Here is a 144,179-nt window from a genome sequence, read left to right as displayed (position 1 = left end):
TTACTTGTATTCCCCCCTTAAAAGCATATAAAAATATTTATAAAACATTTAAAAGTGTGAATTATAAGGGTATGAACTCACTTGAAAGATTGCGGAAATCGAGATGGAAAACCGGGCAGAGTTTCGTCTCGAGAAACGGATTTTTCTCGGGATCCACGGGAATCTCGGGAGTAAAATCGACCTTCGGGTCTTGAGCAAAATGATCAGGGCTTCAGGGTAGTGCGGGCACGGAAAACGAGGCAGTATCGTGAGAGAAATGAGAGAAATGGGGTGAATTTCCCGGAACCCTCGCATCTCTATTTATAGGAGGTCTGAGAAGCCTCGGTACGCGGGGCGTACTCGTGCGTCACCCGTGACCGAGTCCTCGACTGCCTCGCTTCGGATGGGACGGATCGGGTAGGCTCGCATAGGGGCGACGTGGACGGACTGAGACCAAGGCCTTCGCGTACGCGGGGTGTACGGGGTTACGCGGCGCGTAACTCGGATGAGGACGCTGACTCCTCCTTCGGATATTACCGGATTTTTGATTTAAATTTATATATAATTTATTTAATAAACTTCAAAAAATCATATCTTTTTCATACGAACTCTGTTTTCGATGGTCTTTATATCCACGCGTAGGTGAGACTACGCTCTACAACTTTCGTTTAGATTCCGTCGGCAAATTCCGAAATTATTTTTATTATTTATTTATTAAAATGACGTGATTAAGGAATTTATTCAAAAATTCATAACTTCTTTATCTGACGTCGGTTTTTGCCAGACTTTTTACCGCTGAATTACCATTGTCGAGACCTTCGATTCTCGTTTAGGTCATTCCGGCCAAAAGTCGTTCGATCTTCGATTCGAGTTTTTAGCTGTTTGTTGCTAAGCTGAACTTGGAAAAATCTTAACTTCAGTATACGAAGCCGGATTTGGGCATTCTTTTTACGTACGATCTCGGTTTAATGATATTAAACATAGTAGGTAGTTAAATAGAAACTTTTTGGACATCTTATTATCAAAGTTAATTTCATTAACACAAAAGTGGTTACAATACTTGACTTTTTAGGTCATTACAAAGAGTTGAAATATCGGGTTGTCACATCATCCCCCCGTTAGAGGGAATTTCATCCCGAAATTTAAAGTAGTAAAGATACTAGTGAATTAGAGAAAAAGATGAGGGTACTTTTGTTTCATCTGATCTTCGTGTTCCCATGTGAATTCAGGTCCTCACTTGGCGTTCCAGCGAACCTTCACGATGGGTATGCGACTTTGTTTCGTTTGTTTGACCTCTCGGTCCATGATTTCTACCGGTTCTTCCACAAAGTTAAGGCTCTCGTTGATCTCGATCTCGTCGAGTGGAATCACAAGAGTCTCATCGGACAGAAACTTTTTCAAGTTCGAGACATGGAAGGTTGGATGTACGTTACCAAGTTCACGCGGTAGGTTAAATTTGTAAGCCACAGGGCCGATTCTGGCAAGAATCTCGAAAGGCCCTACGTATCTTGGATTCAGTTTCCCACGCTTTCCAAAGCGTATTAAACCCTTCCACGGTGAGACCTTCAATAAAACGTGGTCTCCTACTTGGAATTCCAAAGGTTTCCTCCTTTGGTCAGCGTAGCTTTTCTGTCGGTCTCTAGAGGCTTTCAATCGTTCACGAATTTGAACGATCTTCTCTGTCGTTTCTCGTATGATTTCTGGACCTGTGAGAGTGCTTTCAGGAACTAGCCCTTTAGCTAACTGGGTGTCGCCAACTTCAGCCCAGCACAAAGGGGACCTGCACTTTCGACCATAGAGGGCTTCAAACGGAGCAGCCTTTATGCTTGTATGATAACTATTGTTGTATGAAAATTTGACCAAAGGTAAATGGATATCCCATGCCTTTCCAAAGTCAATCACACAGGCTCTCAGCATATCTTCCAAGGTTTGTATCGTTCTCTCACTTTGCCCGTCTGTTTGTGGGTGGTAGGCTGCACTCATGTCTAGCCTCGTCCCTAGGGAACCTTGTAGTGACTGCCAGAACCTTGAAGTAAATCTACTATCTCTATCGGAGATAATAGATATCGGAATACCATGTAGTCGCACTATTTCCCTTATATAAGTTCTTGTAAGCTTTTCCATCTTGTCAGTCTCCTTGATTGGTAGGAAATGCGCGGATTTGGTCAATCTGTCGACGATGACCCATATGATATCGAGTCCACTCGTCGTCTTGGGAAACTTGGTTATGAAGTCCATAGTAATCCGTTCCCATTTCCATTCTGGTATCTCCGGTTGTTGTAGTAATCCTGAAGGTTTCTGATACTCGACCTTAACCTTAGCGCAAGTAAGGCATTTACTTACAAAGGTATCAATTTCTGCTTTCATGTTAGGCCACCAGTACAGTTTCTTAAGATCCAGATACATTTTATCTGAACCTGGGTGGACGGAATATCTCATGTTGTGTGCTTCGGTCATGACTACGTCTCTGAAACCACCATGTTTCGGCGTCCAGATTCGGTCCATGAGATAATATGCTCCGCCACCCTTGACTTCTAGATTCTTTTCCATTCCCCGCAGGGATTCACCCGCCACATTTTCAGTTCGCAAAGCTTCCATTTGTGCCTCTTTAATTTGTGTGGATAAGTGGGAATGGATAGTCATAGTCAGAGATTTGACTCTCCGACCAGTGTATTCCTTTCCACTGAGGGCGTCAGCTACCACGTTGGCCTTGCCAGGATGATAACGAATTTCACATTCGTAGTCATTGAGTAACTCAACCCATCGTCGTTGCCGCATGTTGAGTTCCTTCTGATCAAAAATGTGTTGAAGGCTCTTGTGATCGGTAAAAATAGTACTCTTTGTTCCGTATAAGTAGTGTCTCCAGATCTTCAAAGCAAATACCACTGCTCCTAACTCAAGATCGTGTGTTAGTTCACTTCGTGTGTCTTAAGCTGTCGGGAGGCATAAGCAATAACCTTCCCTCTCTGTATAAGAACACAACCAAGTCCTTGGTTTGATGCATCGCAATACACTACGAAATCTTCTATCCCTTTAGGGAGGGATAGTATCGGTGCGGTGCACAAGGCCTGTTTCAGTGTTTGGAACGCCTTCTCTTGTTTTGCTTCCCAGTCAAAGGCCACGCCTTTCTGGGTTAATGTAGTAAGAGGTTTCACAATGCTAGAGAAGTTCTTTATGAATCTGCAATAGTAGCCAGTGAGACCTAGAAATTGGCGAATCTCTGTAGGTGTCTTTGGTGCTGACCAGTTCTCGATGGCCTTAATTTTGGAGGGGTCCATGTGTATTCCCTTCTCGCTAACAACGTGACCCAAAAATTCGACTCTTCGAATCCAAAATTCGCATTTAGAGAACTTCACATAGAGTTTCTCCGATCGCAGTGTTTCTAAGACTTTTCGTAGGTGTTGACTGTGCTCTTCCTTACTTCGGGAGTAGATGTGTATATCATCAATGAAGACAATGAAGAATTGATCTAAGTAAGGACGGCACACCCTATTCATTAGGTCCATGAATACTGCTGGTGCGTTGGTTAATCCGAACGGCATCACTACAAACTCATAGTGTCCGTAACGGGTTCGGAAAGCTGTCTTTGGAATATCCTCCTCTATTACTCGTAATTGGTGATACCCGGATCGTAGGTCTATCTTCGAGAAATAGTTTGCTCCTTGAAGTTGATCGAATAGGTCGTCAATGTGGGGTAGAGGATAACGATTTTTGACGGTAAGTTTGTTCAGTTCTTTGTAGTCAATGCACATACGGAACGATCCGTCTTTCTTTTTTACGAACAAGACCGGTGCTCCCCAAGGTGAGAAACTTGGTCTAATAAATCCTTTTTGATGGAGTTCGTTAAGTTGACTGGAAAGTTCTTGCATCTCCGCTGGTGCCAGACGATAAGGCGATTTTGCTACTGGAGTAGCCCCTGGAACTAAGTCGATTCTGAACTCGACTTGACGTTGTGGCGGTAATCCTGGTAGTTCTTATGGAAAGATATCGGGAAAGTCACGTACCTCTGGAATGTTCTTGATGTCCTTCCGTTCCTGACTCGTATCGACGATGTGTGCAAGGAATGCTTGACAATCCTTCCGTAAACACTTTTCGAGCTTGGATACACGAAATGATGCGAAGGTTTGTACTTGATTTGTTGCCGTAATTCACTAATGTCTCGTCGTTAGGGAGATTAAGACGAACTGCTTTTTCAAAGCACAAGATGTCGGCGCGAAGAAGACTTAACCAATCCATGCCGACTATAACGTCGAAGCTTTTAATTTGGACTGGCATGAGGTTGATTGCGAAAGAATGGCCGTCTAAAGTTAATGTACAGCCCATGTATATGCAGTTAGTGTTTTCCGTTAATCCGTTTGCCATTTCTATAGTGAATGATTTTTCTAACTTGCTAGGTGCACATCTAAGTAAGTGAATAAAGTTTTGACTCACGAAGCTCCTCTCCGCTCCACTATCAAATAGTATGCATGCATATGAATTATCTAGAAGGAACGTACCAGCAACTACAGTCGGATCAGCTACGGCTTCCTCGTGGCCTATAGCAAAAACTCGTCCCACACCACCGGTACCTGCTGCCTTTGGGCGGTTCCTCTTGTAGTGTCCCGTCTCGCCACAGCTGTAGCAAGTTTGGCCTACACCCGTGTTGGGAACTTGAGTGATCGGCCTTGCGGGATCCTTGCAGAAACGGACAGTGTGTCCCTTTCTGTTGCAGTTGGAGCACTGCATTTCCCGACAAGGTCCATGATGGTGGTAAGCGCATTTGGTGCACTTGGGGTGGTTACCTCCATAAGGCTTTGTTGGGTAGGCATTTGTAGGAACGGTAGTAGGTACCGCAGCAGCATTAACTGAAACCAGATGTTTCTTCGAGGATCCTTGGGAAGACCCACCCTTCCCATTATTCCATCTCTCTTCCTGTTATTGTTGTTGTTGTTCCCTCTTTGTGGTTCTGGTGCAGAAATGGTTGAGTTCCGATGACTTCCATAGTCAACAAGAGATTGTGCCAGTTCCTTGGCACTTTCAAAGGTGTTAGGCTTTGAAGCTAACACGCTCGATCGTATTTGGGGCGTCAGTCCCCAAATGTACCTCTCTATTTTCTTGCTCTCAGGAGCAATCATATCTGGGCAAAGGATTGCCAGATCGCAGAATCGGTTGGTATAAGTTGTTATGTCGGTACCAACCATTCCCAGAGTCCAGAGTTCGTTTTCGAGCTTTTGAATCTCTCCTCGTGGACAGTATTCCCTCATCAGCATGATCTTTAAGCTCTCCTAGCTTATGGAATTTTCCACTATCAGAGTAAGTACTTTAACATGGCTATTCCACCAAGTTAAAGCTCTATCAGTAAGTGTGAAGGTGGCAAACTTAACTTTGCTGTGTTCGGGACAGGAGCAGATTTCGAAAACTGACTCTGTCCTTTCAATCCACTGCCTCAGGATCATCACACCACCGGTCCCATTAAACATCCGTGGTTTGGCATTCGTAAAGTCTTTATAGGTGCACTCCCGGGGTTGTCCATGACTCTCGCCATGGTTGGAAGGAAATGTGCCAATTCCCGAGCCAGTAGCAACAGGGGTATTAAGTTGTGACAAGGCAGCTGCTACAGCTGCGGTGACTGCTGCTTGTAACATGGCCGCATCAAATTGAGGTGGTGGAGGCGGTGGTGGTGTTGTGCCCGGTCTGGGTCTTAGGTTTGGACGAGGAGGCATCGTGCTGCCAAAAGAAAATGAGAGATTATTAGTTTTGGTGGTTGAGAGTTGAATGATATAGAGTTAACTTTCTTTAATAGTTCAAGAATTTGGTTTGACCAACACAGGGTCTCGAGCTTGATTTACAAATGGAGTTTGAATAGATATACTTGTGAATTTAATGAACTGCACATAATTAACACATGAAAGAGATATGCCCTATATATATTAAACATATAGTCGTGTTACATCCGAGTTTATACAAAAGTTTTTGACCTTCCTAAAGGTCTCCGATTTACAGAAAGTTTAAAGAAAATAATACTTTTATCCGAAGTCCTAATTTATAACAAAATTTGGGATTTTGGCAAGCACTATTTGCGACGTAGGTTGTGCTTGGAGCTTGATTCCGCATCCGATTGCTTTGCTTCCATAAGACGCCTATCGAAGGCGGCTTGTTGTTCCCTTATTTCGGCGAGCGCTGCAATCATTTGTGCCTGAAATGCCTCGGTTTGGTGTTGGGCATTGTCCTGAGCTCTGTCCAGCCTACGGATGTCGGAAGTGTGAACCTGTACTTCCACGTTGACTTCCCGAATCCGGCTAGCTTGAACTCCGGATTGGTAGGACTGGTTGGCGAGTTTGCCCACCATGACCGGGAGTGCCCGATCGGCTGAACCTCCACCGCGGACATCGTAGAAATCTCGGCACATGTCGTAGGGAGGGCGTAGACTTTTTTGTTGGCTCCAATGGTGGAGGTGACTTCCCCAAATGGGAGTCGGTCCTTGAAAGTTCCTTACGAAGGCGGGAGGTTGTGCGGGTGGTGGGTTGATCACTTCCGGCTCTGAGTCGGTACCGGAGTCATCCTCTTCTTCCAATTCTATGGGTTCTTCATCCTCCTCGGGATCATCTTCGATCCATCCCCCGTTAACTTGGTTGGGATAGTAGGGGTCGCCGGGGTGATGAAATCCAGCCATTTGACTGTACGAGAATAGGGTTATAAGAATTGAATAAAGTCGGAACATGTAAGATTAAACATGTAAGTTAAACTAGTTTATGTAGCAAATACTCCTATAGTATTTAAATTCTTGTGTTTGATCCTCATGATGTTTTTGGTAAGTTTTGACTTGTTGCTCACTACGAGCATTCCTCGATATACATTGGTCCGATTTCGGGCAAATATAGTTGATCACGCTATATTTTTCCCAAATCTGATTACATATATCGAGTCTTAATCGTAGTGTCCAACTTGTCTAAATACTTGTTGTATAGTTAATAAACATGAAAATAATTTGTTGTATGCATGTATTTGTACTTGAATGAACTAACATTTTAAGTTAAACGAAACGTGGCTTAGGCGTAAATAAAAATCGTTTTGTCAGATAGTATTAGTCCCTTAAGCATTTATAGTTTGTATATCTTATGTGGTTCGATATACTTAGTTCACTATAAACATTGCTCTGATACCAATCTGTCACACCCCCAAACCGGAACGGCGGAAACGTTCGGGGGCGGATGACTTCATGTGGTAACGTAACAAATGAATACATAGTAAAGAAAGTAATACAACCATCATATATATAATTGAAATTTTACATTTTTCAAAAGGTACATGTTCAAAACCAATTACAATATGATGTCCAAAATATGAAATTAAACTGGCGCCGCAGCGTCCCTCCTTCAAAAGCATATTGTTACCTGTATTTACTGAATCCCTGGGACATACAAGTAATTTTGAAAGAGTAGATCAGCATTTAAGCTAGTGAGTTTCATAAGTATTAAATGAAAATGTTGGTATGAACTGAAACTGTTTTGTTCTTGTTTGTTTGTTTCTAAAAAAATCCTATATTTTCTACTAGTATAAAAGTAGCCTTCTCTCAAGACCAATGTTTGTTTCTAAAAATGTATGTAAGTATAAAATTTCCAATACTTCTGAATAACCCCGTAAATCAACGTGTTTTCAATACTCCATGTGAGTTTTATAACCATGCTATTGACTAGAAATGCCTATACACAACGTTCTTCAGGCGTTGGAATGTTCTGACGTTTGTCACCCCAAATGGTGGACTGTAGCTAACAGTCAGGGCGCGGGTTGTCAAGCCCGTATAGATCTATACACAAACACCAGGCTCCCCCTCCAATGAATTCTGGTATATAATATAGGACTTGAAATGCGTACTCGAACGTACGTGAAGTTAATGTCTCACAAAATTTAGTATAAAACTGATTTACATATGAAAATGGACATTTGTTCTTGTATGTGAAAGTATACTTCTTGAAATAGTGTTTCTAATATGTAAAAGTTCGTAATGTTCTCGCAAAACTATACCTATTATAGTTTTCTAAAAGTGTGTCTCGTTTGTATAGTAATCCTTAGTAAGAATGCTCACTTGCTATGAAAAAGTTATAAGTTATATAGTACCAATAAACACCTATACATATATAACCACATTTTCCATTTCCAAGAATATGATGTTATCGTGATATATTTTGCATACAAAAGTTTCCCTATAATAGCTATAAATCACATATGATTTCCGTTGATAAAATGTATAATGAAACTTTATATATATATAACACACGATAATAATTGTGTGTTTTACTTGTATTCCCCCCTTAAAAGCATATAAAAATATTTATAAAACATTTAAAAGTGTGAATTATAAGGGTATGAACTCACTTGAAAGATTGCGGAAATCGAGATGGAAAACCGGGCAGAGTTTCATCTCGGGAAACGGATTTTTCTTGGGATCCACAGGAATCTCGGGATTAAAATCGACCTTCGGGTCTTGAGCAAAATGATCAGGGCTTCGGGGTAGTGCGGGCACGGAAAACGAGGCAGTATCGTGAGAGAAATGAGAGAAATGGGGTGAATTTCCCGGAACCCTCGCATCTATATTTATAGGAGGTCTGAGAAGCCTCGGTACGCGGGGCGTACGCTCGTACGCGGGGCGTACTCGTGCGTCACCCGTGACCGAGTCCTCGACTGCCTCGCTTCGGATGGGACGGATCGGGTAGGCTCGCATAGGGGCGACGTGGACGGACCGAGACCAAGGCCTTCGCGTACGCGGGGCGTACGGGGTTACGCGGCGCATAACTCGGATGAGGACGCTGATTCCTCCTTCGGATATTACCGGATTTTTGATTTAAATTTATATATAATTTATTTAATAAACTTCAAAAAATCATATCTTCTTCATACGAACTCCGTTTTCGATGGTCTTTATATCCACGCGTAGGTGAGACTACGCTCTACAACTTTCGTTTAGACACCGTCGACAAATTCCGAAATTATTTTTATTATTTATTTATTAAAATGACGTGATTAAGGAATTTATTCAAAAATTCATAACTTCTTTATCTGACGTCGGTTTTCGCCAGACTTTTTACCGCTGAATTACCATTGTCGAGACCTTCGATTCTCGTTTAGGTCATTCCGGCCAAAAGTCGTTCGATCTTCGATTCGAGTTTTTAGCTGTCTGTTGTTAAGCTGAACTTGGAAAAATCTTAACTTCAGTATACGAAGCCGGATTTGGGCATTCTTTTTACGTACGATCTCGGTTTAATGATATTAAACATAGTAGGTAGTTAAATAGAAACTTTTTGGACATCTTATTATCAAAGTTAATTTCATTAACACAAAAGTGGTTACAATACTTGACTTTTTAGGTCATTACAAAGAGTTGAAATATCGGGTTGTCACATATGTCGACGACATAGTACTCATAGGAAACGATGTCCCAACCTTGCAGGAGATCAAGTCCTCGCTTGGGAAATGTTTCGCTATGAAGGACCTCGGAGAGGCTGCTTATATTCTGGGAATAAGAATAGTAAGAAACAGGGAAAAACGGCTGATAGGACTCAGTCAGGATACATACTTGGATAAGGTACTAAAGCGTTTTAGTATGGAAAATTCCAAGAAAGGGGAGTTGCCAATCCAAAGCAATACCAAGCTGAGTAAGACTCAGAGCCCGAGTACAGAGGCAGAGATAGCTTATATGAGCCGAGTACCTTACGCTTCCGCAGTACGCTCTATCATGTACGCTATGACTTGTACTCACCCTGATGTGGCCTTCGCTTTGAGCATGGTCAGCAGATATCAAGGGAACCTTGGTAGAGCTCATTGGATTGTAGTTAATAATATTCTTAAGTACCTTCGGAGGACCAAGGAATGGTTTTTAGTCCTCGGTGGGAGTGATGACTTAAGGGTATGAGGGTACAGTGACGCTAGTTTTCTGACGGATCAGGATAATTTCCAATCGCAGTCGGGCTAGGTCTTTACCGTAAATGGAGGAGCAGTGACTTGGAAAAGTTCCAAGAAAGAGACTGTAGCTGATTCAACGTGCGAATCAGATTATATTGCAGCGAGCGAAGCATCAAAGGAGGCTATATGGTTAAAGAACTTCATTGGAGACCTTGGAGTTGTGCCATCCATAAAGGAACCGATGGAAATTTTCTGCGATAATGAAGGAGCGGTTGCCTTGACCAAGGAACCGAGAGATCATGGTAGATCTCGACATATTGACAGAAAATACCATTTTATCAGACATCGGGTAGAAGAGGGACTCCTCGTTGTGAAGAGGGTATCATCAAAAGAAAACCCATCAGATCCCCTTACGAAGGGCCTGAGTAGGGTCAAACATTTGCAGCACGCTAGGAGCATTGGGCTGAAGGATGATATGAGTTTGGATTAGATAGGAAATGTGTAATAGATAGTTTGTACTTGACATTTGATGAATAAATAAAATTGTGTTATTTATGAGTAAAGCTACTATCTTGTGTTGGTTATTTATCTATTGTTTCCATTTTGCATGTTTTGACTTCCTGAATGATTGGATTATTCAAAAAGGTCCACAGTCGGTCATATTTTGGAAGTAGATATGAATGAAGACTGTCATGAATTGTTTGTAGATTGTCTAAAGGGTTTTGGACATAGCAAAGGTTTGCTGCAAAGTTCATGAATGCTTATGAATATGATTTGAGCATTGGAATAAACCCGAGTTTGCTGTATCACTTCGTGGTGTTTTACCTTAAGTGATCGCAAAGCGATAACATCATATAGTCTTAAAAACTTAGAGATATGGTTGTTGTTTGTTGGTTGGTTATGCATTGATAATGTGTAAACGCATCAGTAACTTGATGTTATAAAATGCATTATAGTGTGTAATTTAATTAGTGAATAATGGATGCATATGAGTCGAAGTTGATCTGTTCCTTTTATTCTATGAGAATAAAAGTGATATCTTGGCCACTTGATGATTTGTTTTGACTTATATGTCGGGCCCGTTCAGAATGAAGTTTATGTGTTCAACTAAATTCTATGTCAAACAAATCGGAAATCAAGGAACACCTGCTGGACAATAAGCATTGTTAGCATGATATCCAGAACAGAGGATTATACGATCCTTTATCTAAAGGACAAGTTGATCAGAGTTGACAGCTAAGTATAAAGAGCTACGATTGCTAATCGGATTCTGAAGTCGTATGTGAGATATAGTTACTAGACTTATCCAAGTGGGAGACTGTTGGAATAGTGTCTAAGCCCGTAACTATATTTGGTATGTACTTGACCCGGTTGTGCATGGTCCTTTTGGGTTGCCTTCTCCAAAGCAACTTGACAAGGTAATTTAAGGAGAAAGAGAGAGTATTATGGTTTATTAATATATTATAAGAATAATATATTAAAGGAGAAATCATATTTATTTAATTAGTATTGGTCATAAATTAATTAGGAATTAATTTGGTGACCAAAAGAGATTAATTGAATAAAGGGGTATAAACTGTCAAATGTATGATAGTTGAGTTTTGGGTTAAGGAAACCTAATGGACTTAAGGGGGAACGAAATTATGATGGGTATCCATCATAATTTCGTCCAAGGCCTTATTCCAGAAGGTTCCTTGGGCTGCTTGGTGGCTAAGCTATCCATTAGGGTTTAGACTGAAACCCTAGTAGCCTGTAAGTATAAATAAGACCCCTAGGGCATTGAAATCGGCGACCACTTGATTCTAAGAGAACCCTAGGCCGATTTCTAGCTTCTCTCACCCACTCTCATATTGCCTTCTTGTCTGTGGGGTTTGTGAACCATTAGAGGAGTTGCTTTTGTGACTCTAAGCTCAAGAGAAGAAGAGAAGAAGATCTAAGCCAATATTTGAAGAGTTAAACATCTAGATCGTATTCTATATGTTGTTTTTTGTTATTTGTATGCTAGATTAGAGTTTGTAAGTCTTGGAATCAAAGCATGTTCAATAGAGAAACCTAGATCCAAGCATTAGGGTTTGTATGAGCACATATGAATGTTTCTTATGCATAAAACCCATCAGGTTGAGGCTGTGATGAGGTGGGAGGTTCTAAGGTTTCTCTCAGAGATTTAGAGTTTTCTTGGGTTGGTAGGCTACTATTGGATATGTATTCAGGATTTATCCAAGATAGCAGTTCTTTTAACTCGGTTGACGAAGAAGACTGTTAGTTTTCGCTGGTGGCCTAAGTAGCAGACAGCTTTTGAGACCTTAAGGTAGAGATTATGTCATGCGCCGATTCTGACCCTGCCTGAGGGTGTTGAGGATTTTGTGGTTAATTGTAATGTGCCGATCACGGGTTTGGGTGCAGTTCTGACATAGAGGGGTCACATTATTGCTTATGCTTTGAGGCAACTGAAGCCTCATGAGGTGAATTATCTGACGCACAATTTGGAGTTAGGGGCGGTGGTGTTCGCCTGCAAGATTTGGTGACATTAACTCTATGGGGTCTGTTTTACTATTTACACAAATCACAAGAGCCTGAGGTATTTGATGGATCCATCGAATCTAAATATGAGACAACGTAGATGGTTGGATGTGGTGAAGGATTATGTTTGTGAGATCCTTTACCATCCGGGGAAGGCCAACATGATGGCCTTTGCTCTCAGCTGCAAGGCGGTCACAACATCGATCAGAGATGTGTGTTTGAGGATGACAGTGATTACTCTACTCTTGGAGCATATTCGAGAGGCTTAGGTTGAGGCTATGAAGGAAGAACACCATAAGAGCGAGTGTATAGTGGGTCGGGTGGCTTCTTTCGTTTATGATAGTCGGGGGCTATTGACTCTTCATCGAAAGGTATGGGTTCCACATTTGGGTGTTGCGTGCCAGGTTTTGATGGAGGAGGCACACAAGTCGGGGTTCTCTATCCATCCTAGAGAAAAAAAGATGTATAGGGATTTCCGACTTTATTACTGGTAGCCAAGCATGAAGAGAGATGTGGCTAGGTATGTGGAGAGGGGCTTGACTTGCAGGAAAGTCAAGGCCAAGCATCAATGACGTCACTACAAGTTGCAGGCGTTACACATTCCCATTTGGAAATGGGAAGATATTACCATGGATTTCATCACAAAATTACCATGGACAACATGCAGAGTGGATTTGATATGGGTCATCATGGATCTATTGACCAAGAGCGCGCATTTCATTCCGATTTAGAAGAGTATCTATGTTGAGAAGTTGGCCGACATTTACATCTGGGAGGTTGTGGCACGTCATGGGGTGCCATTTTTAGTGGTTTTAGACAGGGATGTTCAATTTATTTCCAGGTCTCATGAGGACTTGGGTACTCGTCTACATTTCGACACGACATTCCACCCGCAGATTGATGGACAGAGTGAGCAGAATATCCATACCTTGGAGGATATGCTTCGGGCGTGTGTATTGTATTTTAGTAGGAGTTTGGATACGTATCTCCCTTTGGCGGAGTTTTCATATAACAACCTTAATCACGCCAGCATAGATCGACCTCCTTTTGAGATTCTCTATGGGAGTATGTGCAAGACCCCGATATGTTGGGGTGAGGTCGGTCAACGAATCATGGGGAGTATTGAGGTGGTACTCAAGACTACCAAGTTGATTCATCAGGTTTGGGGCAGACTTTAGACACAAAAGAGTCAATAGAAGAGCTATGCCGACAATCGTTGATCAAATCTTGAGTTCCAGGTTAAGGATATGGGGTCTATTGAGGGTGTCACCTTGGAAAAGAGTCGCGTAGTGACTTATGAAGTGCCTATTGGCGTCACGTCGCAATTCACTCCAAAGTCGCATAGTGACTTATGAAGTGCCTCGTGTCACGAATGCCAACTCTCCGCGTCGTGACATCGAAAATACCTAATTTCAAATTATCAATAATCAATTTATACCCAAGGTTACAGAGCCATGCTATAAATAGCCTTGCGCTGGCTCATGGCAACAAAACTTGGAGGGGTATAAATTGAACTCATATATATATATATATATATATACACACACATATAGAGAGAGGTATGTTCAAATGAGAACATTTATTTAGTTTGAGAACATTTGAGAACAATTTTAAAAAATACGGAAGACGTCATTTAAGTTTAATTGAAATTTAACATAAAGATTCTCTATGATTTGCTTTTCACTCACAAAACAACTGTCACCCCACTCTGATCCCCCCCTCCCCCCATTACAATTTAGTGATCCAACTACTGTGGTAGAGTCATCTGGTGGCTGCACTATCAGTCAATCGTTTCCTCACACGTATGGTCAACGTTTGGCTCATTTTCTTAGGGCAACAACCAAAGTCCCTGGTGCTCAGATTATTAGCACACATCCTAAGGGTTTCAGATCTCGATTATCTTTTGGTTCCTTATTTTGGAGCAGGCATTGAATATATTTGGTAATTGTCATATATTCCTTACACATATTTGTTCTTCTGAGTTCTGAATGACGTCAAATACATACTTGTTGGGTGATTAGTGATTATTGTTGTTATTGTTGTTTCATTACTCTTTCATTTGGGGTAATTAACTTCTATCTTGTTTCATATAAGTTTATATATCTTTTGAACACCAAGTGTTCGATGAAATGCCTCAATGAAAAAACCTCCACAAATAAATCAAGAATAAGGTGGTGTATTTATTGTTGTAGTCTGTAGGTGCTTGTTGATGGTTATTTTGCTGAAACAACATCATTTTGATGTCTCTGTTTAATTTGCCACTGTTTTTTTATTGGACTTCATTTCCCCAAACATATTCAACAACTTGAATGTTTGGTTGTTGAGATTATACACTAGATTTTATATTCTTGCATAGCTTCCCCAAACATATTTTGATATCTTTATTTAATTTGCCTCTGTGTAGCACTCGAAAGAGGTGACTTAAAGAGCTTAATGGGTTAAGTTGGAAACTTAACCCTAATAAGTATGAAAGTGACATTTTATTTGAAAATCCTTAACTTTGGACCCTCATTAAGCCAAACATTAAGGTCCTTAGGTTAAATTGAATTTCACATCTCTATAGCCTAATAAGTAACCAACAATCATGTTAAAATTGATAAACTTATGGCTTAACCATTAATTCCTTAAAAGAACACCAAAAATGATTTAGAAGATATAATGATCAATTTTCCAAAATCTGTCCTTGGACTTCTAAAATCCATGCAAGTCAATACGAACATCTAAAAATCATGAGACTTAGTTTTCCGTAAATCTTAGTGTGTCTACTTTCTTCAAAATTTGAATCACATTTCGAAATTCCAACTCCTTGAGGGGTAAAATTGACAATCTTCTCAGGCTGGTTCATGATGTCACAGATTTCATGCACTGTCTTCAAAAAGTCATAATGTATTCATCAGAACTCCAAATGCCAAAATTCCAAAGCCTATAGTTAGATACGGATATATAGTTTCCAACATATAAAGGGCCATATGTAATTTTTAGTAGATTGATATAGTTTTTTCCAAGAGTGTTGAGTGGTCCAAAAAATAATAGCTAAACATTACCAACTTGTAAATTTAATATAAAATAATCCAAAATTCATTAGAATGAGATCTTTATATTTATGAAAAGATAAAAGGGGTAACTTTACCAGTATAATTTTATCAAAATTTAAAAATGGGTTGAAAGGTAAGAAAACATATCCCAAACAGAGGACTACAATCAAAGAGAAAATAAGGAAATTTGTACATAAGTTTTATAAGATTAATACAACAAACACAAGCTAAATAATGTTATAATTTTTGTGTAGGTTCTCGGAATGGAAAGGATCCATCTTGCTCATGCTAGCTAATTTTCAAGATAAAGGAGGTGAGTACTAACTCTCATATTATGTAGGCATTACTTGTTTTATGTTATTATTCATAGATACCCTAATAACATGTGATTATGTGTATCTAATCATATATGATTTATGTGGCTAAGATTCTTTTCGCATTCTCGATTCAATAATCGTTTTTTTCACTTTAATAACATGTGATTAATTACATTTAATCAGATGTGATTATATCTTTCTAATCAGATATGATTTTATTTGGATAAAGATTTGACATTTTATTTGAAAATCCTTAACTTTGAACCCTCATTAAGCCAAGCATTAAGGCCCTTAGGTTAACGTGAATTTCACATCTCTATAGCCTAATAAGTAACCAAAAATCATGTTAAAAGTTATAAACTTAAGGCTTAACAATTAATTCCGTAATAGAACACTAAAAATGATTTAGAAGATATTATGATCAATTTTCCCAAAACTGACCTCCAACTTCTAAAATCCGTTCAAGTCAATACGAACATCTAAAAATCATGAGACTTAGTTTTCTAGAAATCTTAGTGTATCTACTTTCTTCAAACTTTGAATCACATTTCGAAATTCCAACTCCTTGAGGGGTAAATTTGGCAATCTTCTCAGGCTGGTTCATGCTATCATAGATTTCATGCACTGTCTTCAAAAAATCATAATAAATTCATCAGAATTCCAAATGCCAAAATTCCAATGCCTATAGTTAGATATGGATGTATAGTTTCCAACATATAAAGGGTCTGATGTAACTCTTATTATATTGATACAGTTTATTCTAAGAGTGTTGAGTGGTCCAAAAAATGACAGCTAAAAGTTACCAACTTGTAAATTTAATATAAAATAAGCCAAAAATCATTAGAATGAGATCTTTATATTTCTGAAAAGTTAAAAAGGGGAACTTTACCATTATAAATTTATCAAAATTTAAAAATGGGTTGGGTTGAAAGGTAAAAAAACATATCTCAAACAGAGGACTACAATCAAAGAGAAAATAAGGAAATATGTACATAAGTTTTATAAGATTAATACATCAAACACAAGCTAAATAATGTTACAATTTTTGTGTTGGTTCTCGGAAAGGAAAGGATCCATTTTGCTTATGCTAGCTAGTTTTCAAGATCAAGAAGGTGAGTACTAACTCTCCTATTATGTAGGCATTACTTGTTTTATGTTATTGTTCATGGATACCCTAATAACCTGTGATTATGTGTATCTAATCACATATGATTTATGTGGCTAAGATTCTTTTCGCGTTCTTGATTCAATAATCCTTTTTCCACTTTAATCATATGTGATTAAATACATTTAATCAGATGTGATTATATGTGTCTAATCACAAATGATTTTATTTGGTAAAAACAAATCTTGTCTATTTAAATCATATGTGATTAGATACATACAATCACATGTAATTATATACGAACGCGAAAACAAATCTTTATCCAAATTAATCATATGTGATTAAATACATATAATCATATGTGATTATATGAATCTAATCACATATGATTTATGTGGACATAATTCATTTTTGCTTTGTCGATTTAATAGTTGTTCTCATGTATTTTATCACATGTGATTATGTGTATAATCGTATGTGATTAAGTACATGAGCACAACTATTTAATCGAGAAGGAAAAAATAAATCTTGTCCAACTCAAATCGTATGTGATTTTATACATATAATCATATGTGATTAATTACACAAAAGCAATTATTCAGTCGAAACCGCAAAAATAATTAAATATATATAAACACATGTGATTATATGTATCAATCATATATGATTTATGTGGATGAGATTCATTATCACATTCTCGCTTCAATAATTGTTCTTTGTCCACTGTAATCATATGTGTTTAAATACATAGAATCATATGTGATTATATCTATCTAGTCACATATGATTTATACGGACAAAAAATAATGATGTCTATATAAATCATATGTGATTAGATACATATAATCACATATGATTATATACACAAGAACAACTATTGAATCGAGAACACAAAGATAAATATTGTCCACATATATCATATGTGATTAAATGCATATAATCATATGTGATTAAATGCATATAATCACATGTGATTATATGTATCTACTCACATAGAATTTATGTGGAAAATATTTATTTTCCTGTTCTCGATTCAGTGGTTCTTGTGTGCTTAATTACATGAGATTATATGTATCTAATTAGATATGATTTATATGGACAATATTCATTTTCACATTCTTGTTCAATAGTTGTTCTTGTACATTTAGTCACATAAGATTTCTGTACACAAGATTCATTTTCGCGTTTTTGATTAAATAGTTTTTCTTTTTCCACATTCATCATATCACATAAGAAAAAAAATATTGAATCATGAATATTATCAATAAAAATCATATGCAATTTGATACATATAATCACATGTGATTAAGTACATAAGTACAACTATTGAATTGAGAAAGAAATAATGAATGTTGTCCACATAAATCATATGTGATTAAATACATATAATCACATGTGATTAAATATATTAGAACTATTATTGAATCGACGCAAGAATAAATATTTTCCATACGAATCATATGTGATTAAATAAATATAATCACATGTGATTAAATACAAGAACAACTATTGAATCAACATGTGAAAACAAATATTCTCCATGTAAATCATATGTGATTAAATACATATAATCACATGTGATTATATGTATCCAATCAGATATGATTTATGTGGATGAGAGTCATTGTCACATTCTCGATTCAATAATTGTTCTTTGTCGACTGTAATCATATGTAATTAAATACATATAATCATATGTGATTATATATATCTAGTCACATATGATTTATATGGACAAAAAATAATGATGTCTATATAAATCATATGTGATTAGATACATATAATCACATATGATTATATACACAAGAACAACTATTGAATCTAGAACAAAAAGATAAATATTGTCCACATATATCATATGTGATTAAATGTATATAATCGCATGTGATTATATGTATCTAATCACATAGAATTTATGTGGAAAATATTTATTTTCACGTTCTCGATTCAATTGTTGTTCTTGTGTGATTAATTACATGAGATTATATGTATCTAATTAGATATGATTTATATGGACAATATTCATTTTCACATTCTTGTTCAATAGTTGTTCTTGTACATTTAGTCACATATGCTTTCTATACACACGATTCATTTTCACGTTTTTGATTAAATAGCTTTTCTTTTTCCATGTTAATCATATGTGATTAATACATAAAATCACATATGATTAAATACATAAGAAAAAATATTGAATCATGAATATTATCAATAAAACTCATATGCAATTTGATACATATAATCACATGTGATTAATTATATGAGTGCAACTATTGAATTAAGAAAGAAACAATGAATCTTGTCCACATAAATCATATGTGATTAAATGCATATAATCACATGTGATTAAATATATTAGACCAATTATTGAATCGACACAGGAATAAATATTTTCCACACGAATCATATGTGATTAAATAAATATAATCACATGTGATTAAATACATAAGAACAACTATTGAATCATCACGTGAAAACAAATATTGTCCATGTAAATCATATGTGATTAAATATATATAATCACATGTGATTTGATACACATGCCAATTATTAAATCGAAAACACGAAAATAAATATGGCCCACGTAAATAATATTTTAGAAAATACATATAATCATGTGTAATTATATGTATCTAATCACATATGATTTACGTGGACAATATTCATTTTTGCATTCTCGATTCACCAGTTTTTAACATGTATTTAATCACATATGATTATATGTATTTAATAACATATAAATCATATATGATTCGATACATATAATCACATGTGACTCGATACATATAATTACATGTGATTATATACACGAGAAAAACTAATGAATCAAAAACAAAATAACAAATCTTTGTAGGTAGTGGCAGCAGGTGGTGGAGGCGGGGTGGTGGTGATGGGTAGTGGTGGTGTGTGGTGATGGGTGGTGGTGGTTGGGTGGGTGGTTACAATTGGTGGTGATAGAGATGGGTGGTGGGTGGGTGTGGGTGGTGGTGGCGGGTGGTACTGGTGTGGTGATGGTGGTGACGGGTGGTGGTGGTGATTATGATGGGTGGTGGGTGGTGGTTGGTGGTGGTGGGTAGTGATGGTTGGTGGGTAGTTATGGGCGGTGGTGATGGGTGGTAGGTAGTGGTTGTTGTTGGTGGTGGCCGGCGGTGGTAGTGGTGGGTGGTGGTCATGGCGGGTGAGTGGTGGGTGGTGGGTAGTGATGGGTGGTGGGTAGTAGTTGGTGGTGGTGGGTAGTTATGGGTGGTAGGTAGTGGTTGTTGGTGGTGGTGGCTGGCAGTAGTGATAGGTGGTGGAGGTGGGTGGTGGCGTGTGAGTGGTGGGGTTGGATGGTGGTGGTGGCGGGTGGTGGTTGTGGGTAGTGGTTGGTGGTGGTGGATAGTGATGGGTGGTGGTGGTAGGTGGTGGTGGCGGTTGGTAGGTAGTGGTTGTGGGTGGTGGTGGCAGGCGGTGGTGGCTGGGTGATGACGGTGGTGGGTGGTGATGATGGTGACGGGTGGTAGTTGGTGGTGGTGGTGGTGGGTGGTGAGTGGTGGTTGGTGGTGGTTAGTGATGGGTGGTGGTGGCGGGTTACGGTGGTGGGTGGTGTTGGTTGGGTGGTGAGTGGTCTTAGTTAGTCAGTGTTTTAATTGTTTGTAACTATTTTTTGATTTATATTAAATTATTTTATAATTTTAATTAAAAAAATTATGTGGTCCAAATTTGTTCTCAAATGTTCTCTCGATAAGAAATATTCTCGATTGAACGCTCCCATGTCCTATATATATATATATATATATATATATATATATATATATATATATATATATATATATATATATACTAGGTATAAGACACATGTACTAAATGAGTTTATTTTAAAGAAAAAAAATATGAAATTCTAAACATCTGAGAAGTTTGAATTTATAAGAAAAAAATAGAAAAATATTGAATTATTAAAATTAAATTGTTTGTTTTTCTTTTAAATTAAACAAATAATTTAGATAAATAAACAAAAAAACTAATGAAACTTTAATTTAGAAAATTTGAAATTAGAAAGAAGTCAATTAATGAAATTGATGTACATTTATTATTACATTTATTGCAATTATTACATTTAAATATTATGTGAAAAATAATAAAATGAATAAAACCACAAAATGTCATGTGGAAAAATAATTAATTGAAAATAACCACAAAATGACATGTGGCCAAATCAATAACAGTGTGACATGTGACAAAAATTTCTTTATTTATTAGGAAGGAAATGAAAATATATATATATATATATATATATATATATATATATATATATATATATATATATATATATATATATATATATATATATATATATATATATATATATATATATATATATATATACTATCGATGATGGTTTGTTCATTGCGGTGATTTCATTAATCATATATTTTTATTGAATAAATTAATAAAAAATATTGATATAAAGTAGAATAATTAAAAACACCAAATATCAAGCCTATTTTCAATATAGGGACAATTTATGTAATTTATTTTTAGACGACTTCTGCAAATGTGTTACATGTGGAAAATTTCTTTAAATTTGTTACATAGGGACCCTTTTTGTTACTTTATTTCACATATGGTCCATTTCTGTAATTTCATTTATTTCCTAAAGTGCTTATTTATGTAAAAAGACAAAAATAAATGTTTGCAAAGGGAGAGAAAGGGAGAGAGTGTTAGTTAAATGAGTGGCAAACTTGTCTTTTTATATTCAAATGGTTATAAGACTCGTATGCGTACTCTATAGAGAATTTACAAATTTCAACAGTTGCTTGTTACCTTCGTTTGTATCTGATATTTCACCAAAAGAAAAAGAATGTGCCAATCATGTCGTGGGCAGTCTTATTTGGTATCTATTTTGGTTTTGTCAGGAAAGCTGGTGATGTTTGTCCTTTTGGAGTAACGGATTTTAGGGTGGCTTCTCTGTATTCTGTGGATATTTTTTCCTATTCTGCGCTTCCATAAACAATTTCGAAATTAAAGCAAATGAGCACTCTACATCTTATATGGAATTGGTAAATGTGAGACCTGTCAACTTGGCCGATACCCATATGTCTGTCTTGGTAAATTCTCGCAAATGCTAACATTATTGTGTATTTCTTCTTCTAAATTGAACAACAAAAGAAACCCAGTTGTTTTATTGCAACATAGTGTCTTGGAGGACTTGTTAATTGATAAGGTATAAACAATTAAACAGATATGATATTGTTATTTAATGTGCATTATGTCCATTATAGAATGTAGTATGTTTATCGTGGGTGTTGTTAATGACACCTTATAGGGATTAAAGTCGATTACTGTCACAATCATTACTTAGAATGAACCGTGAAAATCATAAAATACATTATTGGTCCTTTACTTTTATACTAATTTTTTAGGGAAAATGACTCTTGAGGGTAATTAACTTTTGCGTTTGTACTCATTTGGTCTCTTTCCTTTTTTTTGTATTTAATATACCATCGAACTTGTTGTTTGTGTTCACCATAACCCTTTTGACCGGCTTTTGACTTGTGATAGCCGGTCAAAGGGTTATGGTGAACACAAACAACAAGTTCGATGGTATATTGAGTACAAAAAAAAGTAAAGGGACCAAATGAGAACAAATGCAACAGTTGGTTACCCTCCTGATTCATTTTCCCTTTACTCATTTACAGCAAATCTCACTGTCATCTCCTACTGATATTAATGACTATGAGATTCATTCTTGCTTCTCTTCAAAACATAACCTACGAAAGGACATTATTCATATATGTACAACTTTGTAATGCACTCGAATATTTATTAGGGGAATCTTGAGTAAGCAGGCGCATTTCATGATTACATTTACATTTCCAATCAAATGATTTATCGTATCATGGATTCTAGACAAGTCTACAAACGAGTGAAATCACAAGTGTTGTGATTTTTGAGTTTACTTAGCTTTAAGATCGAACTCATGGGATAAGATACAACATCAATATGTACAATATCATGTTGCTTTTGTACATATTGATGTTGTATCTTATCCCATGAGTTCGATCTTAAAGTTAAGTAAACTCAAAAATCACAACACTTGTGATTTCACTCGTTTGTAGACTTGTCTAGAATCCATAATACGATAAATCATTTGAGTGGAAATGTAAATGTAATCATGAAATGCGTCTGCTTACTCAAGATTCCCCTAATAAATATTCGAGTGCATTACAAAGTTGTACATATATGAATAATGTCCTTTCGTAGGTTATGTTTTGAAGAGAAGCAAGAATGAATCTCATAAAGTCATTAATATCAGTAGGAGATGACGTGGGATTTGCTGTAAATGAGTAAAGAGAAAATAAATCAGGAGGGTAACCAACTGTTGCATTTGTTCTCATTTGGTCCCTTTGCTTTTTTTTATACTCAATATACCATCGAACTTGTTGTTTGTGTTCATCATAACCCTTTGACCGGCTATCACAGGTCAAAAACCGGTCAAAAGGGTTATGGTGAACACAAACAACAAGTTCGATGATATATTGAATACAAAAAAAAAGGAAAGGGACGAAATGAGTACAAAAGAAAAAGTTAATTACCCTCAAGAGTCATTTTCCTAATTTTTTTATCTCCTCCCTTACAATTTGAAAAGTTCAGAACTTCAAATTAATACAATTTGTTTTTTTTTGGAACGGCGGAATTTTATAAAACTAGCAAGTAGCTAGAAAGAGAATTACATCAAAATAGTAACTGAAAGAGGATTATGAAGCCAAGAGGACCAACTAAACTTGGCTTTACTACATCTACTAGAAATCCAAACAAAAGAATTATGAACAACATTATCAAAAATCATAGATTTCTTAGACGTAGCCGCTCTAAAAATCAAACCATTCCTGAAATCCCATATACACCAAAAGGCGGTTAAGATCACCGCATCAAAAGCTTTGGGCTGCTCAATACACCGGATGGTAGAATCAGCCCAATTGATAAGAGAATCCACAGTCAACTAAGAAGGACAGTTGACACCCCACCAGATCGCGATACGAGACCATAAAGCACTCAAATCAGGATAGTTAGCAAAAATATGGTCAACAGTCTCCACTCTAGAAGAACAGACAGGGCAAAGAATAGAATCCACCATGATACCTCTATGGGATAAATGTTCTCTAGTAGGGATACGAGACAATCTAATTCTCCAAATAAGAATATTGATCTTAATTGGAACCCAATTATTCCAATGAGTAGAGTGACCTCCGTTGTTAAGCGTAAGACTATCCAAGAATTTTCGAGCCGAAGAAACTGAAAAGTTATATGAAACATCAATAGCCCAACCCAGTCTATCTGGGACCGGACTGAATTGGAAGTCCTGCAAAAGACAAGTAAAATTATTCCATTGCTCCTGTTCCGCACCACCTCTAGGGTCACGTCTGAGAGTGTTAACTCCCAAACCCTTGGACAACCTGTCTATAATAGAAGCATGTCTATGCAAATCCAACGCATAGATTCTAGGAAAAGTGGCAGACAGGGGCGTATTAGCCCTCCAAACATCATGCCAAAAAGAAGTACAGGTACCATCACCAACTCTAATAGAACACATAGATTGAAGATCAATATATTTCTTGCATAACTGGGAGAACGTATGAACAACCCCACCCCAAGAAGCTTGGGCAGAAATAGGAATTCTCAGATTCCTGCAAGAGCCATCCAAACCATAGATAGATTTTATCATTCTAACCCATAGAAGATCAGGGCAGTGATAAAATCTCCACTACCAGCGAAAAATCATAGTCTACTGAAAAAGAAAAGACTGCCAATCCCCAAACCACCTTCATCCTTGGAGGATAAGACTCTATCCCATCTAACCCAATGCATATGACGATCATCTCGGTCTGCACCCCAAAAAAATCTCGCCCTCATACCTTCAAGGTCCTTCAAAACCGAAATAGGAGCAAGGAAAGCAGACATCAAGTAACTCCCTAACGAACCCAAGACAGAATTTATCAATGTAAGACGACCTCCAAACGAGAGGCACTTAGCCTTCCAGATTGAGAGCTTGAAGCAAAATCTATCAATCATAGGAACCTAAGAGGACTTTCGAGTCATAGGCTGACCCACCGAGATACCAAGATGGGAAAAAGGAAGCATAGAGGCTGCACAACCAATCTTGTTTGCCACCACAAGAACTTGAGAAAAAGAAATTCCCACACCAATTAATTTACGTTTAAGTAAATTGATTTTAAGCCTAGAAGCCAAGTAAAATCATCTAAGGTTAAAAAGGAGACAGTTAGTGTTCTCAGGATTCCAAGGAGTGACTAACATAACATCATCCACATATAGGAGATGAGATATTTCAATGTCTGAAATAGAGACCCCTCTAAGAGTGTTCACAGCTCGAGCCTGCATCAAAGAAGTATGAAGACCCTCCATAGCCAAAATAAACAAAAAAGGTGAAAGAGGATCACCCTGTCTCAACCCACGATGAATTTGAAATTCATCAGTCGGGGAACCATTAATCAACAAAGAAGCCCTCACAGTCGACAAAAGTTCGTTAATCCACCGACACCACATAGATCCGAATCCCATAATGGACATGATTTCCAGTAAGTAATCCCAAGATAAGGAATCAAAAGCCTTCTCGAAATCAACCTTAAAGAGCAACAAAGGGTTTTTGGAAGACTTGCTCCATGCAACCAATTCGTTAAGAAGAAAAGGACCTTCCAGAATTTGTTTGCCTTTGATAAAAGCAGATTGCTCAAGGCTAACAACACTATGAATAACCTGATGGGTTTTAGCCATAAGAACATCCTATGTGCTCATGCAACCCTAATGCTTGGATCTAGGTTTCTCTATTATACATGCTATTCATCCAAGACTTTAAACCCTAGTTCTAGCATACAAATAATCATATTAACATAAGAATGGGTTTAAGATATTACCTTGATTGTTATGTAGCAATAACAATCTCAAATCTTCCTTGTGATGACTTTAGAAAGCTTAGAGTCACAAATGTCACTCCTCTAATGGCTCACAAACACCAAGAGCAAGAGGATGAAAAAGAGAAGAGAAGGAGGCTGCCCAAAACGTGTGGAAACCCTAACCAATTAGTTTTCAACGTTTTTGGGGCTTAAGGGTTCTTTAAATAGAGAGGCTATTAGGGTTATCTAACAAGGAAACCCTAATTTGGATGCTTAGGCCCTAAGCAACCCATGAACCCCCCCTTTTTAATAAGCCTTGGACGATTTCTAATGGGTTTCCCCATAGAATTCGTCCAACCTTATATTATAAGGTAATCCATAGCTCAATTGCAATTATCTTATAATTACAATTCTAGTCCCTTAAGTTTAATTAATCTCTTTTAGCCACAAACTTAACTCTAATATTAATTAAACAATATGATTTCTCCTTTAATATATTATTCTCATAATATATTAATAAATCATATTTAATCCTTTCTCTCCATAATTCATCCTATCAAGTTGCTTTGGTGAAGGCAACCCAAAAGGACCATGCACCATCAGGTCAAGTACATACCAAAATAGTTATGGACTTAGACACTAATCCAACAGTCTCCCACTTGGATAAGTCTAATAACTATTCCGTGTATGACTTCAGATCCTGATCTGCAATCGTAGCTTTCTAAAGCCGCTGTCAACTCTGATCTTATCAGATACGCATGTCTGTTAGATAAGGGATCATATATTCCTCCATTCTAGATATCTTATAGACTGAGACATGGATCTAAATCATTCTCTCTGTCTATGTGCTGTTTCCCGAATTCAAATTTATGACGACTGACAACAGACTACAATTGAACACATCAATTTAGTCCCGGCTTGGCCAAGCACTTAGGTGCCATCACTAAATCATCGAGGGGCCCATATATATCGCTTTCATCCTATTTTGGATAAAAGGAACGGATAAACTTTGACTCAATGCTCGCTTGCACTTACTCACCAAATCACACACAACAATATGTTTTATAACACCAAGTTACTGGTGCGTTTACATATTATCAATGTGCAACCGACTCACAAGATACAACTCACACATCTCGGTTTCAAGAATATAAGATGTTATCATCTCACCAATCACTCGTGATAAAATCCATGAAGTGATCCAAGTAAGCGTGGGTTTAATCCAATGCTCAAATCATATCCATAATCACTCATGAACGTTGCAGCAAACAATTGCTTATGTCTAATACACTTTAGACAATCCACACACCAATTCACGACAGTCTTCATTCATACCTACTTCCAACATATGAACAACTGTGGTCCGTTCGCATAATTTGATTTTTCTGAACCAACTTAATTATTCGGGAAGTCAAAACATGCAAAGTGAAACACAAGAATAATACTAATCCCATATGGTCTCAACCCTTTGAGTATAAATAAAACACCTTTTATTTATCACCATATCGATTACTCATTATTTGTTGTTTCGGGTAATCAACTTCTTATTTGAATCATAACTATATTTGTCCCATGCTCTTAGCATGCACACAATGTTTTCCTATGGTTTTTACTTTGTGAAATAGATCAAATGAACACATTACCAATCATACTCATTTCACAACTCCCAATCCTTTCTACAAGTGAAAGAATATCAAATTCTTGCCACTTATAGAATATGCTAGATTCTAACATTTTATGCAATGATCTCTACAAGTGAAAGAATATCAAATTCTTGCCACTTATAGAATATGCTAGATTCTAACATTTTATGCAATGATCCTTTCGTAATATCACTACACTAAAGTCACAAGGACTATTGCCAATGAAATTACAAAACTCTCTATCGGAAATTGTTACAAGACAATTCCATAGATGTGATGTCTCTTACTCAAAGTACATTCCTTTGACCATCCTTTTGCATAAAAGTTTCTAATATAGACATAGATTCTCAATATCCAACTCCCAATATGGAAACCTTTCCATACTTACCATATCATAACTCATTCTTAATAGAATTTTATCTATTCATAATAATGTCGATATGCTCCATCCAATATCATACTTCCAACTACTCAGAAGCGACCAATCCTCGGCGAGCTTTGGATCGTCCTTTGACAGTTGTTTAATTATCTTAGTCAAAACCGTTTCTAGTCCTTTTTCCCTCTAAATGCGTTAGACATTTGGAAAATTTTAGAATGGTCAAATATTATAGCATTTGCAATCGGTCCTATACCCGAAGCGTATTGGACACGATGCATAATGTCTTACGTACATGAAGATTTAATACTTTATCAATCTTCTGCCATAATATTTATGTGCTACGTTCTTATATTTCGAATTATGAAGAGGGATGCCGTAATCATAATCGAAATTTAAGAACACACTATGTATCCTTTGACTAAATTTATTAACATTCCACAACCTAAGCCTTTAGATTTGAAATGAAACATAATATTCTCTCCCTTAATTATAGCAAAACAACTATTCAACCTTTACGACTTTGCAAAGTATAACTCTTGTTTTCTATAATTAATATTGCTGACTTGCAATACTTGCCTTAATAATCATACCAGCACAACTTTTATGCTCCCACTATCATGATGATTATTATCAAATAAGCACAACTCTTATGCTCCCACTAGCTTTGACATGTTTTAGAAAACAACTTGAACTTCCAGAAAACAATACTTATTGAGTTTCTGAAGTTCATATTTCTAATACTTAATGCTTTGATAATCTTTTATCTAAGCTTTTTAATCTCATACACCTTTATCCAAGATAGCTCATATGTGTGTCTTAAACAATTCAGACTAATTGCCAAATCTCGCAATTCGAATTACGGAAAGGGATACCGTAACCATAATCAAATTTGAGAATACAATTTTACAATCGCTATCTTCTTAAAATCTCTCTTAGTGAAAGCATTTCCTTACATCCATCTTCATGAAGGAGGAAATCTTATGACACTTAGATTTTAACGGTGTATGTGTTCCTATCCATGCGAATTGTCAAAACCAAAGTTTGCGACAAATCCAAACTCTTATGGACGGAACCTTTTCAATCTTGATCTCTTGCCTTAACACGGCTGCCCACAATGTCTTCCAAGTAGTTAAACAACTCACCCTATCTTATCAATGTACTTTTCATTGATCAAGGTGCTTGCCTTTTTATGCGTTCAAATGAGAACTCATAGGGCTCACATGCATAATTAACTCAATTGGAACGACACAGAAACAAGATAATGTCAACACGATAGGTTATGAACCTCAAGCCGTGTGCTAGTGATGATCGATAAGGTTTATTCTTGGTAAGTTCTTGAACCTTTTCAAGACCATTAAGACTCCCACTGACTCCTTGACATATAAGATTCTCTTGTCAATAAAACATTTCTTGACAAACAAATATTCAAGAGTTAGTGTAGTTTTTATCAAGACAAAACACTTTACAAAATTGGTCCTAGTTGATCTTTGTCTTATCCAAGACATCACAACTTTCCAATTTCAAATGTGCAAGAATAAGAAAACTTTTTCCATATTCTACATTTGACGAGTGCTATAAATCTTCTTAAGACTTGTCACTCAATGTGACAATCTTAACTTTAAGACTTGTCACTTAATGTCACAATCAATATAAAAACTAATTTCATCATTTTGTATACAACATTTATTTTCTATTAATTAAATAAGTTATATACTTTGAATGCATCAGTTTTGTGTATGAATATATGGAACCGTTTCTTAGCAAAAATCAATCGGATATAATAGAATAGTTGGAAAAGAAAGTTTTCAAAAACCATGTTGCTGCCTAGGGGTGGGAATTATTTGGTCCGGAACCGAAAAACCCGAAAACCAAATCGAACCAAAATCGATTTCAGACCAAACCATATTTAAATTCGGTTTTTGGTTCGAGTTTCAGTCTCATGAAGTTTAAACCAAACCAAACCGAAAAACCGAATTTCATAAATCAATTAATTAAAAAAATATATTTTATATTAAATAAAAGTATTAATTATAAAGTAAGAATTATTTTAACCCATTACTCTTTGGATCATTTTTTATGAAACTTTAGATCTCTCTGTTTGTAACTTTAGGTTTAAAAACATTTTAATTTATGTTTGAAAGTTTTTTAAGTTAATATTTGGTTTCCTCGGTTTTCAAACCGGACCAAACCGAATTAGAATTCGGTTTTCGGTTTGGTCTAGAGAATTTGAATTCGATTTGGTTTGGTTTTCGAATTGGGCAAGAAAAAATTTCAAACCAAGAAAACCGATTCGGGGAAACCGAAAAACCAAAAAAACCAAAATGATTCCCACCCCTAGTACTGCTACCATTGCTTATTTAAAAAATAAGATGCAAATTGACTTTTTGTTTCTTTTGTTAATATTTATCATAAATGTTTGAAGATTGTTTTATTTATTTATTTATTTATAAAGATTTATCAATAAATAATGGATTCATGGTTTTGATTTTAGATGCATATGTTCCGATAACCCAAGTCTTAAATAATGGTTAAATAATGGTGTTCATATATTAAGTAAGAATTTATTGTTTGAATATTTTTTATAAAGAATTTATAAATCTAATTATTTAAACGATTCTAAAATAATAAAATATATAATTTATACCTATTTCAATTTAGTTTTTTGGCAAATGAATTCTTAGAGAATTTAGTATAATTTTTTTGTATATTCTTCAAGAAGATTGTATATGATATAAAGAATGTAGTATATACAACAACTTATTCTTAGAGAATTAAAGAATATAGTATAGAAAGTTATGTATATTGTTTCATTTGTTGTATATATTCTTGTTTTACGATATAAAAATTATTGTTTTATGTTGTAGGAATGATTCTTATTTTTATAGTATCTATTACTGATCATAGTGCAATATACCTTTTCCTTAAAGTAATGAAATTTTAATGTCTAATATATGAACGTGTATTCCTTAAGAATGTTAATATTTTGAATGAAAATCGTATTCTTTAAGAATGGAAGAATGAAAATATATGTTCATATATATAGAATAACGTCGTATTCTTAAAAAAATTATTATATTTTAATATGATGAATAAAATATGCAACATGAGTGATTTTTATTAATTAATTTTATTTAATTGGCTAAAATGTAGTTACTTTCTTTTCTCTCTCTTTTAGTACAATATCATTATTACCATAATAATTATTTTAATGCAATTATATAATGAATGTTAGTCCATATTATTAACATATACATTAAAATCACATCCTTTCATCTTATAAATCTAATGGTTATAATTTGATCATACATTCATACAATACTTATAATTCACATTTGATCCTATATATATATATATATATATATATATATATATATATATATATATATATATATATATATATATATATACACACACACAGTAGTCATTTACCCGTGCAAAGCAGCGGCGGCAAATTGTTTAAGAACATTCTATTTGGAGGACTGCATATAGTTTGGTTTTGTTTCTATTGAGCACGTAATGCATTTGTATATATCATTTTGGATTAGACTATATATCTATAATGTACGTTGTTGTTTAGAGTTAAAACTAAGTTGTCGTTTTTAGCTAAAAGTAAATGTATATTACTTTTTTGCTTTAAAAGTATATTGTATGTTGTTTTTTTGTTAATTATAAAAATATCTTGTTGTTTTGTGTTAAAAAAGATATGTTATTTTGGGTTAAATAAAAATAAGCTATTGTTTTGGATTAAAATTAAGTATTTTACTGTTTTCAATAAAAAAAAAGTGAAAATATATTGTTTTGATTAAAAAGAAAAGTATGTTATTGTTTTAGATTTACAAATAAAAATATTAGTGTATCGTGACATCTACAAATAATTTCATTTACGTAGATAGCTTTCTTTCGACCAATATTTATGTTTTCACGGTTAGGGTTTGTTTGAAGGATTGGGGTAGGGAATGTGTATGATTAATTCGTTTCGGATTCTAGAACCACCATTCTTTTTAATCTTTATGCTAGTAGTGATCGGTTAAATAAAACTCGATTGTCAAATAGAGAAACATTGTTGACTATAAAGCATCAACCGGAAATAACATATCGTGTTAAGTAACCTTTTTTTAATCAAAATATCTACTACATATACAGTTAATTAACATTCCTAATGTGGATAGTGTGGAAGCTTTTCAATAAATACATATCATAATTAATATTACAACCATTGATTTGACACAAAACATAATGATCAAGTAACATCTTTTCATTAATTGCAAAATACCTTAAATACCCTCTAATCAAGATCTTGAAACCTATTGATTATAAGAACATATAACATAATGAATTTGACTTTTTTCTTTTAAATTCAACTCCAGTCACATATACTAGTTTCACCATTTTGGCCTCGGGCTAATGTTATTCTGCTTGGATGCATATGCCACTGTTGTTCTACTTTGGTTAAACTAAAGTTGGGTGGATTTGGGACAAAATCTTGTCTGGCTGCTACGCGTTTCTTGGTTGCTAAAGTTGGTTTGACCATTTTGCCCTCATGTTGTTGTTCACTACTTAATTGCTTCTCCCCCTGTGTTGTGTTGTGCTTTTGTTGAGCTCTCAAGGTCTCCAGTTTTACTGGGTATAAGACTGGAGGGTGTGGGTGAGAAACTCCCCTCACTTTTTGTAGGCCACAACACCCTTTCCCTCACCAAAAGCCAAGGAGTGTGGTGAAAACTCCCCTCACTTTCTTTTGATATTTTTTCAAATAAAATTAATTGATTTTTATTATAATTGGAATATAAAAGTATAGTGTCTAATTTGTAATTTTCAAAAACTATTTTTGTGAAGAGAATTCATAGTGTATTCTGGTATAAGACCAAAACATTAGAGAGAAGGGAATTGATGTAGTTTTTTGAGGTGGTACCGGCAGTACCTCCTCGTCATGATACCGTGAATGCAATTGGAGCGGGCTATGAAATAATTGATATCAGCGGCTTATAGAACCCGCTAAAATTTTGTTTACTTTGCTTGTCTCTATTTAGCATTTCACATTTGCTATGCACGTGTCTTTCATTTAATTTTCAAAGAAATAAAAAACACAAGAGGATCCGTAACCTTTTTTCTTTCATTCTTTTTCTCTTATTTCTTTTTCGTTCATTACTTTTTTCCTAGGTAACTTTATGCATCAAAAGCAGCTAGTCATTACAATTCATGTTATTTTAGAATTTTCTTTTTTTGGTTTCAAATTAGCAAAAAATTATTTTTAGAAAAAAATATTATGTTTTATTTTATATATTATTTTTTAATTTAATTAAATAAAAAATAATGATGTGACAAGTGGGTTGGGAAAGATAGGGTTTCCATATGTTGTGGGTTCGGAAAGATGGAAAAGAGAGAAGAAAGAAAAGCTGATGTGACAGTGGGTTCAGTGGGTGGGAAAGGATGGACTCCTTCCTCCCTTAGACCATCTCCAACTCATCTCCATTTTTTCCCCCATAAATGGAATAAAAAATAGAGTAAACAGTGTTTCGTCTCTAACCCTACTCCATTTTTTACCCGAAAAAATATATTCTTGGAATATTCTATTTTTATAACTTATATATATTGTCAAATACACCCCTCTACTAATTAAACTCTATATTTATGATTAATTAATATAAATTAGTATATAACATTATATTATAAATATTAAATATTGTATTTAAATTATTATTATTAGATAAAATAAACTAGAAATGTATAAAATAAAAATAAGAGGGACTGAAATTGACAACCTAACTTCACCTTCATTTTTGGAGATATGAATAGTATTCCCCCATATATGGGGGAAATGGGGGAATACTATTCATATCTCCAAAAATGGAGATGAAAATGGGGTAGGGTTGGAGAAGAATGGGGAGAGAAATGGAAGAAGAAATGGAGTTTGGAGGTGGGTTGGAGATGCCCTTAGGGCCAAATATGCCATTTCCAGAAACTTCTCATATTCTTCTTCTTCCCCGTTATAACCTGCAAACTCAAAAAAAAAAAAAAAAAAAATTACAGCCAATCAGAAGAGAGAGAGAGAGAGAGAGAGAGAGAGAATGTGAGGCAACCCCTCCCCCCACCTCCTCGCACCTCCTATCCCGCACCGCCGGTGCGGTGTTCCTCCGAGCGGGAATGGCTCCGGCACACCTTTCCCGCTTCATCATGTCCTCACCAAATCCTTTCTTAAGGTCTCAAGGTTATATAAGTGGATTGTGAATTCTACAAGATGGTTACTCATCTTCATGTCCTCACCAAATCCTTTCTAAACTTGATGCTTTATATACACCCAAAAGTCATTACCAAATTTCTAAGTGAGAAAGATCCCCAATTCTCGCAAAGTCTGTTGCAAACCTGTAAAAATGAAAAGAAAAAGTCAAAATTTTCAAAGTTTAAAGAAAAGGACCGAACCTCTTAAACCCCCAAATTCTTACAAGCCACCAAAATATCTTCTATATAATGCCATTAATTAGATCAGGTGTTGGGTGATGTTCCATGCTAGAGTTATTCAGATGAGAAACTTTTGCTTAGGTTCAAAAAAGTGCAGAACAGTAACAACCACATGACCCATTATCCAACGACACTGCAAAGAAAAAAGAAAAGCACGAGATGATAAGCAACAAATGTGTTTTGGTAATTTGGTCTACAAACATAATATAGAATCTAATACAGTTCATTATCCAACGATACATGATCGTGTAGGTGCCTTGATTATATGGACAAACTGAATTAGAATGAGTACCTGATTGGTGAATTTGCATTTATATTGGATTCACCCACCTCATCTCTTGGTCCGTTCATTTAGCTTTGCTTGATGCCGGTCCAAGACATCTTCCAGTGTGGGAAGGGAAAAGATAGTTTTTTATATGTTCAATACATTCCCCAATCACATACCAGCAACATCCAAGCCCTCCACAATGATTCAATCTCTCAACTCACTTTCATTGTTGGACCTGAAACCATAAAAGATACAGGTTATAATTGATAAAGAAAAAAGGCCATAGATTTTACAACTAAATTAAAACATCATACTTTAATTACAGAGCAACTATAGGAAGATCTTCTGAAGGAATCATGGTTGATCTAAAAACCAAAATTGAACAAACAAAAACGTTTTTTAAATAGTAAAATAGACATACCAGAGAATTAGAAATGGTGGTATTAAGTTGTGGTCAATAATAGTATAGCACCACAACAGAACCGTTGTTTTCAGACCTCCTACAAGGGCATCGGTGGTCGGGAAGAAAAAAGGGGCGATAACCGGTGGTGTGAAAGACGATGATGGTGTTACTCTTCTTCATTGTTAATTATAGCGGTCGTTTCGTTGCTTAATACAATGGTGGTTAAAAAGAACGATGGTGCGGTGGTGGATTTAATGGAGGAAAAGGGCTATGGCGATTTGAATGACTCCCGATCTTTCAGAAAAAATTTGGCGAGGTTGATGTTGTGGTTAATTAGCGGCGACATAGAAGCGGTAACATAGAAGTCCGTTAATGCTGGTAGATGGTGGCATTTAGGGTTTTTCTAAGAGAGTGGCAAAGAGATGGAGCAGGGCGGTGAAAAAGTGTGTGGAGAGTGCAGTGGTGAAAGAGTGTGTGGAGAGAGACTTAGGATTAACAATCTGGACTCGATCTGATCAGGTATTAAATGTAGTTGGGTCAAAAACTTGTCCAAGATAAAAGGTACTCAAGTCTCGAGAGATTATAGCGCCAATATATGGAAAAAAGATAATATTGGATAAAAAAAGGTTTAAAAAATATGCAGTAGATGATTATACTTTATATCTTATATTTTGTACAATCTAATCGAGTTGTTATCAAGTCAAATATTTAATATTATTTTTATTGGTGTTTTGTTGTACTTTAGGTTTAGAAAGTTGAACGTCTTAAAAAATAATATTATTATAATGATTCTATTTATAAAAATAGAGAGATTTCTTTTATAAGATATATATATATATATATATATATATATATATATATATATATATATATGTGTGTGTGTGTGTGTGTGTGTATGAGGAAACAATGAGTTCCCAATCAAGCCTATGACTGATGCCATATCAAGATCTATGCTTATCGTTCCATAGATTATATGGTATCATGCACTTCAGCAATCAGGCGAGTGAAGAGTTGTCAATTCCTAATAGCGCTATCCATAGTGATCATTGGCTGAAAGAGTTAATGGTCGGAGTAAAGTATGAAGGAAGGGACTTAAGACGATAAGTTCTTATGTTTCGTGTTGCATAGACATACATAGCAGAATATGGCAAATTATAGCATAATATAGCAATCAAGTTTAATACAATTCAATTTAAATACAATGAATAATAAATAGCTTTTCGAACACGCTTTTCCACCCAAAACATAAAAACCGAAAATAGGGGTAGTCGTGAATACTCAATATGCATTGAGATGATGCAAATGGTGCCTTGAACTACGCTCCACTCATACCACTATCGTTTTCGTACAACGATGTTACATGCTAATGAGCCTCTAATTGAAATCTAATACTAGTATATTTACTACTACAATAGAATTATGCGAATAATGTGTCAAAATTTAATATTGTTATCTTACAAACATTTTTCTGAAATGGGGAAATTTTATAACTTATGTGATTAAGATAATTTTGGATATTATTTTCCATATTTTTGTAATATTAATTAAGGGTATTTCAATACATTTAAAGATGTTTTAAACTCCTAAAAATCCAAAAATATTATCAAATAGTTTCCAACATTCATCAAATTTTACATTTTTGTTCCAAATATAGTAGACGTCTTCTAGAAATTTTTCCTTGAATTTTTGATGTGATTAACTATTTTTCCTAATTTTTATGCCTTCATAATAATATAAATTCGTGAAAATAGTATCCAGATGATAAAAATTCCCAAACTTTTTATAATACTTACTTAAGCTGGAAAAAATATAAAAATGAATTTCTAAACTGTTTAATCCAATTTTATGGTTTTTGTGCATTTATTCTAATAAAATTTGAAATAAATAGAAAACATTTTCTAAAATTGCCCAAACTTTCTGTCACATTGTTACTATACTTATAGAAGCTATGAAAAATATAAAAGATATTTTGCAATTAGTCTTGCTATTTTTCTTTGTTTTATCCTCTTAAATAATCAATAATTGGAGAAAAATTATTAAACAGTTAAAGTAAATTACCAAAAATCAGGGATATATTATAAGGTCTTCTAGTAAATTTTCATGAATTTTGGATGATTAGAACTATTTTTTCTTTTTTTAGTCCATTATAAATACAAAAATCAGGGAAAAACAAGAATGCATTATGAAAAATTCTAAAAATACTTTTCTGAGTCTTACACATATGGTAGGAGCTGCAAAAATTATTAGATACCCTTTTCACATTTCTTAAAGTAGTTTTATGATTTATTTGAATTAAACAAAAACAAAATTCAAAACCATAGCAAACAGTAACAAAAGTCGATGAACTCACATATTTATCATTATTCACCTTAGGGGTCATCCTCGAATTTACCTAGGATTTATAGACCTCAGAAAGTATTTTATATGAATTATTTCCCTATTTTCTTGCAATAGTTATAATAATTCTAGAAAAATGAATTATTTTCTGGAAATTTGTGGAACATCTCATTTTGTTGATGGAATTCTAGGAAAAATCGGATTTGATCAGAAAATAAGTTTTAGATATTTATTTGGGAATAAATCCTTTATGAACCTATTTGAATGCTTTTTAACAACAAACTTTGATGATCAAGCCTCTAAGCTTGAAGATCATCACATGCATGTTGGTTTAAATACCAATCATGTGTTTGAAATGTTCAAAAATCATTTTTGAAAGAAAACTTAGAGTGTATGTGGTGATTTTCCACCAAAACTTGTAAAAAAGTGCATTTTCATGATCTTGACTTAGGTTTAGCTCCTTGGATTTCACCATTTACAACATGCATGTTGTTTTTGGATGAAATCCTACCACCATCATTATAAAAACCTTGAGTGTGTGTTTGTGTGTATGTTTATGTGTTCATGATCTTTCATTAGAATGGAGTAGAAGATGGATAAAATGCAAGAAAACGTATAAAACTTAAAAGGAGATGAAGGAAAATCGTGTTAAGCCTTAATAAACACCACTAGATGATGAAGATTTGAGTATCTTGAGTGTTCTTGGACTTATTTTCTGGAGAAATTTCGTGGTTCTTAGGGGGAGGAAGATAGAAAATGTGTGTGAGAGTGTGAGAGAGAAATGAGAGACATGAAAGAAGAGTGAGAGAGAAGATGGAGTATGGGAAAGTGAAAAATGAATAATGGTTTGGGGAAATGATGTATTGGAGAGAGGGGGCCGACTTTTGAGGGTATAATATCCCTCTCTCTTTCATTTGTCTTTATAAATTTTAAACATTTTATAAAAATATCAAATATTTATAAAAGATGCAACTTAACCAAGTTTTTATGCATAAAAGTGTTGATTTTTGATTTATAAATTAAGGGTAAATGCTAATGAGTTAAATTTTATTTCCTTAAATTCATTTTCATAATTTTAATTATTATAAAATCAAATTATAAGGTTCATAACTATTTTTATACAATTTTTAGGGTTAAATTTTATAAATTTAGGTTTTTGGGGCATTTAGGGTTTTTGAGAGTTTGTAAATCTTTGGGTATTGAAATAAATAGAATCTTTGAGAATTCAAACTATTTTAGAGTTTCATAAATCTTATTCAAATTAGAAATAATGTTTGTAATTTATTTTTATTGGTTTATTGTCATTCTATGTAGTGATTCCGAGATTCAAGCGAAATTGAGGAATCAAGTATACTAGCCCTAGTTTTCAACTTTAACTTAAGTTCCTACCAGACTAGGATCTAATTTATACCACTAGGTCAAGTGCATGATGTGTGTATATGGTTCATGAAAAGGTGTTCGAGTCAAAGAGCGACCCGAATATGGATTGTCACTACAATTAAGTAGTTGTAGAATTCACATATCAATGTGAAATCTAAGTACACTATCCACTATTTCTAATTATTTCCAAGTTTCTATGATGTTATAAATTAGCTTATAGTTACTAAGTCTAGTATGTGTCGTGCCTATAAGTGCAACTAAGTTTAGTCAAATCTAGAACCGACTCGAATTTTGACGGTTGTCACAGTTATCTTTAGGTTATAGGGTTTAAGGGGGTGGGGTGGTGCAACGCTTATTTGATTTTTATAAGGGGTGGATCGCTCTTAACATTTTGTTGAGTTTTTAGGATTTGTAGAAACTTAGATGGTAAGGTGACAATTTGTAACCATGGTTGGAACATTTTAAGAATAAATCGGGAGTGGATCATATTAACGACCAAAAGCAATGAGGAGTCTACACAACAATGAATACATGACTTTATTTTTCTTTCAATCAAAAGGAATTCTATCAATTAGACTTACTTATAAAATTAATTATAATAATAAAATAAATAATATTAATAAAATAACAAAAAAATATAGTTTTTTGTTACGATATACAGGTAATTTATATCCATTATTTTGAGTTAAAAATAAAATTATATAGTTATTGTAGTTAAATTTAAAAGTATGTTTATTTTTGGATTAAAAATAAAAATAACTCGTTTTTTTGTTTTAGGGAGAATTTCATATATGCCCCTCTTAAAATTTAAAATACCATATTTGCCCAGCTTAATTTCTCCATATCATATTTATCTTTTATAAACCTTCAAAATATCATATTTGCCCAAATCCTATTTTATAATGTTTTTAGTATTTTGCAACCATTTTTTATACCTTAGAACTATTATAATAATTAAAAATTTCAACCATATTATCCTTACGTCTATGATAATGGTATCTGAACTTCTAAATTGTTGGAATGTCGCCCTCTTGACAAACAAAAAGATTTATCTTCAACCATCTCTATGGAATGTATATTTTGAATGCTTAGTTTTTGTTGTTGTTGATTATTATTATGTTGTAGATAGAGGATATTTTAGATATTACCATTGATATTTTGATGTTTAAAAAGTACATATATGATATTTTGATATTTAAGAAGGGCATATATATGATATTTTGATGTTTAAAAATGACATATATGATATTTAGAAATTTTATGAAGGGTAAATATGATATGTAGAAATTAAGTTAGGTAAATATGATATTTTGATGTTTAAGAATGGCATATATGAAATTCTCCCTTTGTTTTAATATATAAATATGCCTTTTGGATTAAAAAATATATTTATATTTTGGTCGAAAAATATAAATGTAGTGTTGTTTTAAGATACTAATAAAAGAGCGTTTGATATTTTGAGTTAAAAAAAAAAAGATTGTTTTTAATGAAATAAAATGCGTTAAGCTTTATTTTCAATTCAAAATACTTCTAGAAAATTGTGAAATTTTACTGCAATCATAATTACCTAGAAATTCACAAACTCAGGGTCGGCCCTAGAGCATGGGCAAGCTGCCCAATCGCCCTGGGCCTCGTCAAATATCGGGGCCCCGAAAATTACGATTAGTGTATATATGTATAGACTATATAGGATATAATATGCAACGCAATACATAAATTAATTTTTGTTCAGATAGTTAACACGCATTAGTTTAGGTTTGGAAAGTCCCGTGTTCGATCCTTTTCCTTCAAATGTTTGGATATTTTTTAAAGTTTGACCTATTAATCTAGTTAATCTAGTACCAGGCTAAAGGCCCAACAACATAATTATGGATATTTTTTAATGCCTGCACCTTTCCAAAAGAGGACGTTTCAATTTTAAGTAAGCAATCATAAATATTTTATGTTTCCTTGTAATACACAGCTTCACAACAATTTTCAAGAAGGCAAAAACTTAAATGGATGAGCAAGAAACAGAAAAAACTACCACACTCTATTTTTTTGGAGGGTGGTTCCGTGATTATATTTTCATGCAACTCAAATTTGGGTTGTTCTTTATCCTGTTGATGGATTTTGTGTCCATGTGGATAGATTTGCCCCTGGCTCCATTTGGTTCCTGATTTGGCTGTGTGTCTCGCCAATGTTTTGCTCATGAGGTGGAATGGTTAATATGGTTTAGCTCTTCATTTTGGGATGATATATAGCTAATAGATTTTTTTCTATTATGGACAATTTTTCCCCTTGCTCCAGTTTTGATCATGCTGTGGTTTTTTTGCCTTGTTGTCGGCCTTGCTTATTGCTTTCAATTTCTTGCTGCTTTCACAATGCTTATATAGAAATTCATGTAAATGATTTTTTTTCATTTGACTTATTGTTTGTTGTTTTTAGATGTAGTTCGTAGCTTTTTGTCACACCCCAAAACCTGAACGGCGGAAACATTCTGGGGCGGAGGACGTCATGTACAGTATCACAACAATGCATAATAGTAAACTAGCAACAACATCATCATTTGCATTAATAATATAATTTTAATACAAGTGTGTTCTGTGTATAGTTTATAAGACACCAAAAATGAATAATCAAAATAAAGACGAGTCTTGAAAGCTCCGTCTTCTCAAAACCTGGTCATCGGTACCTGTCTACCGGTGACCTGAGAATACAAGTTACTTTGAAAGAGTAGATCAACACTAAAGCTAGTGAGTTCATAGGTATTTTAGTGTCATGGTTTGTATAAAAGTGTTTGAAAATGCTTGATGTAAATGTTTGTAAGTGTTTGTAGTAAATGTTTGTATCTCCTAGAAAATCCTATATTTTCTACTAAAAAGGTAGCCTTCTACCAAGGCCCAAATATTCTGTGTGTTGTGTTGTTTGTAAAAGTGTGTATCTTTCCCAAGTATGACTATCATTACCAAGATATAGCTTACATTACCGTTTATGTGAGAAGATCACAATGTGAATGCAATGGGAAAATAACGACGTACTGTAGTATTGTATATAAGTAACTACCAATGTACTAACTACCTTAAACCGGTTTGTTAATTAAGGTAAAATGTGATGAGGTTGTAACCATACTTGATTGAATAGTAATACACGATGATCAAAGACGTCGAAATGGTATGACATTCGTCACCCGTAGACCTGTAGGTCCCACTATAGCTAGCAGCAAGGTGTAGGACGGTCAGTCCCGTATAAATCTATACACAAATTTACGCTCTCCATCCAGGAGACTCTGGTTACAAAATGTGACATGGCAGTAGATTGCCATGCCATGAAGTAGTGGCTCACATTAATGTTATAGTATTCTAGTGTTTGTATAGTATGTTCTAGTGTATTGTATCTTCTCTCTGTATAGTGTAGTGTATGTTCTCTTAGTTTCTCATCATAGTATGTTCTTTCTGTTTCTTATAATAGTAAGTTTGTATTGACTCATGAATGAACTGACTCTTGTATGTTTCATTATACTAGAAGTAGTGAGTAGTAAATCCCTAAACTATACCTATTATATTTTACTAATAATTTTGTTTGAATGACTGTGTATGTTTGTACACCCTTGCTACCCAAAGGTGCTGAAATGATGTAGGAACTTTTATATCTATAAAAATATACATAATATATAACTAAGATTCAAATGACTCTCGGAAAAATAACCAGATACCCTAAGTCCACAACCAAACAAGGAACAGGAAATAAAGTGAGTTATCAATACTAAGTCCTTTCAACCTTACTTATATAACTATATCTATATAGACATGATTTTGACAATATATAAGTTTAAAAGAGTTTAATAAAAAGTTTAACATATAAAAGAGTTTTAACCATTTGAATGGTAACAAATGACTTGATATCAGTTTATAAAATGTTTTGAAGAGTTTGTTTAATAAAATAGTTTAAAGTATAAGAAAATCCATTTGTTTGATAGTTATTAATCACATGTGATTGATATAATAACTATAATGTTTCTACTTGTATCCACCCCCCATAAAAGCATTTAAAATCATTTAAAATATAAGTTAAGGGGTATGAACTCACTTGTAGTGAGTGATACGAATGAAAGATCAGTTGTAGGATGCTAAGTGCTAAGTGAAATCTCAGGCACAAGTGGATCCTAATAAGCATATAATGACACATATATGTATATAATTAGTGTATATAACAACTAATCATGATAGGTAACCACCCTAGGGACTAGGAAACACTTGAATGAAAGTGTTACAATCACATGTGATTGCACAAAAAAGGGCTTACGGCCACACATGGTGTTCATGGGCAAGATGTTTATGGCCCAATGTGTTTACGGCCATGGGGTTTACGGCCCTATGAGTTTATGACCGTACACTCATGAATACATATGCCAAAGAGTGTTTTATGGTCCTATTCAACATCAAGGAAGTGTGTCTTGACCCATTCCTAGCCTTAAGAAGAGTTTAAGGCCAAACTAGGAACCTTAACAAGGGTTTACGGCCAAGGGAGATGCTCATGGCCGTAAACTCTCATTGTTCTTGGGAAAATGGTTGTTTTCAAGGGTGTATGTTAATTTCTTCTATATTATAACTAGTATATGGAAGATTACTTACGTTTTGAAGCATGAAGGGGGTGTTTAAGGTCCAAGAACTAGTGTGTGTAGCTTCTAACAACTAGACCAAGGACTTGTTTTTCTTTTCGTTTTGAAAAGTTTTGACCAATCGTCAATTCTAATAAAATCAAAATTATATTCGGTTTTAATAGGTAAAAAAGAACACCAAATCAAAAAATATTTTTTAACAAAATAATTTAATGTGTCAATACGTGCCTTATCAAGTCATGGCACAGGTTTTTTCAAGGAGCATTTTTATGTTGATTTTTTATTGTTTTTTTTCACCCGAAATTAAACAGTTGAGTTTTTTCATGGGATATTTTTTGTTTTGTTTCTTTAACTTACCGTAGCCTTACGTTTAACGTCAGTTATAATAAGTATCGAGTTCGGGTTGGCAGGTTGGAAACGTCAACCGAGACACAACTCGTCTAACCCGTTTAATTATAGAGGTTCGTAGGTTATATTCGGGTTTGCGGATTGATGAGTTGGTGGGTTAAGACATTATTTATATATTTTAATCTCTTTATTTATTTTTATAATATTTTTTTTATTTCATTGTTCTACGCTTAAAATTATAAAATATTATAATATGTAATAAAATAAACAACCAATAAATAAGTCATAAATATTATTTATAGTTACAATTATAATAAACTTAAGGGGTGGAATTGTAAATAAATAATACACTAAAGGGGAGATTATAAATATATAATAAAATACCTTCTTATTATCGAAATGAATTTAAAAATAATATCTAATGGTGAATCAGTCATATCAAATAGGGTAATCATATAATTTTTGGGTGTGAATAAAATCCCCCGTTTATTGTGTATCTTGCGGATCTTGTTCATATCTTAAACAATTCATGTTGTTAACTTTATTATTTAGAGTTAATTGCAAGAAATAATGACATATTATTGTTGATTTTTTTTTATCATAGCATCCTACTTTCATTTCTTCTATTATAGAAATTTACTTTGAAAATCTATCAATTATAGCAATTTCATCCCAATACACAACAATTTTTCGTGCTCTTACTGGATAGATTTTTGGAGGTATTGTTTCCTAATAACAAAAAAAAAATGAAAGTACAATGACATTATTGGGTAGATTTTTCAATGTATAATGCCTTAATAAGGAAAAAAAATGGAAGTGCAATTTTTCACAAGTAAGAAATTAAAGTAGGATGCTAAATACACAAATAATGAAGTACATTGCTATTTTTTGGAAGTGGGTGTCTTGGTGTAGAAAGGGCTTGAGAGGGCAAAAGGCTCCCAAATTTAAGGGGATTTACATACGTCATGAAGTAGACCAATTTTATAAAACCTCTTTTGGGATAACTTTAATTGCTATAACTCATGCCTTATGGGCCATGGTGAAAATCCGTCCTCAGGTGGTAGTTTCCCTTCACTTCTGCAAGTATTTCATTTTTACTAAATTACAAAAAGTGTCCATGCGCTTTATCTTTTTATAGATTTTCTCCAATAGTTTTGAACATAGCTTTTTTCCATCCCTAAAATAGTGTTTGGTCACTGTTTTAATCCTTGAGTCACCTAACTAGACGGCCCAACTGTAAATAATTCTATAACTAATTATATGCTGATAAAATGACAAAATAGACCATATGGTTTATGTTTTTATGGATATGGTCCAATACTCACACTTTTCGTCCCTGGTGACCCTACCATTAAATCCATAAGAAAGTATGAAACTATCAGACCATTCCATAAAAAGTAATAAACGTAGGACGGATTTTGTAATTCAGTCTTCTTTAGTTCTTTGTTTTAGTAACTTTGAAGGACAATATCACTTTTCTTTCACAGATTCTACACAATGGCCGTAGGACTTGTGTACCTATATTTGGGATTTCATTCACTTCTAATGTTGAATGCCTAAGAATACCATCTTTGACACACTCTAAAGAGCTAGATGCAAGAACTAGCAACGTCCTTTTGTTTATTTGTTTATTGGCAGATCCCACTTCTTGTCTCTTCCATTTACAACATTGTACTTTTAGATTTTTACATAATCACATCAATGTAATCTAAATACAACACAATTTTCACAACTATGATTGTTAAATTGTGTGCAACCCCACTTCCTTTGTCTCAAGTATGCATGAGTGGGTTAGTGGTATACATCTTGTGTTTTATGGGGGTCTATGTCTACCACATGTGTTGGCCTCTTTATTAGGATGTAGTGGAGTATGTCTACAATGTATTTGTCATGTTGTGTCTCTTTTCTATCTATATATGTATACAAGGTGTAAGGAATAGATAGAGTGTGGGACAAAATGTAGTTCACTGGGCTTGTTGTAGTCCTACCCCTGGGAATGGGTTTTTGTTAATACAATAGATATTTTATGTGTGTTTCCTATTGCATGCATTCGAGAACCTCCATAGAAGGTGCAGCCATCCCATATCCAAACACAAAACCATCTTATCTCAGAATCTCTTTCATGTGAAAGCTTGTTGTATACAAGCTGTGTGTGTGTTGTTGTGTACAGGTAAGTTATTTTCAACATATAAAAGTTATCAATGATTGCATAGATTTATATAGTATGATGTCCTGATAAGAAAAAATTGAAAGCTTAATGTTATAATTGGGTAGATTTTCCATTGTACAATGCCTTAATAAGAAAAAGGATGGATTTACAATGTTATAAGTAGGTTTTTTAAATATGATCCATTATAAAGAACAATTACATTCATTTTTTAGGTTTAACTATACAAGAATACCATCTTCGAGAATGTCTTAAGTGTTAGATGCAAGAACTAGCAACATACTTCTGTTGAGCAATGTTTGACACCAATTGAATTAAAAGACCATAAATGAAGCTAATGCTATAAAACTTACAATTTTGTCCCACTTAAAAGGGTGGGGCGTAAGAGAACACAACGACTTTGTATTATGTTTGGTGTGTATTTGATTGGTACCGAGGCTAATGTTTTTTTGTCCCACATTGGATTTGGATTTGGATGGGGATTGATGCATATGGGATAAGACTTATATTTAGTTTCCAACCAAAAAAGGGGGACAATAAAGGGTGCACTAAATTAGGATCATAACCCGATGCCAAATAGGATTTTTTTTTTTTTTTTTTAACTATTCGTACTCGATGAAAACAAGATGATTTCTCTTGCATTTTTTTTTTCACCAAAAAGAATGGGACATGAAAGAAGATGACATCTTTTATTTTGTTTGGCATAACGCATTGATGTTTTTTCATATATCCAAGAACTTAGGGCTGGAGAAAAAAAAGGAACAACCTTGTATTATGTTTGCTTTGCATCAGACCAGGACCTGGAGGACCTGGACACAGACATATTCAAAGGGGTAAACATTGCAAGTTTTAGTTCCATCCAAAAGGATAAGACATGACAACAAACATATGCATTGGATTATGACTCAAATACATGATAATGGGACAAAAAGTTCACCTAAAATGTGGGAACATTGACAACTTTGTTGGTGCCTTGGGTTTAGGACCGGAAGCATAAGAACCATTTTTGATACTCAATCTTTGCAAAAAAGATGTAAATGTCCCTCTCATTTTCATTCCCCAGTAGATTTGTTGATTATTATGATGTGAAAGAAGGCGGAGACCAGTTATAGAATTGAATGTCATTTTTTCCCCTATTTCTGGATACATAAACTCATTTTCATTTTAAAAAGAAAAACCTCATCCACAACTTCACTTCCATTTCTTGTATGAGATTCATCTAAACATTAGAAGCACAACCCCAAATAGCCAACACAGTAGCAATCACCATTCATCTTATCCCAAAATATAAAAACCACTATAATCACCATAATCGGCATACCAAAAGTACTCAAAAATCAACTCAACTTCACCAATGTGCACAAGTTGCAAATCATAATAATCAGGTATGCCATCTTTCCCCTATTGAAAAAACTCACCACTTATCCCTGCAAATCGTTCCATTGACCACTAATGAAAAGTGTTACATTAGTAACAATCGACACCACTAACAAGTGATAGACTATCATATTCAACACCACAGTGAACATTTCCCCTTTTGACCCATGCTGAAATGATAAATGAGATTCCTATTCAGTTTGCACTTGAGGTTGTTCCTGTTGCAATCAATATACAAATTTCAGAAGTTGCATAAATACACAGAGATCATATGCTCCCACTCGGCTATAATAAAATTGCATTTTCAAGCATTCATTACAATGTTATAATTCCATTATTTTGTTACATCTTAGACGAAAAAAAAAGCTTTTATGGTAATACATTTGGTTGTGTATGGCTTTTATTCATGTAATGAGAGAAATGTTTTGGCATCAAAAAACAAACCTGAGATTATGTCAGGCTTCCTTGGGGATAAAGCTCTAAACCACGGTTTGTATCTTTCTGAAAACAGATAAAAGGTTATGTGATAATCATTATTCACACACATCCACTTTGGTCAGGTCATTTTATACATCAGACATGACAATAATTTTTTTTTTTAAGATAAACGACATCTACCTTTATAGTCGGGGCCATCTGCAATGAATTTACGATGATAGGGAAACAATTGAGTGACATTAATAAAAAATTGGAAGTTATTTAGGATGTATTCTCCGGTGGTTGTTGTTTCAAAAGGGGAGAGATCTCCACCAATTATGTGATTCCATGACTTGTAATAACCCAACACATCTTCTTATTCATCCATCTTCTCTCCATCATCATACACAAGACTCACCCCACACTCCTTTATAACTTCATTATACCTCTCTGTAACAGTAATAGTAACATGGTCACCAACCTCCATCTCATTCATCGTAAACATCCAATGACTTAACAACACCCAACACTTTCCACGTACACAAGATTTGTCCTGGAAACGTTCGTATATCCACATGCGGTTCTTTGTTATATTACTAATTGTGATCATTGGTGTAAGAGGGAAATGACCATATGGAACTTCATCCATATAGTCATCCAGAATTTGCAACATGTTCACAGAGCAGAAGTTAAGTCCTGTAAGATTGTTTGGAGACGATGGGATGGTAAATGATATTGATGGCCCCTCACTTCTATGCCTAAACCAACTCGGTATTTCTTTTTGTTCATACATTGTGCTGAATATTCCGTATTCATAAATCATCTGCAAATATAACCACCTTAATTAATCACCATAATAATTACATTATACATATTCACATAAAGATATAGTTAACTAGACGAAACCTGGATTTCAGATTCTGAAGAATTGGTTCCCACACGCCTCTCCTTAAGGAAGTCTATATTAGTCCAGCCCAAGCTACGTAATACCTTTTCCTCAACATCCACCATTGATTGGATTTTGATCATGCCTTCAAATTCATACGCCTCAGGTGCAGAACTTCTAGAAAAAGAGTGTAAGTGGAGAGGGGACATTTCTAGATTAAAAACTACTTTTTTTGTAAAAGCATCACGATCAGAATATAGTGCCAACTGGCTAAGTGTTTGTGGAGGATATTCCACGGACTTCAACTTATCACAGTTCGTCATACTAAGCAAATCAATCCTAGGAAGGGTTCTCACATAATGTGGCATGGAAGTGATAGGATTTTCGTCTAAATATAATTTCTCTAACATGGATAGACAACTAAAGTCCATGGGAAAGGATTCAGTAGACAAATTACTATTTGCAAGTGACAACCGTACTAGAGAGCTCCGTAAAGAACTTGCAAAGAACTTCAAATCCCTTGGTATAGCACCCACAAAGGCGATGGAAGAGGTTCTTGTGTTTATGCCAATGTTTTTGTTAGCCTTCCACATTTCCAGTGAGTCCATATCTCTAATCTTGATTTGAGACTCACCGAGACTACAACCATCTAGCCACATCATTTTAACCTTCTTTAACATGCCTATATTTCTTGGAAGTTTTTCAAGCTTGTTGCAGTAGCTCAGATCGATGAGGAAAAGATCAACACATTTTTCAATTGATTCACAAACCTCAACCAGACCAATGCAATTTCTAACTATTAACCTCTCAAGTGCAGGGAGTTGGTCAAAGTCACCAAGACTACGAAGGTGTCCACAGAAACTTAAATTAAGTATCTTCAATGATCCAAGCAACCTTTTCTTTTTTAAGCACGATTCGTCCAACTACAAAATTGAAAATTTGAATCATAGTGAATTTCATCAACTCAACATTAATGAATACAGTATGAAGATAAGTTACCTTTTGCTTCTTCTCAAGTCGTTGTGGATCTCTATAACAACCAACAAAATATTCAATATTACTATATGACATGTCAAGAGCAACAAGATTCTCCATAGGTAAGTCTAAAGGTATACACTTTAAACGAAACCCATGCATACACAAGCATCTTAATTCCTCCGGAAAGTTCTCATAAGACCCATTCATGTGAACATAATTGAGTTGTAGTAGCATCAGACTATCCATGTTGCTCAACGCATCTGTTTTCAGCTCAAATGATGCACCTAACTTCTCTTTCTCAAGCATGCGCATGTCAAGGGAAAGGCCTACAAGATTTCCCTTACCCTAAAAAGAAACAGAATGCAAATAAAAAAATTAGACTATACAAAATATTATGGAGATGCACACTAACTACTACAAGCATACATGGCCTTTTACCTTTTTTTGTTTTAACACTCTGAATGACTCTTTATCACACCATAACCGACTTCGCTTCCATGGTTTATCAAGTGATTCTTGACGTACTTCAAATCTTCCCATCTCTTGAACCAACTGATGCATCTTCAATTCGTTATCCCATCCAATTCTAAGAAGGAATCGGTCAAGGAGATTCGTGATTCCAGATTTTGTGTTTATATCACATGCCTCTAATATTGTTTCAGTAACATCTCTATCTATTCCAACAAAATAACAAGCAATATATTTAAACAACTCCTTATCATTGTTAGATGGCAAAGAATCAAAGCTCATTCTCAAGACATTATTTATATGGGAACATGTTTCTTTCTTTAGCCCTTCTATGCACCCTTCCCAGTAAGCCACATCCCGATTATGCAGAGACTTGCCCAAAACTTTTAGAGCCAATGGATGTCCTTCACAATACTTCAAAATCTTATCTGATACCTCTTCATAACCTGGCTTGGGATGGTTGATCGTGAATGCATGAAAACAAAAAAGTTGTTGTGACTCAATCTCATCCAAGCCTCGAAGCAAAAGCCTTTCATTCTTGGGTTTAATGTTTGTTTTGAATAGTGTACAACTCTCTGTCAACCATGTGTTCTTTGTTGTTATTATAATTTTGCTTCCGGGATGAAAACCTTTGCTTCCAAGTAATGCATCCAACTGCTCAATACTATCAATATCATCAAGAACAAGAAACACCCTTTTATGAGCTACTGCATTCTCTATCTTTGAGGTGTATACTGAAACATCATAAACTTGAATTGAACTTGTTTTTGAAACGTCACCACACAATTGTTTTTGTATGTCAAGCAGCCCATTAAACTTTCCAACACATCTCCTACTTATATCTTCAATATAGCTGCTTGTGTGGAATTCACGACAATGTTGCCCATAGACATAATTAGCTAAATGTGTCTTCCCGATCCCACCCATGCCCGAAATAGTAAGTATGTCTGTTGTATGTGAGGATACATCTTTCAACCATGAAGTGACGAAGCTGATATGATGCTCTATCCCAATAAGTAGCGGTTGAGCACTCCTTAAAGGTAAATGTAATCTACGGTTGATGTCTTTCACAATTTCTTCAATAAACTTTGTCTCTAGCCTGAAACTTGATTCAATAAGAACTACAAAATACAATCCACAAAACTAACAAACCAAATTTCGCTGTTTAATCTATCCAAAGAATAAAACCAAATTTATATTATAGCTATTAATTTTATATATGTTCTTCACATCAAAACCATATTGTGTTTGCACTTCTAATCATTACAAGTTATCCAACGTGTAAGGTCATCAATGTATGTTTGATAATTTATAAGACCAAAGCTACCAATGCAATATAAGAATTCACTAATGGGCCACCTAACTTTACTATGTTTATACAAGCCCATCAAACTTAATTATCAATGTGGTGACCATCTGAAAAATGTGCCAGTTATATATTATTTTTACCACTTGTAAGTAACAGGGGTTATTTATCAAAAAACATGCTATGTTTGAAAGTGTTATGGTAAAATTAATAGTAGACGCATAGTGAATTGTCCAAAGTTGGTTTTTAATAGAAGCAAATGTTTAAAATCTATCAAAATGGTTAATCTATCTATATCTATATGAACTGATAATTGAAAACATAGATTCAACTTTCAGTATCATCTTTATCCTAATACATAAAATATATGTATGTTCATTTGATGCTATTAAAGAAAGTTATTGAAATACATGAGGAGAAGATGATATCGACATTTCATGCATTAATAAAAAAAAATTAAAGGTGTGAAAACATGGGTAAGAAAGTGGTTACCTTCCTTTTACGTCATTTCCTTTTAAATTAGCAACTTCTGTAAGGGCTTTATTCCATCGTTCCATCTTTTGAGCCCATTGACTTCTTTTATATGCATTCGTCTCTGCCTCCATTGTTTGTTTGTGCTTAGCCATTGCATCACCAAAGCTACTTTGTTGCTTCCTGACATGTGTGGGCTCCACATGATAAAATATTGGGATGACAATATGGTTGGATGTCATACGCTGCTCAAGGATCAGCACCAATTCATCGAGACACCATGTTGAAGAAGCGTAATTCTTGGACAACACGATAATAGAAGCCTGAGATGCCTTAATTGCAGTCTCCAATTCTGGCTTCAGATCTTCCCCTGTTTCAATCTCTTCATCATCCAAGAAGGTACTGATATTGGCGTCTATAAGTGCCTCATAAAGGTAATTGGTGAAACTAAGACGAGTGTCTAGACCTCTAAAACTTAAAAATACGTCATATCTATGATCATGAGTTGATGAACTGTGACTAAAAGTTGGTGAAGTATTGGCATAAGATGATGAAGAAGATGAAGATCCTTCTGGGAGTTCAGATAGAACAACCATTATGACTTATGGGTTGATGTGACTCTTTGCCCTTACCACGATTTTGTGTATTTATAAAAAGTTCCTCCTTATATGCATGTATCTTTCAGTAAGCTCTGAAACTCCTCTACACGTTATTGGTTATGAAAGTTGGTTTCACCTGATTTACTCACTTTTGCTTCAATGTCAGGATCTGGTACATAATGCCTCTACCTAAAATCAAAATTATTAATATCTACTGTATGCAACTAAAATCGCATCAAACAATTTGAAACTCAATGATAATGATATCCTTGACTTCTTTGAAAAATAAATAATAACTTTGAAGTAAAATACAACACATATGAACTCCAATTATGTTTATATGACACTTTTTATTCCTAAACTACAACTTTCGGTTGATTTTTGAGCTATATAGTGTGTAGCGTGTATATGTTTGTTTTAACCCTTGATTTGATTTTATTTAACTATTAAAACATCCCTAATATTGTCTAGATAAAATACATTTGAAATAAGTAACCCTCAAGCAAATCAACTCCAAATACCATTCTATAAACAATTACAAGGTTCACTATTACCTCCCACAAGAGAAATTGCAATACATCTAGGAAATTCCAAGCTTGTACTGGATATCAACAAACAATTAAAATATCTAAAGAAAAAAAAAAGTAAGTTTCTTGACATGGTTGTTTAAAAATCCCCGAAATTAGCAAAAAAAAAAATCTTTTCAACTTTGAAATTCTCTATAGTATCAGCATAAATCTAAATGATTTTGACTTTCATTCATGCTTTTTCTAAGGTTTCAATTTCAAACTTTAAGAATTAATTGAGCAGCAGTAATTGAAATAGACAAAATTCAATTACCTGTTAACAAAATAAACAAATGATTATGATGTAATTTATGATTAACAAGATGAAATTGTCTAACAACATGTGAAACTAAATTGTAAAAATGTCCCTTCATAGTTACCTGTCAATAGGAAGAAAAGGAGACCTGAAGCAGCGTTGATAGAGGATGAACCAGCAGTGACGAGGCTGAGAAAGATGACGACTGAAAATTAGAGAGGTTTGTCGGCAGGGAAACGGCGAGTCAACGAGGAAGGAAGGGAAAAGATGTTGTGGTTCTCATTTGCTTTACGAATTGACGGTGTTCTTTTTTATTTTCTAGACATAAGGACAATTCCAAGAAAATTAATGGTAAATCGGGGCAAATTCTAATGGATGTTGTTAATGGACCTCAAAACCATTATTTTTTAAAGTCAAAATCACTTTTCTTAAAACCAATTTGCGATGACATATTAAGTGATGTAAGTATATTATATTTGATATGATATATAAATTCTTTATTATCTTTTATACTTTTTCCACTCCTCTATTTGAATAAGATTTTTTATTTCGTTTTCATTTTTTTTCTTTCTAATATATATATATATATATATATATATATATATATATATATATATATATATATATATATATATATATATATATATATATATATATATATATATATATATATATATATATAAACCATACATAATCAATGTCTTAATTACAAATTGTAAAGCCTAAGGTACAACAAATTAAGCATGTTATCTTTAAAAAACAAGGAAAGCTAATCTGGACCGTCAGATCTGTATTGAACTGTGAGGATTTTCCGAATGGTGATCCGTGTGAAATGTTATTAACCAATGAGAATGGAGTGTTTAAAAATTGTCTTAAAAGACAACATGTAGAGCCTTGTGTACAAATTTATAATGCTTGAGTTGGGAAGACCTACTAAACACGCGGAGCCTTACACGGATCAACTCACACAGATCGCCACCGTGTCTTTCTTTTCTACATCGCTCTATTCTTCGTCATGTATTTCATTTTCAAAATTTGAAAACCACTGCCGCTTTTCTCTCTTTCTCCATTTTCTTCTCCTCTCTAACCCTAAATAGCCTCCCTCACCACCTCGATCATCATTGCACCACGTTTCCAACAACACGCCACCTCTCCTATTTCACCCTATCTCAGGAAAATCACCACAATCGCCATGGTTAAAGCTTTGTTGGGAACAAAAACTTTGATCTTGAAAAGGAATGAAACATATTTGTTTTTCAAGTTTAGATCTATTTTCCGATTATGTACATGGATCTTGATCCAGAGACCACCGTAATCGATTATATCTTATTCTAGCTTATTCTGATTTAGGGTTTCACCACCAAAATGCACCCCCTACTTCAAACAGATCTAAGATGAAGATAGAGGTATAGATCGACTTTTTGAACGATTGGCAACATTAGCCAACACTACTCTCTTGAAATAAACCAAAAATCTACAAGGTAAGCATTGATTTCGATCCCTAAGCCTGGCTACCTATATTGATTACAATCCCTAAAACTAACTCTCGATCTTGATGTTTTGTATATAGGAAACATTGTGATAGAAACGATTTCAAGACATAAACATCAATTGTGATATGGATTTCTAGCGTCAAACGTCACTATCAACCTCTGCCACCACCAGGTCCTTTTCTGCTTTCGAGGTTCATATGTGCCACCTTAGACCATTTAATTCCCCTGCTTGTTTTAGCTTGTTGTATATTATAGCAAGGTATGGTCTGATTTTTTTGTTTCTGTCTACACGAATCTATCACTTACTTTGTCAATTGTTCACTACCCCTCAGCTCCCTTGTATCTGAAAGACAAAATTGCAAAAATGGTCGCTGTGGTATGCATTTTTTGGGGGTTTTAGTCCAAACCATGACTTTTTTGGATTGGTAGTCCTTTTGAGCTAGTTTCATTGTACATTTGGTCTCTCGGTAAATTGAAATGACTATAATACCCTTGGGGTATTTATTTTTTATTTTTCTTTCATTTTTTAAACCAAATAATTATTTATATTTATTTAATTTAAAAATAAGAGGTCTCTTTCTCTCTCTCTCTCTCTCTCTCTCTCAAAAGTCAACTCATGGAAACTGGTAAAATCATTTTCTTCCTGATCAAATGTGGTCATAGACAAAATGTAAAACTTCTGCTTCTTCCTAATGTACCCGCTCACCATGTCCAGCACCACCTTGATCAGTTTGGATTACTGAACTTCCTCATTGTTCACACAAAAGTCAGCTCATACCCCTACCTTTTCCACCCTATAACCACCGCCCCTCCACTGCTATGCCATAGCACCACCAGTAACCATCGTGAATCACCACCATTGGCCACCATTTGGCAACCAACAACCCTAACCTCTTTCCCCTCTTTCCTGCTCATATAATCAACCCACCACCATGAGTATCATACCACCGTTGTGAAGCCACAGAACATCGCAACCCCACCGGAGACCATCCTCTTCAATCTTGGTCGAGCCCCGCCACCATTCCCTCTCTGTTTGTGTCAAGCAAGCTGCCAGAAACCACTTCACACCACCTATTCTTGTCACTCTCCTCCGTTTCTCACTTAACCGGAGAAACGGACCACCACAGCCACTGGTGGTAGTCCCTCCACCTTCCCCCTGTCGTGACCCGCCACCACCATATACTTCGAAACTGTTGCTGTCGCCGACTATTGTTGTGCTTTAGTATGGCCACCGCCTGTCACTGTAGTTCAACCGCCACGACACCACTAGGGCTCCTCCACCCTCCGCCATCAGCACCCACTGCCACCATCTTCACCTCCCATTGCCGCCACCGCTGTGAAATTCCGACGTTTTTGGGTTTGTTTCACCACATGAATCTAATGGGTTTTGAGCATTCTAACACTTCCTAAGTGTACATGCAACCCTAATAACCTTGGATCTATGTTTGTCTAATTATCATGCAAAGTTGATTTCCAAGGCTATGATCCTATCTAGCATACATGGGGAACAATTTTAACTTGACTAATAGATAGAACTACATACCTTGTTGTTGTAAGTGTTCCTTGAAACCTTGTGAGCCTAGAACCCCAAGTGTGATGCCTCAAATGCTTCACACAACACCAAAATGCTATGGAGTAAACTTGGAGAGAATGTATAACACTCAAAAATCGGCTCTAGCCCTCTTGTTTCTTGTCTAGTGTGTTGTCTAGCCGATTTTGGGGAGAGACATGGTCCTTATATAGTGTGTTGCATTAGGTAAAACCCTAATGTAACATGATTCTTCATTTCTCAATCCATGGGTTAACTCCATGGAGCATCCTATGGGTGGAACCCAACTTGATAGTCCATGGAGCCTTTTAGCCCACAATATAAGATATGGAAGATTTACATAATCTACCCATATATTTAATTAGTTATCTTTTGATCACTTAATTAATTCTAAATTAATTCTTGATCAAACTAATTAAATAATATTATTAATATATTACAACTTATAATATATTAATAAACCATATGTGTTATTTCTCTCATTTAGTTTATCCAATTGCATGGTGCCATGCAACCCAAATGGACCATGCCGGGTCGGGTCAAGTACATACCAGAAATAGTTATGGACTTAGACACCTTATCCAACAGTCTCCCACTTGGATAAGTCTAATAACTATAACTGCAAGTATGACTTTAGGAACCGATCGGCAATCGTAGCTCTTTTCAAGGTTTCTCGGAACTGAGAAGATGATGGTACGCCATTTCAGATAAGGGATCATATAATCCTCTGTTCTAGATATCAGCCGGACAAACACATGGAACATTAGTCTTGCTTATTGTCCAGTAGTTTGTTTCCCGATTTCCGATTTGTTTGACAAAGAACTTAATTGAACACATCAACTTAGTTCTGACCGGGCCTGGTACATAGGTCAAAACAAAATCATCGAGGGGCCCATATATCAGCTTCTAATCCAAGAAGGAACAGATAAACTTCGACTCATATGCTTGTTCTACTACTTGTTAAATTACACACAAACGTACGTTTTATAACATCGAGTTACCAATGCGGTTTCGCACGTTCAATGCATAACTAACTCATAGTTAACAATTCATATCTCTAGGTTTGAAGACTTATATGATATTACCGTCTCGCGATCACTCGAGATAAATTCCATGAAGTGATACCAACGAGCGTGGGTTGAATCCAATACTCAGAACTTATGAGCACTCATGAGTGTTGAGGCCATGTCCAATATCTTAGACCTCTACAACCAACTCATGACAGTCTTACTTCATATCTACTTCCAACATATGACTGACTGTGGATAATTTGAATAATATGTAAAACAACATAAATATTCTGCAAGTCAAAACATGCAAAAGAAATAATAGTAAACGATTGACAAGCGATAGCAACACTTTACTCATAAATAAACACAACTTTTATTCATCATCAAATGTCAATTACATTTTACAAATTTCAAAATTATCTAACTACTAAAACTAATATCATCCTTCAGCCCTATGCTCCTAGCATGTTGGAGATGCTTAACCCTACCCAGTCCCTTCGTGAGGGGATCTGCCGGGTTCTCATCCGATGATACTCTCTTTGCCACGAGAAGTCCTTCTTCTATACGATGTCTGATGAAATGATATTTTCTGTCGATGTGTCTGGATCTCCCATGATCCCTTGGTTCCTTTGCTAAGGCAACTGCACTTTCACTATCACAGAAAATCTCTATGGGCTTCGATATAGTTGGTACAACTCCAAGGTCTCCAATGAAGTTCTTTAGCCACATAGCCTCTTTCGCTTTGCTTGCCGCTATATACTCTGATTCGCAAGTTGAATCAGCCACTGTCTCCTGCTTGGAATTTTTCCAAGAGATTGGTCCTCCATTTAAGGTAAAGACCCAGCCCGACTAATAACGGAAATTATCCCTATCAGTCTAGAAGCTAGCATCACTATACCCTACAACTCTCAAGTCATCACTCCCACCAAGGGTAAGGACCCAATCCTTAGTCCTGCGCAGGTACATGAGAATGTTCTTTACCGCTGTCTAGTGAGCCTTACGAGGATTCCCCTGATACCTGCTAACCATGCGTAAAGCAAAGGCTACATCAGTACGAGTACAGGTCATAGCATACATGATCGAACCTATTGTCGAAGCATAGGGTACCCGACTCATTTCTGCTCATCCTCAGTACTTGGGCTCTGAGTCTTACTCAGTCTAGTGTTACTCTGGATGGGTAACTCTCCTTTCTTGGAATCTTCCATGCTGAATCTCTTCAACACCTTATCCAAGTAGGTACTTTGACTAAGTCCAATTAGTCTTTTACTCCGGTTTCTCAAGATCCTTATCCCTAGAATATAGGCAACTTCTCCTAGGTCCTTCATAGCAAAACACTTCCCAAGCCAAGACTTAACTTCCTGCAAATTTGGGATGTCATTTCCTACGAGTAGTATGTTATCCACATACAGTACCAAAAATCTAACTATACTCCCACTAGCCTTGACATATACACAAGATTCATCTTCACTCCTAGAGAAGCCAAACTCTTTGACCTTCTCATCAAAGCAAAGATTCCTCTTGCGAGGTGCTTGCTTTAATCCATAGATGGATTTCTCAAGCTTACACACTCTATTAGGGTACTCTGTGCTGACAAAACCCTCTGGCTAATTCATGTAAACATCCTCAGCCAACTTTCCATTAAGGAAACCGGTTTTGACATCCATTTGCCATATTTCATAGTCATGAAATGCAGCTATGGCTAACAATACCCTGATGGACTTAATCTTGGCTACTGGAGAAAAATTCTCATCATAATCCACTCCAGGAGTTTGAGAGAAGCCCTTTGCTACCAGTCGAGCCTTATAAGTGTGTACATTACCATCCATATCGGTCTTCTTCTTGAAGATCCATTTGCACCCTACAGTCTTACGACCTGGCACATTGTCAACCAAGTCCCAGACCTGATTGTCATACATGGATTGTATCTCGCTATCCATTGCCTCTTTCCATTTAGCAGACTCGGGGCCTGCCATAGCTTTTGCATAGCTGTTTGGTTCATCCAGACTTACCGGTGTCTCATCACTGATAAGTGTCTCACCTTCTGCAGTAATATGGAAACCAAAGTAATGCTCAGGTTCATTCCTAACCCTTATGGAATGCCTCATAGGTACAATTAGAGGTATAATTGGATCAACAAGAGGTTCCACCTCAAGTTGACTGCTAGGGTTTGAGTTTCCTTCACCACTTGACTCTTAAAGTTCTTCAAGGTCAATTAGCCTCCCACTGTCTCCTTGGCTTATGAACTCTCTCTCTCGAAAGACTGCCCTCCTTGCTACAAAGACCACATTCTCACTAGGTCTGTAGAAGAGGTAACCAAAGGATTTTTGTGGGTAGCCGATGAAAATACACTTCTCGCTTCGAGGTTCGAGCTTGTCATGTGTCTCGCGTCTTACAAAAGCCTCGCAACCCCAAACCTTGATGTGGGCTAGACTAGGAACTTTTCCAGTCCACATCTCGTGAGGTGTTTTGGCAACCTTCTTTGTAGGGACCAGATTAAGGATATGGGTGGCAGTTTCTAAGTCATACCCCCAAAATGAGATTAGTAGCGTAGCTCGACTCATCATGGAACGAACCATGTCCAACAAGGTTCGATTACGCCTCTCAGCCACACCATTCAACTGCAGTGTCCTGGGAGGTGTCAATTGTGAGACAATCCCACATTCCCTTAGATAGTCGAGAAACTCAGTACTAAGATACTCACCACCGCGATCGGATCGAAGCATCTTAATGTTCCTGCCCAATTGATTCTCGACTTCCTGTTTAAACTCTTTAAACCTTTCAAAAGTCTCTGGCTTATGCTTGATTAAGTAGACATATCCATATCTACTATAATCATTTGTAAAAGTCACATAATAATGATTAGCATCCCTTGTGGCATGTTTGAAGGGTCCACACACATCCGTGTGTATAAGATCCAACAAACCTTCACCCCTCTCACAAGAACCTGTGAAGGGTGACTTTGTCATTTTTCCAAGTAAGCATGATTCGCAACTATCATCTGTCTTTAGGTCAAATAACTCCAAGACTCCATCCTTTTGGAGTTGGCCTATGTTTTTCTTGCTTACATGTCCAAGACGACAATGCCATAATGATGCTTTATCCAAGTTATTATCATTAGTAGAATCAATACACAATACATTATTTCCTAAGTTATCTACAACAGACACAGCTTCATACACACCATCACAAGGTAATGTTTTAAAATAAAACACATTATTAAAGAAAGCATTTATTCCACCAGTTTCATTATCAAAAGAAAAGGTAAAACCTTGTTTATACAAAGCATGAAAGGAAACTACATTTCTTGCCATTTCTGGCGAATAACAACATTTATTCAAATCTAAAGTAAATCCACTACTAAGAAACAAAGTATAAACTCCAATCTTGGTGACAGGTGAAACTTTCCTATTCGCCATGATCAAGTTTATCTTTCCATGCTCCACATTATCACTTCTTCTTAGTCCCTGCAATTCAGAACAAATATGAATACCGCAACCGGTATCAAGGACCCAAGAGTTAGAATAGAGTGAATTATTAGATGAGATAGTGTAAATACCTGCATGGTTGGGTTTAACCTTCCCATCCTTCAAGTCTTGCTGGTACTTTGAGCAGTTACGCTTCTAATGCGCCTTTTCGTGGCAGTAAAAGCATTCAGCCTCTTTGGGATCAGAAGAAGGTGTAACGAAACCTTTCTTGGTTCCGCTAGAAGAGGAGCCATCAAGGGTCTTACCCTTGGTGCCCTTCGAAGGGTTCTTTCTCTTCTTCCCTCTACATTTCCCGATTGCCAGGACAGGTGCTGAGTTTGGAGTAGTAGCAGGAGTGGTCACAACCGACTTACCTTTAAGACCTGATTCTGCAGTCTTTGGGAGTCCCTGAAGTTTGCTAAGTGTAACTTCCTCCTTATTCATGTGGTATGTCATGCGGAATTGATCATAACACGAAGGTAAGGAGTGAAAAATAATATCTATTGCTAACTCCTTAGGGAAGTTCACATTCAACTTCATCAATCTATCTACATACCTTTGCATTTTCTGCATGTGGCTTGTGATGGGTTCGCCATCTTTCATCCGGGTTGTGATCATAGAGGAGATGATTTCATATCGCTCTTGACGAGCACTCTGATGGTAGCGGTCCATCAAATCCTGGTGCATCTCAAAAGGATAGTAGTCCTCATAGGACTTTTGGAGCTCGGCTGTCATGGTGACCATCATGATGCATGCCACTTTGGTTGCATCTCTTTCATGTGTCTCATATTCAGCAAACTCCTCAGGAGTAGCAGTTGACTCAGGCACCTTGAGCTCCTTGTCAAGAACATATTCCTTGTTCTCGTAACGAGTGATCATCCTGATGTTTCTGATCCAGTCAGTAAAGTTGGATCCATCAAAGATGACTCTCCCACAAAGGTTCATGAGAGAGAAGGAGCCTGTAGGGTTTGAGCCAGGAGTAACATTGTTGGAAGACATCTGAAAAGAAGAAAGTAAGTTTAGTTTAGATATAGGGATAGTCCTTAATAAAACACCCAAATATAATATTAAGGCTAGGATCCAATCACAATATATTATAACCTAGAAGAGGGATGTCGTAATCCAAGTTATAACATATTTGAAAGGTAGGTGAATGACGATTCACCAATTTCCACCATGAAAATGAAATATAAATTATTAGGTTTTATTTGGCTTTTAGAAATTCCTAGATTCTTTGAGATTCATTGAACTTTTTCAATGGCATGTTTCAATCTCGAGTGTGCCCTTCATGTTTTGTGACTGGGATACCGAGGATCACAAAACAAGGTGTGAAGTAACCATGCAAATTACTTGGTACCCTTAATGTTTTTCACTTAATCATTGTGCCGGTAAACCACACGCGCTCCTTCCGACCTCATGAAAAACCTTAAGTCACCCTTTGCCTTCCTTGTTAAGTCCAAGTTAGTGTGCCGGTAAACCACACACGTTCCACCAACGACTTAAGCAAGGTGCAAAGTGTAATTTCATGGATTAGCACCTTATTCACATTTTTCCTAAAGTAACTAAGATTGGGAATTTATAAAACATTTAGTTACTTTATAATAATCATTATAATTTTAATGAGAATTTATAAGTCCTTGTCTTACCCGTTCGGCTAACGACCCTCCACCAGTCAAGCAAGCGGTGGGTGAGAGTGGACACCCATTAAGTTGCCATTTTATAGGCAACAACCTTATACCCACCTTATAGACCGACTTCGTGAATGAGGCGTACTAGCGGTTGGAACTAAAGTTTTAATCAAGACTTTACTTGTTCCAAAAACTTGAGGGCAAGTTATGTAAACTTTCAAAACTTTTCATTTCTTGTAACTTATGAGTTTATTAGGGTATTAAAAATGAAGATTCTTCATTTTTATAACCCATGTGTTCTTTTAATGGTTTTAAAGCAAAGTGACTTTTGGTTTTCCATAACTTGAGGACAAGTTATGGACTCCATTAAAACACATAATAATCATGAATTAATCTACCACATAGGTTACAAATAATTCCTATGATCATCTAAACATCATAAGATCAAGAACATGAATATGAACACTTTCATGAATCAAAAATTACATTTAAAACTTGTAATTTTGATAATTGTCATTGTAAATGGATTAGCATAAACATTACTCCATCTAAAACATGTTTTCAAGTACCAAAACAATTTAGGGTAATGTTTTTAGTCCATTTCCAGCAACTAAAATCGAAATTCTGAACACAGCAGCCTCTACTCGTCAAGTGCTAGAACAGACTCGACGAGTAGCTTGCATTTGTGCATGGACTCGTCGAGTCCCCCCATGGACTCGGCGAGTTCATACGAGCAGAAAACAGAAAATTGATTTTTTCAAGTAGTTTGCACAAAAAATCAACAAACAAGCCTAGGCTCTGATACCACTGATGGGTTTTGAGCATTCTAACACTTCCTAAGTGTACATGCAACCCTAATAACCTTGGATCTATGTTTGTCTAATTATCATGAAAAGTTGATTTCCAAGGCTATGATCCTATCTAGCATACATGGGGAACAATTTTAACTTGACTAATAGATAGAACTACATACCTTGTTGTTGTAAATGTTCCTTGAAACCTTGTGAGCCTAGCACCCCAAGTGTGATTCCTCAAATGCTTCACACAACACCAAATGCTATGGAGTAAACTTGGAGAGAATGTATAACACTCAAAAATCGGCTCTAGCCCTCTTGTTTCTTGTCTAGTGTGTTGTCTAGCCGATTTTGGGGAGAGACATGGTCCTTATATAGTGTGTTGCATTAGGTAAAACCCTAATGTAACATGATTCTTCATTTCTCAATCAATGGGTTAACTCCATGGAGCATCCTATGGGTGGAACCCAACTTGATAGTCCATGGAGCCTTTTAGCCCACTATATAAGATATGGAAGATTTACATAATCTACCCATATATTTAATTAGTTATCTTTTGATCACTTAATTAATTCTAAATTAATTCTTGATCAAACTAATTAAATAATATTATTGATATATTACAACTTATAATATATTAATAAACCATATGTGTTATTTCTCTCATTTAGTTTATCCAATTGAATGGTGCCATGCAACCCAAATGGACCATGCCGGGTCGGGTCAAGTACATACCAGAAATAGTTATGGACTTAGACACCTTATCCAACAGAATCATCGATTTGGGTTTCCTAAAGAGCTTGTGTGTTTCATCATAGGCAAACCAAATCCTTGAACATAAGGAGTATCAACAATTTATTCGTAGAAGTGAATATTCGATAATTTCATGGGAGAAATTGAAAAGGTGACGTGGCATCACGAGATTTAGACACATGGCACCATGAAAATATGACATGTGGCTTGTTCTAGAAGCGGTATCGGTGGCCCATCCCGATCGCGACATGTGGCAGGCAAGCGCAGGAGCTAGCACAGCCCTGGTGCGAGGCGCGCCTCTAGGTAGTGTGCACCGTATATCCCTGTACCCTATATATATTCTTCGAAATTGCTTTCATTTCACACAAAAAAAATCAAGTCCATTTCTCTCTAGAGCATTCCTCCATCTGGAGGCCGACTCTTGTGAGATTTCTTATGATATTTTAGTGAAGTTTGAGAAGTCTAGAAGTCCGACAAATAGAGTTTTTGGTTCGGAGCTCTGTCCGCATACTTTCGTGGTTTTCACTAAACTCTCTGTAAGTTAAGCTACACACTTTTATTTTCAGTGTAACTTATATTTATGGTCATAAGTCATTATTGTGAACATATAAATAAAATTTATCAGTAATTCCATGTCATTTTAAAGGTTGATCTACTTATGGCGATGATGTGTAGGCTGGAACTAGTGAGGTGTTTAAAGTGGGATTTCCAAACTGTATACTCTGTATACCAAACGGACCCTACCTCCAACATGATCCTACCTAGTTGTCCCTTATCAACTATAGATCAATAGACAATGAAATTGTTGAGGTATCTAGACTATTAATTAGATATAAGAGGTAATAAACTAAGACTTATAGATAATTAAACCTAGCTAATATCAATGGAAAATCCAAGTGCTAAAGTGAAGCACTGTCCAACTTTCCAGTCATCCACTTTAACAAGTGAATGTATAGTTACTTTCAACTTACACACATATATAAAGTATTTAAGATAATTACATGCTATATATGCATGTTATCTATGTTCCTGATATCTATGTTAGACGAACAATATATACAAGTTTTATTTGATTTGAAACTGTATATGTATTTTTATTACCTATAAATATATTGAATAAAGAATGGTAGATATAAGATGATATCGATGTTGAGAGATGAAATATGATATAGATGATGAGAGGCCTATTAGATAAATATTGGCAGTTGTGGACTTGGTGCCTATTAGATAGATACTGACAGCTACGGACTTAGTGTCCATTCGATAAGCACCGGTAGCGATGAACTTCGTGCCTAAACACCAACAACGATGAACTTCGTGCCTATTACTCAGGACAAATCCTTAGGAATAAAAATAGAAAGAAACTTACTAACATGTATTGTAGAGAAATCTCTGTAATAATACTTTCCGCAACGATGATTAAGATGATTCCTAAGGTAAATCCTTAAGAATAAATATATAAGAAAGCCTACTGGTTAGTATCATAGAGGAATCTTTGAACTAGTATTGTCAGCAAAGATGATCCTTAGGCTAGATCCTTAAGAATAAAGAAGATAATGAGGATGGAAAATTAGGTTAATTGTTTGATAACCAAACATATTAATTATATTATTGTGGGTTGAAAATTCTATGTACTTCCAACCTGACCCACTCAACTTCTTTGTATTATAGGTAGCGGTATAAAGTTGCATGTATGATGAGAGATTCAAAGACATGTAGATTATTAATATAATGAGACATTGTAAGTCTTTTTTTATGCTTATGTTTCTAGTATTGACGATGCCATCACGAGTTTTATAAATAAAATACATTTTTCTTGGAAATGTGTTGATAATATTATTATCATATATTTGGGACAAATTCTTTAAAGTAATTTTTTTTTTGAAAAAAAGATACTCTGATTTAATAAGCATAAATAAATTATTTTTTTTCTTATCGTAGAAATACGGATGTCACAAAGAAGGTATTGTTGTTTAAATCTTAGAAAGCTTGTGCAAATAAGGCTTGTACAATTTGCATTTAGAAAAAATACATTGGGTGAGAATTACCAAAAAGAGGCATTGTAATGATCACGTAATAAGCACATGTGGGCTGGTAATTCTTTCTTGGTAAGCGCTCGGCAGGCAAGATCAAAGTTTCCATCCCGATGATTCAAAGTGTCCGGTTCAAAAACTTCAAAATGTGTGGTCCAACTTTGGCAGATTTGACGCTTTTGGTCCCCGACATGTGAAACTTCAATACTTTTACACTTTTAGCCCTTAGACGAAAATATTTTACCATTTGGTTCCTATCTTCAAGTAATTTTGCATTTTTGGCTCTTTGACTTTTCCTGTTAACGTTCTTTGACTTTTTGACGTTTGTGCTCACCTGGAAAATCTTATAATGTGTCAATAATTTTTTAAAAGAATTTCATCTCATTTTAAGATCACATATAAAACTATTTTTCAACACAGCCCCAAGTACATTTTGATGAGAACTTATATAACTACTTTGATTTTGGTACAATCTAGACCAATCAGAAAATTTGAGGATAGCATATTTGGTTGTGTATGACTTTTACTCATGTGATGAGAGAAGGAATTCAGTGTCAAAAAGTATACCTTACGTGCGTCACCAATTATATCAGGCTTCCTTTGAGAGAATGCTCTAAACCATAGTTCTTCTGAAAACAGATAAAAAGTAATGGGTTAATCATTATATATTCACACACATCTACTTAGACGAAGTAGTTTTAGTGTTCTTGATATGTTTATGTGATCCAACATGTCAAAACATTTGATCAGCTACAAAAAGAATATATATATAATAAAAAATAACAAATCGGCCCTTTTAGACGGAACAATGCTCGGATTAATTCATTCAAAAATTAAAAGTAGAACTTCTTTTTCAGATATATATTTTATAATAACAAACTCTTATCTTAGAGGTTAATAAAATCAATAATAAATGGGTGGATTTGGGTCATATGATCCATTTATTTAAATTTTTTAAAATAAACGAGTCATTATCCATCTATTCAAAGAAGTTGGGTCATTGGTCATAAGACATGACAATAAAAATATTTAATAAAAACGACATTTACCACCAATTCTGCCAGGTTGAAAAAATCGCCTATGCCGTAGGACGTATTCTCCTGTCGTTTGAAAAGGGTTTTTAAAAGGGGAGAGATCTCCGCCAATTATGTGATTCCATGACTTGTAATAACCCAACACATCTTCTTCTTCTTCTTCTTCTGCTTCTTCTTCATTGTTCTCTCCATCATCATACACAAAACTCACCCCACACTCCTTTACACGTTCATTATTCCTCGAATCTGTAACAGTAATAGTAACCTGATCACCAGCCTCCATCTCATTCATCCCAAACATCCAATGACTTAACAACATGCAACACTTTGGGCCTCCAAAAGGTCTGTCTGGGTAACGTTCGTAACTCCACATGCGTTTCTTTGTTACATTACTAATTTTTATCATTGGCGAACGAGGGAACTGACAATCGTGAAATCGAGATGTCTCAACAAAATATTGAAACCCAAGAAAAGGATCATTTGGAATAGGCGTGTGCACAGAGCAGAAGTTGAGTCCTGTAAGCAGGTTGTTTGGAGATGATGATGGGATGGTAAATGTTATTGATCGCCCTGCATTTCTGTGCCTAAACCAAATTGGCATCTCGTCCACCTCATACATTGTGCTGAATATTCCAAATTGATAAAACATCTGCCAAATACACCAACCTTAATTAATCGCCATAAAATATATCATACATATTCACATAAAAGCATAGTTGGCTACACAAACCTGCATTTCAGAATCCAAAGAATTAGTTCCCAAGTGCCTTTCGTTAAGGAAGTCTAATTTAGTCCAACCCAATCTACGTAGTACCTTTTTATCAACACCCACTATTGGTTGGATTTTCACCATGCCTTCAATTTCATAAGACCCACGTTCGAAACCTCTCAAGTGAAAGAGTACCCGAAGTGGTGACATTTCTGGATCAAATACAATTTTTTCTATAGAATGATTACGATGAGGATAAAGAACCAACTTTCTTAGTGTAGGTGGAGGATGCTCGATTGACTTCAATTTTTTACAACCTTCCATACTAAGTATCTCAAGCCTAGGAAGGGTTCTCACACAAGTGGGGAGGGAAATGATAGGATTCCCATTTAAAAATAATTCCTTTAACATGGATAGGCAACTGAAGTCCATGGGAAAAGATTCAGTGGACAAATTATTATTTGCAAGTGACAAACTTACTAACGATCTTGGTAAAGAAATTGCAAAGGCCTTCAAATCACATGGTATACCACCTGGAAAGGCGGAGGAAGAGGCTCTTGTGTTTATGCCAATGTTGTTAGCCTTGCACATTTCCCGTAAATCCGTATCCCTATTCTCAACACGAGATTCACCAAGATTACATCCATCTAGAAGCATTGTTTTAACCTTCTTTAACATGCTTATGTTTCTTGGAAATTTTTCAAGCTTGTTGCAGTTGCTCATATCAATAAGGACAAGTTCAACACATTGTTTAATCGAATCACAAACCTCAAGCAAAACAATGCAATTTCTAACTATTAACCTCTCAAGTGCGGGGAGTTCGTCAAATCCACCAAGCATACGAAGTTGTTTACAAAAACTTAAATTAAGAATCTTCAATGATCCAAGCAACCTTTTGTCTTTTAAACACGATGCATCCAACTACAGAAATGGAAATAAGTTAGAACAGTAGTGAAATTCATCAAACTCAACATGGAAGAATAAGAAATGAAAATAAGTTACATTTTGCCTCTTCTCATGTCGTTGTGGATTACTATAACAATTGAAAAATGATTCAATATTGCTATATGACATGTCAAGAGCAACAAGATTTTCCATAGGTAAGTCTAAAGGTATAGAATTTAAATGAAACCCATGCATACATAACCATCTTATTTCTTCTGGAAAGTTCTCATAAGACCCATTCATTTGCACATAATTGAGTTGTAGTAGCATCAAATTATCCATGTTACTCAACGCCTCTGTTTGAAATGTTGCACACAAATTCTGTTTCTCAAGCATCCGCATATCAAGGGCAAGGCCTACAAGATTTCCCTTACCCTAAGAAGATACAGATAGCCAAAATAATTAGACAATACAAAGCAATTTGAAAATGTACACTACTAAAAAGTATAAATAAGCTCTTACTTTTTTTTGTTTCAACACTTTGAACGACTCCTCATGACACCATAATCGACTTCGCTTCCATGGGTTATCAGGTGATTCTTGATGTACTTCCCATCTTCCCATCTGTTGAAGCAACTGATGCATCTCCAATTCGTTATTCTTTCCGATACTAAGAAGAAATCTATCAATGAGATTCGTAATCCCACATCTTGTGTTTATACCACATGCCCTTAATATTGTTTCGGTGAGATCTTTATCGACTCCAACAAAAAAACAAGAAATATGCTTAAATAAGTCTTTATCATTGTTGGATGGCAAAGAATCAAAACTCATTTTCAAGACATTATTTATAGGGGAACTGATTTCTTTTTTTAGCCCTTCTATGCATCCTTCCCAGTAAGCTACATCTCGATTATGTAGAGACTTGCCTAAAACTTTGAGAGCCAATGGATGTCCTTGACAATACTTCACAAGCTTATAAGACACCTCTTCATAACCTGCCTTGGGCTGGTTGCACATAAATGCATGGAGACACAAAAGTTGTAGTGATTCAATCACATGTAAGCCTTCAAGGAAATGCATTGCATGCTTAGGTTTAATGTTTGTTTTGAAAAGTGCACAACTCTCTGTCAACCATGAGTCCTTTGTTGTTATTATAACTTTGCTTCCAGGATGAAAACCTTTGCTTCCAAGTAATGCATCCAACTGATCAGAACTATCAATATCATCAACTACTAGAAAGACCCTTTTACGGGCTAATGTGTTCTCTATCATTGTGGTGTATTTAGAAACATCATAAACTTGAATTGAACTTGTCTTTGAAATGTCATGGCACAGTTGTTTTTGTATATCAAGTAGCCCATTATACTTTCCATCACACCTCCTGCCAATATCTTCAATATAGCTGCTCGTGTCAAATTCACGACAATGTAACCCGTAGACATATTTGGCTAATGATGTTTTCCCGATTCCACCCATACCCGAAATAGTGAGTATGTCAGCCGTATGTGAGGATCCATCTTTCAACCATGAATTGATGAACTTAATTGAAGACTCCATCCCAATAAGTAGGGGTTGAGCAATCCTTAAGGGTACATCGATTCTACCGTGAATGTCATTCACAATTTCTTTAATAAACTCCTTCTCTAGCCTGATTTAATAAGAACTTTAAAACATTATAATCCACAATACTTACAAACCAGATTTGGAGGTTTTATTTATCCAACAATCCAAATCAAAATTATATAATAGCTATTTTTTATTAAATTAATTCCTCAAATCAATACCATACTATATTTGCACTCCTACCATACAAATATCTAATGTTTAAGGTTATAAATATTTATGTATGCTAAGACCAAAGCTAGAAATGTAATAGAATATTTCACTAATGGGTCGCCTAACTTCACTACGTTTCTACAATAATATAAAACTTAAAAGGTTTTGCATGCGAATGAAAAAATTAACAGTTGTAGGTTATGCTTTATTACTTACTGGTAAGAGAACTTCTTTATTGTAAAAGACATTATGATTTGAAGGTAGTATGGTATACAGATAACACTTCATTGAAACTTTGGTTTCTAATGGAAAGCATGTCAAGATAATTGAAATTGTTTATCTAAATATATAACTTATGACAAACTACTAAATGCACAACAAACGTGTCAAACTTATCAGAACCGTTAATCTTTCTATATGAATTCATTTATGAGATCACATAATACAACATATAGGTTCAATTTTGTTCATCTTCTTTGTCCTAGACATGATATATATACCTATTTCATACTGAGGAAAGATATTAAAATGCATAGGAAGAAGCTGATATTTGCATCTTTCATGCATTAATCACATAAAATTGAAGCCCTATGGAAATATGGGTAAGAAAGTTGTTACCTTCCATTTACATTTTTCCCCTTTAAGTGAGAAACTTGTGTAAGTATTCTATGCCAACGCTCCATCTTTTGAGCCCACTGACTTCTTTTATTTGCATCTGTCTCTTCATCCATTTTCTGTTTATGCTTAGCCATTGCATCCCCGTAGCTACTTTGTTGCTTCCTGACATGGGTGGGCTCCACGTGATAGAAGATTGGGATGACGATGTGATTGGATGTCATACGTTGTTCAAGGATCAGCACCAATTCATCGAGACACCATGTTGAAGAGGCGTAATTCTTAGACAACACTATAATAGAAGCCCGAGATGCCTTGATTGCATTCTCCAATTCCGGTTTCAGATCTTCCCCTGTTTCAATCTCTTCATCATCCAAGAAGGCAGTGATATTGGCCTCTATAAGTGCCTCATAAAGGTAATCGGTGAAACTATGACGAGTGTCAAGACCTCTAAAACTTAAAAATATGTCATATCTATAGCCATGAGTTGATGAACTATGACCACAAATTAATGAAGAAGATGACGATCCTTCCGAGAGGCGTTGAAAGAGAAAATCCATTATGAGTTATCACCCTTCACACAATTTTGTGTATATATTTAACGATTTTACTTGTATGCTCTGAAACTCCTCCACACGTTATCGGTTATAAAAGTTGGTTTCACGGATTTCCTCAGTTCTGCTTCAATGTCAGGATCCCCTACATATTAGCCTCTACACAAAATCCAAAGTACTAATATTGATAATATGTAACTCGAATCACATCAAACAATTTAAATCTCAACAATAATAATACCTTTAAGTTCTTCAAAATAAAAATTTTAAGAGATTACAATTCATATGAACGCTAACTGTGTTAATACACTAATTCATATCTCCAAACTCCAAATTTCAAGTTGATTTTGGAGTTATATAGTGCATAATGTGGATATGTGTGTTTTAATCATTGATTTTGATTTTGTGTTCAAAGGCTGCCTTTATCAATACAAAACTCGGTTGCTTTGTGTGCAAGGGACATAGGGGAATCAAGCATAGGCATCTAAACACCGCAAAAAGAACATGGAACAGCAGCCTCATGGCAGTAGCAAGTTCGGGTACAAGAAAATAACAAACCAATTTATTCATTTAACCAACATAAACATTCGTACTATTGTCTAAATAAAATCAAATTTAATTTCACTTGAGTAATTTTTAAACAAATTCAACACCAAATAAATACCATTCTATAAACAACTACATGATCCACTATTACCTCCCATAAAAGAAATTGCAATATATATAGGAAATTTCAAGCTTTCCCTAGATATCAAAAAACAATTAAAAGATCTTGACATGGTTGTTTATATATCCCCAAATTACCAACAAAATTTTTTTTTTTCAACTTCGAAATTCTCCATCACTGGATCAAGTATCACCGTAAATCTAAAGGAATTCAACTAACATTCATGGGCTAGTTCCAAAGGAAATGTTTTTGAAACTAAAAGGTCATGTCCTTTCAAAGGTTTTAGTTTCAAACTCTAAGAAGTAGCTGAAATAGACAAAATTCAATCATTTGTAAACGAAATAAACAAATGATTTATGATTAAGAAGATGAAATTGTCTAACAACTGAAACTAACTTGTAAGAATATCCCTTCATAGTTACCTGCCTGTAGGAAGACAAGGAGACCTGACGCAGTGATGATAGAAAATCAAAAAACAGTGACGTGGCTAAGATAGATGTGGAGTTAAGATTACAAAGGTTTGTCAGCAAGGAACCCGCGAGTCAACGAGGAAGGAAGGGAGACTGACATAAGGAGAATTCCAAGAAAATTAATGGTAAACTGGGGAAAATCTACGAAGAAAAGAAATGGTAAATTGGGGAAAATCTACGAAATTGTTTAAGTCAATACGGAAAAGGCTAGTCAACGCCAGAGACTGGAGTTGTATTGTGATTTTCTTTTGCCTTACGCTCGAAGCCTGTCGAGGGTTTTGCTTCTTTTGAATATATTTTTGATTAACCATTGCAAACGAGTTTTTCAAAAAATGATCATATTTTTTTTATTTTAGAAATCATTTACTCTTAATTTTGGATTTTATCATTATGTTTTGCAATTATTTCGGTTTTTTTTCAATCTTTTTACAAAGAATTTATGTATTTATGTCATAGAAGCTGAAATCAGAAGACATTTTCTCTCCCACGGAGTGTTCGATCAAATGCCAAAGTGGAGTTTTCACATGTTAGAGCTAAATTTGATGAACTAGGTGCATCAAAACTCATAATATTTCATGATTCTTCACCTAAAAATGTAAACATTTGGGTTGATTTGTGAGCAACGTCAACACCTACCTAGCAGTTCTCTTTCACCATCATCGGCTTCGTTGAGTTTGGCCTAACTTCTGTGTCGCCTATCTGGACAATCCCTAGATTTTTTTTTTTTTTTTTTTTTTTTTTTTTAGAAACCACACAGACTATGTTCGACAAAAAAAAAGAGGAACTAAGTTTATGATATTTGGTAAATTATACGGATCATATTTGTAATTTTGTGGACAAATTAAAAAAGAAAAATCACCAAATCTATTAAAGCAATTCAATAAAAAAGTCTCATTTTTTTGTAACTTTATCAAAATGACGATGTCTTTGCTAATACACTTAGTTTGCGAATCATGAACTAGATGTTGAATGATCATCACTATTAATTTCTTACTATCTCAAATTTAACCCAATTATGTTCGCAAAAATTTAAATCCTTCAAACTCTTTAAGGACTTAATTTTATGTAAGAGAAAATTCAGTAAATGACCAAAATTGAGGGGTTATTTGAAAAAAATAACCATGGAAATGAGGAATTCGGAATATGACCAAAGGTTCCGCAGAGGGGGTTTTGCGGAACCATAAACACCTCTACGGATTCTTTATTGCTCTGAGGATCAGGGGCATTACAGTAAAAAATAACTCGAACGCGGAAGAAGCTAGGACAGTCGATTCGCGGAAGGAAGCTGCAGACGCCGGACTGTGATCGGAACGGACACAAAAATGTCACAGCGAGCTTGATTCGTGGAACAACTGCACTCCGATATATTATCCAATAGATATGGAACTCAAGTAATATTACAATTTTTTTCCTAATCTTCGTATAAACTCGGAAGTAGAAATTGACTATATGAGTTGGAAATTGATAGGTTAAATGTTATATATAAACATGTATTCTTGTTAGGGTGTAAGGACTGGAGTTTGTGAAATAAGAAATCGATTTATCCTATTCTTTTTTTCATGAACAGATCCACAGAGGTCCTCTGCTCAACAACAGATCCGCAGAGGACCCTCTGCGGAACGATATATGCCTTTGCGGAAATGTATTTTTTTGTTTTTTTTTTTTTCGATTTTCTATAATTATTATCTCTTAAAATGGACCATTGAATATTGAGATCATTTTTATGTTGATTATATGTAAATTAATATTAAAATCGATTTCCAATTATTTCTGTAATTAAAAAAAACATTGAAAATTTCTATAATTATTATTAGAATAGACCATTTATGTAAAAAGTTATAGAATAAAAACATTCTTTTTGTTGCATAAAATTGTTAAAAAACAATATATATGTAGAATGCTATAAAAACAAAAGTACAATGATATTTAAAGTTACTTTTCAGTATTATTTTTTTAATTTTGGCATATATGTTTAATCTTTTGCAGCATAGTTTGCATGGATGGCCTGCATAATGTACTTTTAAAGGGGCGTTGGGGACTGTGTTGAAAAACTACATTACAAAACTAAATAGTAGGTGAGTTGAATTATTTCGAGAGACTGCTTTTGGGATCTCTCATTGGTATGCCCACCCCGAATGGTAACTCGATGCTCTGCCATTTGATGATGTTGCATGAGGTTCGTGATGTAGAGGTAGCCAGGGCTGGGAAGTTTCGGTTCGAGTTACAAGGCAGGGTGGTTAAATATGGTGAAACGGAATTTTGTTTGATTAGCGGTTTGAGATTAGGACAGTATGTTGATATAATAAATACAAAAGTCAACACAAATTCAACATTAAGGAATCGGTTGCTCCCTAATGTGAGAGATGAAGAGTTACGGCTGAAAAATTTAGAAGACTACAATAAAGGGCCAGCATTCTCGATGTGTAGCGCTGAGGATGCGGTAATGGTTATGCAAATGATGTTTTTGTTAAGGGGTCTCATAGGACGAGACGGCAATACGTGCATTCCGCCGGCAATGTATATGCTAGCAGATAGTCAATATAATTGGAACATGTATTAAATTTTATTATTTATTATTTATTTATAAATACTTGATGATTTATATTAATTATAATGAGTACGACAGGTTTGCGTGGGGTATGTATTTGTGGAGGTATAATGAAACACAATTAAGATTCTGGTTTGGTAAAATCTATATGTATTTGCGAGATAATGAGAGTGTAGGTTACACGAAGATGATGAAGTATACAGTGACCGGTTTTCAGCTTCCGTTTAAGGTTAGTTTTAGGTGCAATTACTTATATTTTTTAAGTGCTTATAAGTTTGGACAAAGCATAATTTTTTGTCGTAATACTAGGTGTGGATTTTGGAGACATTTCCAGAAGCTTTGAGGTTTGTGCATCACACAGAAAATGAACTTCCAAGAATGAGGGCATGGAGAATAAAAACACAATTATCTGTCGAGCAATGTTTAAGTATATTAGACGTTCAGTGGTATAGTTATACATTCATTATATTAATTATATATAGTTATAATTACAACAATTTTATATACTTAAATTTAATTTTTTTAATTTACAGGAAAATAACATCCCACGTGTTTTTGAACCAACGCCTGTTGAGATCCATTTGTCATTCCTTGTGCGTTATATAAATTGGACTCTAGACAAAGTGCAGTCGCCACCGCAACCCCAGAGTCCTCCTAAGGAACGGTCTTCATCACCGCAACAACAGAGTCCTCCTAAGCAACGGCCTCCATTACCTCACCCGTCTCAATTTCAGGGAGCAAACTACACCTCAAGCTCTCATTTCTAGGGAGCAGATTACCCCTCAGCCTCTCATTTTAAGGAAACATACCACATACCTCCATAAGACAGAAAAATAGACAAATTATTGGGCGTTGTTACTCAATTGAAAACCACAATCGAGCACTTTGGGAAGAGAATGGATAATTGGGAAAAAGATAAACAATTTGGTGTTAACGATATGGAAAATGTGGATGCGGGGGAAACATTTTTTCGTGGTTTGGATCCCGAGTCAGGCCATACATATATGCAAACGCCACTACCTGTTGTTGTAGTTAAGGATAACACAGTTACACCGTTAAAAGGGCGGGTAAAAATGAAATCGAAATTTTGTAGGGAGCCTTACACACAGGTATAAAATTAAGTAATTTCTATTTATATAGTATATAATCGTTCCAAATTAATTCACATATTGATTTTGTAAGTTCCATCGATGGAACCATTGAAGAACAGAAAAGGGAAAAAAGCGCAGAAGTCCAATAATGTAGAAAAAAGACCATTACGATTAGACGATTATGCAGATATTGATGATGAATTTTGGAAATTGTGGGGAAAGAACATGTGAGTGGTATTTTTGGAGCATAGACTTTTAAGAGGTATTGAGATGAATTGGGAATTTTGGTCAAGTTTACTTGGTATTGGCTCTGGATGGTTGCTCTATGAGGTAACACACATCCCTTATCTTATATTACAAAAAGTGTTGGATAATTAATTGTACAAAATGAAAAAGAAAAAAATCTAACACACCGCATTTGGTTATCTGGACGTCCCTACTCAAGGAAATAAATCCGTCCACTGGTAGGTGGACGATTATTAATCATGAAGGCACGACTTTGGAACCTGGGAAACAACATTATTTGAGGCGTGTAGCAGTTGGGATGGTTGATGGACCACATTGGAAGGATATTGATCGGGTTAGTATATATATATATATATATATATATATATATATATATATATATATAAATTAAAATATGTATATATCTGATAACTTATCATTTTTTGAAGGTTTTAATTCCCATCAACATACCGCACCTGCATTGGTATTTGGCTGATTTGAGTCTCCTTACATGGAAAGTGAGCATATATGATTCAGCCAAATAGTGTGGTTTCTTTAAAAGATATGCGGGTGACGGTAGTTTCAAATCGTTGCGAGATAGTATATTAAGTGAACTAGACCACATATCATATTGGGCCCATTTTCCTGATAGACAGAAACCTACTAAGGTGGAATTCATTCAAGCTAAACATGTGTCGCAGCAGGAAAAGGTAGAAGAAGGAGAAAGAGGAGATTGTGGAGTTTTTTTGGAAAGGGAACTTCCTTAACGAGGGTTTTCGGGCCAGCTTTCGTGCACCGACTAATCCCCCGCTGCAAACATGAGGCTTTGCCTCATGCCCTGGAGTCACTGCAAGCGAACCTCCATGGCCACAAGAGCTGAGTAGTACCAGAATTTGAACATGGGTCAATAGGTTATCCACCATATCTTTTTGTATGCATGTTCATGGAAATGTTTACATCAGGTGTACCAGTGGAGACACGTCCGTCACCTAGAGATACGGTACTTAGTTACCGTAATAGGATGGAAAAAATTATTTGGAATAATAGACTGTGATTGTATTATGATTATTGTTTTAAGAATATTTTCTTATGTTTTGATTATGTTATTTGGAATAGTAGACTAGTATAGTGGAGTTCAATTTATAAATTAAGTTAAAGTACAAGATAATACATATAACAAAACTAACGTACAACAACACTAATCAACTTAAGGGAACTACAATAGATACTTATCTTTCTCCATTGATATAATATTACTTTATCTTCAAAACGATCTTTTTGCCGCCCAAGTTCTATCATTTATGCATCCTTCTCCACAAGCCAGTTTTCAGTCATTTTGATACTCTTCTTAGTCTTTTTTATCCATTCTTCATGCTCTTTGATTTTATTTTTATTAATCTGCATCCTTTCCTCAGCCTGTTTGCACTCTTCCGCAATGACGTCACGACGTTTAGTGAGAGCCCGAGATGACTGTGTATCTATTTCTTGTTGTTCTTCAACCCATTGTAATTCTTGCAAAGTATTATCAGACATATATTGCCCTCAGATGTTTGGTGACGGTGCAACAAAAGGGTCAATCGGATCACAATAGTAACAATCAACTTCATTGCAAGAGAAAATATAGAAGTTTAAGGATGAAGTTGTTGGATTAGTGTCTAAGCCCGTAACTATATTTGGTAAGTACTTGACCCAGTTGTGCATGGTCCTTTTGGGTTGCCTTCACCAAAGCAACTTGATAGGATGATTTATGAAGAGAGAGGTTATTACGGTTTACTAATATATTATATGAATAATATATCAAAAGAGAAATCATATTATTTAATTAATATTAGTCATGAATTAATTAAGAATTAATTTGGTGGCTAAAAGAGATTAATTAAATATAAGGGACTGGACTGTAATTAAAAGATAATTGAGTTTTGGGTTGAGAATCCTTATCGACTAAGGCATGGACGAAATTAAGATGAAGCCCATCTTGAATTCGTCCAAGGAGGCCCTATTCCAGAAGGTTCCTTGGACTGCTTAAGGCCTAAGCAGTCCATTAGGGTTTTGACTGAAACCATAGCAGCACAAGTATAAATATACCCCTAAGGTATCAGTTTTCGACCACTGGAAATCCTAGAAGAGTTCGTAGAAGAAATTGTGCCTCCTCTCCTCTCTGTAATATCATCCTCTTGCTTCTGGTGTTTGTAAGCTATTAGAGGAGTGACATTTGTGACTCTATGCTCCAAGAGAAGAAGATTAAATCCATTCTTGAAGAGGTAATCATCTAGATCTGATCTTATATGATAATTTCGAAATATGAATGCTAGATCTAGGGTTCATAAGCTTGGATGAATTGCATATACAATAGAGAAACCTAGGTCCAAGCTTTAGGGTTTGCATGAGCACATAGGATGTTCTTTTGTGTAAAAACAAAAGGTGGTATCAGAGCATTGATTGGTTTCTATTGTATTGATGCCTTGTATGTTCATCTTGCTGAAAATTGTTTTTTCTGCCCTCTGCCCGACCTGACTCGGTGAGTCACTTGCTAGACTCGCCGAGTCGGCCGAACTCGACGAGTCCAGTGAGTGACTTAGCGAGTCGGGGAGTCAGACAGAGGGAATATCGGGATTTCTTGCTGTTTTACTAAAGGATAAATGCCAAAACTGTTTTTGACTAATAAAATCCGAATTTTATTATTATTATGTGATTATCCTTACCAAAACAAAAGATAATTATCAATTAATTGAATAATAAATTCCTTATATGATAAAATTTGATTATTTGAATTATTTGATGAATTATCTTGTGAATAAAATGGTAGAGGTCAAATTTAGATAATCATTAAATTAAATGTTTAATTTGAATTATTTGCTATTTGATCCTATGTGTTTTGAAAAGTTCAAAACTTGCCCTCAAGTTTTGGAATTTAAATTTTTTAATTAAAAGTTTAATTTGAAATCATTAAATTCCAAACCCTAAAATTTTACAAGTTTAAAATTCACCCTATAGTATTATAATATTATAAGAATAATTATTATATATGTATAACTTAAATGCTAGTCCTACCGTTAGTAGGCCTTATTCACGAAGCCGATCTATAAGAGGGGTATAAGGTTATGGCCTATAAAATGGTCGTTTAATGGGTGTCCACTCTCACCCACCGCTTCCTTGATTGGTGGATGGTTGTTAGCCGAACGGGTAGGATAGGGCAAACCCTTTCCTCATTAAAAGTATAATGAATTATAAAGTAACTAAATGTTTTTACAAAATTCCCAATCTTACTTACTTTAGGCAAAAGTGAATTTGATGCAATTCCATGAAATTACACTTTTTACCCTTGCTAAGACGTTACTGGAGCGTGTGTGGTTAACTGGCATACTAATTGGGCTCTAAGCAAAGGTGGTAAAGGGTGACTCGATGTTTTTCATAGATCGACGGAGCGTGTGTGGCTAACCGGCATGTCGATTAGGTGACTGTAATATTGGGGGAACCATGTATATTTTCATGGTTATCCACACCCTGTTTTGTGATTTTCGGCATCCCAATCACAAACGAGGGGCATATCGAGATTTATACATTCCTTTGAAAAGCTCAATGAATCTTAAAAGATCTAGGAGTTTTCGATACATTTAAAACTTAATTAACTTTTCGTTTTTTTGGTGGAAATTGGTAAATCGTCATTTGCCTACCTTCAAAAATTCTGCAACTAGATTACAGCATCCCACTTCTAGGTTGTAGAGTATTTGGTTGGATCCTAGCCTTGATATTTCATTTGGGTGTCATATAAAGGACCGTTATCAACTAACTTGAATTTTCTCCCGTTTTGTAGATGTCTTACCACTATGGTCTTCACAAATCTCTAGAAGATGATCTTTCGCGATTGGATCGTGGAAATGAGAATCATGTTTCACTTCCTCCACCTCCTCCAATTGTTCTCCTTGACCCCACAAGCTCAAAATCTTGAAAAGTTCAAGCTTACTCAATCCCTCTTGGCAAGTAAACACGAAAATGGAAAGTCTGTGTGTGCACACGTCTTATAGATGAAGTCACACATCGACAGGCTGGGAAGGTTGGGTGTTGTTGTCTCAAAGGAGCTGGCTATTGACTGGGTTCTTCAGTCGCTTCCTGACTCATATAGTGAGTTCGTAAGAGAGTACTATATGATGGACCATCATGTGACCCTCATTGAACTCATCTATTTGCTTATTGCTGCTGAATCAACAATGATTTGACGTATCGGACAAGCAAATTTGTCTGATGGGTCAATGTTCCAAGCTTCCATGGACACTGGCGACACTAGAAGTTCAGAAAAGTCTTCTCTTCCTGATGGAAAGAGATTGGCCATGGTCGAACCGTTTGACCGGATGGTAAAGAGAAAGGGTAAATCTGAAATTGCCCCATGCGCTATTCCAAAAAGGTCCATTTGCTTTTATTGCCAAAGGAAGGGGCATTGGTCACGAAGTTGTCCTGACTACCTGAGAGATCTAAGAAATGGGAGAGTCAAGACTTATGGCTCTGCTTCAGGTATAGAATCCACTATCCAACTCTATTAATTTCCTATTTTAGATTTTTAATACATGATGTGATAAGATGACATTTGATGTTTTTGTAGAATCGAAGAAAATAGAGGAAGCTTAAAGGAAGAAGTGAGTTGAATCTAATCGCGAAGAAATGGATTTCGATCGCATGATTCGATGATCGGAGTTTTGGAGCTACTACTTTTAGAGTTATGATAGATTGCTTTGGAATATGTAATAGCATAGTTTTCATTTGAATTACATTGTGAGGACAAGTTTTTCCGCACCTTTTATATATAAAATAAATTTTAGTTTTTTTGTCTTAGTTATATTTCCTTGTAATGGCATCTATGAAAATTGATGTTTGTGTATTTCTATTTTTAGCAATGTTGAAATAGATGTGATTCTTAGTTATGTTATTTGTGGTAATGTTGAGAATTTACCAAAATAAGGAAGGATTCTTGTCGCCCGAGTTTCAATTGGACAAAAACTTGGAATCATACAACTTATATTGTATGATGAATGAGAACCTTCATATTTAGAAAATTAAGACTAATTCCTTGACAAAAAGTCAAGTGAAGGACTAGGAGAAGTGGTACACAATGTTGTGCACTGGTCAAGTCCACCACAAAGAACAATAAATTATTCGCCATGATTTACTAAAGCTTAGTAAATATGGTTATACTTATAAGATTAAGTGTAATTCTGAGTTGTTGAAAGGGTTTCAATGAATAGCAGAACGAATAAGAAGAATCAATAAGGCAGAAAGATAAAAGTATCTCTAATCTGAAAAGATGGGAGAGTACTTTTCAATCTATGGATGGCATCGGGGCGGGTTTGGGATGAGTTTTGGTAATCCCGCCCCCGTCCCCGAATATGAAAATCGATCCCATCACCGACCCGATTCCCAACGGGTACCCGTTTACCAAGCATTATCGGGTATGCAGGTATCCCAACGGAGTAACGGGGATCCCCGTTTAAGATTCAAATTAAGAATAATTTTGATGCAATGAGAATACAAAACCATTAGACTTATTGATGCAAGCATAAATTCATATCCAAAATAATTTTGATAATTTACAAAACCATTAAGAGCAGACATATTTGTTCTGATACATAAGTTGTTACTAGTGGGAAAAAAAACAATAAAGACACTAGCATTCATAAACCATAATATCAATATTACTCCAAGTATTATGAATAAAAAAATGTGAAAACACTAGCATTATAAATAAACAGGAAACTATATCAAGAAATTATTTTTAAATCGTTCACAACAAAGAAGATAACTCAAGGAAATTAAAATATATATATATATATATATATATATATATATATATATATATATATATATATATATATATATATATATATATATATAATCATATGAACGGTTTCAGGTAACGGGTTTCGGTTTCGATTTTGGTTCCGGGTAATCGGGACGGGTATTTTGTTTACCATCCCCGTAACCAAACCCATGAAAATTTTCTAAAAGCATACCAAACCCGATCCAGGCCCCGATTAACCGACCCCAAACCCGACCCTAATATGTCGGTTTTCGGTTTTCACCATCGGGTTCAGTTTCTTTTGCCATCCCTATTTCTATCGTGTTTTATGATTGTCTTAATGATTAAGAACCATATCACAATTGATCCTCTGAAAACATCTTAGTGCACTAGTATAGCTAAGAAGAGGAATCGGAAATTGTAGAAATGGTTAAATCAAAAATATGAGTCATACTTCGTTCCAAAATAAAGTTTTAGAGTCATACTTCAAGATTGTGACTTGAGTGACACATCTTATGAAGTTTTTTAACACACTCATCAAATGTGGAGTAGAAAAATGTTTTCTTACTCTTGCACGTTTGAAATTGGTAAGTTGTGATGTCTTGAATAAGACAAAGACCAACTAAAACCAATTATGTGTGGTGTTTGTCTTGATAAGAATCCTCACTAACTCTTGAATATTTGTTTGACAGTAAATATTTCTTGACAAGAGAATCTTATATGTCAAGAGGTCATTGGGAGTCTTAATGATCTTGAAAAGGTTCAAGAACTAATCAAGAGTAAACCTATTAGACACTAGCACACGACTTGAGGTTTGTAACCTATTGTGTTGACATATTCTTGTTTCTGTGCCATTCCAGTAAAGTTACTTATGCATATGAGTTCTACGAGTTCTAAATAGAATGCACAAAGGCAAAGCACCTTGTTCAATGAAAGTACATTGACTAGTATAGGTGAGCTGCTAAATAACTTGGAAGCAATGGTAGGACTCTTGATGGCACGAAATTAAGAATGAACAAGTTCTGTCCATAAGAGTTTAGGTTTGTCACAAACCTTGTCTTATGATTATGGTTATGACAAATTCACATGGATAGGAACACATACACCATAAAATCTAAGTGTCATAAGGTTTCTCTCCTTCATGAAAATGATTGTGAGGAAACGCTTTCACTAAGAGAGATTTTAAGGAGACGATGATTGTGTGAATTGCATTCTCAAATTTGATTATGATTACGAAATCCCTCTTCATAGTTCAAATTGTGCGATTTGGCAATTAGTTTGAACATTCAAGACTTATTGATGTAAGTTCTAGAATTGTTTAGACACACATGTGAGTTATCTAAAGATAGGTATATGAGTTTGAGAAGGTTAGATAAAGGATTATCGAAGCATATCGTATTAGAAATATGAACTTTGAAAGTCAATAAGTATTGCTTTGTAGAATTCCAACTGTTTTCTGAATACGTGTCAAAGCTAGTGGGAGCATTAATGTTATGCTGGTATGGATATAATTATCATGTTAGTTGGAGCATGATTATTATGTTACGAGTTAGCAATATTAATTATAGAAAAACAAAAGTTTCACTTTGCAAAGTTGAAAGGGTTGAAAAGTTGTTTTGCTATAACTAAGGGAGAGAATATTATACTTCATTTCAAATCTAAGGGATTAGATTGTGAGATTTTAATCAAATTTAGTCAAATATATATGAACGTTTATGTTGGAATGGTTCAACATGAGGAAATTCTATATATGGAAAAGATAATTGCGTTCTCAAATTTTGGTTATGATTACGACATCCCTCTCCATAATCAAGTATTCTGAGAACATGGCACATAGAAATATTATAGCAGGAGACTGGTAAAGTATCACTTCTTTATGTAATACATTATGAATATTGTCCCATACGCTTTGAGTATAGGATCGATTGCATACGCTACAATATTTGACCGTTCTGATTTTATAAATGCCTAGGGCATTAAGAGGGAAAAAGGACTAGAACCGGATATGACTAAAATGATTAAACAACTGGCAAGGACAATCTAAGGCTCGCTAAGGATTGGTCGCTTGTGGACAGTTGGAAGTGAAGTATTGAGTGGAACATATTGACATCATTATAAATAGATGAGACTCTATTAAGAATGAGTTGTCATATGGCGAATATGGAAATGTTTCCATAATGGGAGTTGGATACCAAGAATCTATGTCAAGATTAGAAACTTTTATGTAAGAAGGATGTTCAAAGGAATGTACTTTGAATGTGAGACTTCATGTCTATGGAAGTGTCTTGTAACAATCTCCAATAAAGCACTTTGTAATTTCATTGGCAAAGTCTTTGTGATTTTTGTACTGTGACATTACAAAGGGGGCATAAAATTTTAGAATCAAACATATTCTAATAGTGGGAAGAATTTGGTATTCTTACACTGATGATAAGGATTAGGAGTTGTGAAATGAGAATCATTGGAAATGTTTTCATTTGATATATTTCACGAAGTATGGACCATAGGTAAAACAAGTGTGCATGCTTGGAGCATGGGACAACTGTTGTTATAATTCAAGTAATAAGTTGATTACCCGAAACATTATACAATGAACAATGTGTAATCAATATGGTGACTGAATAAAAGGAGTTTTATTTATACTCAAAAGTTTGGGGCCATATTGGATTCGATTATTCTTGTGTTTCACTTTGCACGTTTTGACTTCCAAAATTACTAGGTTATTCAAACCATCCACAGTCGATCATACTTTGGAAGTAGGTATGAAAGAAGACTGTCATGAATCCGTCTGTAGATTGTCTAAAGTGTTTAGACATAGCACAAGTCTGCTACAGAATTCATGAGTGCTGCTATAAGATTAGAGCATTGGAATAAACCCACGCTCACTTGAATCGCTTCATGGATTTTATCACAAGTGATTAGTGAGACGATAATATCTTATATTCTTGAAACCAAGATGTGTGAGTTGTATTCCGCAAGTCGGTTGCACATTGATAATATGTAAACGCACCAGTAACTTGGTGTTATAAAACATATTTTTGTGTGATTTGATGAGTAGGAACAACCGAGCATTTAAGTCGAAGTTTATCCGTTCTTTTACCCAAAGTGGGATAAAAGCGATATTTGTGGGCCCCTTGATGATTTAGTGATGACACCCTAAGCGCTTGGCCAAGTCGGGACTAAGTTGATGTTTTCAATTGTAGTCTATTGTTAATCGTCATAAATCGGAAATCGGGAAACAACACATGAACAGAGAGTATGATTAAAATCCATGTCTCAGCTCATACGATATCTAGAATGGAGGAATATATGATTCCTTATCTAAAGGACAGTGTGACATCCCCTAATTTCTCGGCCAGAAAAGTTTAGCAAAACCTTTCTTTAAGAAATGTATAGTTTCATTTCATATCAAAACCTCGGGATGTCATGTTCCGATACAGATCAAAAGCATAAACAAGACATTATAAGCCTTTCAACAATTATTTACAACTACTGGCCTATAATCCAACAATCTCTCGTCGTCCTCCGACTATGCTCGGGGTCCACTACCTGTAACATAAAAATCTGAGTGGGTCATGCTTGGGAGCCTGGTGAGCATATAGGGTTTTCAACCCACAATAATAATAAACTTATTAAATTCACCAATCAACAATAACCCTGATTACCCGTTGTCGTTATCCTCACTTTACGTCTCTAAACACTTATCACAAGGGACCTAGCCTAAAGAATATCACCAGGATGGACACTACTGCTAAGGGGTTTCCTCAGCCATACATGTCCTAAAGGCAACCATGAGGGGGATGGAGTATAGCGAATGAACACTTTAGTTCATTACACCTATGGGTTGCGGGCCTGCCAGTGTTCCACTCGACTATCTAGAAAGTCTGTGGTCGTCATCCAAACTCCGCTAGATGACTGGATCTTAAATCACATCGAGGCCTCTCATCACTTTTATTTCATCACACATCACTATCTACCCATGTTTTACCCAACATATTTGTAGATAAAAATACATATACAGTTTAAAACTTGTATAAAACATCAATTCAACAATCACCTCAGTTAAACAATTAATATAATTACACGTAGCACGTATTTCATATAAAATACTTCATATCTAGGTGTAAGATGAAGGTGACTATACACTCACATGATTTAATGATAATCGGGAAGCAGTTCGTTTCCTAAAACGATCGTTTCTAATAAAATTGAGAGTTTTATTAAGAAACCAGGCTTTGCAAAGGTCGGGCTTCGAAACCGAAAAGATAAATTTTCCGGGCTTCTCGGGCACTTCGTGGAGTATTTCGGGGGTTATAATCGATATCGGGGCTTTGGGGGATGTTAAGATGAAAGAAATATAGGTTTAGGGGCTAAAAGTGACAAGTTTCCAAAATATACCCGGGAGGTCTCGCACCCTTTTATTTATAGGGGCGAGACTTCTGATCCAAGGGCTGAGAAGAAGCCACGCGTCGCAGATCCGAGGGCTCGCAGCACCTGCTCGCACGTGCGAGACTTCTGCTCGCACATGGCTGCACATGCGAAGGCTTGCTGGCAGCTTCTTACTGGACCGAAGTCTAGGTCCGAAGAAGGGGGTTCCGTCGCAGCCTGCGAGGGTTCGGACACGAGGGAAGAGGGTACGAGGCAGCTCTTGATTGGCCGAGCCTTCGGTCCGAGGAGAATGTGACACGCGTCGATAGGTGGCCTCGGATGACTCAGCAGCTTGGATGACTCAGCAGTATTTTGGACACGTGGCGCGTTTTGAGCGAGGGTGACGTGGCAAAAACTTGACTATGCGAATTTTCTCGGTTTTTGTGCAAAAACTTCTAAAATCCATAACATTCGCATACGAGGTCCATTTTTGACGTTCTTTATATGCACGCGTAGGTAAAATTTCGCTCTACAACTTTCGTTTAGACTTCGTCGGCTAATTTTGACTTTAATTTTTATATTATTATTTTTAACAGACCGAGACAGGAAATCCGTTAAAAATTCATAACTTCTTCATCCGACGTCCGTTTTTGTCAGACTTTTTACCGTTGTGCTACTAATGACGAGAACTTCAATTCTCGTTTAGGTCGTGTCGGCTAAAAATCACTCAATCTAAAATTCAAGTTTTTAGATGTCTACTGCTAAGCTGAAACTTCGAAAAATCATAACTTCCTCATACGAAGTCAGATTTGGGTGTTCTTTTTATACATACTCTCGGTTTAATGAACACTACGAGTTTCGTTTAGCTCACTAAGGCTAAAAAGTAATTTATCAAAAACTCACTTTTTACGACATTCAGCACCGTGCAGGTTTTGTCGCGAAACTTCGACAGGTCATAACTTCTTCGTTATAACTCGGATTTTGGTATTCTTTATATCCCCGGAATCCTTGTTTCGACCACTACAACTTTATGTAAAGATATCAGCTTTATCGAATATTTATTTTTGAAGCTCATTTTTATTCTTAATTAATTAAACCCTAATAATTAATCATAAAACACATAATTCACATAATATTCACATAATTCCTTTTCATTTCTTCAAAATGAGTTACAAAGGTTAACCTAGACTATAATGTCAATATTAATGCCTAGCCTAGAAACACGGGCATTACAGACAGGTTACTGATAAGATCAGAGTTCGACATCGTCTTTGAGAGCAAAGATTGTTAATCGGATTGTACTTGCACTATAGTTACTAGACTTATCCAAATGGGAGACTATTGGATTAGTGTATAAGTCTGTAACTATATTTGGTATGTAATTGACCCGGTTGTGCATGGTCCTTTTGGGTTGCCTTCACCAAAGCAACTTGATAGGATGATTTATGAAGATAGAGATTATTATGGTTTATTAATATATTATATGAATAATATATTAAAAGAGAAATCATATTATTTAATTAATATTAGTCATGAATTAATTAAGAATTAATTTGGTGGCTACAAGAGATTAATTGAATATAGGAGATTGGACTGCAATTATAAGATAATTGAGTTTTGGGCTGAGAATCCTTATGGACTAAGACATGGACGAAATTAAGATGAAGTCCATCTTGAATTCGTCCAAGGAGGCCCTATTCCAGAAGGTTCCTTGGACTGCTTAAGGCCTAAGCAGTCCATTAGGGTTTTGACTGAAACCCTAGTAGCACAAGAATAAATAGACCCCTAAGGTATCAGTTTTCGGCCACTGGAAACCCTAGAAGAGTTCATAGCTGAAATTGTGCCTCCTACCCTCTCTCCAATATCATCCTATTGCTTGTGGTGTTTGTAAGCCATTAGAGGAGTGACATTTGTGACTTTATGCTCCAAGAGAAGAAGATTCAGCCATTCTTGAAGAGGTAATCATCTAGATATGATCTTATATGATAATTTCGAAATATGAATGCTAGATCTAGGGTTCATAAGCTTGGATGAATTTCATGTACAATAGAGAAAGCTAGATCCAAGCTTTAGTGTTTCCATGAGCACATAGGATGTTTTTTTGTGTAAAAACCATCAGAACTCATATTAAAATTCTATATATCTTGTGTGTGGTTGTCCAATTTAAACTAAATCCCAATTAATTACTCCGCATAACTGTTAGGGAATACGCAGAAATGTGTTTCTGATTATTTATTGGGCAATACTAATGGTGTGGATATTATTACTTTAAAGTAGTGGTGTACTCAATCTAATTCCGTGTTTTCAAGTAGGGTGTCTTTCATTGTTTTCCATTCTTCAGTTGCTTCATGTTACTGTTTAGCCAAGTGCAAGTGGTTTATTGTCTCCAATTATTAGTATTGGCTAAAAATTGTTGTTGCATTTTGTACATCTCCTCTTTGGTCTACTGTTGCATTGCATCTTCGCTCATCATTTGGTGTTGCTTCTTATTTTTTGTTTTTGGTGCCATTTTAATTAGGTTGACTATTACTATTTTCTATTTCAATCGTCTTTGTACCCTTTCAGTTTTGATTTTATTTCATTGGTTTTTAGATAAATAAATAAATAATAAAAACTATATCCGTTTTGAATTTTTATCCCAACTACATACAAGCATTTTTAGAACAAATTGGAGGTGGCTGATAGCGATACTTGGCGGAGGTGAGGAGCGTTAGGTTTAATCTAAGGATACAACCTATGTTTCCATGGGAAATTAGATGGGAAAGAGGAAGTTATATATACAGAAGTTTCATGTTTCATCAAGAGGTTTACCAATTAACCCTACCTGTGTTATGAGATCGCGATTCGAACCTTTTTAGATCTCTACCGAAACAGATTGCTTCAGTGGAATTTGATAGGTGTTATTAGGAGTATGGGTGATCTTCCTTCAATCTAATAAGATGGGAATATTGAAGGGTAGACTATTAAAAGATTTCAATCAGGCAGAAACAGTGTAACCATGAGGGAGGATGACAAATTGTTGAGATAAGTGATCAATCAATGGACCATGTTTCTTCTACCTTTCATTTTTACAATTTCTCTATCTCTATAAACAAGAAGAAGTTGTAGCAGTTGTTAGTCAATGTTAGACATATGTTTAGATAGTCTATTGATAGTGTTTATATTATAGGGTATCTAAATGTAACTATCTTGCCTACATATAGGTTTGTAATCTATGCTTCATAATATACAATCAATTACCCTTTACATGGTTTAACTTGGTATCAGACCCAAGTAAACCCCACCTTACGACTCTAAACCCTAAATGCAGAAAAGCCTCTTACGGCTTCATCCTGTGCTCAACTCCAATCACTGGTGATCAACTCAAACTCGCATGGCTACTATTACTACCTTCTCTATAGCAGAAAAGACATCACATAACTCCTATAAATTTGATTTCACACACTCTCTCTCCCACCAACTATGAGTACTAGAAAGCAATGCTTGAACCCTATCTCACCACCAACAATTTATTTGGTTATGTAGATGGCACGATACGCACAAGAAGTGGGAACCGGAGAGGCAATCATCAATAACCCTAGTTATCCCCAGTGGATAGCTAATGATGCACATGTCCGGATGATTATCATATCCACCATCTCCGAAGCTTCGTTTCAAGACGTCCAAGGAGAAACCTCTAGAGACCTGTGGCTAGCCCTTAAACGAGCATACTCACCAAATACCGCCTCTCATGAATACACACTAAAAATCCAGCTTCTAAAAATTGCCATGAAAGGCAATGAATCTCCACAGGGCTATCTAAGCAAGGCTCAAGAATATGGCACAACCCTTGCCAACATCGGTGAACCAATAAAGGATAAAGATCTTGTTATGATTGCAATATCGGCACTTCGGGAAGAATACAATGGTTTCAAGTCAACTCTCTTGGATCGTCACCCACCAATCAGCTTCAACGAGTTACATGGTCTTCTAAGTGATCATGATTACATGATCAACAAACCCATTACAACTACCGTCACTGCATCACCACAGGTTTTTGCTACTTCTACCGGAAACGCCATTCAAAGTCTTCAACAATTGGCATCTCAGTTAGGCTTTCAACTGAATCCTATCGCCTCCTAAAAACCTTCTCCACAAGCTTTCTATGCCTCGTGTCCACCTAACAACAATCGAGGAAATCGTCATGGAAACACCCGCAACAATAATTCTCGCAATCAATTTCAAAATCATACTCGGGGGGGGGGGGGGGGGTGATAATAATGGCACAGTGGTTCTGGTTCTAGACAATTTGCATGGGCTTCTACTCAAAATACAGTTTATGATCATTTTAATCGTTGTGGTATCGGTCATCTACCCTCTCAATGTCAAAATCAGCAAAATTCTGCCCCAACACGATAACCTTCTCAGGCCAATTTTGCTGCCTTTTCTGATCATGACTCAAATTTAGCCACAACCTGGTTTCCGATACTGGTGCTAATACCTACACTGCACCTAATCTGTCCAACCTTGATTTTTCAGAGACTTATCATGGCTCTGACTCTCTCCTTGGTGATGGTAAACCTCTTCGTAATTTTCACATTGGCTCTACCAAAATTTAATCTCTTCACAAAACCTTCACTCTTTCTAATATTCTTCATGTTCCGACAATTAAAAAGAATCTTATGTCCGTTCAAAAATTCTGTCATGAAAATAATGTTTTCTTTGAATTTATTCTTCTCATGGGTCCAAGTGATAATGGTCTCTATTCCATACGCCTTCATCAACTCAAGTCTATTCCTAAGATTGCTTTCACTACCACCAAAGCTTCTTCAACCATTTGGCATCGACGTCTTGGTCATCCACATCAACTTGTTTTTAGTTCTATTATTTCTAGTTGTTCTTTACCAGTTTCTACAAAACAATGTTCTTATTATGTTCATCTTGTCAATTGGAAAAATCTTCCAAATTATCATTATCTAGTTCTAACTTTCAAAGTAATAATATTTTAGATTTGATATATTGTGATGTTTGGGGACCTGAACCTGTTTATCTTCTGATGGTTATCGCTTCTTTCTATTATGTGTTGATCATCATACTTGTTATATGTGGTTTTACCTGTTAGCTCACAAATCCGATGTTTATTCCACCTTCAAAAACTTTGTCGCATTAGTTGAAAGACAGTTTAATTCCAAGCTCAAAACTGTTCAAACTGATTAGGGGGGGTGAGTTTCGCAATCTATCTCCTTTTTTCACCTTTCTTGGAATTACCCATTGACGTTCATGTCCATACACTAGTGAGCAAAATGGCATTGTTGAGCGTCGCCATCATCACGTTGTTGGAATTGGTCTAGCCCTTCTTGCACAAGCAAACCTTCCACAACGTTTTTGACATTTTGCCTTTGAAACTTCTTTCTATCTCATTAATCATCTATCATCTCGTATCTCTTCAAACAAGTTGCCTTTTCAACATGTTTTCAATAGAAAACCCGATTACTCATTCCTTTAGGTTTTCGGTTGTCAATGCTTCCCACACCTCCGACCATATAACCGACACAAAATGGATTTTCGCTCCACTCCGTGTGTATTCATGGGATATAGTCCTCTTCATCACGGGCTATGCAGTTATAGCGGTTCAAAATCCAATATCGGTCAAGGACCGATATTCGATATATAGGTTATCGCGGTGGGATATCGGTGAGATATCGGTATTTTTATGTTTTGTAGGGCCTTTGTAACCTTGTGTTTTGTTGGATGAATACATGGTCATTAAGTAAAACATATAGTAAATTAGAAAATGTTTGAAGAAAATGTTTAACAATCTCATAAAACCCCCACCATATATCTACATTTTAATAATAAATGAAGTGACTTAATAAAAAATTTAGCTATAAATGCTATTTCACCGCTATCCCACCGATATTTGTCAAATATCAGTCAAATAGCGGTCAAATATCGGTCACTATCGCCGCTATTTGCGGTACCGCTATTTTGGACCGCTATTTAGTACCGCTATTTTACCAGCTACCGATAACCGCTATCCCACCGCTATCTCACCGCTATCCCACCGCTATTGACTGCATAGATCACGGGTATCGATGCTTTGACCCTGTCACGAAGCGCATTTACATCATCTGTCATGTTCGCTTCAATGAAGAGGTCTTTCCTTTTCACTCTCCTTCACCATCACCATCCAACCCCAATACATCACCCATTTATGTCTCCACTTTTCCCACTCATGTTGCAAGCACACCAGAGCTTTATCTCGAAGCACCCACTACCAATGAAGATGACACTCCTACACCTACATCTCCTACCTCACCACCTCCCCCTCCACCACCCCATCCCCACCCTATGCTCTCGGCCTTCTAACCTTCGCCAAAATCCCAAGCACAAAACCCCTTATAGCCCCTCTACATACACTGCCACTGTACCTTCCTCCCCTCTTACCAAACCCACTTTGTTTTCTATTGCCAACAAGTTTTCAGAATGGTGTAAAGCAATGCTTGATGAATTCCAGGCACTTCAAAAAAATGGAACCTGGTCGCTTGTTCCTCCTGTGCACAATTCCAATATAACTGAATGCAAATGGGTGTACAAATTAAAGAAAGATTCACAGGGAAAAGTTTCTCGCTACAAAGCACGGCTTGTCACTAAGGGGTTCAAACAACAACCAGGCGTTGACTACCACGAGACTTTTAGTCCGGTAATCAAAGCCACCACTATTCGAGTGATTCTTTCCCATGACCAACAAATGCCCCTTACGACAGTTGGATGTCCAAAATGCATTCTTCCATGGTGATCTCAATGAAACAATTTATGTCCGACAGCCACCAGGTTTTGTTGATCCTAGCAAGCCCGATCATATATGCCTTCTTCACAAATCTCTTTATGGACTCAAGTAAGCCCCACGAGCCTGGTTCACTCGAATGTCGACGACTCTTCACCGTCTTGGAATTTTAGGATCCAAAACAGATCCCTCTCTCTTCATTCTCAAAATAGGCCGTGTTATTGTTTATGTTCTTGTTTACGTGGATGATATTATTGTCACAGGTAATGACACTACGACTATCGATCAGATCATTCATCAACTGGGATCTACCTTTGCCGTCAAAGATCTTGGCAAACTTCATTACTTCTTGGGTATTGAAGCTGTTTCCCATGGCCATGACATTATTTTGTCCCAACACAAGTGTATTTTGGACTTACTTCAACGCTCCAGTCTAACATATTGTAATTCGGTATCATCTCCCATGAGCACTACTCAGATCTTGACTCCCGATGATAGTCCATACCTCTCCAACCCTGTTGCCTATCGACAAATTGTTGGAGCACCTTAGTATGTTACACTTTCTAGACCCGACATTGCCTTTGCTGTCAATAAGGTATGTCAGTTCAAGCATGCTCCCACTGAGAACCACTGGTCTGCTGTCAAAAGGATATTGCGCTATCTCAAAGGAACTGCTAATTTTGGTTTATTTCTTCATCACAACTCGGACTCCTCTCTTCAAGCCTTCACTGATAGTTGTTGGCAACCTACTGATGGCTCAAAAATTAACGCCTTCTCTAATTCTGATTGGGCTGGCTGCTTGGTCGATCGACATTCCACGGGAGGGTTTGCTATCTATTTGGGGTCCAACTTGATCTCCTGGAATACTCGCAAACAATGAACTGTTTCAAGGTCCTCTACGGAGTCCGAGTACAAGGCTTTTGCAGACACTGTTGTTAGTTGCTTTGGCTAAGGGCTCTCCTACATGAACTAGGAGTTTCTAAAAAATTCTCTCCCACACTATGGTGTGACAACCTTGGAGCCACATATCTCTCTGCAAATCCGGTTTTTCATGCCCGAACAAAACATGCTAAAGTAGATTTTCATTTTGTTCGTGAACAAGTTGCCCGAGGTCATTAACAGTCCAATTTATATCTACCAATGATCAGATTGCTGATGTGTTCACTAAGCCTTTATCTTCTCAAAGATTTCTCTTTTTACGGTCCAAGCTACAGTTTATATTATAGTTAGACATATGTTTATATATCTTCTCAATGATCAGATTGCTGATGTGTTGCCCGAGGTCGTTCCCTGCCCTCAGCTTGCGGGAGAATGTTAGACATATGTTTAGATAGTCTATTGATAGTGTTTATATTATAGTGTATCTAAATGTAACTATCTATCCTATATATAAGATTGTAATCTACGCTTCATAATATACAATCAATTACCCTTTACATGGTTTAACTGTCAGAAAAGTTTCAGGATGCATTATTCAGTGGTGGAGTGGTGGATGACAGGTTGTGTGGTTAGAGATTGAAAAAATAGATGTTATGGGGCAAAATGTGCATGAGGACTATTACAAAGAACCTTACTTAGTCAACAAAAGAGATAAAAGTGTTGAGTATCATGAAGATAAGAATATGGGTTCATTTGTTTCAATACATTCCCGGGAACATGATTTTTCTTATGGTGGAGTTGCATACTATAGTTGTTGCAAATGAGGTAATTAAAGCCTCTACTCCTTGTATCTCCAATCTGGATACCGAAAACAAGGTTACTAATGCAGGTGTGAATGGTAATTATGGCCAACTCTAATGACTTCAATGGTAATCAAGATGTTTGTAAGGAGATGAACAGGTTTTTTAGCTCAAATGAGGCCGAATCAGGCATGGGGTTATGTGTTGTTAACGCTGTTAAGGACACTGCGGACATGAAAAAAACACTAAAGGAGAGTGGTCAAAAAGACCACTGATAACTTGATGTGGATGATCTATTTTCAGCCTCAAATGACCATATTTGTAAGTCTAACTTTGTTGCAAAAACACTACTGATAACTTGATAGGATATCAAGATGAGATGGAAAATAAAAATCAATGAGAATATGATATTCTTTTGACAACAACAAATAGTAACACTAAAGATATAGAGGACGGTAAAGATAAGATATATAAATTAATATGTGATACTATTACTATCCTGTCTCGTGTGGTGGAGAAAAAGGGGCGGCCTAAAAGTGTTGCTTCTGAAAAAAAAAAAAACACAAATGATACAAGAAATCTCATCTTTCAGAATCGGAGTCTTAAAATATTAAGGTGTAGCAAGTGAATTTTACGTAGTATCCAAATAAATTATAGAATCCTATCAAGGATTTGAGCTTTTGAGTCCATACACACGATAGACATTGTTGATAAGGCAATGGTCAAGATTTCAGCTCAAATTATGATCAAGAAATAGCACACAATTCAAGAAGTGTTTAATTTTGATACCTATGCTTAAAAGAATCATGGGGAAATAACATATAATTCCAAATGTGTTCAATTTTGTAGTAGAGGCTGGTATATATTATCTTAATTCTTCTGGAAAAGTAGGTCATAGACAATTGAGTTTGCAATAGCATCAGGCTACCCATTTTCCGAATGCATCTATTTTCAATTCATGCCAGTCATGTAGCCTCACTTTCTCAATCCTTTTCATGTGAAGGATGAGACCTTGAAGATCCCCCCTCACCCTACATAGAAACGAAAAGTAAGAAAATTTTAAAAGTTATATATTATACAGGATACAATACAAAATGCTATGAAAACAGATAGTTACTTGGAAGCGTATACATTAAGCGTATACATTATGTTACATTTTCTTGATTCAACAGTATTAATGATTCCTAGTGACACATCTCTTCCAAATTCTTGAAGCAATTTAAGCATTCTCAACATGTTGCTTGGTTCTATCCTAAGAATGAATCTATCAATAAGATTCCTTAAAATCAAGCAATATGCTTAAACAATTTCATGTTGTTTTCCAAAATGAAATAGTTTGTTTTTAACATAGAATTTACCCAAGAAATCTACTGAAGATGATTAATCTATGAATTGGTCCCAATTGCATATTACACTGTGACAAGTACAGGGAATGGTGAGAATTCAATCCTAGATTTTGACCCTTAGTGTTTAGACATGGTATGAACAGATATTTGTAATATTCAATGATTCCAAATTTTAATATTTCCACTTCAATGCATTCAATGAAAGGTTATAACTCCCTTATTTTGTTACACCCTAAACCAATTGAGAACTTTGATTCCTAATATTCGGTTGTGTATTCCTTTTGTTCACGCGATGAGAGAAAAGGTTTGGGTGTCAAAAAGTATACCTCATGTGCGCGACCACTTATGTCAGGCTTCCTTTGGGATAAAGCTCTGAACCAACAATATTCCTTTTGTACTGAAAACAGATAAAAAGTTATGTGTTAATCATTATTCACAAAAAAAAAAACACTTGGACAAAGTAGTTGTACGAATTGGGTCCAGGTATATTTATGTGATCCAGCATATCAAAAAAGCCTTGATCAATTGAGTGTGCTGATAAGCCCCACACAGAGTAAAGAGAATAAGCAGGAAATTCACAACCGGAAACAAGTAACTGATAATTAATGATTTATTAGGGTTTTCCCATTCTTTCAAGAGGAAGGGCCTCTCAAATAGTTTTTGCAACTAGAATTTTCTTAGCTGACAATCTTCTAGAAAATGAAAAGTTTAAATACTCCTCAGGGTGGGGTAAAATGGATGCCACCACACCATATCAATTCACTTGATTATGACAGAATGGAAACTTCAGCTGTGTGCAGAAAAGAAACAGAGCATGAGTGAAACAGGGGAGGATAGAAATCTGGGAAAATTACTTGTTCTTCAAGTTTTTATTACTGAAAAGACTGAAAAAAAACTTAATTAAAAACGTCACACAACCATATCCTATTTATACTAAACTAATTGGAATCCTAAACTAACTCAAAACTTTAAATTAGGAAAGTTTTCCCAAAATACCCCTGGGACCAAAACTGTCCCCGTTTTTGAATCAATGTTTGGGTCTATTCATTTTATAAATTAAAAGTACAACTTTTATTTTTTACATTTTATAAAAAAAAATCTTATCTTATAGGTCAATAAATATCAATAATATATATATGATCCATTTGTTTAAAAGATTTATATTATGATCCATCTATTATAATAAACGGGTCATTATCAATCTATTAAGAGAACTGGGATATAACTGGGTCATTGGTCGGATCATTACACATAAGATACAACAATAATTTTTTTTTTAATAAAAATAACATTTACCTTGAAAGCTGGGACCATCTGGAACGAATTTTCGATGATAGGGAAACAAGTGAATGCCATCAGCAAAAAACCGCATATTGTCTAGGATGTATTCTCCTGTTATTGTTTGAAAAGGAGAGAGATCTCCACCAATTATGTGATTCCATGACTTGTAATAACCCAACACATCTTCTTCTTCATCCTTCTTCTCTCCATCATCCTCATACACAAGACTCACCCCACACTCCTTTACACGTTCATAACGTGGCGGTGTAACAGTAATAGTAACATGGTCACCAGGCTCCATCTCATTCATCCCAAACATCCAATGACTTAACACCACCCAACAGTCTCTAGATAACATACCTCTGTCAAAGTAACGTTCATGTATCCACATGCGGTTCTTTGTTATATTACTAACTGTGATCATCGGTGTAATGGGGAAATGATCATCATATGGGGATAAATGATCAAGAAGACTTAAAGGCCACTCATAGCAAACTCGACTTGTCTTCAGAAAGCAGAAGTTGATTCCTTTAAGGAGGTTGTTTGGAGATGATGATGGGATTGTAAATGATATCGATGGCCCTGCGCTTCTATGAATAAACCAACTCGGCATCTCCTCTGCGTCATATGTTGTGCTGAATATTCCAAATTCATATAACATCTGCCAAATACAAACATCTTAATTAAATGATTATATTATAGTATTTTATGTAGTCAAATAAAAAAAGACAGTTAACCGGACAAAACCTGCATTCGAGATTCCCTAGGATTATTTCCCCCGTTCCTTTTGTTATGGAGTAAATTAATCCAGCCCAAGCTACGTAATACATTTTCCTCAACACCTACCATTGCCTGGATTTTCACAATGCCTTCAATTTCATACGATCCAGGTGTGTAACTTCTTGGAATAGAAAATAACATGAGGGGAGACATTTTGGGATCAAATACAACTTTTTCTAAAGACTCGGGATGAAAACTGAGCAACATTGTTTTTAGTGTGTGTGGAGGATGTTCGACTAACTTCAATTTATTACAGTATCGCATACTAAGTATTTCAAGCTTAGGAAGGGTTCTCACACAATTGGGCATGGAATGGATAGGATTGTTATCTAAATATAATTCCTTTAACAAGGACAGATTATTGAAATCCATAGGAAAGGATTCAGTGGACAAATTATTATTTGCAAGTGACAGCCTTACTAGAGATCTCAACAAAGAACTTGAAAAAAACTTCAAATGGCTTCGCATAGCACCCACAAAGGTGGAGGAAGAGGTTCTTGTGCTTATGCTAATGTTTTTGTTAGCATTGCACATGTCCAGTGAATCCATATCTAAATTTGTATCCTCAGTTTGAGATTCACCCAGATTACAACCATCTAGCAACATTGTTTTAACCTTCTTTAGCATGCCTATGATTCTTGGAAGGTTTTTAAGCTTCTTGCAGTAGCTTAGATCGATGAGGGCAAGTTCAACACACTGCGCAATTGATTCACAAACCTCAAGCAAACCAGTGCAATTTCTAACTATTAACCTCTCAAGAGCTGGGAATTGGTTAAAGTCACCAAGACTACAAAGCTGTTTACAGGAACATAAATTAAGAACCTTCAATGATCCAAGCAACTTTTTGTTTTTAAAGCATAATCCATCCAACTATAAAAACGGAAAGAAGTTAGAATGGGAGTGAAATTCAACTAAACATGGAAAAATAATAAATGAAGATAAGTTACCTTTTGCCTCTTCTCAAGTCGTTGTGGAATACTATAACAACCGATAAATGATTCAATATTGCTATATGACATGTCAAGAGCAACAAGATTCTCCATAGGTAATTCTGAAGGTATAGACTTCAAATGAAATCCATGCATACACAAACCTCTTAGTTCCAGTGGAAAGTTCTCATAAGACCCATTCATGTGAACATAATTTAGTTGCAGTAGCATCAAATTATCCATCTTACTTAATGCATCTGTTTTTATCTTATATGATGCACCCAACATCTCTTTCTCAAGCATGCGCATGTCAAGGGCAAGGCCAACATGATTTCCCTTACCCTAAGAAGAAACATAATGTAAATAAAAAGTTAAGACCATACAAAATATTTTTAACATGCATACTTTTAAAACCACATATGACCTCTTACCTTTTTTTGTTTTAATACTCTGAATGACTCCTCATGACACCATAATAGACTTCGCTTCCATGGCTTGTCAAGTGATTCCTGACGTACTTCGAATCTTCCCATCTCTTGAACCAACTGATGCATCTTCAATTCGTTTTTCCCTCCAATTGTAAGAAGGAATCGGTCGAGGAGATTCGGGATTCCAGATCTTATGTTTATATTGCATGCCTGTAATATTGTTTCAGCAACATCTCTATCTATTCCAACAAAAAAACAAGCAATATACTTAAACAAGTCCTTATCATTTTTGGATGGCAAAGAGTTAAAGCTCATTCTCAAGACATTATTCACATGAGAATCTGTTTCTTTCTTTAGCCCTTCTATGCACCCTTCCCAATAAGTTACATCTCGATCATATAGAGATTTTCCCAATACTTCAAGAGCCAATGGATGTCCTTGACAATACTTCACAAGCTTATATAACACCCCTTCATAACCTGTCTTGGGATAGTTGCATTTGAATGCATGGAGACACAAAAGTTTCCATGAATCGGTCTCATGTAAGCCTTGAAGCAAGAGCTCTGTATGCTTTGGTTTAATGTCTGTTTTGAATAGTGCACACCTCTCTATCAAACGTCTTTCCTTTGTGGTTATAATTATTTTGCTTCCGGGATGAAAACCTTTGCTTCCAACTAATGCATCCAACTGATCAAGCATACTAATATCATCAAGAACAAGAAACACCCTTTTACGTGCTACTGCATTCTCTATCTTTGAGGTGTATACCGAAGCATCATGAACTTTAACGGAACTTGTTTTTGAAATGTCACTGCTTAGTTTTTCTTGTAAATCAAGCAACCCATTAAACTTTCCATCACATACCCTACTAACATCTTCAATACAGCTGCTTTTGTGGAACTCGTGAGCATATAGCCCATAGACATGTTTGGCTAAAGTTGTCTTCCCAATCCCTCCTATACCATAAATAGTGAGTATGTCTGCCGTATGTGAGGATCCATCTTTCAACCATGAAGTTATGAACTTAATCTCATAGTCCATCCCAATAAGTTGTTGCCGAACACTCCTTAAGGGTACATGTAACCTACGGTGGATGTCCTTCACAATTTCTTCAATAAATTCCGTCTCTAGCCTGAAATCAGATTTTATATGAGCCACAGAACTAACAAACTGGATTTGGAGATTTAATTTGTCCAAAGAACCAAAATCAAAATTATATCATAGCTATTAATTTTAATCAAGTCCTTCACATTAAAATGATATTGTGTTTACACTTCTATGTTCTAACCATACAAGTTCCAATGTGCAAGGTCATAAATATTTATGTATAATAAGGTAAAAGATGCCAATGTAATACCAGATTTCACTAATGGACAACCTAACTTCACTGCATTTACACAAGACCATCATAACTATCATTGTGGCGTGTTTTGAAAAAAGTGCCAGTTATAGGTAATGTTTTACTGCTTAAAGGTAAGATAAGTTATTTATCATAAAAGACACTATGATTATAAGGTGGTATGGTATAAGTAATAGTAGATGCATAGCAAACCCTTCAAATCTTGTTTTCTTAATAGAAAGCATACAAAATAATTGGAACAGTTTGTCTAAATGAATTAACTTATAATGAAACACAAAATGCATAAAAAAATGTGTGGAATTTATATCCTAATACATTATATATATATATATATATATATATATATATATATATATATATATATATATATATATATATGTCTTTTTAATGATGTTAAAGAAACTTATTGAAATGCATTGGGAGAAGATGATACTAACATTCATGTGTTAATCAAACAAAATTGAAGAATTTTGGAAATATAGGTAAGAAAACGGTTACCTTCCATTGACGTCTTTTCCTTTTAAATTAGCTACTTCTATAAGGGCTTTATTCCATCGGTCCATCTTTTGAGCCCATTCACTTCTTTTATTTGCATTTGTCTCTGCCTCCATTGTCTGTTTATGCTTAGCCATTGCATCTCCAAAGCTACTTTGTTGCTTCCTGATATGGGTGGGCTCAACATGATAAAATATGGGGATAATAATATGATCAGATGTCATATGCTGCTCAAGGATCAACACCAATTCATCCAGACACCATGTTGAAGAAGCGTAATTCTTAGATATCACAATGATAGAACCCCGAGATGCCTTAATTGCAGTCTCCAGTTCTGGTTTAAGATCTTCCCCAGTTTCAATCTCTTCATCATCCAAGAAGGTATTGATATTGGCATCAATGAGGGCCTTATGAAGGTGATCAGTAAAACTTTGACGAGTGTCAACACCTCTAAAACTTAAAAATACATCATATATGTAACCATCAGTTGATGAACTTTGACCATCAGTTGGACTATGACCACTAGTTGATGAAGAAGATGAAGATCCTTCTGAGAGGAGTTCAGAGAGAATAACCATTATGAGTTATGGGTTGATAAGCCTTTGTGTATCTCAATAAGCTAGAAACTCTTAACTTGTGGTTCAAATAAAGCCTGTACATAAAATCCAAATTATTAATATTTAAACTATGCAACTTCAATCTCATCAAATAAACACTGGAAAAGGAACACAAAAGAATAAGCATTAAGCGGTTGCTGCTGTGTTTGAAATACAAAGAGACGCTGTTAAATCACTACAACAGCAATCTCATGGCAATTATAATTATGTGACAGGATTTTGGATCCTTTAGCCAACACATATATAGCTAACTAAGTATTTATATAGAATATTCTTTCCCACAAAAACAAAGTATGGATATAGAATAACCATTACATTGCCATGAAATTTATTTTAAAAGCTGTTACCAATTAAACTAAATTGGTTAACCTGTTTTTCTGGCTAAGTTTAGATTCAAGAAAAAAAAAACAAACCAGTTTATGCATTGAAACTACAACTCCTCTGTTTTAATTTGATTAGCCCACATAAAGATCCTTATTTGTCTAAGTAAAATCCATATGAATTTCAGTAAAGTAATCCTCAAACAAATCTACACCAAAATACCATTCATGAAATAGCTACAACATCCACTATTACCTCCCATGAAGGAAATTGCAAAACATATAGGAAATTTCAAGCTTTTACTAGATATCAACAAACAATTGAAAGATGTAAAGTTTTAAACAAAAAAAAATAGCAGTTGCTTGGCAAGGTTGTTTAATTATGGATCTCCAAAATTAGCAACAACAATCTACACAAATTTAAAATTCATATATAACTGGATCTAGTATCAGCATAAATCTTATTTTAAGTGTTTCAACTAACAATATTGATGGGCTTGTTCCAAATGATATGTTTTTGAAGCCAACAAAACACGCCTTCCACTTTGCCCTTTCTAAGGGTTCAATTTCAAACTCAATAATAGAAGAAACTTCAAAGGTAAATAAACTCTATAGTCTATACACAAGCAAAACACTCATTCTGACAGTCAAATATTGAAGCTTGTTCATAAACATCATTCAAAAAGAATCAAATCTAAAAATCGTGTTGTGAATTAGAAAATATAGAGGAACTGAGGAAGAAATTTTAAAGGATCAAAGAATTCTCAACGTGCAGGAAATTTTGTTCATCGTACTGGACTTTGGGCTAGAAGGAGTGTGGACTATCCTAATTGATATATAAAATTAAACAAAAATAATGGAAATAGACAATATTCAATCACCTGTTAGTGAAATAACCAAATGATTATGATGTGATTTATGATTCATAAGATGAAATTGTCTAACGACATGTGAAACTAACTTGTAAGAAGTCTACAGTGACGAGGCCGAGAAAGATCGATGAAGAGTGAAAAGTACAGAGCGAACCGCGTTAAGTCGGCAGGGAAACAGCAAGTCAACGAGGAAGGGAGACGACCAGAGAGGAGAGTCAACGAGGGTGTTGGATGCCTTAAAGAAAACTATTTAATGATATTTATTGTAGAATTAGAAATGATAGTTACGTTATTAAAGTGGAAATGATATTTATTAAGACAAAGTAAATTTCACGAAAAAAAAATGATATTTATCAACGCAAGCTAAATTCAATAAAGTAATTATATTCATAAAGACAGGGTGTTGGGGTCGGAAAACTCTTCTATTAAACACGAAAATAGAATTACAATAGGAGGAGCAACTCTCACACTCAACTATTACAAAAAACCAACCCTCTCACTAACACTCTCACTCTAAGTGTTATACTATTTGTGTCTCTGTATTTGGGATGCATACAACTGAATAATGAAGTCTCTATTTATAGTCTTGGCAGCCACCATTGTAGTTGCGTCTATTAATTGTGTTCATCATAGGGTGGGAAGAAAAACTTGTCCCGTAGGTTTCATTTTGTCAACAATGATGGCTACTGTAGCTTTGGAGGCTTTGGAGGCTGGAACACAACAAATCTCCCCCTCCAGTCTCCGTCCAACAATCCTCATCCCAACTATGTCAGCACATAGTCTGTGTTTCTCTTCTGTCACCACATTTGTCAACATGTCTGCCTTATACTTCATAGTATTTCCCTTTCCGTCTTTCTTCAGTTTGAAAACTCACTTGTTTTTCAAGGCTTTCTTTCCTTTGGGGAGGTTTACCAACTCATATGTTTGATTCTTCTGCAAAGAATTCATTTCTTCTTCTATGGCCTTCTGCCAATTTGCTTTGTCAATATGAGATTGAGCTTCTTGAAAACTCTCTGGCTCCCCCTCACTAGTAAGAAGGATGTAGTTTGAAGTCGGATATCTTGTTGATGGAGCACGTACTCGTTCGGATCGTCTAACTTGAGTTCCTTCGTTTGCAACTTCTGGCAGTGGATCTGAATTATCCAGGGGTGGAAGCTCCCCCTCATCAACACCTTCTTGATATGCATCATCGACTTCTTCATCCACTTCTTCAGCGGAAACATCTTCTTTATTTTCAGATATTATATCTGAAACTTTGGAGCTTTGTTGCTTGTTAACCGGTGCCTTGAAATCATAATACTGGTTTTCATAGAAAACCACATCTCTACTTCGAATAACCTTCTTTAGTTCTGGGTCCCATAGCCTGTACCCGAACTCTTCATCTCCATATCCAATAAAGATGCATGGAGTGGATTTGAGGTCCAACTTCTTCCGCAGTTCACTTGATACATGTGCAAACGCCTTGCACCCAAATACTCTCAAGTGAGAATATGATATGTCTTTACCCGTCCATATCTTCTCCGGAACTTCAAAATTCAATGGAGTGGAAGGTGACCTATTTATTAGATAGCAAGCTGTCAGTACAGCTTCACCCCAAAATGGCTTTGGGAGTTTAGTCATGCTGAGCATGCATCAAACTTTCTCAACAATGGTGCGATTCATCCGTTCTGCTACACCATTGTGTTGTGGGGTTCGTGGGACAGTCTTTTCATGTCTGATACCATGTTCCGTGCAGTATTTAGAGAACTCACGGGAATAGTATTCGCCTCCATTATCTGATCGGAGACATTTTAGCTTCTTGCCTGTTTGTCTTTCCACCATTGCATGAAAAGCTTTGAAGCGGTCCAATACTTGGTCCTTCGTTCTCAAACAGTATGCCCATACCTTTCGTGACGCATCGTCAATGAATGTCACAAAATACCGGCTTCCACCAAAAGATTCTACTTCAATGGGTCCACATACGTCGGAGTGGACAAGGCTCAGCAACTCAGAGCGGTTCTTTCTTGTGGAGCTAAAGGAAACTCTGTGTTGTTTCCCTAATAGGCAGTATTTACAAGGATCCAAGGCAACATCTTTTGCCATTGAAATGGACTCCTTCTTTGCAAGAGTCGTCAATCCCTTCTCGCTCATGTGGCCTAGTCTTCTATGCCACAAGTTTGGTGATGTCTCTTTTTTAACAACATTGAGACTTGGTTGAAGCAACTTTGCATGACTTTTATAAAGAGTACCATCAAGTTTTCCCCTTACAACAACCATAACACCTTTCAACAACTTCCAGGTGCCATTTTTGAATTGATTATCATATCCTTGGATGTCAAGAGCTCCAACTGAGATAAGATTCATTCTCAGCTCTGGGACATGCCGAACATCTTTCAACACCAATGTACATCCAACATTGGTCTTTAAATGCACATCACCAATACCAGCAATGCTTGAGAAACTGGTGTTTCCCATCTTCACGGTATCATGGTCTCCGGGTTTGTAAGTACTGAATAAATCCCGGTTTGGAGTCGAATGATATGATGCAGCGCTATCAATCACCCACTCATGAGTTTCAACATGTAGGCATGCTTCCTCCTCGTATGTAACAAGGGCAACGTCTTGTGTTATGGTGACCATGGTTTCACCATTCTCCCTGCTTGGATTCTGGCTTGTCTCGGGCTGCTCTCGTAAGAACCTTCGGCAATCACTCATTTTGTGGCCATAATAATTACAATGATTGCAATAGCCTTCGAACCATGTATTTGAAGATTTACCTCGCTCTCGCGATTTCCCTCGATCTCGTGATTTCCCACGATCTTGGGATCTTCCTCTACTTTGACCATGTCTACCTCTGCCTCTACCTCGACCTCGGCCTCCAGTTCTGCCTCCGCCTCTTTCTTTGTTTTCTGACACGAGGGCAAAAGACTGGTCTGTACCAGCTTCTTTCCTTCTGGCTTCCTCGTTCATTAGGGCATCTGTGACCATCTCCATTGTCACTTTACCACCGGGGGCAGAATTGCTGAGAGTCACAACAAGCGTCTCCCAATTATCTGGTAGAGAACTCAAGAGCAATATGGCTTGTTCCTCGTCTTTGAGAACCCAATCAGCAGCACCGAGCTGGTTTACGAGATCCTGGAACTGACTCATATGCTCGGTTATGGACGTACCACTTCGTAACTTGTGGTTTACAAGGCGCCTCATCAGCAAGGTCTTGTTGCGTGCCGTCTTTGCCTGATACATATTCTCGAGCTTCTCCCAAAGTTTGTACGCGTCTGTCTCTTGAGAGACATGATGAAAAACATTGTGGTCGATCCACTGTCGAATTTGTGCCACCGTTTTCCTGTTTATTCTCGTCCAAACTTAGTTTGTCTTCGTGTTGGGTTTGACGCCTTGCTTTTCTATAGGCTCTGCTAAATCTTTCAGATTAAGCAAATCCTCCATCCTTGGCTTCCACATGTTGTAATTTGTGGGCGTAAGTCGAACCATCGTAATCGTACTTGTAGATTCCATCGAAAATAATTGCAAATTTATTTTACAAATATTTCGAGGAAAAATTAGATAAAACCGAGCTCTCGGTTGGATTCGGAAGCGTCAAAAATGGTGGGGTAGAATTTTTCGGGCTCAAAATATACTTTCTTGAAAAGTTATGTGCTAATTTGTAACTTTTCAGAACTATAGGGGCTAAACTATAATTTTCGGAACTTACAGGGGCCAATCTGAAATATTTCTACCAACCAGGGATTTTTCTGAAACTTTTCAGAACTCCAGGGACCAAAACAGATGTTTTCAGAAGAACAGGGACCGAACTGCAGTTTTTCAGATTCAGAGGGACCTTTCTGCAATTTTCTGGAACTTCAGGGGCTAAACTGCAACTTCCTGAAATTCTGGTCAATGATGACCTCACTGATGACGTCACTCCTTCTTCTCCGGCGAGGTTTTCCGGCGACTGGTTTTTCCGGCGATATTTTCCGACGATTTTGACCAAACTTTGACCGACGTTTTGGAGGTCTTCCCATGGTCAAAAAATTACGAAAAATATATTTTCGGAATCCTTGAAACAAGCCCTTTCCAACGGTGTACTCAAAAATGGATTTTGAGACAAAAAAATTTTACGAAAAAACAGAGAAATTCGTAAAGAATTCCCTGGACACCAAACGAGGCTCTTATACCAGTTGTTGGGGTCGGAAAACTCTTCTATTAAACACGAAAATAGAATTACAATAGGAGGAGCAACTCTCACACTCAACTATTACAAAAAACCAACCCTCTCACTAACACTCTCACTCTAAGTGTTATACTATTTGTGTCTCTGTATTTGGGATGCATACAACTGAAGAATGAAGTCTCTATTTATAGTCTTGGCAGCCACTATTGTAGTTGCGTCTATTAATTGTGTTCATCATAGGGTGGGAAGAAAAACTTGTCCCGTAAGTTTCATTTTGTCAACAATGATGGCTACTGTAGCTTTGGAGGCTTTGGAGGCTGGAACACAACACAAGGTACATTTCAACAAAATAATGATTAATTAGAAGAACTTTATGGAAAATAATTGATATTCATTATAGCAACCTATAGTCAACAAAGTATTTATACTTATCATGATATCTAAAATTGGAAGATAATAATGATAGGAGAAATTAAATATCCTCCTATATATTTCTTCCTATTTATCTTCCTACCTATATGAAATTGTGACAAGTGTCATATTTAAATAAAATTAATGATATTTTAGAACATTTGTCATAATTTTAAATGAGTAGGAAGATAATTAAAAAGAAAAGTAGGAGGATATTTAATTTTTCTAATTATATTTGGGTGGAGAGTATGGGAAGCGGGTTCTGTTGGATAGCGGTCGATACCGTCGAGGAGATTGACTTGAGTGCATTGGGTACCGTCAGAACTCAAAGAAGGTTAATGTGGTATTGCGGTTTGAGGAATCCGTTCAAATAGTTATATTTTCAATTATATTTTCCTTTTTTTTCATTATATCATTATAAATACCTTCATACCATCTCAAAACCACATATCTTTTTCTTTTCAAATTATTCCATTTTACGCTTTAAATTTCATTCTCATTTCATTACAATTCTTTAAAATGCATGATATTCTTATGTCAGTCGTATGCGTAGAATGGTCCTAAGTTGAAGAAGTGGCGTTGGCTCTCTCGTCTCAACTCGCTGTTCATATTTCTTCAGTTTTTGTGGTTATAGTAACGGACTAATGGTTTGTTAGGAAGATGGTCAACTAATGAGTACTGCAATAGTGAAAAAGGTATCATTATGTGGTTTGCTTCTTTATAAATTACACATCGTTAATTATTTTTTTAAATAATGGCTACAATTGCAGTAAAAATATTCCCGACATTATGTGGGCCGTCTCATCATTCATGTAGTTGCTTTGTCATTTTTTTATTATTTCGTATATAACGTGAACATTTCTTGATATTGAGTTGATATTTGTGTCAAAACCTTTATTGTCAATTTCTTGTTAAGCGTGTGATGGGAATGGTATGTTAGGTGACCCAAGTAGGGCCTTGCACTTCTCTGGTTGGCCATCATTGTAAAAATAGGAAACAAATTTAAAAATTAAGCGTGTTTTTAAATAAAATAAAATCAACAAGCATAATGGTACGCAACACCTAAACATAAACATTAGGCTGTAGGGAGTAGTGCCATCAAAACCGCACTCCCTTCACGGTCACATAAGCGTCACGTCATTTTTTACCATACTAGTGTGGTTTCTTGTCACACCAAATGAGTGGTGCCATACTTTTTTTTAACTATTTTAATTTAGTAAAACTTCTTTTTTAACAAAAAAGTATAATTTTAAAAAGATAATATTTCATTAATTAAAAATACAAATACCATACATTGCTTAGCTTTAAAAAAACCTAAAAATTTAGAAAAGCATATTAGAAACATAAAACCTACAACTTATTAAATAAAACACACCAAACGATTATGAACTTAAAAAAAAAAAAAAATAAAAAATAAAAAAAAACCAACTAGAAATTAGCCACGATTTACGTAACGTTTTTTCACTTCCTCATTCATCGCCAAAATAACTTGAAGCTCGTCCCCGTTCATATTCGACGTGTTCATCGCTAGTATCCGCATGTCGTTGTCCCTTTGTTTCCGAAGCTCTCTTTCAGAAGCAATTTGCAAAATCTTGTCTATTCTATCTTTTATACCCTTCATGCCGGCCCCCATTTCTTTCAACTCATCTGAATCTGACGCTTTGCCTTTGCCTTTGTTTTTTGCTTTGTTTCTTCCCATTGGTCGGGAAGGTGGTCAAACTGGAACTTGTTCATCTTCGTTCAGATCAACTTGAACACGAGCATCTGATGTAGTGTGGTTGGACTCAGATATTCTGCTGTGTTTTGAACCACTATCGATATGCTCGTCTGATGTTTTGCTACTTTACCATTTCTTGTTATCTTTCACAAAATTCCAAACTTCAAGAAACTTGAAAGCCTTCGGATTTTCTTTCTAATACACTTTCAACGCTTTCTTCAAAATCACTTCATTGTTTTCTCCACTTTTCCATTGACGTTTCATGTTGTTATACAAATCATTAAACAACATGATCTCCTTGTTCATCTTACTCCATTTGGAGTACACTTGATGTTTTGAGCGGTATTCTCCATGGTTCATTCCTTTATGGAACCTATGTAAAACGTAAATCCAAAAGCGGTCATGCTTTTGGTCTTTTCCAACTGCCGCATCTTCTGAAATATCTATCCAAGATTGTGCCAACACTAACACTTCCAAGGGATCCCAACATTTAGCCTCCGCCTTCTCTTTTCTTTTCATTGCTGCTCGAGTGGGTTGAGTTTCTGAAACGAATTCCGGTTCGGAATCTGAAACGACCATTTCTGGTTGTGTTTGTGTTTGTTGAACAAACTCGGGTTGAGACAAAAAATCAAATGGATTAAAATATGTAACACCCAAAAATTTCAAACCAATTTAAACTTTTAAAACATGTCAAGTTCATCAAAACATTACAACTTTGGTTTCATAATATTATTTATCAGAGTATTCCCAGAAACATAAACAAATTATCATAAAACATGAGGAGTTGTACGATCATGTCTTCGCTTTGCCGCGATCCCCTGATGTACCTGAAACAATACACTGAAACTGTAAGCCCGAAAGCTTAGTGAGTAACCGCCAAAATATCGATACACATACAGTCCACATAACCATGTCAGCAACAACATATCATAACAAACTGAACAGATCAGCACATAACGGGTCCACAACCCTACAGACTGTAATACCCATGAGCCCACAGTACGAGTCTCCCTCAGCCCGTAACTGGAATGCTCCCGAGCCCACAGTACGAGTCTCCCTTAGCTCGTAACTGGAATGCTCCTAGGGTTTGTTGGCTAGTGCACGAAGCAGTACAACCTCAACCCATCCCATATAACATACACATAACATAACCACTGAGCATGCAACAATCATATAACATCACAGGTAGTCCTACAGGTCTACCTAACTGGCATAACCACTAGCATGCAACACTAACTCATACTCAACATCTAACACTGCTAGGATAACATATCCAATAGGTCGGCCTTGGTGCCTTAGACCACTTAGTATAGTGAGGATAACTCACCTATAATTGCCGACTGAAGAGATAAGACCAAGCTACTCCGACCACCAACATGAACTTCACCTCAGAACACTACCAAAGAACCAATTCTATAAATACCAGAATTACCAAATTACCCTTGGAAGTCAAACTGGTCAATTCTTGGTCAAAGCCAAAGTCCTCAGACAAAGTCAACCTTCCTGGTTGACTTCTACTCGCCGAGTCACCCCGTCGACTCGCCGAGTTCCCACACCTAAAAAACTCTCATATCACAACTTAACTCGCCGAGTCACCCCAAGACTCGCCGAGTCCAACGATCTCTGAGTCCCATCTTGTCCAACTCACCGAGTCGCCAACCGACTCACTAATCTAAAGCTTTAACCCAAAAGAGATTGGGTTCTGCGACCAGACTCGCCGAGTCCAAGGCAATCTTCAACAGACTCGCCGAGTTATTCTTCCAACTCGCCGAGTCCATGTACAAGATTATACAGCTCGTCGAGTACACCCATGTGACTCTTCGTGTCTCTCCAGTTCTCAACCCATTCAGAAGCTATTCGAGCCATGCAGAGGCTCAAATCCATAGATCCACCCTTCTACAATCTAACCCTCACATAAAGTTGCAAACTTTACGTGAAACCATTGAGATTTAGGCCCAAAACACACTAGGGCTTGGGTTTTGGACAAATGGGGCTTCACCAACAATTCAATGACTGAAACTTTATGACATTATGGACCATCACAAGCCTAGATCTGAAGTAGCAACCTTAGATCTAAGCCTTTAACTCGAAATAGCTCTTAATCATACAAAAAATGCCCCAAATACCAAACCACTGACCCGGCGAGTTGGCCACTTAAACCCATGATCAATCCCACACCGACTCGATGAGTAGCATACCTACTCGTCGAGTAGCTTCCTTAATTTACACTTAGCACCCTCCAACTTCTTGCTTCCGAACTTGGGATCTTACAATTCTCCCCCACTTAAATTAGGCTTCGACCTCGAAGCCTGTGGCAACACAAACTTCCGAATGATACTCCCACCATGCATCCACTGATCTTAACCGACGCAGATCCTTTCAACACTGCGAACGAATCCTTAAATTTCATCTCTTTCCCCTGCAGGGTCATGATAATTGCTTCTAGCCAGCCACCGGATTCCTTTCCCTGATCACAACACTCATCAACTAAATGCCACCAGAAAACATTACCTTACTTCCGACTTATGCATTCATTCTCCACCTGCGAAAACTGATACCATTCTAAACCACCAGATCTTGACCCAATATTAGCTCACTATCTTTCGCCCAACTGGCGCCACCTTTATCAACTTGCACCGATGGAAACTCATCCCGTTTCCTCCCTGGATTAAATCCCTTACCGTGCTGACATGATGAAACAATTCACAACTTCCGAGCAACCCTCCTAAACACCCTGCCCCAATGTTCATACACATCGTACCTGGCCCAAACAGCCTCGGGCTGGAAAACCAGGCACGCCTACGATGGTCCAGCCATCCCTAGGATGGAACACCACTATATCCATAGCTCATGACCACAACCATACTCGGAACCAAGGATCTTGTCCTGACATCACCCTCGAACCCTTTGGTTCTACCCAACGGAGTGCAACCCACTCACACTTCCCTATCACGACCTCTAGGTCCTTGACCTTCGACTGTAATATCCTTATACAGTCCTCAACACCAGTCCAGACTACTCCCGTGTCTGTTAATTTGCTGTCTCATTTTCCTCCGTCCTAATCGCCAATCTGGAACCAGTAACCTCCTCCTTTTCCAAGAAGACTGAAAACATGCTTGCACATCATTCAACATTGCCACCACCTCAACGAGCAGCCAACCCGTAGGTGCTTCCATATATCTGGTACAATCTCAGTGCTTACTACCAATAACTGAAGCACTTCGGTCATCCATTTACTCCACTTCCTCCCTTTCAGAGGACCCATACTCCTTCTGGAGCTACATACCTTTCCTTTCCAGGAAATCCACTCAACAAACCTTACTGCACCTATAAGTGCCACTAAACCAAACTCCACTCTACACTAACCATGTAGAGCAACTGCTGTTCTCGAACTCCCATATACTCCGAATCCGATCACATACTAACTAGGCCCACACACGGCCTCTAGCGAACTCCATCGCCACGATCAATACTTGGGGCCAGACCATAGCGATTACCATTGTGTGGCGACATATTCACTCGTCCTCCTCATACTGATCCACTAACACATACAGAGTCTTCAGCATGACTGGACCGCCTTTCTAGGCCTTCAGCCTATCTGGACCACCCTCGGAACCTTCAGCATGTCTGGACCGCCCTCCTGGGCCTTCAGGTTGTCTGGACCATTCCCCGAGCCTTCGGCCTGACTGGTACGCCCTCCGGCCTTCAGTCTATCCGGGCCGCTCGAAACTGCTGTGCATCGTCCTGAACCATTCTTCCCGGGAATCTCTCCCATGCAGTCTGTTCTAGCCCTCATGGGGTTCCGAACTCCAGTTCCGTTCTCGGAATCCTTTCCCTAGCCTAACCTAGGCCTCATATCGACCAACTACCTTTTCTGAATCCATGGTCTATTCCCTGCCCCACTTGACTATCACTTGCTCCAATCATTCCACACTCTTGGCTAACAATATTAATAAATCCATACAGCTAACCAACCCTAGATGCTTGCTGTTTCACCGGAGAATTTTCCAATTCTCCCTACTTAGTGTACCCGCTACTAACTTCCTCTGACAAACCGGCATAACACGATCGACCTTACTTGATAAAGTTTCCCCCTCTTCTCCCGGAACAAAACCCTCCGGAGTGAGCAACCTCCACGGGTCACTCCCCCGACACCGTACATCCCAAACTCCAAGGAAATTCGAATCTCAACCGAACACTTCTCGCAACGCCGTTGCTATTACAAGCAACGAGATCATATACCTTACCTTTCGACCAAGAATCCTTCTGAACGCTAACCAACTACAACTCTTAACTACTAAGATCCCCAAACATACTATGAATCTTGCGCAAAAGGCGAACAGATTTACAATACCACATAATCACAAGATAACAGGATGTCAAAATGGAAACATACCCACAGCTGCATCCGGCTCTGCCCTGACCTCCCTTGTTGTAAGCTGGAAAGCGCGCCCCTGAGCCCTCGGAGGGTCCGCTCCACCCTGACCTCCACCCGTCATCCTCAAAGTGGCCGGTGCTGGAGCCTGCACCGGTCTTGCAACAAGCTGTGGACAGTTGACCCTCAAGTGTCCAACTTGATAACAATGATAACAGATCCTCATATCCTGAGCCGGGACCGACTGACGGCAATCCTTCGCATAACACCCCTCTTTCCCACACTTGCGACACGCACCACCGGACCTACAAACTCTGGCATGACCCTTCCCACACTTCTCACAAGTACGGCTGCTCTCTGACCTCCGACCCTAGAGTCAACGGTTTTGGACCGTTTCGGCGCCGACTGCGACTGCACCAGAGCCTGCCTCTGCTCTCGCAACTGCAACTCCATCTCTAACTCCCACTGCCTGGCGGCTTCCTGCAACTCTAACAAGGTATCACATCTCTATGTGGACACAAACTACCTGATGTTCCTCTTGAGCATACTCAGATATCAGGACATCTAAGCTTGCTCCGAAGCAAACTCCGAGCAAAACATCGCCCTCTTACTGAATATCCTGGTGATCTCTGTCACCGACTCTGAATCCTGCTTTAGCTCCAGGAACTCCTGAGCCAACCTCTCTCTCTCTCAACCCGTGGAACATAACGAGTGTTGAACATCTCCCGGAACTGATCCCAAGTAACCGCAGCCCGCTGCGCATCTGAAGAAGATCCCGTAGTCAACCTCCACCAATCCTTCGTCCCGAGCCTCAAAAGGTTCAGAGCACACCTCACCCTCTGATTCGCAGGGCATGAACACGTGAAGAAACAACCCTCCACGTCTGACAACCATCTCATAGCAACGATCGGATCCAAAACTCCATCGAAAGTAGGGGGCTTCATATTATCAAAGTCCCGATACTGAAAACCTCAACTGGTTCCTCCCCCTGCTGCTGATATAGCCGTTGTAGCTACCGTGGCAGCCGCCTCCACAAGAGCTGCATAGCGCTCATCAAAGTACTCAACCATGGCGGTCTTGATCAACCCAAACAACTCCGACAACTCAGCTCGGAACATAGCAGCAACCTCATCATGCAGGATCTCACGAATCCAGGCATCCAACTCATTCATACTTATCTGACCAATGACCTCGGGTAGTACTGGTCCATCCTGACCACCCTCTCCTGATCCCAATCCCGAACCGAATCCTGCCCCGATATGTCTCGTAATCGCCATACAGAAAATACGCCAAAAGTTATTAGGCATTCCTCAAAATAACCCCGAGAACTAGCTCCCAACAAAACCCTAGGGGTTGTGACTTCCTTGATACGCGTATGGGTCCTGTGCTTTCAGTAGTACGGGCCCATACTACCTTCCACACCTACCCATATTTGTATCAAGTATCACCACAACACCCTAACAATAGCATATACATAACAAACACCCGACTCGTAGAGGAGTACCACTATTCCATAACCGACCTACTGGTCTCACGCAACCCTCCCATCCATGAAGCTTCCACCAACCCTGCAGCAATAGTGTATGCTAGTCATACATAACGCTGGACCCTATAGACTTTCGAATATCCAATCTTACCCTAAGCTCCCAATCATACAAGAACAGAACATAAGGCCAAATTAAACATTCTCATTCTATAAGATCTTAATTATGTATAACCATGATGCATACACCAAATAACTACAGTAATGATGTCAATTTCATACAAAGGAAACCCTAGGCTAGCAGGCATCATATAATCAGACAATTCTGTCATGCAATTTCTGAAGATCCCTAGCCTAGTACTAGCATGATGTTCTAACATATCACATAATCAGACAACTTGTATGGTATTTTGGGGTCTACTTACTGGCTCCGGCTGATCGTACACCCTGCATCCTCCTTTATTTATTTTGAAAAACTTTTTGAAAAATCATTTTGAAAATCCTTTCCTTGATTTGAGACTGGATTTACACGAGTGTTCCTCCAGGTCACTCAAACCAAGGCTCTGATACCAACTTAAAACACCCAAAAATTTCAAACCAATTTAAACATTTAAAACATGTCAAGTTCATCAAAACATCACAACTTTGTTTTCATAATATTATTTATCAGAGTATTCCCAGAAAAATAACATAATATCATAAAAGATGAGGATGTGTACGACCATGCCTTCACCTCGCCGCAATCCCCTGATGTACCTGAAACAATACACTGAAATTGTAAGCCCGAAAGCTTAGTGAGTTACCTCAAAAATACCGATACATATACAGTCCACATAACCATGTCAGCAACAACATATCATAACAAACTGAACAGAACAGCACATAACTGGTCCACAACCCTACAGACTGTAATACCCACAAGCCCACAGTACGAGTCTCCCTCAGCCCGTAACTGGAATGCTCCCGAGTCCACAGTACGAGTCTCCCTTAGCTTGTAACTGGAATGCTCCTAGGTTTTGTTGGCTACCGCACGAAGCAGTACAACCTCAACCCATCCCATATAACATACACATAACATAACCACTGAGCATGCAATAATCATATAACATCACAGGTAGTCCTACTGGTCTACCTAATTGGCATAACCACTAGCATGCAACACTAACTCATACTCAACATCTAACACTGCTAGGATAACATATCTAATAGGTCGGACTTGGTGCCTTAGACCCCTTAGTATAGTGAGGATAACTCACCTACAATTATCGACTGAAGAGATAAGACCAAGCTACTCCGACCACCGACACGAACTTCACCTCAGAACACTACCAAAGAACCAATTCCATAAATACCAGAATTACCAAATTACCCTTGGAAGTCAAACCGGTCAATTCTTGGTCAAATCCAAAGTCCTCAGACAAAGTTAACCTTCCTGGTTGATTTCTACTCGCCGAGTCACCCCGTCGACTCGCCGAGTTCCCACACCCAAAAAACTTTCATATCACAACTTAACTCGCCGAGTCGCCCCAAGACTCGTCGAGTCCAACGATCTTTGAGTCCCACCATGTCCAACTCACCGAGTCGCCAACCGACTCACTAATCCAAAGCTTTAACCCAAAAGAGATTGGGTTCTGCGACCAGACTCGCCGAGTCTAAGAACAGACTCACCGAGTCCAAGGCAATCTTCAACAGACTCGTCGAGTTGTTCTTCCAACTCGCCGAGTCCATGTACAAGTTCATACACCTCGGCGAGTACACCCATGTGACTTGCCGAGTCTCTCCAGTTCTCAACCCATTCAGAAGCTATTCGAGCCATGCGGAGACTCAAATCCATAGATCCACCCTTCTACAATCTAACCCTCACATAAAGTTGCAAACTTTACGTGAAACCATGGAGATTTAGGCCCAAAACACACTAGGGCTTGGGTTTTGGACAAAGGGACTTCACCAACAACTCAATGACTGAAACTTTATGACATTATGGACCATCAAAAGCCTAGATCTGAAGTAGCAACCTCAGATCTAAGCCTCTAACTCGAAATAGCTCTTAATCATACAAAAAATGCCCCAAATCTCAAATGATAATAGATCTAGATGCAAAAGAGCCCAAGCAACAGATTATTACCTCCAATATAAGCTCCAACTGAAGTAGATCCCGGATCTACACCACTCCTTTGTAGCAAGCCTTTAATTCCTCAAGCTCTTTCCACCAATTTCCTCTTCCAAGCTCCTATCTCCTGAATAATGAAGTCTCACACGAAGGTTACGGTTTCTGGAACTCTCAGGGGGATTAGGAGGTGTGGGGAAGGACATAAAGTCCTTTAAATAGGGTGCAACCCCCAGGGGTGCAACCCTCAGGGTTAGGGTTTTCTCTCTTCAGCACCAACTCGTCGAGTCCAAACCGCTGACTCGGCGAGTTGGCCACTTAAACCCACGATCAATCCCGCTCCGACTCGGCGAGTAGCATACCTACTCGTCGAGTAGCTTCCTTAATTTACACTTAGCACCCTCCAACTTCTTGCTTCCAAACTTGGGATGTTACAAAATATATGTCGGGTTGTGGTAGTGGTGGTGTTTGTGGTAGTGGTTGTGCTGGTCCTTGTGGAAAATACGGAAGCATACCGCCGTAGTGATAATACGGAGGTGAAAAAATCGGTTGATCAAATAAAGGGATTGGGGTTGTGGTGTTTCTGACGGGTGTTTTTTGTTTGCTGGTCCTTTTGGAAGAAGACATTTTCAAAAAAATTGGAGGAAAAGAGAGTAAATTTTTAAGGATTTTGGTTGAAAGTTATGCAAAAAAGGGTAAGTATAGTAAAGTAAAAACAAATAAAAAAATAAAAAATAAATGAATTCAATCAACGGTCAACAAACACCATCCAATCACAGGACACAGTTCTTTCTAGCCGTAGTGCGGCCAAAACCACACCCAGGGGGAGGTGTTTGCGGTCGACGTGGCAAGAACGCGGTTCCAAACCGCACTCCACTTCGACGAGCCTTATGAAATTGGACAGGTTTTCTAAAATAGCATCAAAACATTGAACCATGACCACAAGAAGCAAAATAGTATACACCATTATTTTTATAACTGCTAGCAACAAGTACCAACCAACATCAACAATGCATTTGAAATCCACATCACAGGTAAGCATTTGTAAATCATTCTTGCTTTCACTAGCCATCTTTTAGTCAGAATGATATACTAAACTATGTTAAGACATGCCATTTTAATTGTATCCACATCTTATTTATAATGGTCAAGGACGTCATCATAGTTGTATCATGCCCACAAACAAATAAGGGGATGACTAGTAAAAAACTATAGAGTTATCCGTTGTTATAACTATATTTTTTAAGGACAATACCCTTTTAATCTCTATTCTAATAAAAGACTCATTTTTTTGTCCACGTGGCATCTTCTCGGCTCAAAATTATGCAAAATGAAATACCCATTGTACCCTTTAATGAGAAATCAATTAGCGGATCACATCTTTAATTCCTTAAAATCAACATCAAATGGTTTAAATGATATAATAACTGTGACCAAGAATTCAGGAATGTTATTCGAATTCAGTTTCCAATTTTGAAATGACAAAGTAAAATGAAATTTGCCGATATATAAGAAGGAAATCATTTGTGATATACTCACCTTAAGTTCATGTATTCAAGTTTTGTAATCGTAATTCCTCATCTTTGTTTTCCTATAAAACACTTTTTCTCCTCTCAATCACCCTTAATATAGATTTAAGATGTAGATATTTAAATCTCCGTTGATATTGCTAATTGATTCACTATTATTCTATGAATGGTGTTGTTGCAGCTTGTAAAAAGGATGATTGGGGTGATAGTCAGAATCAGAAAGGATGTTATTTGAAGGCGTCATTCAATTTTAAAAAACATATAAACCAATTCCTAAAATAGGGGTAATTCATTCTTCTTTGTCTCTTTATTTTATAGTTGAATCTTATATTTTGCTTGATATTTACTATTTAGTAAATTATAGGTTTTTTGTTGTTAAATTTAGTCTCATGGCTTTGCTTTCTCGTGGAGTGTATTACCCTTCCTTTTCTTTTTGGCAAAGAACACACTCACATTTATCTATCTGAAAGACTATCATTGCTACCGTTCACCGCAACCACTGACGTTTGAAGATGCAGAGCTCAACCTATGTTAAGCTCATTTTAGCTTAGGATCTCGATTCAAGCTAGATCGAGCAAGGTTATGTTGTTGATTTTGTTCCATATTTTCTACTTTAGTTGATACTAAAAACATTGGTTTGATCTTTCTTTTTCTGCTGCAGCTTGACAGAAACACCGGTTTGTATGTAGTTTGTTTACAAAATATGTGTTTTATGTTTGGGTGTTTTGTTTATTGTGGCCATGGAGGTTCTCATACAGTGACTTCGGGGTATGAGGCTTTAGCGGGGGTTTAGTCGGTGCGTGAAAGATGGCCCAGAAACCCTCGTTAGGGAAGTTCCCTTTTAAAAAAAACTTTTTTTTTTGTCTGTTTTGGTTATCATAGCTTTCAAAGACCATGAAGAAAAAACAATATCAATTGTGTATTACAATTTTGTTTTAATATATAATTAATTTAATGATTTTAAGATTTAAATGTTGTTTTACTATGGCTCAACTTCTAAGAGGTCAAAAACATGTTATAATTAAAATCATGGATTGTCAAAGTTGAAGCCAGTCATTTTATGTATTTAAAGGTTTATTGTTGTCATTTTCTGCATTTGTAGGGTTATTTATGTTATTTGTATTTAAAGGGTAATATTTGTAATTTGTTTCATTTAAAGTAATTTCTGTATTTTTCTCCATGAAAACGGTAATAAGTTTATGCATTTAAAGGGCAAGTGTTTGTAATTTTCTGCATTTTAATCGGTAGTTTCTGTCATTTTTGCATTAGGAGGGTAATTTCTATAATTTTATGCATTTAAGGTGTATTTTTTTCATGTTATGCATTTTTAGGGTTATTTCGGGTATTTCTGCATTTGAAAGGTTATTTATGTTATTTTGCATTTAAAGGCTAATTTGTGTAAGTTTCCACCTTTAAAAGAATTTTTCTGTAATTTCTGCATTAAAAAGGTAACTTCTGTAAGTTTCCCTTCTGATCAATCATTGAGAAATTCCCTTAAACAGTAGGTCAAATTACTTAGGTTAGTATTTATACTTATGTTGGTCAATTTCCACCTTGTCTGAACAAATTTGGCGATGAATCAAATGGAGACAAGCAAAGACACGGTTCCAATGGAACAACTAACAACTATATGTTGGAAGTTTTTATGGATAACACGCATGATATATACATGCTTCCAGATATTCACATACGTATCCTTTTTAACGTTGTTTTCTCTTTCAAATTTTTTGACTCGATAATGGATGCAAATAATTGGTTTTTTCTCAATTTATTATGAAATTTTTGGAAATGAAACTAATTGCCACCCGTTGCATCGCACAAGTTTCCCATTATTTATGAACTATGACTATTTTTGTTATTTTGAAAAATATTTTTTTTAATATTTAAAGTACCTACTTATTCTTAATATTTAAAGTTTCCCCGACTTTTTTTCCCGCCTGAATTTACAAAGTGAAGTACGATTTTTCCCTTCTCATGCCTTAAGCTCTCGGTGCATAAAATCTAGTAAGAGTCACCCTTTTGTAGTTTGATTTTCAATCTCTCATAGAATCAACAATCAGATCACAACAAATCTCCAAATCTAAATTTTTCATTTGTAACTTTGAAGACATCTTATATAGCCGCTTCATGCCAGGTTCAAATTTTGATGCTTATGTAAAGATTATATAGAAATATATATATATGGAAATAATCGTTAATGTGTATGAAGATTCTTTAATAAGAGAATTGAAGAAGTTTAATCCATGTTTCACTCTTCTTTATTTCATCTTTCTTGTCATTCATATGGACCTAATAGGTCAAAACTTCATGGTTCAGATTTGTTTACTTATTTTTTGTTTGACATGTATTCATATGTTTGTGTAGGTAATCATTAAAGATGTTGAAGAAGAGCAAGTTCTCTCTATAGGCTAAGTAATGTGCCTCATTTGCTTTTCTGGAGAAAAGGAAGATAATATAATGCAAAAATGATAATGAGCGTTGTTTGAATGTTTGTGTTTATGATAGATGCATATTTAGGTGTATCCAACTCAATAATACATCATTTTAAAGGAAACATGTAAATAAAAAATATGAATTTCATATTTTTTTTGAAAGCTAGGAATGATAAAACATACATGTGTGTGTTTTGTTTTTACTAACTGTTGTATGCCGGAATGCACAGATCTCGACCAACGGATGAAATTAATCAATGGACATGATTTGAGAGTGTATGATATTACAATGGGATACCATGTACCATATAATCACCCAAATTTCAGCAAAAGGGTATTTTGGACAATTAACTACATTTATAAGAAGAAATTTTCAGATTTTTAGGGATAATTAATTCTCCTAATTTTAAAATTTAGATTTTTTAATTAATTCAATTTTAATTCTAATATAATTTGCTAGAATGATGTTCTTTCAGAATTTTATTCTATTAGAATATTATTGAAGAATAACAAAATTCTTGGATCCGAGGTTGAAAAATGACAGCATTCTAATATATTCTTATACATCCGAACTTAAATACAAATTCATACATATTCTTACAGACTAAAAGCCTTATACATTTTAATATAATTATACATATTCTAAATGAATATCAACAAAAATGAATAAAATTCTTAAAAAATACGGAATCTCGTAAGCTCACTCACCTACCGATCTCTTTCTCGATCTCTTTCTCGATATGTTCTTATTAGCTTTTGTATGGTTTTGTGTGAATTTTGTTTTATAATGTCAATCTCATAGAATGTGAGCGTATTTTGGTTCAATTTGTGATTTTAAATTCCAATTCCTATTGTCTCTCATTATTGTATATTTGGAATCTAAAATTATATTAGCAGTAAATACAATACTTTTGAATGTATTCTATGTATTATGTCAGTATTCTGCGAGAATAAAATCTATGTATTTTGCCAGAATGTATTCTATGTATTTTGTCATATTTTATGTATTCTACCAAAATATATAAAGTAATAGTTAATTGCAAGTAACATGTTTTTAATCATTATTAGTTTTTGTTGTATTTGTGATAGGAATGGCTGGAAGAATGCGTTAAAGACCTAATAGGAATAACTTGAAGAATGAATAAAGTTTGATCATACTCACATTTTTAAGAATGTTGTTATTTTTTAAGAATTTTATTCATTTTTGTTAAAATTCTTTTAGAATATGTATAATTATACTAAAATGTATAAGACTTTTAGGCTATGTTTGGCGTGCCACAGCTAACTGATAAGCTAGCTTATTTTTTGAGCTTTTTTATGTTGTCGTGTTTGGTAAGCCAAAAAGTAGCTTATAAGCTAGCTAATAAGCTAGCTTTTTGAAAAGCTACTTAGACTAGCTTTTTAGGAGCTTTTTTAAAATTTTCCAGATTCACCCCTTAATTAATTATAGAAACACATATTCTTACATGTCCTTTTATGTAATTTTATATATTTCAGCTAGCTTTTCAGCTAGTTTACCAAACGTTATTTTTTATCAGCTAGTTTTTTATTTAACAGCTAGCTTTTCAGCTATCAGCAAGCTTTTCAGCTAACAGCCAGCTTTTTAGCTATACGCCAAAATAGCCTTAGTCTATAAAAATATGTATAAATTTGTATTTAAGTTCGGATATATAAAAATATATTTGAATGTTGTTATTTTTCAATCTTTGATTCAAGAATTTTGTTATTCTTCAATAATATTCTAATAAAATAAAATTTTGAAATAACATCATTCTAGCAAAAAAATATTCTAATAGAATAAAATCGGTTATGTTTACAAATTACGTTAGAATTAATTAAAAAAATTCAGATTTTTAAAATTAGGAGAATTAATTATCCCTAAAAATCCGAAAATTTGTTTTTATAAATGTAGTTAATTGTCCAAAATACCATTTTGCTAAATTTTATGTGATTAGATGGTACATGTTATCTTATTGTAATATCATACACTCTAAAATCATGTCCATTGATTAATTTCATCCGTTGGTCCAGATCTATGCATTTTGGCACACAACAGTTAGTAAAAACAATATATATATATATATATATATATATATATATATATATATATATATATATATATATATATATATATATATTATCAATATAAATAATTTGTTTCTTTGTATTTTCAATATAAATACCTATATGTCTTATATCAATATAACTATCTTTATTCATATTTTCAATATAAATATGCAGATTTCGTATATATTATGTAAATTTAATACATGTAAAATTACTTTTGAAATGAATTATTATTAAACTTATTCTTGGCCTAATAATTCAAATACGCATTTAGTAAATGAATAATACAAAAAATACATATTTATATACAATATACAAAATCTATGTATTTATATTGAAAATATGAAAAAAGACAGTTATATTGATATAAGGAATATAAGTATTTATATTGAAAATACAAAATGTATGTATTTAACTATTTATATTGGAAGTATGAAAAAAATTAAAATACTTATATTGATACTACAAACAAAAGCATTTATAGTGAAAATACGAAAAAAAAAAAAATTTATATTGATAATAAAAAAATACATAATTATATTGAAAATTCGAAGATAATAATAATAATAATAATATTAATAATATTAATAATAATAACAATAATAATCAAAATCAAAATCAAAATAAAAAATGTATTCAAAAAAGTTTTTATATTGAGAATAAAAAAAATACATAATTATATTGAAAATTCGAAAATAATAATAATAATAATAATAATAATAATAATAATAATAAAAATAAAAATTAAAAATGCATTCGAATTGTTTTTGTCGTGTACAATATATACGATTCTTTCAGTTAGGGAACACAATGAGGCTTTCAGCCTAGTGGTAAACTTGTGGCTTCGTGACTGTGTGGTGGCAAGATCGATTTCTGCTGTCCTCATTTTCCTTGTGACTGTGTGGTGGCAAGATCGATTTTTGCTGTCCTCATTTTCCTTATTTTCTATTTTTGAATGATAAAGGATTCAAAGAACACAGTCATAGACACATCAGCAACTCTAGCCTACTCAGCACATGTGGCCTGCCACCTGTACAAGTGACCGGCTTAACCTGTAAAAAGAGTAAAACCGAAAAAAATATTGCAAGTTTGCGGCATAAACGAATCAAAAATCTTATCAAAGGGTAAAACTGACATTTTCAGCCAAACTTGAGGTTTGTTACGACATTATACATTTTGTTAACAACAATAGTAAAAATAAGGGAGGTGATATTTCCACCGTTTCTTTTTATCATCCACATATTTTTAAAGGTAAATGTCTATTATGCCCTTCATTTAGTAGGGATTAGAAAATCAAATCTAGACTAAAATACAGTGAATCTCGCTCTCTCTCTCCATAAAACCAAAAATCCACATCACCTCTCCGGCGCTCCCTCATACGTCGCAAATCAACGGCTTCCTTCTTTCCTTCGATGGTTCTTCCCGATGCAAACCCAACCGTCTTTTGTCTCTCTATGATATTGTCTCCCTAAGCCTACTCAGCTACTCTTGATGCAGTCTGCAATGTGTTCTAAACAAGAAATCACGAGGATTTGAAACCCCTATATCAAGAGCTCGTAGTTCAGGCCCTTGATTGTACCTCTATGCTGCTGTATCTCTAAACCCTTCTTCACTCATTAACAACATGTTCTGATTAAACACGGTAGTGCTTCTTTGGCTATGCAATCATCATAGTAAAAGTTAATTGATTAATTGTTTATGTTTCATTTGTGACCTGGGACAGAGCTTAAACTCCCATGTTATTAACAAAACCTGTGAAACCCACTTCAAGAAATACACAAACCTGAGTCAAAGAAAGTCAAGCTCAGGTTGTGTGAAAACCACTTCTGGCAAGAAAGTTAAAGAAGCCAAAAAAAATCCAGTAAGAAAATCAGTTTCTGTGTCAAACTCAGAGTCGATTCTTCCAAAATAGCATTGAGCAAAAGGATCATTCATTTTTCAAAAGTCTGCATAGAGAAATAAATTGGCATAAGCTTTTTGATTTTGATTTTAATGGTGTCGTGTGATGGATTTTTGCATTTTGCTTGATTTTAACAACTTGATTTTGCCAACCTACAACTTATTTTGATATGTGCTCTGTAATCAGGGGCAGATCTTTTCAAGGACTAGGGGGTTGTGCCCCCCCCCCCCCCCCCCCCTCTGATTTTTTTGGCATAAATAGTCCCTATGCTTTAACTTTATACATATTTAGTCCAAAAATATAAAATTTTAACTATGCCCCCCCTCCCTCCCCAATGAAATTTTGAAGCTCCGCCACTGTCTCTAATGGTGTTTTTTTGTAGCTAGAAATAACTTTGAAACTGAAAATAGCTTTGTAGATGACCTTCTCCGACGAACGTGGTTTTTCTCCGGCAAATTTTTGGTTCATGTTTAGAGTTTTTCATGTTACTTCCTGTGTATCTTGATGGTACCTTGGTAAGAGAAGGATACAGAAGGAAGATAAATTGAATATATCTACTCTAATAAATGAAGGTTTTTTTGCCACATGTCACTCTCTCATTCAATTTGACAAATATCATTTTGTGGTTATTTTGAATTCATTTCTTTTCCACATGTCATTTTATAAGTTTTTCTATTTTAATAAATTCTACATAATACTTTAATATAATAACTACAATAAATGTAGTAATAAATGAATATCAATTTCATTAATAGACTTATCTTCTTATTTCAAAATTCCTAAATTAAAACTCATTAGTTTTTGTTTATTTATTTAAATTTAAAATATAAAAAAATCAAATTTAATAATTCATTATTTTTCTTATGTTCTTATAAATCCAAACTTTTTAAATATTTAGACCTTTATATTTAATTTTATTAATTAACCCATGTAACACATGGGTCTTACACCTAGTTTAGACTACGGAGCTGGATTTAAATAAAGCTAAGTTATATTTTCGGCAATTGTTTTTTTTCCTTGTGGCATGACATTTCCTTGTGGCATGACAGGAAAGAGAAGGATCCATTTTATTTTTATAAAGCAGGGTCATAATTGTCATTTACATAAAAAATCTGTGGAAATATCAAAAATGTCCGTGGATATATCAGCTCCCTTAAAATAAAGATATAAAGGTGGTAAAGAGAAAAAAAAATATTGTTAACAACAATAGTAAAAATAAAGATATAGAGGTAGTAAAGAGAAAAAAAATATGGATTAATGTCCTGATATTATTCCGTTGTCTTGTGATGTGAATAAAAAAGGAAGGCCTAAACGTGTTGCATTTAAAATTCAAAACACAATTGTTAGAGAATTCTCATATTTTGAATTAGAGCCTCCAATACTAAGTTGGAGTATGCCAATTTTATATAGTTACATATCCTATAAAAGATTTGAGATTTTGAGCCCAGGCATTTACGATAGAGATTGTTGATCGGTAATGGTAGAGACCAAGATTCCCATTTAATCGTGGGAAAATAGGCAGAAATTATATAGCACACAATTCTAAAAGTGTTCAACTTTGATAATTGTGTTCAAAAGAATCATTGGGGAAATAACATACAATTCAAGAAGTGTTTCATTTTGCAACGGAAGCTAGTAGCTACTCTAGAAATTTCATGCAAGTTGCTGTTATCTTTTTTTAACCAAGTTCTAATCGTAGCATGACATGTAAGCAAGTGAATATAACTTCTCAATTTTTTAAAGAGTACAGTCAAATCATTGCAATTCATAGCTACAGAAGAACGAGGTAATTAAAGTCCTCAATATGAGCAACCATTTAATATCCATACCACAATTTAACAAGTACATATTGGCACCTTCATGTGCAATCAAACATATACCAAATCAAATATATACTTGGAAGTTGAACCAAAGATAAACCAGAAACACAAATATATGCCCTCAAACATAAATTCAATGCAACTCAACAAATAATGAGGTTGGGTGGTTGTTCAAGGTGGGGATTCTTGGAGATGCAACAACTGTGAAATTAATTCATGTAAACTCACCAAAATAACAAATATATTAAGTAATCAAGACAACATGACCATTTCTATAATACTCCTTAGATGCTTATATTAACCAACTCAAAAACCATTCATAAGGATTTTCCCTTGTTTTTTACAATAAAGATGTAACACCCCGTTTATTAAATAAATAAATGAGCAAATTAATAAATTAATAATAGCCCTAAAATCCGTAATGATATAGGAAGGTGTTGTTCTCGAGGGTTAATTGTTATAATTTTAGAAGTTTGGGGTTAAAAGTGTAAGTTTGGGATTTAAGTTGAAAAAGATTTCAGAAGTCAGGGTGCAATTGGTAATTAATGGACTTAAATTGAAAAGATTTGAAGGCTTAAAGGGCCTATTGGTAATATAGGGAGCTATTATGAAAGGAATTTATTGGATCAGGGTTTAAAAGGTAAATTTCCGATTGATGCTGGAAATAATATAGGGAGGAAGGACCAAAAGTGTATTTTTGGCAGTGTAGTTTGGTTTGGAGTTACGGGATATATCTGATCCCTTATCCTCTCGTCAAAGGGGTGCAGCCAAAGAACCCTAACCCTAGATCGTGATTTCCCCAACTGCCACTACCCTTTGAGACTCTTTCATCCGTCGCTGCTTCGTTGGGGATTGTCGCGGTTGCAGCTCCACTATCGGAACCGATGTGTACAGCCGGGGTGGCCGCCAAGACCGACGACCGAGCTGAAAATGTTGTTGCGAGATTCGTGAGTGACCGGAAACGCTGGTGAGCCTATCTGTCATCTCTCCCTCTCCTCTCCTTCACTGTTCTCGGTGAATCAACATTGTGTACGTCAAATGTTGCCGCCGGGAGCCCTATGGTTGCCGTTTTGGGCAGCCACCACTGTTGTTCGCCGTCTCTAGGTTTCCAGTCGTCGCCTGCCACCCGTAGTGCCTGAGTTGGAGATGTCTCGGTCTTTAGATCATGTTTTTGAGTGTGCACGTACGTTTGCTTGATTAGGAATCAAGAGAAACTGCCGGCTATCATCGCGAACCACCACCACTGCCGCCTCTCCGTGATTCTGCCGTCGTCAACACCACCAAGAGGGTGGATGTGTTCCTGCTCCGGGAAAATCAAACGTGTGGGTGTATTTTCTATTGTTATGTGTGTTTTGTCTAGCCGGAATTCCCAAGAACAGCCACCGCCACCACCGTGAGGTGGTGGCTGCCACTATCCGCCGCCGCCGGCTACCACAAGGTGGTTATGTGTGTGCGTGTGTGTTATTATTAGTGTGTGTGTATTATCAAGTTGTACATTGTAATGGTGCCAAAATAATAATAGAAATCTCAAACTACCACCGTAGGGTGGTGGCTGCCGCCTCCTGCCGCCACCGACTGCCACGTCGGGTGGCAGTGTGCTTGCATTGTTGAGTTTGATTCGTTTGGATTGCTTGAAACCCTAATGGGACTTGTAAACCCTAATGCCAATAAAACCCTAATTTTGAGAATTATCGAGACACACACGAGAATTATTTAATAACTTGAAATATTAATAATAATCATTGGCAGAAATTAATCTAAGCAATAATGGACTTAATGGATTAAGTCATTAATGGATTAAGTCCTTAGTGGGTTAAGTCCTTAATGGGTTAAGTGAGAAACACTTAACCCTAATCATCATTTTATATGAAACCCTAATTTCACTTGTGCCTTTCCATTGGGCTTTGGTAATTGGATTATTAATGGGCCATCCAAGAATAATCTTATGGACTAGAATATGTTGATGGGCTTAGGGTAAGACCCATATGATGGTTTGGGCCCAATTTGGAAAATTAGACCACAGATGGGCCATAGTTTGGGCCTTTGTGATTATGAGATATTGGGCCATTAAAAATACCAAATGATGGACTGGACTTTTGGTTGGGCCTTAGAATGGGACCATGTAAAGGTTTGGGCCCAATTTGGAAAATTGGGCCATATGTTGGGCTTGATTCCTAGTTGACTTCGGGAATCTATTATCCAGCAGCTAGGGTTTTGTCAGTGGGACTTCAGCAGTGTGAGGTGAGTTTTCCTCTAGTAGGAACGGGTTTAAGGCACCAATGTCGGTCCGTTTAAGTAGTAGAGTATGCTAGGGCAAGCTCGATGTCGGGGTTAGCCCAATGCAGTTTATATATGTTTCCGGACTTCGGTCCGATGCCGGGGCGGTCCCGAGAAGTAGTTATGTTTGCTTGATGTCTTTGTGATTCATGCATGTTTGTGTGTTAGGTGTTCCGGGGTAAGCCTGATGCTGGGGCAAGCCTGATGTAAGTTAGTCATTATGACATGTATTAGGTATTTCGGGGCAAGCCCGATGTATGCTAGTTTATGTGTTATATGTTGTTGTTTCGGGCTTCGATCCGAAGCCGGAGCAAGCCCGATGTAGATTATGTGATTATGTTATGTGTTATGATATATGTTTTGTTGTATATGTGTCGGGGCAAGCCCGATGTCGGGATTCGTCCCGATGCAGTGGGAGTAGTCCCATAGTTATGTTGTTTGTTATATGTGTTTTGTATCGTATGTGGTAGTTTGGGGGAGCTCACCAAGCTTCGTGTTTACAGTTTCAATTTTGGTTTCAGGTACTTCAGCTAGTAAAGGGAAGAGCTCGAGCTGATGGCATTGCATACACCACCATTGATCAGCCAGGGAGTTTACTCTGATTTTATTATGAAACTGTTATTTGTTATCAAATATTATGAGTTTTGAGATACTTGTTTTACGGTTTTATTCTATGGCAATGAGATTTACGTTTGATAAATGATTTTGAAAATAAAATTATTGGCTTGTATTTTCAGAATGTTTAAAAAGATACAATTATTAAAACAAAAACTAAAAAGACGACTCAATACTAAAGGTGTCAATGACTAAATTTTCTAATTAAATTCTTCTGGAAAATTAGGGTATAACTCATTGATTTAGCCTCTCTTTCTCAAACACATTCATATGAAAGGACGAGACCTTGAAGATCCCCCCTTGCCCTACGAATAAAAGAAAAGTAAGAACATTTTAAAAATAACATAAATATACAGAGACAAAATACAAAATACAAAATACTATGAAAACAGATAATCACTTGGAAGTATATATATGTTATCTTATATTTTCTTGAATCTACAAAATACAAAATACAAAATACTATGAAAACCGATAATCACTTGGAAGTATATACATGTTATGTTATATTTTCTTGAATCTACATGCTTAGAGATTGTTTTTTTTCCTCAACAGGTCCTCTATGGATAAAGTGGATGAATAAGTATTAATATTTAATGTTTGTCTGGATAAATTGTTTGTATATATATAAAGACTGTTCCTTTTTTGAACTAAATAAACTGTCTTGAATATGAATAAATGACTATATTTACCCTTTTGTATATAAATAAGGGTTTTATGCAGAAAAGTCTTATTATTTTGGGAAAACTTTTAATTAACTCCTAAATGTTTTTTTTAACAGAAAAGTCTCATTATTTTGGAAGAATCACATAATATGTCATTTCTTTTTAAAATAAAAAATTACTTTTTCGTTAATTTGGGCAAAATGTTAAATAATCGAGACTCATCTATTCAAAAACAAAAATTAGGACTTTATCAAATATTTTCCCAAAATAATGGAGACTTTTTGCATGAAACCCTATAAATAAGCGTAAATAACAAATAAGTATTCATTTAAAACAGAAATCACAAATAATCATATTAAAACAATTAAAATAAAAATATTAATAACATAATTAATAACTTAAAGTAAACATGATATTTTTTTGAAAGAGTAAAGTAAACATAATATTTAATAAAACACCAAATATAACTATAGCATAATACGAGAAAAAAATAGATTTTAATGTTATGAAAAATTATCTCATAAGTTTTAAAAAAATATATAAAATTTGATACTATACAAAATATCTAGAAATGTACAAAGCAAAAAGGTGAGGGAAATTAAGGTGGTATATTTATTTTATATTAAAACTTAGGGTAAATGGTAGTGGGGATAAAAACTCAAATCTCAATACATAAATTGTCCCTTCCCACAGGTAGCCCATTAAGCTATCCATTATGTATTAAGTTAGAAAGAGAAACCTATATATCTGGAAGGGTTAAATGTTATCCATATTAAGTCTTATAAGAAGAGTTCTAGTAACGCAGGTATGGCCAATAATTTGATATTCGAAATCAATTAAAAATAATTGATAATAATTGCCTAATAAATATCATGTATTTGACATAAAAATAAACAAAAGTAATAACAACCAAAAACACTGAAATTGAAGCCCTAAATGAAGACATAGGTCCACATGATTAAGAATTAGAGCTTTGCATGTAAATACTTAAAAGAACATTAGACAAATTTCATGCCCCAACTACATTTTGATGTTGCCATTTTCATGCATCCATAACAAGGTTATAACTTATAAGGCCTTTTATTTTATTACGTCATAGACCAATCAAGAACTTTCATGATAACATGTTTGGTTGTATATGCATTTTATACATGTGACTAGAGTAAGGTTTCGGTTTCAAAAAGTATACCTCATGTGTGTGACCAATAATTTACGGTTTCCTTCCGGATAAAGCTCTAAACCATGGTTGCTTTTTTTCTGAAAACAGATAAAAAAAGTAACGTGTTAATCATTATTCACACACATCCATTTGAAAACAGTTTATGTGATCCAAATTCCAACATCTCGAAAGACTTATCAATTGATTTATATCCATTAGATTGACCAGTGTTTGGGTTAATTCATCAAAAATAAAAGTAGTGCTTTTTATTTTCTATATTTTATAAAAAGAAACTCTTATCTTAGAGGTTAATAAAATCAATAATAAATGGGTGGATTTAGGTCATGTGATCGATTTGTTTAAAAGAATTAGGTTATGATCCATGTATTAAAATTTAATGGGGTTATTATCCATCTATTTAAAGAAGTTGGGTGATGGGTCATCTAATACATAATACATGACAATAATAAAAATGACTTTTACCTTGAAAGTTGGGACAGTCTCGAATGAATTTACGATGATAGGGATTCAATCTAATGCCATACATAAAAAATTGTTCGTTGTGTAGGATGTATTCTCCGGTGGTTGTTGTTTGAAAAGGAGAGAGATCCCCACCAATTATGTGATTCCATGACTTGTAATAACCCAATACATCTTCTTCCTTCTCTCCATCATCCTGATATACAAGACTCACCCCACATTGCTTTACAAGTTCGTCATCTGGCTTTGTAACAGTAACAGTAACAGTAATGTGGTCACCAGCCTCCATCTCATTCATTCCAAACATCCAATGACTTAACATCACCCAACACTTTCCACATACATTAAATTTGTTGAAGTAACGTTTGTATATCCACGTGCGGTTCTTTGTTATATTACTAATTGTCATCATTGGCGACAAAGAGAACTGACCAAATGAAACTGGAAAACGCTCACCGGGATATATCGATGTGTCAGCAGAGAAGCAGAAGTTAAGTCCTGTAAGGAGCTTGTTTGGAGATGATGATGATGGGATGGTAAATGATATTGATGGCCCCATGCTTCTATGCCTAAACCAACTCGGCATCTCCTCCCCCTCATACATTGTGGTGAATATTCCAAATTCATAAATCATCATCTGCCAAATACAACCACCTTAATTAATCAACATAAGAAGCATATTATACATATTCACATAGAGACAAAAAAATTAACTAAAAAAACCTGGGTTTCAGATTCCCGAGAATTAGTTCCCAAGTGCCTTTCATTAAGGAAGTCTAAATTACTCCAGCCCAAGCTACATAATACCTTTTCCTCAACACATACCATTGGTTGGATTTTCACAATGCCTTCAATTTCAGATGACAAAAATGTAGGACAATCAGGGGCATTGATAACTCTAGTGGGGACATCTCTGGATCAAATACGACTTTTCCTAGAAGATGTCCATTAACAGGAAAGAGCAACCTACTTAGTGTACGTGGAGGATGTGTTGGGAATGCAACAAAACAAGTTAAGCACTTCTGAAAAATTGATAAATGATTTCGGCAAAACTCGCGGAATAAAACTACTGAAAAATTGCAAACGAAATTGAACACGATATTTAACGTGGTTCGGTCTAATCTGACCTACATCCACGGGCGAACGAGAGAGAGGGGATTTTATTAACACTAAAGAAAATTACAATCATACAAGGCTAAAATCTGCCCTTGTAATCTGATCACTCACTGTAAGATATCACTCGTAATTTTTGGCTGCCAAAAATTAAGGCTCTGCACAAAAATAATATCTCACTAATTTCTTTTCTGTGTATATATATAAACTTGAGTATTTGTTGTTGTGTGTTGTGCTACGAATGAAGATAATGAATATTTATAGATTGTTTGAGCCGTAACCTTTTTTCTTCCATTCACACATATGTGAATTGATAAAATCACAATTGTGATAGTGCGTCGTTTGTTCATTAAACAATTGCACCGAAAGTCGTTTGTCCATTAAACAATTCCACCGAAAGTTTGATAGTGCGTCCATTTGCGTCCAATAAACAAATATTAAACAATTCAATTGTTTAATTTGTCAAGTTACAATATTGGCCCTTAAACTTTGTCATTTATGGCTTCACTAGCCCAACAATCTCCCACTTGGAGACTTAAATGACTTATTCTTTCTCTGTCATTCAAAAAACTTTGCAACATTCCTTAAGCACTTTCTCTCTCTCTCGTTCTCTGCCATGCCTTTTTCTCAATCTTCTGAAAGGCCAGTTGAAGCCATACAAAGCTTCAACTTTTCAGTGGTAACCACCTTGGTGAACATATCTGCTGGATTCTTCGTTCCAAGGATTTTCTTCAGATTTAGAGTTTCGTCATTAATTAATTCTCGAATAAAATGGTACCTCATCTGAATGTGTTTCGTTCTACTATGAAACACTGGATTCTTTGCCAAGTAAACTGCACTCTGGTTGTCACAATGCAATACACAATCCTCCTGATGCATTCCAAGTTCTGATAGAAAGTTCTTCAACCATATAAGCTCTTTGGCTGCTTCTGCAATAGCCATATACTCTGCTTCTGTGGTTGAGAGAGCAACACTCTTTTGTAACCTGGACATCCAACTGATTGATGTACTTCCAATTGTGAACACATAACCTGTTGTGCTCTTTCCTGAATCCACACATCCACCCAAATCAGCATCGACGAACCCTTCCAAGATTACACCCTTTCTTCTGAAACATAGGGCAACCTCAGATGTTCCTTTCAAGTAGCGTAACAACCACTTTACTCCCTCCCAATGCTCTTTTCCTGGATTTGACATGAACCTGCTCACAACTCCCACTGCATGAGCAATGTCTGGTCTGGTGCATACCATAGCATACATTAAGCTACCAACTGCAGATGCATAGGGAACTTTAGTCATCTGGTTCTTGTCTTCTTCCGTCTTTGGGGATTGCTTCTTTGAGAGTCTCAACTGACTTCACAAAGGTGTACTTCTGGCTTTAGCATCTGCCATGTTGAACTTTTCTAAAACTTTCTTGATGTACTTAGCTTGTGAAAGTTTTAATGTACCGATAACTCTGTTCCTGGCTATGCTCATGCCCAATATCTGCTTAGCAGTCCCTAGGTCCTTCATCTCGAACTCTCTGGACAACTGCTTCTTAAGCTTGTTGATCTCCTGCATGTCGGATCCAGCTATCAACATGTCATCAACATATAATAACAGGATGATGTAAGAGGAGTTGAATTTCTTCAAGTAGCAACAATGATCCATCTCACATCTGTGATACCCACTCCTTTGCATGAAGCTATCAAACTTCAAGTACCACTGTCTTGGAGCTTGCTTCAATCCATACAGACTTTTCTTCAGTTTGCACACCAGATTTTTCTTACCAACTGTGGGAAAACCCTCTGGTTGTGCCATGTAGATGTCTTCTTCCAGGTCACCATGGAGAAAAGCTGTCTTCACATCTAGCTGCTCTAGATGGAGATCTTCAGAGGCTACAATTCCCAAGACCATTCTGATTGTAGTCATCTTCACAACTGGGGAGAATATCTCGTTGTAGTCAACACCCCTCTTTTGTTGGAAACCCTTTACTACCAATCTGGCCTTGTATCTTTTACTGCCATCAATCTCATCTTTGACCCGAAACACCCATTTGTTCTGCAGTGCTTTCTTCCCTGAAGGGAGCTTGACTAAGGACCAAGTATGATTCTTATCAAGTGAGCTCAACTCGTCTTCCATAGCCGTCTTCCACTGTATGGAATCTTTCATCCTTAAGGCCTCTGGATAAGACTCAGGTTCACCATTCTCTGTCAACAACAAGTAATTAGATGAAGGAGAATACCTGACTGGAGGTCTTCGTACTCTAGTGGATCTACGGATAATAGGAGTTTCGGTTTCTGCATCATTTGCAACCTCATCTTCTGAACTACTATCCACCGTGCTCCCACTATCTCCAGATACATCAGAGCTCCCACTGCTTCCTGAACTTTCACCTATCTCTGGAGTACTAATAGGTTTTACAACGTCATCGTCTGAGATTTCTTCTAACTCAACTTGATCCTTCTTTTCTGGTTGTTTGTCACCATTGGAGCTCTTTGCAAGTTCATCCTTGTATAAAGCATTCTCGTTGAACACCACATCCCGACTTCTGATAACCTTCTTATTCTCATTATCCCAGAAGCGGTACCCCATGGCATCCAACCCGTAACCTATAAAGGTGCACTTCCTTGCCTTTGCCTCTAGCTTGTCTCTCTCCGAGTCTTTAACTTTAACATACGAGACACAACCAAATACCTTCAAGTGTTTGAGCGAAATCTCCCGACCTTGCCATTCCTCTTCTGGAATCTTGAACCCTATGGGAACTGAGGGTCCTCTATTGATTAAATATGTAGCTGTGTTGACCGAATCTGCCCAGAACATCTTGGGTAAACCTGCATGCAGTCTCATGCTTTTAGCCCTCTCGTTCAATGTTCGGTTCATCCTCTCAGCTACTCCATTTTGCTGAGGTGTCTCCGGAACCGTCTTCTGCATTCTGATTCCTTGATCAGCACAATAATCAACAAATTCTTTGCTACTGTATTCGCCCCCATTGTCTGATCTGAAACACTTGATTTTCAAGTTTGTTTCATTCTCTACAATAGCTTTCCATTTCTTGAATGTGCTGAAAACTTCAGACTTATGCTTCAAGAAATAAACCCAAACTTTCCTTGTGCAGTCGTCAATGAAAGTAACATAATATCGGGATCCTCCCACTGAAGAAACTGTAGTGGGACCATAAACATCTGAATGTACTAGCTCCAACTTCCCGGACTTGGGTGGACGACCAGTCTTCATGAAAGTAACTTTCTTCTGTTTACCAAGAACACATGGCTCACAGAAATCAACTGTTACAGTCTTTAGATCTGGTATTCTTCCTTTGGAGGCTAGCATCTTCATTCCTTTCTCACTCATATGGCCAAGTTTTTGGTGCCATAGAGTAGGTGCCCCAACTTCTTCAACAGCATGTGCTTCAGCATCAGAAACTTCCACCATATAAAGTGTACCCCGCTTCTGACCTCTAGCAACAACTAAGTTTCCCTTTGTCACTTTCCACTGATGATCACCAAATGTAACATGGTGACCTTCATCATCAAGCTGCCCCACATATATTAACATCCTTTTCAAGTCTGGAATGAACTTGACATTCTTCAAAGTCCACTTCGTACCCAAAGTTGTCTTGAGGATCGCATCCCCAACTCCAGTAATATCCAGGCTCTTGTTATCTGCTAATCTGACTTTTCCTTTGTACTGCTTAAAATTATGCATTACTTCTCTGGAATGACTAGCATGAAACGACGCACCAGAATCCATGATCCAGGATTCAGTTGAGTTTTCAACACAACAAATGAGTGCATCATCTTCAGAATCTGCTGCCATATTTACTTCCTTCTTGCCTTTTTTTGCCGAAGGCTTTGGGCACTGATTTCTGAAATGACCTTTCTCATTACAGTTCCAACAGGTAATATCTTTCCTGTTCTTCGATTGACCTCTCTTTCTTGACTGCGATCTTCCTCTACCACCACCTCCTCTGTTGGTCTTTCTTCCTCTATCTTCAGTACTTAGAAGACTACTGGAAGCTTCTCCGGCACTTCTTCTGCGCACATCCTCACCAAGGATTAAATCGCGAATACCTTCGAATGATAGCCTGGCACCTCCGGCTGAACTGCTAACGGCCGTTACTGTGCCGGACCAACTATCGGGTAACGATGATAATAGTAGCAACGTCATGACCTCATCTTCAAATCCAATATCAACAGATATCAATCTTGATATTATTGAGTTGAATTCGTTCACGTGGTCTGTCACTGAGCTACCTTCCTTCATCTTCAGATTTACAAGTTGCCGGATCAAGAAAACCTTATTTGCCGCTGAAGGTTTTTCGTACATATTAGACAGCGCATTTATCAGATTGTAGGTTGTCTTCACATTGACAATATTGTAAGCTACATTCTTTGTCAATGATAACCTTATCACTCCGAGTGCCTGCCGATCTAATAAGTCCCACTCCTCCTGCGTCATCTCTTCGGGTTTGTCTTTGGACAAAGGTTGGTGTAACTTCTTCTGGTAGAGATAATCTTCAATTTGTATTTTCCAGAAACCGAAATCTTGACCATCAAATTTTTCGATCTTAACTTTCCCATCTTCAGCCATAGCTCTGATACCAGTTTGTTGGGAATGCAACAAAACAAGTTAAGCACTTCTGAAAAATTGATAAATGATTTCGGCAAAACTCGTGGAATAAAACTACTGAAAAATTGCAAACGAAATTGAACACGATATTTAACGTGGTTCGGTCTAATCTGACCTACATCCACGGGCGAACGAGAGAGAGGGGATTTTATTAACACTAAAGAAAATTACAATCATACAAGGCTAAAATCTGCCCTTCTAATCTGATCACTCACTGTAAGATATCACTCGTAATTTTTGGCTGCCAAAAATTAAGGCTATGCACAAAAATAATATCTCACTAATTTCTTTTCTGTGTATATATATAAACTTGAGTATTTGTTGTTGTGTGTTGTGCTACGAATGAAGATAATGAATATTTATAGATTGTTTGAGCCGTAACCTTTTTTCTTCCATTCACACATATGTGAATTGATAAAATCACAATTGTGATAGTGCGTCGTTTGTTCATTAAACAATTGCACCGAAAGTCGTTTGTCCATTAAACAATTCCACCGAAAGTTTGATAGTGCGTCCATTTGCGTCCAATAAACAAATATTAAACAATTCAATTGTTTAATTTGTCAAGTTACAATATTGGCCCTTAAACTTTGTCATTTATGGCTTCACTAGCCCAACAGGATGCTCAATTAACTTCAATTTATTGCAGTCCCTCATAGCAAGTATCTCAAGCCTAGGAAGGGTTCTCACACAACTGGGCATGGAATTTATAGGATTGCCATCTAAATATAATTCCATTAACATGGATAGGCAACTCCAGTCCATGGGAAAGGATTTAGTGGACAAATTACTATTTGCAATTGACAAACTTACTAGAGAACTCGGTAAAGAACTTGCAAACAACTTCAAATCACTTGGTATGGCACCCACAAAGGCAGGGGAAAAGGTTTTTGTATTTATGTCAATTTTGTTAGCCTTGCCCAATTCCATATCCCAATTCTGGATTGGAGATCCACCAGGACTGCAACGATCTAGCAACATTGTTTTAACATTCTTCAGCATGCCTATGTTTCTTGGAAGTTTTTCAAGCTTCTTGCAATAGCTCAAATCGATGAAGACAAGTTCAACACATTGATCGATTGATTCACATATCTCGAGCAAACCAATACAATTTCTAACTGTTAACCTCTCAAGTGCAGGAAGTTGGTCAAAATCACCAAGACTACGGAGTTGTTTACAAAAACTTAAATTAAGAATCTTCAATGATCCAAGCAACCTTTTCTCTTTTAAGAACGATCCATCAAACTACAAAAATGGAAATAAGTTAGAACAGTAGAGAACTACATCAACTCAATATGGATGAATAATAAATGAAGATAGCTTACATTTTGCCTCTTCTCAAGCCATTGTGGATTATTATAACAACCGACAAATGATTCAATATTGCTATATGACATGTCAAGAGCAACCAAATTCATCATCGGTAAGTCTAAAGGTATAGACTTTAAACGAAACCCATGCATACACAACCATCTTATTTCTTCTGGAAAATTCTTATAAGACCCATCCATTCGCACATAATTGAGTTGTAGTAGCATCAAATTATCCATGTTACTTAATGCATCTATTTTCAGCTCATATGATACACCTAACTTCTCTTTCTCAAGCATGCACATGTCAATGGTGAGGCCTAGAAGATTTCCCTTACCCTAATAAGAAACATAATGCAAATAAATAAATTAGGCAATACAAAATATCAAACATACACACACACACTACTAAAAGCATGCATGACCTCTTACTTTCTTTTGTTTCAACACTTTGAATGACTCCTTATGACACCATAATCGACTTCGCTTCCATGGCTTGTCAAGTGATTCTTGGCGTACTTCGAATCTTCCCATCTCTTGAACCAACTGATGCATCGTCAATTCATTATTTCGTCCTATACTAAGAAGGCATCTGTCAATGAGATTCGTGATCCCGGATCTTGTGTTTATATCACATGCCTCTAATATTGTTGCGGTAACATCTTTGTCTAGTCCAACAAAAAAACAAGCAATATGCTTAAACAACTCCTTATCGTTTTTTGATGGCAAGGAATCGAAGCTCATTTTCAAGACATTATTGATAGGGGAACTAATTTCATTCCTTAGCCCTTCGATGCACCCTTCCCAATAAGCTACATCTCGATTATGTAGAGACTTTCCCAAAATTTCAAGAGCCAATGGATGTCCTTCACAATACTTCACAAGCTTATCAGACATCTCTTCATATCCCGCCTTGGGTTGGTTGCACATGAATACATGGGAACACAAAAGTTGTTGCGATGCAAAATAATCTAAGCCTCGAAGCAAATGCCTTTCATGCTTGGGTTTAATGTTTGTTTTAAATAAAGAACAACTCTGAGTCAACCAATTGTCCTTTGTTGTAATTATAACTTTGCTTCCAGGATGAAAGCCTTTGCTTCCAAGTAGTGCATCCAACTGAACAAGGGTACTGATATCATCAAGAACTAGAAACACCCTTTTACGTGCTAGTGCATTCTCTATCTTTGCGGTGTATACTGAAACAGCATGAGCTTTAATTGAACTTGTTTTTGAAATGTCATAGCAGAGTTGTTCTTGTAAATCAAGCAACCCATTAAACTTCCCATCACATTTCCTGGTGATATCTTCAATATAGCTGCTTGTGTGGAATTCATGAGAATATAGCCCATAGACATGTTTGGCTAAAGATGTCTTCCCGGTCCCGCCTATACCATAAATAGTAAGTATGTCTGCTGTATGCGAGGATCCATCTTTCAACCATGAAGTTACAAAGTTAATATGATACTTCATCCCAATAAGTTGTGGCCGAACGCTCCTTAAGTGTACATGTAATCTACGGTGGATGTCCTTCACAATTTCTTCAATAAACACTGTCTCCAACCTGAAACTTGATTATATAAGAATTTCAGAACACAATCTACAAAACTAATGAACCAGATTGGGAGATTTAATTTATTCAAAGATCCTAACTAAGATTATATCACTGCTACTATTATTAATTGAGTTCTCACATCAATTTGAACAAAATACCATGAAATACAAGATTTCGCTAATGGAGAGGGTCATAAATATTAGTTTATGATAAGACCAAAGCAACCAACGAAATACAAGATTTCACTATGTTTCTACAAGACCATCAAACTTAACCATCGATGTGGCTTTACATGGATTTGAACAAAATGCCATGAAATAGTTATGGGTTATTTTTTAATAGATACAACTAAAAGCAGTTATTTATCATTAAAACCGCTATGATTTGAAGGCAGTATGATATAATTAATAGTAGAAGCATAGCAAACCCATCAAACTTTGGTTTTTAAATAAAAAGCATGTAAAAATCGTGGAGAAGGTTTATCTAAATGTACTAACTAATGATAAAATACAAAATGCATAACAAACATGTAAAAATTATCAGAATGGCTAATCCATCTATACGAACTGGTTTATGAGAACACATACTTGAGAACTTATTTTCAATTATGTTCATTTTCTATATATCCTAAAACATCAGATATATGTCTATTTAATGATTTAGAAAAACTTATTGAAATGCATAGGGAGACGAATAAGGGTAAGAAAGTGGTTACCTGCCATTTATCTCATTCCCTTTTAAATCAGCAACTTGAGTAAGCGCTTTGTTCCATCGGTCCATCTTTTGAGCCCATTGACTTCTTTTATTTGCATTTGTCTCTGCCTCCATTGTCTGTTTATGCTTAGCCATTGCATCTCCAAAGCTACTTTGTTGCTTCCTGACATGTGTGGGCTCCACATGATAAAATATTGGGATGACAATATGGTTGGATGTCATATGCTGCTCAAGGATCAGCACCAATTCATCCAGGCACCATGTTGAAGAAGCATAATTCTTAGACAGCACAATAATAGAAGCCTGAGATGCCTTAATCGCACTGTCTAGTTCCGGTTTCAGATCCTCCCCTGTGTCGATCTCTTCATCATCCAAGAAGGTAGTTATGTTGGCATGAATGAGGGCCTTATGAAGGTGATCAGTGAAACTATGACGAGTGTCAACACCTCTAAAACTTAAAAATACGTCATATCTATGATTATGAGTTGATGAGTTATAACCATGAGTTGATGAAGTAGGAACATGAGCTGATGAACTATAACCATGAGGTGATGAAGAAGATGAAGATCCTTCTGGAAGTTCAGATAGAACCACCATAATATATTATGTTATTAGTTATAAAAGTTGGTTTCACCGGCTTTCTTCACTTGTGCTTTAATGTCAGGACCCATATAAAATCCCTATGCACAATATCAAATTATTGATTACAATATGCAACTTAAATCTCATCTGCTAATAGCAAAGTATTGATGTAAAATAAAACTATATTGCCATGTGAGTTATTACTTATTAAGAAGTAACTTTAAATGAAGATTATGAACTCCCTAACAAAACTATTGAGTGGGGATTCTAGTGCTTTGAATCTTTTTGTCTACTAATGCTTTAAGACACTGTTCGTTATGCAAGAAATCTCTTATCAGTTTTGTGCCTCGAAACATAAATTAAATCCAGCTTATTTTCAAACAGAAAGGGCATTACTTATTTGGTTCAGGATCTAGATTATGCACTAGCAAAATCCTAATTTTGACTCAAGCAGAATAACACCCGGATGTCTTACAATCTGGCTTTGACAGATCCACGAGTTTTGAACAAGGCAATGTAGAATTATGACAATCAAATATTGAAGCTTGTTGATTTTGAGTGTTTAGCTTACAATTAAGGAGCAGATAACATCATTCAAAAAAGAATCAAACGTAAAAGATGGTGTTTATGAACTCAAAATATAAAGTGATTAAGGAAAAAAATTTCGAGAATTGGAGAATCTTCCCGTCTGCGCAAAGTTTTGTTTATCACTCTGGACTTCAAGCAAGAACAGTGTAACTGATGTAAACTAAAAAAAGTAGCTGAAATAAACAAAATTTTAATCACCTGTTTATAAAAATTGAAATGATTATCATGTGATCTGTGATTGATAAGTGAAATTCTTAGACAAGCAAAACTAACTTGTAAGGATGAGCAGAGTTTACATAAACCTGAAGCGTCGATAACAGAGGAAAAATGAACAGAGACAAAGGCCGAGCAAGATGAGCAGTAAGTCAGCAGGCAAACGGTGAGTCGATGAGGAACGAAGGGAGATGGCGAGAGAGTATAAACAAAAAAGAAACACGGTTTGGCTTCTTTTGAATTTCTTTTTTTATTCTTTTTTTAGAACGGAAGATAAAATTAAAAATATGGTCCTTGTGGTTTAGTGAAATTTCCACTTTGAGGCCAAATTTTAAAAACGATACAACACCAATCCTTATGGTATCATTTTCTTGCATCGGTAGTCCTTTTTACCAAAACTTTTGAACATTTCATTTAAGTTCAACTATAAAAAGACTTTTTTGAACTTCTTTTGTTATGTTTCCTCTCCTCTATCATATGTGAAGCCCCAACCCCATCCCACCCAACGTACCGTCAACCACCACCTACTATCAATGTCGGATGTAGTTAGTTGGTAGGGATAGCACGTGTTACCCTTCAACATCTCCCCAAAAGTTACAAAAAAATTTTGGATTTTATATCTTTGATCTAATGTATACCTGGTGCAATTCCAATTAAACGTCCTGCTATTGGCTAAATAAAAAATCCAAATAATTGGTTTATTTTATAAAGTTTCATGCATAGATTCTTGATTTTTCTTAGTATAAGTAGATTTCCATTATAAAATTAGTTCATAAATATTGTAGTCTAATTTATCACTTTGATAAATAAATTAGCTTATAATTTATATTTTATAAACATGAAATTTATATTTCATATGAATGAAATAAGGGTTTATAAAATGAGAATGTATATTAGATAAATGTTTGAATTATGTTTTTGGTTCATAGTTCAAATTATGAATTATATGAA

The 144,179-nt window shown here is 36.0% G+C and overlaps 6 protein-coding genes and 1 long non-coding RNA gene across 14 annotated transcripts; 1 reads left to right on the top strand and 6 right to left on the bottom strand.

Annotated features, from left to right (window-relative positions):
- Positions 1–23,817: 23,817 nt before the first annotated feature.
- LOC145010010 (uncharacterized) lies at positions 23,818–25,607 on the bottom strand. Its single transcript, XM_078968612.1, has 2 exons — positions 25,129–25,607; positions 23,818–24,502 (listed from the first exon to the last, which is right to left on the bottom strand). Exons 1-2 carry the CDS (start codon positions 25,605–25,607, stop codon positions 23,818–23,820), a joined length of 1,164 nt encoding a protein of 387 aa, XP_078824738.1.
- Positions 25,608–31,914: 6,307 nt separating this feature from the next.
- On the bottom strand, positions 31,915–35,412 carry LOC145042035 (uncharacterized). Of its 2 annotated transcripts, none has more exons than XR_013680531.1 (5): positions 34,894–35,412; positions 34,497–34,707; positions 34,189–34,337; positions 33,848–34,108; positions 31,915–33,739 (listed from the first exon to the last, which is right to left on the bottom strand). It is a non-coding gene; the product is annotated as an uncharacterized LOC145042035 (long non-coding RNA). The 2 variants fall into 2 exon arrangements; XR_013680530.1 differs by having other exon boundaries at positions 33,838–34,108; positions 34,894–35,411.
- An 11,040-nt stretch (positions 35,413–46,452) lies between these two features.
- LOC145042026 (disease resistance protein RUN1-like) lies at positions 46,453–53,347 on the bottom strand. Of its 2 annotated transcripts, XM_078990381.1 has the most exons (9): positions 53,156–53,347; positions 51,632–52,398; positions 49,804–50,932; positions 49,387–49,710; positions 48,408–49,310; positions 47,703–48,324; positions 47,529–47,585; positions 46,645–47,302; positions 46,453–46,516 (listed from the first exon to the last, which is right to left on the bottom strand). In XM_078990381.1, exons 2-6 carry the CDS (start codon positions 52,204–52,206, stop codon positions 47,878–47,880), a joined length of 3,378 nt encoding a protein of 1,125 aa, XP_078846507.1. In that variant the 5' UTR covers positions 52,207–52,398; positions 53,156–53,347; the 3' UTR covers positions 46,453–46,516; positions 46,645–47,302; positions 47,529–47,585; positions 47,703–47,877. The 2 variants fall into 2 exon arrangements, with proteins under 2 accessions (XP_078846507.1, XP_078846496.1); XM_078990370.1 differs by having other exon boundaries at positions 46,453–47,302.
- Positions 53,348–65,690: 12,343 nt separating this feature from the next.
- On the bottom strand, positions 65,691–72,722 carry LOC145042025 (disease resistance protein RML1A-like). The gene is made up of 8 exons (XM_078990354.1): positions 72,421–72,722; positions 70,781–71,490; positions 68,906–70,034; positions 68,501–68,818; positions 67,520–68,419; positions 66,805–67,438; positions 66,323–66,384; positions 65,691–66,089 (listed from the first exon to the last, which is right to left on the bottom strand). The coding sequence occupies exons 2-8, from the start codon at positions 71,335–71,337 to the stop codon at positions 65,874–65,876; spliced, it is 3,816 nt and encodes a 1,271-aa protein (XP_078846480.1). The 5' UTR covers positions 71,338–71,490; positions 72,421–72,722; the 3' UTR covers positions 65,691–65,873.
- Positions 72,723–90,013: 17,291 nt separating this feature from the next.
- On the top strand, positions 90,014–90,610 carry LOC145010001 (uncharacterized). Its single transcript, XM_078968603.1, has one exon. The coding sequence runs from the start codon at positions 90,014–90,016 to the stop codon at positions 90,608–90,610; it is 597 nt and encodes a 198-aa protein (XP_078824729.1).
- A 3,938-nt stretch (positions 90,611–94,548) lies between these two features.
- Positions 94,549–103,589, bottom strand: LOC145042021 (disease resistance protein RUN1-like). Of its 3 annotated transcripts, none has more exons than XM_078990317.1 (8): positions 103,371–103,589; positions 101,556–102,204; positions 99,701–100,829; positions 99,288–99,611; positions 98,308–99,210; positions 97,576–98,221; positions 96,606–96,676; positions 94,549–95,964 (listed from the first exon to the last, which is right to left on the bottom strand). In XM_078990317.1, the coding sequence occupies exons 2-8, from the start codon at positions 102,128–102,130 to the stop codon at positions 95,917–95,919; spliced, it is 3,696 nt and encodes a 1,231-aa protein (XP_078846443.1). In that variant the 5' UTR covers positions 102,131–102,204; positions 103,371–103,589; the 3' UTR covers positions 94,549–95,916. The 3 variants fall into 3 exon arrangements, with proteins under 3 accessions (XP_078846443.1, XP_078846454.1, XP_078846464.1); XM_078990328.1 differs by having other exon boundaries at positions 103,451–103,589; XM_078990338.1 differs by having other exon boundaries at positions 103,516–103,589.
- Positions 103,590–138,298: 34,709 nt separating this feature from the next.
- LOC145041997 (disease resistance protein RPV1-like) lies at positions 138,299–143,446 on the bottom strand. Of its 4 annotated transcripts, none has more exons than XM_078990282.1 (5): positions 143,318–143,446; positions 141,847–142,525; positions 140,012–141,146; positions 139,595–139,918; positions 138,299–139,514 (listed from the first exon to the last, which is right to left on the bottom strand). In XM_078990282.1, the coding sequence occupies exons 2-5, from the start codon at positions 142,440–142,442 to the stop codon at positions 138,867–138,869; spliced, it is 2,703 nt and encodes a 900-aa protein (XP_078846408.1). In that variant the 5' UTR covers positions 142,443–142,525; positions 143,318–143,446; the 3' UTR covers positions 138,299–138,866. The 4 variants fall into 4 exon arrangements, with proteins under 4 accessions (XP_078846408.1, XP_078846430.1, XP_078846426.1 ...); XM_078990304.1 differs by having other exon boundaries at positions 140,012–141,140; XM_078990300.1 differs by having other exon boundaries at positions 143,312–143,445.
- Positions 143,447–144,179: the final 733 nt, after the last annotated feature.

This window comes from Lactuca saligna, chromosome 1 (genome assembly GCF_052625555.1).
Source record: "Lactuca saligna cultivar CGN05327 chromosome 1, ASM5262555v1, whole genome shotgun sequence".
Classification (NCBI taxonomy): Eukaryota; Viridiplantae; Streptophyta; class Magnoliopsida; order Asterales; family Asteraceae; genus Lactuca; species Lactuca saligna.
This window is presented reverse-complemented; position numbering and strand designations above follow the sequence as displayed.

Coding starts and splice junctions, on each gene's coding strand:
- LOC145010010 (XM_078968612.1), bottom strand. CDS start 25,607: ATGGCTAAAACCCATCAGGTTATTCATAGTGTTGTTAGCCTTGAGCAA. Junction 24,503..25,128: donor CTATATGTGGATGATGTTAT/GTTAGTCACTCC, acceptor TGGCTCTTGCAG/GAATCTGAGAATTCCTATTT.
- LOC145042026 (XM_078990370.1), bottom strand. CDS start 52,206: ATGGTTGTTCTATCTGAACTCCCAGAAGGATCTTCATCTTCTTCATCA. Junction 49,311..49,386: donor GACTTGAGAAGAAGCAAAAG/GTAACTTATCTT, acceptor TCAATTTTGTAG/TTGGACGAATCGTGCTTAAA. Junction 48,325..48,407: donor CTTCAGAATCTGAAATCCAG/GTTTCGTCTAGT, acceptor TTATATTTGCAG/ATGATTTATGAATACGGAAT.
- LOC145042025 (XM_078990354.1), bottom strand. CDS start 71,337: ATGGATTTTCTCTTTCAACGCCTCTCGGAAGGATCGTCATCTTCTTCA. Junction 68,420..68,500: donor GACATGAGAAGAGGCAAAAT/GTAACTTATTTT, acceptor CCATTTCTGTAG/TTGGATGCATCGTGTTTAAA. Junction 66,090..66,322: donor TAATTGGTGACGCACGTAAG/GTATACTTTTTG, acceptor AAGATTTTCCAG/GTGAGCACAAACGTCAAAAA.
- LOC145010001 (XM_078968603.1), top strand. CDS start 90,014: ATGGCACGATACGCACAAGAAGTGGGAACCGGAGAGGCAATCATCAAT.
- LOC145042021 (XM_078990317.1), bottom strand. CDS start 102,130: ATGGTTATTCTCTCTGAACTCCTCTCAGAAGGATCTTCATCTTCTTCA. Junction 99,211..99,287: donor GACTTGAGAAGAGGCAAAAG/GTAACTTATCTT, acceptor CCGTTTTTATAG/TTGGATGGATTATGCTTTAA. Junction 95,965..96,605: donor TAAGTGGTCGCGCACATGAG/GTATACTTTTTG, acceptor GTTTCTATGTAG/GGTGAGGGGGGATCTTCAAG.
- LOC145041997 (XM_078990282.1), bottom strand. CDS start 142,442: ATGGTGGTTCTATCTGAACTTCCAGAAGGATCTTCATCTTCTTCATCA. Junction 139,919..140,011: donor AAGTGTTGAAACAAAAGAAA/GTAAGAGGTCAT, acceptor GTTTCTTATTAG/GGTAAGGGAAATCTTCTAGG. Junction 139,515..139,594: donor GGCTTGAGAAGAGGCAAAAT/GTAAGCTATCTT, acceptor CCATTTTTGTAG/TTTGATGGATCGTTCTTAAA.